Source organism: Dermacentor albipictus, unplaced genomic scaffold (assembly GCF_038994185.2).
Source record: "Dermacentor albipictus isolate Rhodes 1998 colony unplaced genomic scaffold, USDA_Dalb.pri_finalv2 scaffold_86, whole genome shotgun sequence".
NCBI classification, from domain to species: domain Eukaryota; kingdom Metazoa; phylum Arthropoda; class Arachnida; order Ixodida; family Ixodidae; genus Dermacentor; species Dermacentor albipictus.
Genome location: NW_027225640.1, coordinates 173,363 through 317,541, shown reverse-complemented (window position 1 = coordinate 317,541; position 144,179 = coordinate 173,363). Strand labels below are relative to the sequence as shown.

General features: G+C 45.8%; 4 protein-coding genes, 1 long non-coding RNA gene and 1 pseudogene across 12 annotated transcripts in view; 2 read left to right on the top strand and 4 right to left on the bottom strand.

Moving 5' to 3' along the window:
• Nucleotides 1-16,828, bottom strand: part of LOC135909902 (uncharacterized) — a 19,634-nt gene extending 2,806 nt beyond the window's left edge. The window contains exons 1-6 of one of the 7 annotated variants that reach the window (XM_070530336.1): nucleotides 16,059-16,819; nucleotides 15,751-15,995; nucleotides 11,242-11,390; nucleotides 11,002-11,147; nucleotides 4,512-4,616; nucleotides 2,057-2,291 (exon numbers count right to left, since the gene is read on the bottom strand). In XM_070530336.1, the coding sequence (XP_070386437.1) occupies nucleotides 2,057-2,291; nucleotides 4,512-4,616; nucleotides 11,002-11,147; nucleotides 11,242-11,390; nucleotides 15,751-15,995; nucleotides 16,059-16,063 (885 nt within the window). In that variant the 5' untranslated portion in view covers nucleotides 16,064-16,819. Of the gene's footprint in view, nucleotides 1-2,056; nucleotides 2,292-4,279; nucleotides 4,374-4,511; nucleotides 4,617-11,001; nucleotides 11,148-11,185; nucleotides 11,391-14,735; nucleotides 15,686-15,750 lie in introns of those variants that run through there. The other 6 variants (XM_070530338.1, XM_070530337.1, XM_070530339.1 and 3 more) reach the window with 6 other exon arrangements.
• A 7,312-nt stretch (nucleotides 16,829-24,140) lies between these two features.
• On the bottom strand, nucleotides 24,141-99,159 carry LOC135920076 (uncharacterized). Its single transcript, XM_070530342.1, has 3 exons — nucleotides 98,000-99,159; nucleotides 38,481-38,718; nucleotides 24,141-26,708 (listed from the first exon to the last, which is right to left on the bottom strand). Exons 1-3 carry the CDS (start codon nucleotides 98,392-98,394, stop codon nucleotides 26,358-26,360), a joined length of 984 nt encoding a protein of 327 aa, XP_070386443.1. The 5' UTR covers nucleotides 98,395-99,159; the 3' UTR covers nucleotides 24,141-26,357.
• Nucleotides 58,438-59,944, bottom strand: LOC139053303 (methionine aminopeptidase 2 pseudogene; annotated as a pseudogene).
• On the top strand, nucleotides 90,734-95,125 carry LOC135920077 (THAP domain-containing protein 11-like). The gene is made up of 5 exons (XM_070530335.1): nucleotides 90,734-91,106; nucleotides 91,166-91,273; nucleotides 91,359-91,433; nucleotides 92,226-92,692; nucleotides 95,111-95,125. The coding sequence occupies exons 1-5, from the start codon at nucleotides 90,803-90,805 to the stop codon at nucleotides 95,123-95,125; spliced, it is 969 nt and encodes a 322-aa protein (XP_070386436.1). The 5' UTR covers nucleotides 90,734-90,802.
• On the top strand, nucleotides 98,443-131,879 carry LOC139053305 (uncharacterized). The gene is made up of 3 exons (XR_011510401.1): nucleotides 98,443-98,570; nucleotides 99,573-99,687; nucleotides 131,760-131,879. It is a non-coding gene; the product is annotated as an uncharacterized lncRNA (long non-coding RNA).
• On the bottom strand, nucleotides 118,767-132,133 carry LOC139053304 (uncharacterized). 2 transcript variants are annotated; one of them, XM_070530343.1, is made up of 3 exons: nucleotides 131,739-132,133; nucleotides 128,735-128,972; nucleotides 118,767-119,351 (listed from the first exon to the last, which is right to left on the bottom strand). In XM_070530343.1, the coding sequence occupies exons 1-3, from the start codon at nucleotides 132,131-132,133 to the stop codon at nucleotides 119,001-119,003; spliced, it is 984 nt and encodes a 327-aa protein (XP_070386444.1). In that variant the 3' UTR covers nucleotides 118,767-119,000. The 2 variants fall into 2 exon arrangements, with proteins under 2 accessions (XP_070386444.1, XP_070386445.1); XM_070530344.1 differs by having other exon boundaries at nucleotides 131,780-132,133.
• Nucleotides 132,134-144,179: the final 12,046 nt, after the last annotated feature.

Sequence of the window (144,179 nt, the reverse complement as noted above, 5' to 3'; positions counted from 1 at the left end):
CAGGTAGCGAGTAGAAACTAATTAGAAGTAGTTTAGTGTGAGAACTAACCTAAGGAGTGACAGGTAAACTTCAGGAGCGTGCGCTTGAGGAGACCGTGAGGGACTTTGATACGGCTTTAATTCCTTCACTCATGGGTATGTTAGTGTAAAGCGCAGAAACATCTAAAGTTACTAGAATAGCACTGTCTGAGAGGATTTGGTTGGCGTTAATGCCGTCGATAATTCGAAGGAAGTGAGGCGTCTTGAACAAAAGATAAGAGGGTGGGCAGGATGTTTGACAAGTGGTGATTTAAGAATTTAGATAGTGACTCGGTGGGTGTGTTGTTATTAGACACTGTAGGCCGTACTGAGATTTCTGCTGCGAATATTTCTTCTACAAGAACCTGATGATATTTTAGGAAGAAGATAAAAGCGGCCTGCTTCTTTGTTCTTGGGCATCATAAAGCTATATTCAGACTGGGTGATCAGTTCCTGGGACAGGAGCTCTGCTATTGTACTTTGGACAAGGTTGGTGCAAACCGAAGTAGGGTTATACCCGTTACACGGGCACTTGCAACGGCCGTTAACGCAAACGGCAGTTGAACGCCGTAACGGCACTTTCCATTCTCAGTCGGTTCACTTCCGTTTCAACTATTGATCACGTGACTCTTGAACTTTTTACCTCGCCAACTCTAAAAAAATTTTGCTGCCATCTTGTCTACTGCACGACAAAACGGACCGGAGCGGCGGCGCAACGGAGACCGGCGAGCTCCGTTGATTTCAATCACTGTTGGATTTCCAACGGCGCTCGCGCTGCCATGTAACTCCGCCTAACGGTCGTTAAGGCCAACTGCCGTTTTCCTTAACGGCCATTAAAGTGCCCGTGTAACAGGGGTATTAGAGTCAAGTTTTGTGCAATGGGCATGGTTGCGCAGTTTGAAGGCCTCATTTTTGTAGTTTTCTATAGGCCAGATTACAATACTACCACCTTTGTCTGCCGGTTTTATTACAACATCCATTCTTTCGGCAAGTTCTTTCAAGAATTTGGTGTTGAGCGGGGGACAAACTTTTGCTCTAGCGGCAACGCCGCGTTGACACTAGAATTTCCTCTGATATTAGCTTTATGCACAACTCAAAGTAAGGGCACTGTTCGACTTCCGGTGTCCACGTGCTAGGTGGTCTAAGAGTCTTTATCCTGTTTTCCTACGTCTGGCCTATCGAAAAAGAATCCCTTGATGCGCATGCACCTTTAAAACTGTTACATCCTTGTGGAGTTCACATTCATTTACTGCACTGTTCGTGAGACAAAATGTCAGACCACGTTTGAGGAGATCAACTTCATCGAGATTTAAACTCTGTGATATGTCTACTACATTGCTGCAGTGCTCTGGATGCTCGCTCGTAGCACTATCGGTGGAGCTATGTGCCGCAGAAGTCATAGCAGTTTTCTTGGGTGGATCTGTGGTTCCAATACCTTTGTGTTGGTATTTATCTAGTAGGTTTTCCTCCCTAGTTTCTACGAATTGTTCAAGTCCTCTTTTTTCCAGTTCAGATAAATTTATGCTGTCAAGCTGATTAGTAATTATCATAAGTAGTTCCCGGCAGTGTTCGAGAATATAATTAAAGAGAGCTACGCATTTTCTATGACAGCGTTCCACTTCAATAATAGTCTGAAGGCAGAAAAGCTGAGGGCACATCTAACCTTAATTCTAAGGTCTTCTGGGATTTTCCTGTGTTTAATGCAGCTAGTGTAAGTTTTTAGGTGAAATCTGTAATTTGTTTGTTTCACAGCGAGTTTGCAGGAGTGGAGGAAAGGGCGAGATTTGTTATTGCAAGTGCTGTATGTTTGGAAACTACTGTAAAAAATAACTACAGGCTGCACATTGTGCTGTACATTCAAGGTACAGCCACATACAACTGTAAAAAAAAAGCAAAGATAATCTTTCACTTATGCAGCAGAAATCAAAGAATGACCATTAACCGATCACTCACTGCCAACATTACACCCCAAGAACTGACTAAACCTTGTGCACATGTGACTTGCATACAATGCATGCATGTTAACACCGGCTCTTACCTCATGTACTTGTACGAGTTGGCTGAGGTCATCTTTGAAGTAGGACACCACAAGGGGTATAAGACTGACTGATGCAGCATCCTTGTCACCCAAACTGGTCTCTGCTTGCGTTATCTTCGAACTCCACTCCAGCACTGCGTCATTCCCCGTGTTCGAGTGCAAGAATGATGTAAGCACCAGCACTACATCTCTGGGTATGATGCTCAGCCTTCCATCCATTCGCACCCCTCGAAGTCTTAAAGAAAGAGATGCAGAGAATAAAATGCGATTATGTACCCATATATTTCTTACATATGGACGAATAAAGAGCTGAGCACATTGGTACATCATAGAAATACTTGTAGAGGCATACGCCTGTTATATTTCTTAATCTTTTAGCACATTTGTGTTATCTGCATCAACACATGATTTTGCTGCATTGTGTTCAATCCATGGTTGAAAGTTTAGTTGCAAGTCAGCACATGTGCATATTTTCGTTTCCTACAAAAACCCAAACACTCCCAAACAGTCCAGTCCTGCTACCATGGACCAATTCACAAGCTAGAGGGCACGTTTGCAGACTGTGGGTATACATAACCTACGTTCTTGCATCATCCAGACCTAAGTGGCTTTCTCTATGCCCCACAGCTTCCAAACTCTATGCTTCAGCATGCTTTAACTGCGCTGCATAAACATTGATATATACGTGGTTTTGCATACACTAATGCAAAGGACAATTTTCATCCTACAACAATAACTGCCTTATTTTACATGCTTCTTTCATTTCAAGTATGCATATGTGCAAAAAATTTCTCATTGATATAAGTTACACAAAACCTGAAATTATTTAGCTTATATGTACTTCAGCCTTTCTGTCTGGATCTAGCTGATGTTAAAGAACCCCAAGTGGTCAAAATTAATCCGCAGCCCTTCACTACGGTGTGCCTCATAATCAGAAGTGGTTTTGGCACGTAAAACTCCAGAATCAATCAATCAATCTTGCTGAAGTGCACTTAAATTAACTCTATGGAATATTGTCACCATGTCCAAAGAATGAGGCAAATTCCTCTTTGCTGCTATTTTGTCCATAAAGGTACTCTGAGCTGCTTCCAGCTAAAGCTAAAAGCTCGCCCCAGCTTCAGATGCACTTGCTTCAAATGCTGTTCACAACAAGATATGGACAGTAAGAGTACTATTGTAGTCGACGTTGCTGAAGTCTACTGCAGAGCTATTTTACAGCAGTTATGGCCAGTCACTGCCCCACAAACAGCCTTGACAGAATGCCTCTGCACTACTTCAAAATACCCTGGCTTGAAACCACAAAGGTCACTGTGGGTACTGCTAGTGTGAAGCAAACACAGGAAGAGAGGATGAAAGGCAATTGCACTTCTGCTGGAACCGATGGTGAGATGTTTCTACCTACTTGGTCACTCTGCTCGTCACTTGCACTTTGCTCCTAGAACTCGCATGGAACTCGCAAGAATTGTGTATTCTCAAGCTCAGACTGGACCAATCAGAGAAGAATGGTGAAATCACTCACTGCCAACTTCCTCAATTTTTCTATTTACTTTTGTTCAACTTACGCAACCATTTCAGTTTCTCTTTTCTGCTGCTTATACTACCACAGTTACACAATGTGAATAAAAGTCCCCTAGTAGCTCAATGAAACATATACCTTTGGAAATAGTCGTGAAGATCTTCCTTCTTAAACAGTAATGGCCACATCTCCTTAATTTCATTGGCTGAGTGCACTGGCTCTGAAGAATGTATAAAGGCTTTGATCAAAGGGTAGCATTGTCCCATTGCCTTCCTCTGGAGGGGGATGTCCTCTTCACATGGTGCGTTCAGTGCTTGCCCAGCCAAGACTTTCTTTGATGATTCTAGCTCATCAGGCGTTAATGTGACAGTAGCAGGCTGCCAATCAATGCAGCCATACGAAGAATTCGAGGTTTGTTTTTTTGTCTTCGTGCTACCAGAGGGTGCCTATGCGAGACGCTTACAGCCTCTGCGGGTGTTTTCAATTCTTGTTTCAATCTTGTAGGCTAGGCCCACCGAGGAAACTGAGTTTGAGCTGGAGTTAGGGTCACCAAGTGAATGTGGGAATTTGCCGACAGCATGGTTTGCAATGTTCTCGATTTCTTTCGCAGAAGGTCGGTCCTTTACTTTTCGGCATGCAGCTGCTATCATTCTCACTACTTCCTGTTTATCTGGTGGCCGAAGATACGCACCTTTCTCTAAGGCACCCGGCACATCCTGGCTAAGGTTTTACCAAGAGAGCTCTACCTTAGAAATGAAAGTGCCAGGTCTCTGCTGCTCGATGACCTGACTTCATCGTCGCCTGAAAAGCATGAACCATAGCTTTCAACTTAGACCACAACAGCACCACAACATCACCATAACATCTAGCATACAAAGTGTGCCTGAAATCAGCATGTGCGCCCTTTCAGTAAAAGTAGTGATGTTTGAATAGACTTGCCTGAAATCCATTGCACACAGTGAACGTATGAGTGCCAATCTCAACGGATTCAGCCAAGCAGCTGAAAGCCTCTTCATCAACCTCTGTTCCATCAAGTAGATAGACCTGCAAGCAGCATAGAGTATTTATTACCTTGTACACAGAAATAAAATGCACACAATTTTCAGGCTTTGCCACAGGTGAGTTTTAGCTACATTCAGAAATCTACGAAGGGGCGAGCACATGAACCTCCTTATCCTGCACAAAAAACACCAATCGCACAGCCCTGAGAGCTCAAATGAAATCATTCACGTTTGTAGTCTGCACTTTGTATACCAAACACTAAAGTATAAATAAACGTAACAAAAACTAACACTAACACAAGGCACATTTCTTAGGAGCTTCTAAAGATGAGCAGCAGGCATGTCAGGCCATCCCAAACTTGGCATCATTTAGTACCTTCAGCTCACCCCTTCAGATTGCCACCTAGTACTATAAATTGATGCTAATCCATACCCGGCACAACTCTTCATGTAACATGGCTTCTATTAGATTACAACAAAATTACAGTGCTGCTTATCCAAGCCAGAGCATGAAGATTCAACTAATTGCACTGTGAAATTGCAGCAGCCCACTGCACAATTACCGCTGCACCGCCAAAAACACAAGTGGGCTTACTGTTAATCCACCGCTCAAGAAAAAAAATATCATGAACCACTCCGCTCTGTAAAGGTGGGTGACCAGCGAAGCTGTTTAGCGCACGACACAGAGGTGACATAATTTTTACCAAAGTACGAACATATTTATTGTCCTGATTGGTGGTCATCGTGAGGATAGGTACGCACAAACATTAGCGTATCACCTCTGTTGTTAAATCTGTTGGTCACGTAAGACAAAGAATGGCTCATATTCCCATACCCCCATAAACGCGGCCTCCCCATTACGACAACAGAAGTGAAATTCTACTCTGGAATGATGGGAGGCAACGACGCCAGCTGTGGAACAATACAATGCTTGAGCCATTGCTGATGCTGATAGCTTTTTGCACAAAGGAGCCAGCTGCGGAAGAAGACGATGACGAACGCACAAGAATTGGCACGAGTGTATTCGTGCAGTTGCGCTGAGTTGTGCCAGCTGTGGAAGAAGACAACGGCGCTCGAGCTATTGCTGATGACAGTTTCTGCGCCCATCGGACAAACAGATTTTGGTTTTGCCTAGCCATATATAGCTTCGCTGTAAAAGCTCTTCTGCTTAGTAGGCATACTACTCCAATTCCTATAGCTGCAATAAGTGTGCATTGATTTTCATTTTCTTAAATGACATCACTTGGGTGTCGAATTTGCAATCAGCCAGCTCAGCATGAAGTCAGCACAGCAGGAAGTTTCAAACTCAATTAAATTGAAATTTTGCAGTGTATGTCACTTTGGCATGGCAGCAAGCAGATGCTCTCCCTAGTGTTCCTGTTACACAATGGTTAAGTTTATAATGTCGAAAGGATTGCACACATGTAATATTGTTAGCCCCTTGTCGGTACTCTACATGAGCAATGGTGGTGCTGCGTCCTTGTTGGTTGAAAACGGGGGTTCATGCTTGTAACCAATCAGCAACATATGTATTTTATCTTCGCAATGAAAAGCTAAGCCCTAATTCAAGCTACACACTTGTTTGACAAACCAGGATGGCTTATTTCATTCTACCGATATCACTGGGAGCTTGTCTTCCCCCAAAAGATATGTCGTCAAAGGATTAGAAAATTAGAAAAGTAACAGCCCCGGAATAATTCTGCATTGCAAAGAGAAGCCTGCTTGGGCCTGCTGACTACGTGGGCTAGGTGATTTATTGATACCCTATCATATTATTGGCTAAAGCTTTATTCACTATTAGATTTGAATCAGGTTAATCGGTGCGAGTCACCCGTGCTTAATGAGTCAAGCATGTCCTCTTAAAATTATACATGTAATTCTTTATACAAGCAAGTTTAATTTCTGTGTTGAAACCACCACCTTTTCGTCACAGCAGGATTTCAAGTGCAGCTATACATATGTATTCTGCTGAAAGTGAGAAGGCAGAGAACTTGTCAGGATGTGCTTGATTTCAAACCACAGTGGTGATGATACAACACTTTGCAGGGTATTAAGCACAATCTCACTCTTTCATACATAGAGCCAGTGCCCAAACAGATGTACAGTCTCGCCCACTCTTAGGGTGTACGCGGCTCACCGTGGCCGCGCTCCGCGGGGCGCCAGTGCGTCCGGCGCGGCGGCGCATTGAAGCGAAGCGACGCAGGTGCCCACGGACCCAAGGGAGGCGCTTCGCGTCGTCTGCTACAGCGCTGTAGCGCGCCGCCTCTTGCTTTGCTGTAAACTACACTTCGCCAGACCCAGGTGACTGAGTGGCCGAAACGGGAAGGCGCACTTCACTAGCTGGAGCATTTTCCAGCTGTTTAACAGCCTGCTAAATCAATATACAGAAACAGAAACAAGCTTCTCACCACATAAATCACTTAGCATGTTTTTTATAAGTGATGAGGGTAAAAATACAGTCATTTTTCCGCGCTCTTTATTAGGCTGGGGCGTAGAGGCGATGCTTCATAGCCGTGTCAGGGACGCCACGCAGCCTCAGGCTGTTCTTAATTTCTCGAACGGTGGAGGTCGGGTTCACAGCAGCTGCCGCAACAATGGTCACTCTTTGTCGGGCTTTACGGGGAGCATCCGCAATTCTTCCATCCTTCTTGTAAGCCTCGACGATTCTATTTACGGCTTTCAGTGGCCTTTTGGTCATCTCCGATATAACGCGTTGAGAAGTTTTGTAGGCACGTATCTACATTGCGTCGTCTTTCTTTTTCCAGTACCCGTGACATGGCTAGTTTCCAAAGTGCACCGGGGAAATGAAATTATCCTGCACTGTTACAGCGTTTTTATTGAAGTGCCATGGCAACCAGCAACCGAACAAAATGCAATTCATCATGCAAGTCGACGGAAATGCATTTAACGGGAACACCCCTGGTGCCTTTCGGTTTGGCGAGTCATCCCAGAATCTTTAACTCCTGAGCGGCCGGTCACTCAGTTGAGTAGTCGTTGGCTGCACCGCATCATCATATTAGGCTAGGATGGGGTAGTATGACCTAAGCAAAAAAAAAAAACAGCAACAAAAAAACAAGGGCGGGGGGTGGGGGGAGGGCTCGGCGGTTGATCGGGCTGACGCCCATGGTCAGTTAAAAAGTAGACTGGCCCGACCCACAGCAATCTGGCTTGGGCCTGGCTTAGCTTTTACAAATGGCGAGTCCGTTTGCCGACCACCGGCACGCTTTGTGCAGACGACACCAGGCCGGCCTGATGACCGCCAGTTTAAATATCGTGGCCGCGTTCGTCCAACACACGGACGGCCACTTCCCTACAACGGCAACAGCATCGCTTGTCCGCGGCAAGGGTTCCTGTGCCGTATTTATATTTGGGTTTTACCCACTCAGCCCAGCCCACCCCCGCCTACCCCCTAAAAAAAAAAAAAAGAGAAATGAATTGCTCCTAATCTCCAAATTTATCCAGAAGTTCTGAAATGAAATAGAAGCGAATAACGACTTAATTACCCGGCAAGACGTAATTTAGGCTAGAAAGCAGACATGTAGATTATAGATTTTCCACTCCAATTACCTATTCGAAACGGACGGAAACAGCATTCGCATGCAGCATGCATTGACTCCAAGGAGAAAAAACAAACAACCAAAAAAATGTCGGCGCCACATGTTTTACTTCACCTAACCAACGTAACCAAATAATTGACTGACGATTCCTCTAAATGAGAATGCGACTTCTCGCGTCAGTGACAAGAACGAATTTAGTTTCTTAATAGGATGTAGAAAGAGGAAAAGGGGGATTAAAATTGCCGCCAAATCAGTTGCTGTGCCGGGGAGAGCACTTTCCTACATCGCGTAAAGCGCTCCATGCTCTCCTACCAGCGACATTAACGCGTCAATAAGAGAGTGCGAAGCAGCGGATATGACTTCTTAGTTGCTGTCGAAGTAATAGTATTGCCCTCCTTAATGGTAAAATCCATGGCAAACATGATGATGCGTGATTGAACAATCGCTCTCTAACTTTTTGTGAAATTTATAGCGGGTTTTGGTCGTTTTCTTAAGTCAAGCAAATTCGTCCTAGCATCAAGACATGCGCGACACGGAGCGCTAGGCTCATCACATGATGACTCCAACCAAAAAGAGCGCGTCTAATAGATTTCTCGGTATGCACTACACCAAGTGCTGTGAGAGTAAAATAAAAGGGCCCCAGCCTAATAAAGAGCGCGAAAAAATGACTGTATTTTAACCCTCATCACTTATAAAAAACATGCTAAGTGATTTATGCGGTGAGAAGCTTGTTTCTGTTTCTGTATATTGATTTAGCAGGCTGTTCACAAGCTGTAGACTGAAACAGCTGGAAAATGCTCCAGCTAGTGAAGTGCGCCTTTCCGCAATGCTGCCTCGGGCACTCAGTCACCTGGGTCTAGCGAAGTGTACTTTACAGCAAAGCAAGAGGCAGTGCGCTCCACCACTGTAGCAGATGACGCGAAGCACCTCCCCCCGGGTCCGTGTGCGCCTGCGCCGCTTCGCTTCGATGCGCCGCCACGCCGGACGCACTGGCGCCCCACGGAGCGCGGCCACGGTGAGCCGTGTTCACCCTAAGAGTGAACGAGACTGTACAATTGAGGAATTTCAACGCATTGCCAACGTTTCTGGTGCAATTCAAATGTGCTCTGGCATATGAAGCTTCTTATAGAAGGAAAATACTAGCAAAATCTGCTACTGCAACTGAACTCCTATTCTGTATTTGTGTGAAATGCATGGTGCATGTCTGTAAGAGCAAAAACAACTATCTAATGCAACGTATAAATGTGGAATAAGCTTTTTTTAGGTTTAGTGCACATCAACAAGACGGACCATTTTGTTGACTAATATCCAACATTTTTAATCAATTGATGCTCGGCCCTACTGGCTACACACGAAATGTTAACGGACTAAACATGGTCTTTATTGGCTTGAAACATCAGGCTTGGCTTGTCACTATTCTATGTAGACGGGATTGAGACGAAGACCACCTTCAAACCTTGCAGGCAAACTACATCTAGTTTACACGACATAACTGCTGTATCCAGGGTTGAAAGTTTCTCTGTAGCGAGGAAAAGGGGGCAAATGGATTTGAGGGCATTAAATGTGGGAGCCTTTAGTGGTGCTTAATTGTTCACACAAATGTCCTACAAACAGTTATATTCTTGTTAATTTCTTGTATATATCTACGGCTTAAAATATCAAGTTTGACAGATCAATCCTGTTTTCATATTATCTCTATGAATTAATTTCTTAACATACATGTGTCGAGTAAGGCCCAAAACTCTCGAGATCCCCATGACTTGGTATCACCAAGAAGCAGCATTGCATTTTCACGCCACGCTCTCAATTGCCTTCCAGCTCATAATTTGGTAGCAGAACATAATTATTGGGGAAACCTATAGAAGGGTGGAAGAGAGGTTCAACACAGGGTTTCCCTCTTGACTTTTGTGTTGCAATCATTGTGCCATTTGCCAGACTGCAACCTAGTGCAATAGTACAACATTTTTACTGTATTTTTAGTCTTCTGCAACATCACAAATGTACATACTAAAAATATTCTTACATGCAATGCCACCCATGTCCATTATGTTCACCATCTTCACCAGATGCAGATCCAAAGGAAATGTTCAAATGTCCTGCCCCCCTTTCCCCTTCCATCCAATGAACTTTCATCATCATCAGCCTGTCTGAGTTCACTGCAGGACGACAACCTATCCTATTCCACTCCCTCCTTCCCTATTCCGCACTATGTGTGGCCATTCTTACTAATTTTCTAATCACATCTTTCCACCTAATCTTCAGCCTTCGTCGACCTCGTTTCCCTTCCTTCGGAGGACACTCTCTTAATCTGATGGTCTGCCAGCTGTCTGCCATCACATTACCTTCCCAACCAAGTCCATTTCTACCGTTTCACTTCAACTAGAGTAGTGTTGACTCTACTTTGTTTCCTGATCCAGAGCATAATCTTTTCGCTTTTAAGGTTGCATCAATCCTTTTCCTTTACATTGCTTGTAGAGTGGCCTTTAGTTTACAATCATGTTTATATTTTTCATGATGTTAACGAAGGTCACCCATGATTTCTATTACCATTCCTGATTAAATTGCTTGCTCCTTAATCTGGAGCTTGCTGTTAATGTGTCTGATAAGATAATGTCTGTGTCGCACAATACCTTAATACAGTATTGCCCCAGTTGCTGCTTTCCTTATATATTTAATTATTAAATTTTAATTTGACATTTATGTTTTGCATATATAGAGACCGTGTGAAAAGTTACTTTTTGAGCGACTCAAGAAACAGCAGGTGCTATGGTTTTTGCATTCAACTGGCGATTCCTAGATCCATTTAAACAAATCTGGAGAAAAGTTTGATAAAGATTGCCACCTACGCTTTTTTACACAATTATCTCATACCTTGATAATCCTCCTACAAATGTGAGGTCTGAAGCCTGATGACAAGGCAACTCTGGAGTTTGCATGGTGCATACGTGTGAATGTCCTTCAGCTGTGTGGCAGGCAAGAGAAGTAGTTCCCCATCCATCTCTATCAACTTGTACAGCCTAAAATCTGGAAGAAAGGTAGATGCAGTTTTCCTCACAAGAAATAATGGAGCTCCTTCGAATCATGGCCACGTTCGACGACTATGTGCAGCACCTTGCCAAAGTTGAGGTTGTACTGGTCTCCACCAAGCGTGAGGTAACAGCCTGGCTTGTAAAGTGTGCCACACTTCTTGAAGGTTCTTGAAGGCCGCATTTCATGCTGCTTTGGATGGTGCTGTGCGAACTTTTGTCCCAAGTGGCAATCTGCGAGGCAGGACTTAGGTCACGGAACAGTACAGAGGGACCATACCATAAAGGCCATCCTTTAGCAAATAGGACTGGAACAGCTGGTGCTTCTGTACTAGTGATTATGTGACGTTAATGAAGTAGTCAGATGCTCTGATGCAATGCTTGAAGTAGCTGTGTTTGCTTTCAAATCGAAGGGACCACACCTACACAAGTGGTCCAAACTGCCTAGTTAGCTCAGGGTAACGAGACAAATAATGGTGCTTTGGGCGGAGTGAAACTGTAAGAAGCAACCTTCTTCAATGGTAAAGATAATCACTGATCAGAAGGCTCAAATATGACAACTGATCATCAGAAATAGCAGTGGCCGTTACAAGTGCAACAATTTCCCGGAGGGTCAAGAGGAGGCACCACACTTTATTGCCTGCATCCTGTACCATGTCGCCAACCATTATTGGAAAAAGTAACAGAAGTGTGCAATTTTGCATTGCCTGACCTCCAAGCCTTGTGCCCTTCTAATTCACTGGTGCTGGCTTGTTTTTCTGGTGACACGGATTGTACTTAAATTTTGACTCTATAGTAGTATTAAGGTGGTGGTAGGAAAACCAATTCAATGTCTTCACAAAGTGCTTGATCATTAATGCAAGGTCATAGTCAACAACGCCTTCAAAATAGGTCGTGCCCAAGACATGGTGGAAGATCGGGAAGGCAAACATGAAACTTGGAGAGCTTGTTGAATGGAGAGTCATGCTTCACACCCATAAAGTCAGCTTTATTTTCTTTTGCGTGAGTGAAGGCCTCAGTGTAGGATGAAACAGTTCTGAGCTCTGCTGGCTTGTCATCTTTGAAGTCTTGCATTGTTGTAACGCAGAACCGACAGATGTATGAGGCTCTGCTGAAGTTCTCAACAAAGCCACCAATGCAATGGCTTCCTAGGTTGTCACCGTATATAAAAGCAACAACCCTATGTAATGACGGCCATCAACCATGATGCCCTCTTCAAAGTCTTGCAAGTCCTTAATCAGTCGTTCAAAGACCTTGCTGCAACCAAAGTTCTTGAAATCTGCCACACGGTAAAGTAAGACTAACTGCTGGGAATCAACAACAGTCCTTAAGAAGCACAGTAGGCTTCCAAGCGTTAGGTAGACAGCCAGCATTTTGATCCACGAGCAGATCCAAGGGGGTTAATTTCAAGTGCATCCTGGTACGGAATAATGTGAACAACATTTTCATTTGAAGTCATACGATTCTGAAAAGCACAGCCATCTGTGAACTCACGATACACCCCGTTTTTGTTTGTCTCCACGATGAAGGATAGCCTCAACATTATGTCAGGGTGAGACAGCAAGGAACGAAGAGTCTCTTTGACTGGCACATAAGTGTAATGCCGCATGTCATTGCGAGAGTCTAACCCCAGAGGTATTTCGACTGACCTGTTGTGATAAAGCTTCTTGGTATAATACAAGTTCCTCATGTAGCTTGAGCGGAGAGCACCCTCAGAGGACAATGCTGTGGATAGGCTGCTGTTCTTGAAGGAAAGTTCTAGTGCCCTATCCACTTCTTCTGGAGAATTTGAAAGCATTAACTGAGTCTTCAATTCACACTTCAGCTGCTCTTGTGAAATGCTGTGCAGACTCTTCATGTCTTCAACTACATCCTGCACAGCTGAGCTGGGAATCAGGTACTTTGACTCAAGCTTCAGGGTAAACATTGCTAGGCTTTCAAGAAAGGAGTCACGGCTGGAAACACTGGACTCAGAATCTAAAATATCAGAAGGCAGTTCAGTCTCCAGTCTGAACTCTGCAGGAAACTTGGTCTGCCCATCAAAGTTGGTGCTACAACAAGGGGTCGTTTCACATTCCTTTTCAGGCATGTTTGCTGCGTCTGCCTCGTTGCTTTTTTCCCTGTGGTATACAGAAAGATGGTTTTTCAGTGAAGTCCATGTCCTCAGTTTGCTACAGCATCCATCAATTGGGCAACAAACAGCAGTCCTCACGCTCCCTGTCGGGTGTTCCTTAAAGGTGCCGCATTAAAGCTGTTTTACTGCCCATTTTTTTCCCCACAGCCCTCAACAGAGCATGGCTTGGTTGAAGCTTGAAAGTTGATTGGGCCACAGGGTGGCAGTCGAGAATAACACCTTGCGATATGGCTTCGCATTATGTTGTAATTTTTTAATGCAGCCGCACAGCCAGGAACACTGCATTCTACACCTCTTGATGATGCTTCATGGTACAAGGTGTGCTCAAAGAACGCTTCCAATCATTGGAAAATTTTGTTGCACCTCTTGCAGTGGTGTCTCATATATCATAGAAAGGTATTGCACATAGTAAGGTCATTACTACATTATCAATATCCTCATAACCTCACAGTTACAGGTGTTATGGAAACATTTTTTACGTCCAATAATTATTATTATTAGTCCTATCTATTTATTTGTAGTGTGAATCATCAGTTAAACCAGTAATGAAATGTTCATATTTATAAAACATGCAAAGAAAACGAAAAAAAAAAGCATTTCTATACTTTATGCTAAGACATCTTTTTCCATTGGCACGATAATTTGGGTACATGTTTCAGAGAGTTAACAGTCCTTTTTAAGTAACGACGAACAATATAAGTGACGAGTGCACGCATGCCGTTATAGTGGCTATGCATCCTATGAAACGGGGACAATGTTCAGGCATGTGCTCGCTCACCTCGACCAGGCTAACACTCATGTCTATGTACCTACTCGAGCACTATGAAAGGAAACACCCAACGTAACACTTGAAAGGCTTTATAGCACTTCAATGCACATGCTTCACACAAAATGTTCCATAAGAGTGCATATTTAAATTATTTCTCATCAAATTATTTCAAAGCACAGGGTACAGCTATACCTGCAAATTGCTGGGTGCAATGAAGGAAATTGTATGTCAGTTTTCTCAGTTTTCAGAAAATGATATTGTAGTATATATATTTCTGTGCTTTTATTAATTAAAGACAAGTTTCATGTTTCTATCATGCTCACAATGCACATTCAGCAGCGTTCACTTTTACTCAGAGAAGTACAAAATTAATTCACAGCCATATCCACTCCTACTTCCGGCTATGCAAACTTGGAAAAATGATATTGACTCGCACTTTTTCAACAAAGGATTACACTGACTCACACTCTCAGAAACAGATACTCATTCACGTACACGTCTGCAGCAACAAACCAGCACTACAAATAGTTTACTCACACTCAATTAGGATACTCAGTAACAGTCACCATCACACTGAACTAGCTCTCGGGAAGTTACACTATCGCTCACACTTGCATTCCCTCAGACACTCAATTCACATTAATCGCGATTCATATTTGAATTCACATGTACTCACGCTCACTGGCGTTCACTCAGGTCGACCCGCTAACCGGCCCTCACTTATGAGAACTCTTTCTCATCATTGCCTCTAGCGCATGCTGGCACGTAAACTCACTGCCACTGGAATTGTGACCCATTATACACAATTTCTCTGCAGGGCATCTGTAAAATATATTGTCTCACACCGTGGCTTAGGCAGCCCCTCGAGCCTCGCTAGAACGGAGAATTACAGGCCTCAGGTCAAGCGAGCGAGTGGCCAGAGATGCCATACACGTTTCCATACGCGCTGTCTACTGGAGCGCCGTAATCGAGAACATGCGTCGGGCGCGCCGCTGCTCAGGGCGTCTTCGACCAACAAGGCATCTCTGATCCGTAAGAATGGCGTCTTTGTCGATGTAGCGCAGCCTTATTAGCTAGCGCCTTGTTCGCCGCCAGCGTTGGAAAGTGTGGGTGATGCCTCACCAACATATAATCATGCTGTGACGACCGAAGCCAACTTGCGAATTTATTTCCAGCGTTATTCGAACGCGTCCTGAGCAGCGGCACTTAATCTAACGCCCGTGTGAGGCGCGGGTGGCATCTCTAGCCGCGCTGGCGCGCGTTATTAGCAGTGGCGAGATATACGCAGGAGATATGAGCACGCCGTCATTAACGACACACTACGTAAATCGCCCCCGCACAGGGCTACAGGTAGTAGTACATCAACTACATACTATCGCTCTCAGTACGAGCTACTACGCTCAAGCACGTGGCAAAGCCGTCGCGGGTTGTAGCTCGTACAGAGTAGCACTGGCCGGCGATTCGGCGACACATTTTAATTTCCAGGGCGATAGCGCAAGCTAAGCCGTTCAGTTGCATGCCCAGAAAGTATGTCAACGATTGACCGTCACAAAAGCACTCGCACGAGGCCTAGAAAACTAACCTAAAGCAAAGAAGCGTGCGATTATTGAAAGGCAGGTGCACGGGCGTCAGTGATTCGCAGGTGAACAGCTTTTCGACACAACAAAGATTTCAAGTTCATTCGAACTTACCGTGCAATCCTTTGACAGAGGAGCCGTACAGTCCACACCGCTGGTTGCACCCTACAGCAGCGAAAAACGCTGTAAATGAAAGTTGCCGCCGGGACACAACCGCTCCGGCTCGCAAATCCGAAACCACGATAGAAATCGGGCCGTCGGGCCTGTGTGCGACTGGCGGTGTTCTTCCACGCCGTGGTGTCGTCGGGCGTCGTCGCGCAAGTTCCGAGCAAGAAGTTAGTTCTATTGAAACTTTATAGCTGCATTACCGAAACGGACATAGGATGAGCTTTCTTGCAGTCCCAGACGATAACGGTACTCACCACATTAGTTGCAATACATTTAACTACTTATCATGCCCCCAAATAAGATTCCTTTGAGAAACGGGTTCGCAGCCGTTGAAGCCCGTTACAGGACGCGGCTACTACGGCGTTCGCGCGGCTACGGTCCCGTAAATGTTCCTGTAATTTTACGTTTTTTTTTAACAGTGTATGTGAGCTTTCGCGACGCGTGTACACGATTGTTAGTGCACGTGTAGATGCGCTTGCGGTGCATGCCTGGCCGCGTGTGAACGTGTACGTGTGGCAACGTGCGTGTTTCAGCATGCACGCGTGCGAACAGGTGTGCGAGTTTGTGTCTACATGTGCGTGTGTAGTATGTGTGTGTGTGCGTACGAGGGAGAAAGAGAGAAGGCGAGCGTATATCCTGTGAGGGAGAGTGCGCGATTTTGTGCGAGGGAGGCAGACAGCTTGTGAGGGCTTGCGAGAGAGCGCCCTCACAAGGGCGTGCGTGCGAGAGAGCGTCGAGTGCCTGTGTGAGGCAGAGAGAGTGGGTGTGCGCGCGAGAGAGCAAGAGAGCGTGTATGAGGGAGAGAAAGTGTGTGTGTGTGTGTTTATGTGTGCGTGCGTGCGTGCGATGGAGAGAGAAAGTGTACGCGTGCGAGTACCTGCGTGTTTGCATTTGCAGGAGCGCGAATGCCTGTTTCCATACGTGAGCATTCGCGACGTGTTTGCATGCCTGCATTTGCGCGCGCGTCCCCGTGTACGCGCCTGTTAATGCATGTGCACTTGCGTGCTTAGGGTGCATGCATGGGCGCCTGTGAATGTATACGTGCGCGAGCGTACGTCATCATGTTTCAGCATGCATGCCTGCGCACAAATGTGTGCGTTTTCGTGTGCGCATAGATATTTGTGCGTGAGTATTGTCTGTGTGTGTGCGTGTACGAGGCAGAGAGTGTGTGTGCGCGCATTCGAGGGAGAGAGAGAGTGTGTGCGCGCGTGTGTGTGTGCGAACATTTTCCTGCTTACACCTGTTCTTGGAAACAAACGGAATGTGGAGATCACTAAAACCTATATTTAAATCCACGAGACAAGAATGAATGACACTGCACTTGCAATTATCTCTTTCTGACAGCGAAACTGAGAAAAAACAGAAAGCGCCTGGGATGTCAGTATTGCCGCCCTGGATCGGCACGGCCGCGTAAGAAGCTGCTAAGCGGTTCACCTTCGTTATCTTGTTTCCGTCGGTGGCTGCGCAATGTCGTGAGGGCAATGGTGCGCCACATCTGCACCATCTTGAGAGAGAGCGTAAACTTTATTTTCAAATCGATAAGGTTTGAGTCCGGCGTCTTTCTAGTGGGTGTGGGCACCCGCCGCGGACGCGGTTTCGAGACCCTGTCTCGAAGCGGCTTCCTCGGCTCGCTGGACGGCCCAGAGTTGTGCTGTCAGGTTGGAGCTGAGCAGTGCGGTCTTCCAGCGCGGGCGGAGGCTGGCGGTGGAAGAGACGGAGTGGTCGGCACTGCCCGACTTGTTGGTTGTGCTGACATTCCCATGACATGAGATTAGGTGTGGCAACCTCGCCACACGATGTGCATCTGTTTGCAGTGCACGTGTCTGGATACATGGCGTGCATGAGTCTGGGGTTTCTGTAAGAATCTGTTTGTAATTGAATCTTCTATCGTTTCTGTGACGAAGCAAGCTTTCGGCAACACACGTTCACTGCTACATTGATATTTGTACTTTAAATGGCTTGCCTTCGGAAAAAACAATGTGAATAAAAATCAAGAGTCGTCTGGCCGAAAGGAACATGCTCACGGAGCCGAATCCACGGTTACAATATCTCAAAAGACCAGAAGCGGTCAGTTCAATGCTATCCAGGATCTTTTTCCGCGTCATTTAGGAAATCAGAGAGCGCCTAATTGCAAAATATTTGTTCTCAGCTCGTACAGGAGCACTTCTAATAAACATATATTTGCTCAGCTACATAATCTTGAAGACGGGCTCCAAACTACTAATTTACTTTAACCATCCACGATCAATTATTTAAAAACTAATTAAAGTAGCTTCATGAATTACGCACACAGCTGCTCAACGTGCCCCGTATCCGGAGGTTACTATCTGAACAATCGAAGGATAACAATAATATCACGAAGATTTACATTGGTCTATTTATTAAATTTTGGTGCCGCTAATAATACCACCTGTGTATTGATGGTGCAGTAGGCTTCTCATAAAGCAGGTGCGAGTGCTTGGATAGCTTTTCTTGATGCAATTCAAGTGGATGAACATAGAACGCATCTGCTAACCACGCACCTCTCTCTTCATAATGTACTGTCCAACATTATACATAAAACAGCTCAGCACCAAAGTGTGCACGAACTCTGTGTGTGCTCCCGATTAGATTTATGAGGGTTCGCGGCAACAGGCTTCGTTTCCTGGCGTCATTAGGATTGAAAGGAGGGCATGCCTAGTGGCCCAAGCAGGTAGACTACTTCGGCCACTCAGTCGGCGTAAGATTAGATAGATAGATAGATAGATAGATAGATAGATAGATAGATAGATAGATAGATAGATAGATAGATAGATAGATAGATAGATAGATAGATAGATAGATAGATAGATAGATAGATAGATAGACATCATACATCGTCTGTCATACATCCATCTACATACATACATACAACTGTCATACATCGTAAATTTCAAGAAAGAAACATGAAACTGCATTTCACAACACTCGCAAGGCAAACGACGATGCATGCGATTCCTTTTCTCGTGGGGACCAATGTGTTGTTTAGACGATAATACACAGTTTGACCCGCCGTGGGGGCGAAGTGTCTTCGGCGTGTCGCTCCTAAGCCCGGGGGAGCTGTATCGAATCCCGGCTACGGCGGCGGCATTTGGATGGAGGCAAAATGCAGCAACGCCCGAGTGCCTCGCATTGGGTGCCCCCGCCAAAGCATGCCTCATAATCGTATCCTGGGTTTGGCACGTAGAAGACCAGAATTTATTTCGAGTTTTTAAAGCGCAATCGATTTTTTCCCCGAACATTCGCCAGAATATTGTCCTCCGACAGTGTTACAATTGGTCACGCACATTTATTTCCCTTCATACATTTAGTCGAAACAAAGCGATGTCAAATTGTTGAATTATTTCAAAGTTAAGCTGGCTCCTGCACATGTAGAGAGAATGCCATAGGCACTTGATAATTTAATATTACCCAAATGTTCACTTCCATAAACTTCCTCGCTATAGGCATGGAGTGGAAATCTCTAATATATTGTTCGGGTTTATCTCTTTACAGCACATTTCATCCACTCCGTTTATAAGACAATGCACATTTTTCTTTATTCTAACGCGTCAGTCCAAATGTCCATAAGAAATTTATTTTCAGAGATAATCCGCAATTCGATATGTTTCAAAATCGTTCGTTAGGCTCTCGTTTCGGCAATCAAGACGAGAGGCTATTATTTGTAGACAAAATAATCGGCTAACACGCCCGACACACGGGCAAAAGTGAAGTCCTTTGCCGTAAACCCCCTTTTGTTATCCTGAAGGACCCTTTGCAGATGGGAGTTGCGGCGATGACACACGGCGCCGCACTAACTTGCTTGGGTGGGTTCTCAGGTGAACGCCGCAAGAAAAGTAGCGCTGAACACTTTTAAAAAGCGGCATATTTGGATTACATTTAGCTACTGCAGAAACCGAAAACATTTTTTTTTCATATGTTGATGGCTTACCATGCGCATATTAGTGTATTTCAATCACGTTTCTGCGCTTTTTACAAGCAATTTAAATTGATGCAGCAACTATGTACGGTTGGTGTTTTACTATGCTGCAGCGCACTAGAACAGCTGTGCATGATTTGTTGGGCTGCTGGCCACGTTTTTGTCGTCCTTCGCGTCTTTGTTGTCCCTTCCTTCGTGCGTGCAGGCGTAACGCGTTTTATTCAATGTGCGATTCGCACAATTGTGATCGCGTGAAAGAACTGCGCATTTGCGTCATGGCTCATCAAAAGGCTAGCGACGAAGCAAGACTCGAGGACGCTCTGACGCTTGTCCCTCTCGGATCTTTCGAAGATGAGATAAACGCAGCAATTGCGCAAGTGGGAAACATCAAACGTCCACTCATCACGAGCATGCTTCATGTTCACTGTTTCGGCACTGTCCCCTGGAGCCGGCCACCGCGGAAGGTGGGCCTACGTGCGCAACAAACGATGGTTTCCCGATGCTAACCCACCAAAGACGACGCAGCAAATGACACTGCCGGAATTCAACATGGCGGCACTAGCGACGTGATGCGAGCGTTTGAGAGTGTGGCTAGAGTAAATCTTCACTGTTCGACAAATCGCATTAGCGCTAAAAATTTAAACATTTTCGCAAAGTCACAAATTACTTATGGGGCAGCGTAGCTGTGTGGCAGGTTTCCTTCCATTGACGAGTTGTGCACGCTGTGTGCGAGAGTAACTCCTTTTTCCCTCGAAAACTCGATGCGTGCTCTCTTTTCCCGCAAAGGAACTTTGCCTTATCGTGTGTCGCTGCACTTGTGCGCCTTTCTAGTGGATGTCCCCTTACCTAAAAGAATTTAGAGTGCCCGCGTGTGAGTGGTACAAGGCTGACAAATGGTTATTTAATTCGCAATTGAAAGCTTTGAGTTAAACTAGGTAGTGTCTAACCAGGTAGCTTTAAAAATTCGGATATATTACACTGCGTCGGAGGTGACCCCGCCTCATTCGAGAAGTGCTTGTTACAGGTCATTTATTTATTTACACCGTCGGGGCTCGACGGAATTACAGAAGGGAGTGCCTAAAGCAGGATAAACAAATAATGCAATGAGTAAAGAGCAACTGCCTAATCATACCATTTTAGATGATGATAAATGGAAGAAAAATGTCAGAAAAATGTCAGCACACACCAGAAAGGCAGCATTGCAGTTGTGCAGTATCACTTATTATTGCAAGGAATGAAAAAGGGATGTAGTCTGTAATTACAAATGAGGTTAGACAACATACGCTAGTTAATGTCGGTCGGCCGGCCAGCCAGCCAGTCAGTCAGTCGGTCGGTCGGTCGGTCAAAGTTTATTGCAACATTCATGTTAGAGTTACATGGTAATAGTATTACAGCAGGAAGCCTCACAGTAATGAAAAAACTGGGAGAGGGACCTCCTATTAATAAATAAATTGGGTTAAAAATTATGAAGTTTTAAGTGCGAAAACCACTTTATGAATATGAGGCACACCGTAGTGGTGGACTCCGGATATTTAGACCACCTGGTGTTCTCTAACGTGCACCTAAATCTAAGTACAAGGGTGTTTTCGCATTTCGCCCCCATCGAAATACGGTCGCCGTGGCCGGGATTCGATCCCGTGATCTCTTGCTCAGCATAAATGGGGTTATTATACAAAAGTAGCTAAGAAGCACGGTCATGTTAACAATCAGAATATTAACTAGGCAAGTTGATTACAACAGGAAATTGGATACATAAGTTATTGGTAAGGCTAATTATTGAAAAAACATGAAAAATAATCGAAAGCATGTGAAGAAGCCGAATAACAACGAATATTAACAAGAATAATCAACTCTGTCTGTCTCGGTGTCTTTTGTGTCAAGTCCCTCTCTGTCCCTTCGCCCGCTACTATTCAAGATCAAATAATCAACAAGGCATGAAAAAGCAAACTGGTTTCATTATCAATGATATTATTCACTTATACAAAAACAAAAGGTATACACCAAAATGACGTACATTTTTAAAGTTAATAACGAAATTAAGATGAATTGGTTAATTCCTAACTGAAATATTTCTTTGTGTGCGCGGAAAATGTGTGAACGTTGTGTGAATATTTTATTCCGAAACGTAATGAATTCCGTGTTGCTATGCCATAGAAGAGGGCTGATAACTTGTTGTTATTCGTCCTTGCTGCAGGTAAATGAAGATTATTACGCAGGCAAAACCGGTCAATGTTGTTGTTATTAATGTGTTCAGGGCCAATACATTCAATGAAGATGTCGTGTGATGAGCCTATATGCAGTTATGGATAGTTTCTGACGTATATTTGTTGTAACGGGAGAACGGTAAGTTTAGGAAACAGTGACTTGCAGGAGAAATCAAATGCACTGAAAGTCATTAGTCTGGCAGCTTGGTTCTGAAGTCGCTGCAGACCTTCAATATGCACAGAATACGAGTTGGCCCATGACGATGCACAATAAGAAAGATGGCTATGAATATAACCAAAATACAAAGATCGTACGATGTGAGGTGGAAAATAAGTTCGTCTTGACAATAATGTGGATGCCAAATGCAATCTTTTTAACAAGTGATCGGGAGCGTCCATAAAACTTTAGTTCAGTATCTAAAATGACACCGAGGAACCGCGCTTCTTTTGAAACCTGTATGACGTAATCACCAATGCGAACAGAAGGTGGGGCGTCGATTGAATTTCGTTAGGAATGGAACACCATCAATTTGGTTTCAGCGGTATTAATGTGGGGATCATTATTTTGGTACCATAGAGTAATAATGTTTGAGTCGGTGTTAAGGTTAGACTGGAGTGTGGCTATTGATTTACTGGATGTAATGATGGTCTTGTCATCAGCGTAAAGTATGCACTTGATCTTAGCAAGAATAGCGGGTAGCTCATTAATAAACGTCAAAAATAAAAGTGGGCCTAAAATTCATTCCTCTGCGACTCTTTCGTTAATTAGCTTGGGTGATGAGAGATGGCCGCTAACCTGTAACATTACAGACCCGTTACCGAAGTAGTCTGTAATAAAGTTTAGTGGAAGCCCAGATATACCAAATGGTTCGACTTTAACAAGTATTATGCGTTGGTTTATCATGTCGAATGCCTTCGTCAGATTAATGAATGCAGAACCCACGGTAAGACCTCTGTCAAAAGCTTGCTTGATATCTTCAGTTAAATAATAAGTGCCATTTCGGTTGAATATCCTTGGTTAAATCCGAAGTGCTCTGGAGATCAAAGGTTAAATTTCTTTAAAGAGGAAGGATACAAATTGGCGTGTAATTCTCTACTATAATCTGATCACCTTTCTTGAAAACGAACTATTCTACCAGCTTCAAGACTGCTCGGATACACCCATGCAGAGAACAGTTTGTTAATGATTAGTGCGAAAATTGTCGATGTTTCATGCGAAATTAGTTTTATTTTACAAGGATCAATGCGGTATAAGCCAGCGCTTGTTGTATTGAATGATGTGATGGCCTGGTGAACTTCATCTGCAGTCATCGAATGCAGATAAAAGGAAAGACTACGACGAGGCATATCAAGTAAAAGACGCACTGGCTGCTGCGTATCCATAGATGCGTAAAAATGCTCGCTGAATGCGTTAAGTATTCTAAGAGGATCACCATACTTCTCGTCGCCTTGCTTCAATTTTATTGTGGTTTCTGAGCAATAACTTATGTTCAGAAACTCTCTAATAATGTTACAGCAGCGGGTCGTGGTGCTTGTTTCTTTTTTTAGCATAAGATGCTGGCAACAATTGCGCGCAGCACGCCTTAATAAATAATATAACGTTGTGGAATATTTCTGAAAGCGGGATTTTATTGTAAGATTAAAAGGCTGCGTCTTTAATTGCTTATGAAAGCTATTCTTTTTATTAATAGACTTTAACAGTGAGTTAGTAATACATGTATTTGTGGGCGAACGAAAGCACTTCGTCACTGTAGTGTAAGTGGTGCGGTGTCCTATGCACGTAGCTATTGTTTCCGTGAACGACACAAAAGCGCTTTTTCTGCGCAATCCTGCTTAATCACCGATGTCCTGTCTAGTACAGGAATTAACTGCACAAATTTGACGGAGCCGAATCACCGCTCTGTCACTGTAATTTTACTTCGTATATTTTTAAAGCCTGAGGTGAAAAAAAAATGGATAATTGTCTTTAATGCAATAATCTACCACTGCTGCAATGTGATCAGATGAAATGTTGGGGATAATACGATCTGTTAGTGTACTGGAGCCCAGTAAATCACTCCTATTTGGAGCTGAAATATGCGAAGAGAAGCCAAAGCTGTATGAACAGTGTGTGTACTCAAAACATGATGCACTATCAGGATTGATAATGTTAATGTTAACAAATAAATGGAAAACAAGACATCCACCCAAACGCAGCCTACTGCTACAAAGGAAACCCAAACGGGTTCCTCCACAGAAAACCTTGGTAGTTGAACAAAAATTTGTCCTAGTCCAGATATAACACCATATACCAGATATAACAATGTTTTTATTTTATATTGCCAAGTTATTAAGGATGTTGCTTAATTGACTGCAAAATTCTGGATACGAAGATGAAGGCGACCGATATATGGAAGCTACGATGTTGTTACGACTGTTAATTGGTATGGCAGTATGGTTAAACTCGAGGCAAGCAGATTCACAGGTAATATTTTCAAATCTGATATCAAGACGATGCGTGTATGTTAAGGACGAGTTTACAAGTATGGCACTTCCACCACAACGACGAAATTCGTGATTACAATATCCGGAACGATAACCTGGTAGTCCATACAAATGCCTTCATTGCCAGATAACCATGTGTCAGGCAAACATATGATAGAGAATGAATGATTGAGTAAGAAAAGGAACGCAACAAGATCATCGTTGTGTATTCTAAGACGTCGGACGTTTAGGTGTAGAAGCGATAATGCTGACGACTTTTCGTGTAACAGATGTGTCATTTGTTGGCACGTGTAGATGGCCGTGGTGATTTAGGCTTGGTATTAAAATGAAAAACGACAGCTTATCTAGCGGAAGGTACCAAAGTCTTCTGCACACGCAACTCGATATACGCGACTGTCATCGGTCATCCGGGATCTGATTGCGCAATTATCGCTCCATAGGTGGTTTCACTGGTGTGCTCTGTTAAGCGCAAGTGCCTGCGCAAAACGGCGTTTTCACTCTGGCGTGAGGTGATCGTTCGCATAGACAGGTTTGGGGCCGGTGCCCTGGACAAACCTTATCTCGGCGGTGGACAGGCGCGTCTTTCTTGCCTTTTTAGTCAATTCAGCCTTCTTGTTTCGCGAACAGAATCACCCAATAACGTGGCTTCCATTTTTCGAAGGCGCCCGCTGTGCAGTGCCGGTATCTGTACTGGCGACTGGGCAATTAATATTCTCACCAGTAGTTAGGACGACTGCCAGGCAGTCTTCGCCTTTTGACTCGTGGATGGCTTTCAGCTCAGCGTTATTGAGTCAGGAATATTGTTCGAGACCACACATGTTTGTTTACTAATTAAGTTTCTTATTTTCATCTCTCATGACCTTGTTTTCTTTGGTCAGTGCCTCATTTCCATTTTTCGCACCATTCACAGATATCATTAAACATCACTAGGCTAGTTTTCAGTTCGGCAACCTCCTCACGAAGAGCCTGAAATTTCTTTGCTACTTCAGAACAAGTCGGCATGCCCAAGTTCAGCAATGCAAAAAGTAACCACAAAATGGCGTTGTATGAAACTCACGATCATTAGTATTGCTTAGGATTTCTCCGCGAGGTCTATTCCATTGAAGGCATGTGCAAGGCAAAAAGGAGCACAGGAAACTTGGTGTGACTAGGCTTGATGCCTTCTTTATACAGCTGATCAATACGATAAGATATATGTTGCGATGGAGATATCACTTTAAGAGCTGGAAATTCAAGGTAAGTGATATTTGCGGATAGAACACCCATTCCATCATAAGTTGCTTTTAAAAAGAGTGCATGAACTTTGAGCTATAATGAGGTAATGAATTTAATGGAATTTGGTTTTAATGAGGTAATAAATTTAATAAAACTCATATGGCGGATGCCTACTCTAATTTTGCTCGTAATAGTATTTTTGATTGCAGTAACTTGAGAGATCATGGTGAATTGTAAAAGTAGCTAGAACATTACTCAATATTACTCCCCTCCAGTGCAATGTTGTTAAGCAAGTGCGTTGAAGAAGAGTCGTTTTCAATGGGAGTTGCTCGGATGATGTTGCTTTTACGTCTGGTGTGCCGCATGGCTCCGTGTTGGGGCAGCTTGCATTTCTTGCTTATTATTAATCTTTGAGATGGTATCGAAAATCAGAGATGAGTGCTTGCCGGTGATTGTGTATTGCATGCAAGGGCATATCATGAGACAGATCGTTTCTTTATTGGCGGCCGTCCTGAAGTGCTTAGAAAAGCTTTGTGTTACTAATAGAACGTACCTAAACATAAATGATTGTCTACACTTTTATTTCTACCTATTTATTCTATCTGTTTCGGTTTATCATTGCGGGAACACGCCTCCAAGAAAGAACCGCTACAATGCCTTCGACGATCAGTCGGACGAGAACAAGATGTCCAGCGACTGCTCGGACCGCTCGTTCAGTTCCTACAATAGAGATGCTTATGAGGGCCACATCCCACTACAAGACGCGCAAAGCCTCTTGAAGCATCTTCCCAGCATCCAGTGATCAGACCGCAAAGGTGGCTTGCTGGGCCTGTGTCAATGCTGCGGACGGGGCGCACCCTCTCTCTGCCTGACCTCGGCAAGGTCACCGAGATGCCGCCTGCGGAGCGTGGAACAGTCTTGCCGCAACAGCCGGGACAAGGTGCCGCCGAGTAGACGTCAGGCACACGTGAGGCGATGCCCGAGACGGTGGGCCACTCCTGTCGTCGCTGTGCACTGTTCGGCGCCGACAACGCCGTATTGCCGGCTACTCTGGGCGGGGCGAACTTGAAAGAAGAAGAGAAAAGATGCGATTGTGTGCGACTCAACCACGAGGAGAGTAAACGTCGCTGGCTGCATGCGTTAACTGTAGCACAAGCCGGGAGCTTGAAAATCGGTACAGCAGACGATCGCATTATATGGAAATCACCAACTTTTTGATGGTTTCAGCTTGTTTGAAGCTGCTAATAACGCAATCTGCACAGTTAAACGAATATGCTTCTGAATGCCTATGATGCTTTCAATACCTTTAAAACGAATGAATTAAAGATTTATGTTTTACACTTCTAGGAAAAAATGATTGTCTATAGAAAAGAGTTCTGCCATAGGAATAGTAAGGTGCTGAACCAGCTTTAGAGAACGTAATTGTACAAGAAGAGAAGGGGCTTGCTATGCCCAATTGCAGCATATGTGGACATGGATAAGTGCGTATACTCTTCCACTTACTTCCAACAAAAGCTCATCTAATCGTGCACGGTGAGATAAAAAGCTTTGTCTCATCCTTTCGGCGATCTGAATACCCATTTGTAATGTATGAACGTTAGGTCTTGCAGAGCTTTTTGGAAATGGAAACTCGGGTATGCGTAAGTAGGCAAGGTGGAGGTGTGTTATCGAAAGGAAATTGCCGTCCACCCGACTTTTGCGCAAAGCTATATAGGCAACCCTAAAGGCTTCTCAGTCAGAAAGCTTCCCTGGTCAGGGAAGATCGACCTCTGCACCAGCGGCTTTCCAGGCTGGTCTTTCCGGAATCTGAGGTGACCAGTAAGCAAGCAGATTGCAGCAAAACGGTGAATTCTTCGACAACTCGAAGCACATCGACACTGAACAGAGAAAGTCAGTCCTGCCGAAGCGCGCAAGGTGGAGGAATGCTCATAAAATGGACGCTGAAATCCACACGACTCCATGTTCATCGAGTTGCCGATTGATTCGCCATCGTCCTGCGATCTACAGCTAGACTCTCGGTTAGCTATGACAGCGGAAAGGCTTTGATCCCGGCTTCGGCCCGCGTACCAGGACAAATTTTTCGTGAAATTGCGAACATTTCTCTGAAAAATACGCATGAGATTCCTTGCCTCTTCATACGACTTTCCAGTGCATAACGACTTTCTGGTTCTTTCGAACCTTTAGGTACAGTATGAAAGTGACTCGAAACTTTCACGGCCTTACAATTTACGTAATACCGTCCGTAAACCCCATATGGTCAGGTGATTGGGCTCAAGAAGATTATAGCCTTTGGAGGCGCAAGTCGCTATGTCGACTTTGTGCTTTCGCGCTTTTTAGCGATGGAGGTTGTCGATCGAGAATGCAGGATTGCATGTATGCGCGACGCGAATGCTGTAGAATTTTGTGGAAGGCACGCGGGTCCCAGCGATTACTCTGGAACATTCGACGACTGGTGTATAAAAGCCGACGCGCTTGACCCGCTGATATCACCTTTTCAACGATCGCCGACTGTGTTCGCCGTTTTCGTTGAGCACTGAGTGTAGCCTGTATTTCTGGGCACAGGTACGCTCAATATAAGGCCAGTTTCTATAATCACAGTTTGGCTGCCTTCTTCACCGGCACTACTACGTGAGAATATTGTACATTTTTGTGAAGAAAGCTATATTCCCTCCGGAAAAAAACCCAGTGAACAGAGCACATCCTTGGGTATCGCGCGAAATAACACATTTAAAACGAAACATTAAAAGGAAGCGCAGAAAGAAACCCTAGCACACGTGACCTGCAAGATCTCGTAGGCTTGCTACAAGAAAACATCCAAACGGCCAAGGAGCGTTTTATTGCGAAAGCAATACTGCTCGCACTTTCGGCCCATCGGTGGTCGTGGCGCCTCCTTACACAGCTGCGCGTCACGTGACCGTGTGACGTCACGCCACACCGACAGACGGGGCCCCAGCTCGCGACATCGATGGTGGATGCGAAGCCTTGCGCGCCGCTGCTGCGGCGCTACCGAGAGAGGGCGCTCGCTGGTGTGACGTCACGCTAGGAGGATAAATGGGGCTACAATTCGGCTCCTCGCAGTGGTCGGAGCGCTGCCTGGCTGCTATGTCGGATGATGTATAGCCGTAAGTTTAACAAAGGGCAACCATGTCCACACCATCAGCCGAACCAAGGCGCAGCCAAGGGTATTGCTTTCGCAATCTTCCAGGCTTAACCAAGCTAAGCCTTCAGCCAATTTTTTTTTCACTGTTACTCTGCCTTCTTACATGAAGAATGAACCACAAAAATTCTGGCGCTACCTATCTAGGGTATGGCACACCGTATCGCACATTACTGTTTCAAACGACTGTTGTTCAGCCTGACGTCATAGCGACCAAATTTAATGAATTTTTTTTCAATCTGTATTTAACAGGACAACCTCTTGATGTAATGTAAATCTTGATGTAAAGAAACTCTGTGGCCCTGATCTTATATCAAACGCATTTTTCAAAAACATACAGTTTGGACGTCAAAATACTTATACGTAATTTACAGGCGATCTTTGAAAGCTTCAGTAATACCTGACGACTGGCGAATGGCCAAAGTAATACCTGTGCAGTGAGTAACTATAGACCTGTTTCATTAACGTGTGCATCCAGTAAATTGTTTGAAAATATTATTTATAAGGCCGTTAATAAATGTAAAACAATGCATGTATCAAGCCGCACTAACACTGACAATACGCGTGTTTACTTACTTCACGATACTTTTCTTGAATCCGTCAACTCGTACAAATACCTAGGTGTCCATATTTCACGTAACTTATCATGGCATACGCACATCAAACACGTCACTAATAACGCTAACCGGGTTCTTGGATACTTGCGTCGAAATTTCTCTGCTGCGCCTATGCCGTTAAAGCTTACCCTCTACAAAACATTAGTGCGACCAAAGCTAGAATATGCATCCACCGTATGGGATCCCCATCAACTCACACTGATAAACACTCTAGAATCCATCCAGAATCGCGCAGCACGTTTTATCTTATCTAACTATTCCCGTTACGCCAGCATTACTTCCATGAAAAACACACTTACATTACCGGAGCTTTCCTTGCGCCGTAAATGTTTTAGACTGTGTCTTTTCCACAGGCTGTATCACCACAACCCACTATTAAAGGATCATCTTATTACTCGCCCTTCATACATTTCATCCCGTTTCGATCACATGTTTAAAGTTGGTGTTCCATATTTTAGAACAAAGATGTGTCATGGTTCTTTTATTCCTAAAACCAGCGCCGACTGGAACGACCTTCCTCCCTCCATCGCTGCCATTTCTGACGTTGGCAACTTCAAAACTGCTGTATTTTCTGCCGTTTTGTAATACCTATTATTGTATAATGATGTACTTTTTTTGTTCACTTACCACTCCTTTCTGTAATGCCTTCGGGCCAGGAAAGTATCCGAAATAAATAAATAAATAAATAAATAGTGCACTTAGAAAATAATAACCTACTACACAGCCGGCAACATGGCTTCCGTTCAGGTCTAAGTATACTATTACTCAGTTAGCTGAGATGACGCATAATATAGCTACCGCAATAAATAACAGAAGCCAAATATATGCCATTTTCTTCGTTTCTTCTAAGGCCTTTGAAGTTTTCGTCATCTGGTACACAAGAAAAAAAAGTATCACGGATCAAGAACTATCTCGAAAAGAGAAAGCAATGCGTAGCTATGAATGATATTATGTCTGAATATATCAACATTTTTTTCTGGTGTACCACACGGATCGGTTCTTGGGCCCCCGCCCCCCTATTTCTAATCTACATCAATTATATTCGTTCATGCATTCAGTCGCCTATTCAAATGCGCCTATTCGCCGATGATTGCGTAGTGTACACAAAAGTGAATACCAGAAACGATGAGGCAAAACTAAGCGGTTCCTTAGCTGCGATACAAAATTGGTGCAACAAATGGGGGGATGAAACTGAATGCAACAAAAAACTACCAGTATCTCCTTCACACACAAGAAAAATGCGCTTCAGTTTACATACACAATAAACAACATACCACTAAGAAAATTTGATGAGGTCACATATCTCGGGGTCACCCTTACAACGAAATTAAATTGGTAAGTTTATACAAATAACATATAGGACAAGGCGCTTGGTAAACTACATTTCTTGATTAGAAAACTTAGACACACACCACTTAGTCTTAAAGTAAATGCATTCAGGACCCTCATTAGACCCGCTTAAGAGTATGCTGAAATTTTCTGGGCCCCGCACCAGAAGTATTTAACCGACAAACGAGAACGCATACAGAACTTAGCATTGACATTTATATACTCGCAATATTCGCGTCAAATGAGCATTCAACGTTCAACCACGGACTCAACGTAGAATGATTTCCAGATTAAAATTTCTATACTTGCTTTATCACGGCTGCTATCGAATACCACAACAAACATACATTCAAGCGCCATTCAGACTTTCTGTCCGAACAAATCATAATAAATCAATACAGCACCCTCCCAGCCATAATAACACTCACAAGTACTCTTTATACCCACACGCCATTTTCCATTGGAACATGCTACCCTCTGCAGCCCTAAACTGCCCATCTGCCAACGCATTTATTGACAGTATAGAGAATACGGAATTCGAATGGTGGTAAGTAACTGAAGTTACTTTCATTTCATATGCAGCCTCTTGTCGATGCATACTTATGGTAGACGTTGTTTTTCCTGCTTCACAAACCGCTCATTTAGGAAGAGTGTGTGTGTTTATTATGTTACTTTTTGTGCGTACTAATGCTCTTTGTTTTGGATACAGTAGTTTCACTTTTTTCTCTATAACTGTACTGTATTCCGCGTTCTAACCACTCCTGCATGGGCCCGACGAGGGCCTGCAGCATTGCGAAATAAATCAATAAGAAGTCTTAGTGTACGTGAGATTGTTACAGTGTTAACAAGCGTTTTGTGAAAGTCATATTAAAAAAACTGTGGTACAGTTCAGAGAGGTGCAGCATTCATCCCATTTGTCCGCTTGGGACATATCACTAGGCGTAGTCTAGAAATTTGTTTATGTAAGTTTTGATTGCTGAATTACAGAGTTATAAACATGACGCTTTTTATATATTTTGAGTTTTGCTAATATTTAAAACATTCACTGCCAGGATAAGTGACAAATGTAGTTGCTACACAACTGCTACATGTTACCTTTTTTCTTTGAAAGGCAACGAACCTAATGGAAATTGTTATGGTTTCCCAGAAAGGGCGATGAGAGCTCCCTAGCTCACGCTTAGGCATGCCGTGCATACTTTTATCCGAGGGACAGCGCGTTCAAAGTTTCGAACGCGTCAGAGCACTTAGCAATGGAGCATGTCAACATGAATGCCTGTCTATCTGGAAACTCGGCGAAGCGTCTACCAGCTACAGTTTCATGGGCGTAACTCTTCTTCCTTGTGAGTTCTATCGCTGTAACTTGTGAACGGACACTCCGCCTCCCGAAGGCAAGATGTGCACACGCGGTGTCTTCAGCTCATGTCTCGTCTATTGCGTGCCGGCACAAGCGTCATTCATTTCATTGCAAACTAAGCCTAAACACATTAACTTTACATTCAAGCAATTTATGATATGTTTTCAAAACTGTCAGATTGTTTGTAATAGAAGGTATGCAGTATATTTCCTGTTAGCAATGCTTGCACGGCACATATGCACGTGCGAAACGATAAACACGTATCCAGGTTTTCTGTACATCAGGGTTTAGTTCCCGGGAGTGCCAACACGTCGTGTAGTGACCTTAAACTTTTCAAACTTCCCGCGATGACATATAATGACGTCAACGAAACGAAAATAAAAGAATTAAAGACTATCCCTGCGCAATGAACTTCACCACAAAGGTTGTCCCGCCAGCGTTATCAGTGCCCTTGATAAAGAGTGGCCGCTTGTCGGCTGGAAATTACTTGTCCTTCTTAGAACTGTTAATCACGGCGAGGCCAACGCAGAGGTGATTGATTTCGGGTTTTTCAGAGCCTTCCCGAAAAGCAGCCACGTTATTATTATTTTTTTTTTAATGCTCCAAAGCGAACGGGCTAGGATAATCGTCGGAAGCACTTCGCGGCCGCTTTATCTCGGATCTAACTGCGATGTCGTCTCTTCAAACTTATGTAAAAGGCAGAACCACTTTTCCGAGACAACCACTGGGCCAATTTTATGAAATTTGGCGCAATTGAAAAAGAATGTTAGTTTCCAGCGAATGTGAGAAGCAGAATTTCGTATTGGTTCTGGATGTTATGAAAGGACTTTTCAAAAATTGCTAAGGTTGTAAAACGTAGAAGCACGAAGCTTACAAAGTCGCAACTCTGCACCTAGAATAGGCATCGCCGTTCCGTAAACTGTACCCATTATAGAGCATCCAAAACAGACAAATTTAATACAATTTATCTCTTATGTGAATACCTTACATCGTTTACAAGGATATCGCAATAGTTCTACTCAGAAATCAGTTTCATTCTTGAGATTCGTGCGTAAAATATAGATTTTGTCCGCTTTAGATGTACTTTTAAGCGCAACTAACAAATTTGTGGTATCATTTTTTGATTGCTCAGTTACAGATAATTTCGTTTTCTGAAAGTATGTGATCTGTACTAATGGTTTCTTTAAGAAATTTACGAAATAAATTCGCAACCAACAGTAACTGTATTTGAAGATTTTTCCTTTCAATGTATCAAACCTAAAGAAATTTCGGGCTGTGGTTGCCCAAAAAAACCGATTTGCCAGTTTTCATGTATTTCGATAGGAGGCCCGAGCTAAAGCTTTCTCGGCGTCGCGCAGCGCCTACGAGAAATGCCGTCGTGTACGGCTTTTGATTTCCACCTGTCGGTTTCCTTAGGGTGCCCCCTATTACTTTGGCAGCAGTTTTACTTTCCGTACTGATGGCTTACCGCAGCAGCTGCAAACCGGAAAAAAAGATGTGCTTAGGTATTACGATGGACGCATGCACAACGGCATTTCGCACCTCGGAGCAAGATGTATGGCGCAATAATTGTTCGAACTGTTTCTATATCGTCGTCCATGCATTTAGCATGCTCTGGCGGAAGCCGCTCACACCCTCGCATGACAATTGCTGTTCGCCGGGCCAGGTGCACCTTTGGGCATGACATGTACAGTATACTTGCATTTAGTTGTCAAAGCACTGCCATATCACGGTCACCATTGTGCAGTTATACATGCAGGATTTGTATGCTCTCCCTATTGTCTACCCTGTTGCCGTCCTGTTATTATATCACCGCAACGCAGACCAGCAGGTATCGAACTCCAAAAATGTTGCCCACGTACTCAAAATCCTCGCGCACAACTCCTCGCACTTACTTGCGTTCAAGAGTTGTGCCACTGCCGAGGACATCATTAAGAAACGTTGCCAGTTCAGGGAAGGTGACATTCTGCACATTATACAATTTGTTCGCATTTTCATTGCTCGAAAACCGGTATCAGCCATCGAATAATGACGCCGTAAAGTGCATTGTAATTAAATTGATCGACTACACGGGTGGCTGCCACGAACATTCAATAACGAAGATAAGAAGGAATTTAAAGACGCGTTCTTGTGCGGACTAGGCGTTGTCTAGGGAACATTTAAGAACGCGTTCTTAAATTCGACATTATTTTCGTTATTAACTGTTCGTGCAAGCCGCCCAGGTCTCAAGTTTCGGACCCAGCGCTCACCCTGCAAGAAATCACCCTGTAAAGCTGACGGCTAAGTATCTCGCTTATATGTGTAGCTATCCGATGGTTGCCGGGCGCTGGCGTAGGCCATAGAACCGAGTGGACCTCTCTTCAACACTTGCCGACATTGTCGCCTTAATTCGTGACATGAGGTTTCAGCAGATCTCTTTCAACAACCAATTTATTTGTCCCGAAATTTGGCCTCCCTGCCAACGTACGTTATGGTTTTTTATCCTTAAAGGGAAGCTGAAAGGTTTTCCAGAAAAAATGAGTGAACATCTGTAGATAATGGTTTTCAACCCTCCGAATTCGAATATCGTATCGAAATTGAACGAAAGAAAGCGCAAATATATTTCGACGAAAAGTGCAGCAGCGGACACGCCCAGCTCGCGCGTCTCGTTTCCGCCTGTGATTGGTCGGTGGGCCTCGTGACGGCAACTCTAGTAACCGACCGCTGCCGCTCACATGAAGCGCGGTGCCACGTAGTTTGGTGCTGTTTTTCTGAGACGGTAATGGAAAATTTAGAGAGACTGCGTTTTTCTGAGGAGTTCGGCGTTACTCCCTACTTGTACGAGCCGATTGCGAAGAGCCGGCCTCTCGAAGAAGCAAACGATGCTGGTGCGAGCAGTGCTTTCGACGCGAACGAAAGCAATGTCTTGGGATCTCCTCGTGTTGGAAATGCTCTTTGGTGAGTATGTTTTTTGCAACGCGATCTAGTGATCTCGCTGATCTTTCGCCGATCTAGTGAGCTCGTTTCCGGTCAAACAACTCTAGTGTTGTGTTCCTGCATGCCTCCTCGTGGAACGTAAGCGGGGATGCGATCATCGGCATTTGTGCGCTGTCCAAAGTTGTCGGCAATCTACAAAGAAGGTTTAAACGCGTGAAAAGCTTCCCGTTCATGCAGTACGTGTAGTGAGCTTCATCTGTTGACTACCACTCACGTTGACTACCACTCACGTTGATTACCACTCACGTTGACTACCACGCACGTTGACTACCACTCTACATACACGCACACGCACCAATAAAGGAATGCAGGGTCGATCGAAGCAGGGGCCGAATCTTATAACGGTTCGGTTGGGGAACCGTTCCTTTGGCCTCACCTGATTGGCCAAAATTTTGATTACGTCACAGGTCGTCAGAGGCAGCGGGGCGGTATCGCAATTTTCGAATACGTCACGCATCTGTCAATCATCTTCAAAGCGAACCGGTCGTTCGAACCGGCGAAGGGGCAGTCCGCTTTGGGTTCCGTTGCTGTGGCTTGGCAGTTGGCTTGCGACCCTGGCCGCGCGCGCCGGTCGCGCGTCCCCGGAGACACGCGGGCGTCGCGCGCGCGTGCGTTGGTTGCTTCGGAGGCTATTACTTGCCTTCGTCGTCTGCTTGGCGTTTCTCTTTCGGTGTCGACCACGGCTGGAAGCGTTCGAAGAAGTGACGGATAATGAGTTGCGCCGCCCTTGCTGGCTGTCTAAGTAAACCTTTTGCAGGCTACGCTATCAAATGTAGGGGACTAAGCTGCAAGCGTACGAGTGGCCATTCCACGCAGAGGAAGGAATATTGCGCGCTGCGGTTCATCGCCACTGGCCTGCAGCTCCCAGAGGTCGGTCGGACGTGAAGCATTCATCGGAATGACCTAGATCTCTGCTGCCGACACCGTCCACAAAGTTGCTCTCGCAATTACTGTGTTGGCCGGTTGAAGGGCTGGGTCAGCTTTCCCGTGACCTCAGCTTCAAAGCCAATGCCAAGGAGATATTTGCATGGTGAGATCGAATTCTCAGTGCTATCGCCAGCGTGAATAGCTTGCAGATCGCCGTTCAGCAGTCAGAAGGGTTCAACCTAGGCTGGTTCAGCACTTCCATCGTTCGGCTGATAAAACTATACAGTCAGGACGGGAAGATATTGTGGAGATCTCTTACTTGGCTGTCTTTTTTTCTCTGGTTCGGGAGTGCCGCACTTGGTTACTCAATTTTACGGCACAGCGCGCACCATCAGCACCACACTATTCGATTTGACTTCGCGCAGGCAATGCAGGGCCCGTGTATCGTAATGTTCGATTTCAAGTTCCATTGCTTTTATCACGCGACGCGCCGTGGGGCTTATCGCAGGGACAGCGGCAGCGCGGCGGCGAGCGAGTCATGTCCGAGCCGATGACGAAGGGCGAAAAAAGATGGAAACTTGATATAGTCGGCTAGTAAAGGTGTCCCTAAGAACCAGTTCACGGTTTTGTCGCGCTCCCTACTTGAGAAATGCCGGTAGTGCGTTCCTGTTGCGTGCATCCTGCGAGCTCCTGGTAGCAGACGACGTAGCGCTGCGCTCTGCCAACTCATTTACGCTTGCGATACCGCCTGTCGGCTGAGAATAAAAAAGAATGACATTAATAAATTACTTCTGCATTGCGTAAACGCCCGGCACCACACGTTTATACTTCAGAACTTGGCGTATAATATTAAATTTATATTTTACGTTTATTTAGCAAGCGGAAACATTCTGCAATTCCTCGATTAGCTCGTCATATAATGACGTACACTTCAGAGGTGGCACCCTCTCATCTATTGGTCGCGTCCTCCCCTTCTTCCACCGCCGGCTTGGGAGTGGCACATCTAGTTACGTAAGCGGCGAAGCGAACGGTTCGTATTCCGAACCGTTATAAGATTCGGCCCCAGATTACGATGGCCTGCACGCAGAAACAAGCGAGGTCAGGCACGGTCGCGGACGCTGCGAAGGAACGAAACACTAGAGTTGACGCCACAACACCGCGGTTTCCGGTCTCCGCTCCGCTCGCTCACTCAACGGGGGGCGGAGCTACAGCGCAATTTCAACCGACGATTACGTCGCTCCTAATTAGAAAAAAAACACCAAATTTTACCTACATGGTTTATAAGGTTCCCGCATCCGTACATTAGCGTCTTATTGAATTCGACAGCCTCTTCAGCTTCCCTTTAAGGTATTTTTATATTTAAATTAGTGCTCTCCCGAGATTTTTGTCGGTGTCGCCTTTCCCAAGATGCTCGCATTTTAGTCGGCCTCTGTTCATATTTTGGTGGATATTTGATGGACGGTGAAACCATAGCACGGCCTCCTGGCCACGCTTGTCAAAAAGTCAAGTTAGTTTCCCGAGGTCATCTGCAAGCTTCTGTCTTCTTGCCATTCCACAACTTCCTGAATTCACTGCCAATTGTAATCCATTATGCCGACTACATTCCAACGGAAATCGATAATCACGCAAAGGCCATTGGACTCGAGCCGATTAAATAAAATTCACCATGGATTCGACAGCCGGTGTTTCCCACTTCGAATATAACTATTCCATTAGTGAGTGCGATCGTTAAGCTTATAACGTCACAGTGTAGAAAATTATGTGGATCCCCCGCACTGCCACCTGGTTTCCCGCCGTCTGGTTCGGATCCCGGGCGCCCCGCCCAACCATAACGAGACAGCCCACGACGCTGCGCGCGCGCTTACCGACCGCACCGTCAACCCCGGGCCACCACGTCTCGACGAGTTGGAGGCGGACAGGGACGCCCCAGTAACGCACAACGAAATCACTCACCCCAAACTTAAAGTCAAAGACAGGCCGCAGGCGCTAACACTACGATCGTTACCAGCACATACCGATCCCAACCCCCGCCACGCTACTCATCGTCTACACGGACGTCTACCCCTACGATGCGTGCCCCTCGTGCGGGGTCACGGCGACACTCGCACGCGTGCTCTGGGAGTGTAGACACGCTCCGCCTGACTCTACCTCGGACAAGTGGGAGAAGGTCCTACGAAGCCCGCTACTCCAAGACCAGCAATTGGCCGTCCAGCAGCCCCGCGCAGATGTCGCCAGGTACTCCCTGTAGGTCCCTCCGTGGAATAGGCCCACAGCGCGCTGACGGGCGTCCTGCAGGACCTTTAATAAAGCTTTTCCAATGCCACGCACTGTGGGAATCGTCGTAATAGAAGCTCTCTGTGCTGTTTGCTTTGATTGGTGATATTCAGCGGTGATGGTCACTGCGAATGTTTCATTGGGGATGACGTAGCTCATGGGATTCTGCTAAACCAACCAATCAGTGCGCGCAGGCGGCGAAGGAGTGGTGACAGCATCGCCGACGCGCATCGTTCCAGAATACGGCCCCAGTTGGCCTCACCTCGTGAGTAGCCTCCGAAGGCAGCTGCTTGGCGTTGCCACCGCGTCGCTGTTGCACTCGGCCGTGCGGGAGTTCGTCGTCGTCGACCGAAGCGGCAGCATGTCGCGCAGGGTGCACGCGTGGCCGGCAGCGCAGCGCCTCGAACCTGTAGTCGGGCCACGCGACTGCGCTGCAATGCCCGTGCTGGCGATTCCCGCTCCCGGCCGCTGCCGCTGCACGTGTAGTCGGCTCCTCCGGACTGCGTTGAGATGACAGACCGTAATTGAGCAGGGCGTTTGGAACGCGCCTTGGTCGAGCAACACTTTGCCAAACAAAGGCTGCAGCCTTGTCAATGCAAACGTTTTCTTTCTTTTTTCTATTTGTGTAGTTTGTAGGCGTTTGCGGGTTAGTGCTTAGCTGCGCTGCGAATGTTTATCCAAGTCTGTCAAAGCACTTTGACACCAATGGCTACTGTTCGCCCTATTCGTAAATTACTTCTGGTGGATGTAAAAGCCGCCAGTTTACGCAGATTTCTTTCTTTCTTCGCAGCAAAGAAAAGAAAAAAAAAGGAATTGCATCTTCTGTAGCCTTTATTCCGAGATTCAGTGAAGGGGAGCAGAGCTGCTTATTTTTCGCCGCGGTGCGTTTAAAATTCATTAGGCGGCATGTGCAGGAATTATCTCTCGCATCGCAAAGTGTATACGGACGGAGTCGCCAATATCGCGCACATGCTGTTTCATTAACTTAAAATGGTGAGCACAGTTCGATTATCGAACGAGCCCGAATGCACTCTCTTTCCACCACAACAATATCCCGTCTTCGCTTCTAGAGCATTCGATCTCTTGCGACACCGCGCCGACTTCGTCTTGTACAACCCTCTTTTTGCAGTTGACGAGTGCCACTCATATTCGACCGCTGACTAAATGCCAAGTAAAGAGTGGATGGCGAAAGCACCCAGTACTCGCTGTGTTCGCTTGAACCGAGCGACGACTTCTCCCCAGGTACGCAAATCTAATTCGTGCTAATTCGTGCTCGACAGGCGCGTCATTCCGCCGACCCGTGGTCGTCCTTTCTGGGAAATCTCGCTCGCACACACGCGCAGCTGGCGTCGCTCTCGACGAGCAACGAGCGGCGCACTTTGCACTGCCGTGGTGCCTCGGCGCACAGCAGCTGGATCGCCAGGGTTGGCTGCGGCCACGTCGTCGGCGGCACGCAAGACGCCACAGGTCACCTCACCAGTGCGTCCGACGAGCGCTTCTTGAGTTGCGAGGGAGCCGCAGCACCTGTCCTTCGACGTAGACTGCTAGCAGTGCCGCAATCACTTTAAACGTTACGGCGCTGAACAGGTTCTGCTGTGTGCGTGCGTGAGTGCGTACGTGGGTCTTGAAATAGAAGTCGAAATAACTAAGTTATGCAGGAATAGCAAAAGCAGCACAGCACACAAACACACAGACACCTTGTGTTTCTACGGCTTGATCGACTGTAATAACTTAAACGCTCCGTTTATATATGCGTTCCGTAATTTGAAATTTCGTTGCGCACTATATTCTGCTGTGGTGACCGTCTATTTATGGAAACTATTACAATCAGTTATAAAGAAGTTATAATCCCACGAGGGATTGACAGCATGCGTGCATAAACGAATAAAGTAAAAGTACACCGAAGTCTTTGTCAAAGCCAGTTCGGGGAACGCATTCTAGGCCGATCACTTTCGGCGGCGGTTACAGCGGGCAGGCCAAGCGCGCGAAAGGATCCCCTGTTGGTGCTCGTGGACCGAGTCTTACGAAATCTCGCGATAGTGACGCTATCTCCGATGGTGGTCGCACGAGATTATCTCCTCAGATTATGGCTACCGAAAGGTTTGCGCCTCCATCGCCCGTCTACGTCTCTTCACGTGCAAAGCCCGACACATAGCGTTGACGTGCCGTGTACCGGTGCGGGACATTGACCGCGAAGGTGAAGAATGAAGCGAGTGGCACTGCTTGCAAGATGAAAGAAACAAAAGAAACAGGAGCGGTTACTCTCCGGCTTGGCTCAAGAATGCAGACACTTCTCGCGAACCGTATTTGCACCCGCAAAGAAAGTGACGTCAACGCCGCGAGGTACCCCAATTTGAGGTCAGCAACGAAAGAGGAGGGTTTAGCTCAGTGCCATCTGCAATTTCATTAAGGGCAGAAATGTTGCAATCAGAGAACAGAGCCCAACCGATTTGAATGAACGTGGTTTCTTTTATCGGTACCTGAATTCCGGTCGGCGCTTGCCGAATTTCGGTTTAGGGCTCTTGTGTTTCTCCTAATTCTGGCGAAATTGGTACGTAAAGAAATATATGTGTAATGAAAAAGCATAATAATTAGTAACTATTCAGGAAAAAAAAGGAAATAAAAGTAGCGTTATTCTGTAAACCTTATAGAGCACCTGTTACGGGGAAATGTGTTACGTGAGTTCGCAGGTTACATGAGAGCGGTAAAAGCAGCACCATGCGCGGATGTAGCCTACGTACGCGTATCCCTCAACGGTATAACAAGAGACGCAAAGTCTGAGACGCCTGACAGCAACACATGGATGCGCCAGCTAATCGAAATCAGCTAATCGTTACTATCATGTGCGCGACTGTTTAAAGGGGCATGTCGAGAAGGAACCTAAAAACCACGTAGGTGTCTCAAGAGCAAGCTGTGCTAAAATGTGATAGAAACTGTGCATTATGTACAGCTGGTGAAGCGGATCAAAATTTCTTTATTGTTGTTGTTTTTGAACTGATGTGACCGAATTATCATCGATCTGTGACAACAGCGTATTTATTGGAACCCGGATATATCTCTCTCAAATACATATATAATATGGGGGGGGGGTGACGAACCGCACAAGGGCGGTACAGTGAACTTTGGCTGAAAGGAGAGGATGGCGAAGAAAAAAGGCAGTGTACGGGCGACCATTTTCATGTACACGATATTCACACCAGAGAAAGATATTACTCGAAGCTCCACTCGGCAAAATTGGATTAGGGTTAAGTATACCAGTATTATTATTGTTTGAGGCCTCCACACTAGGATACAGTTTCAGAAACGTTTGTTCCGCAGTATCTGATTATTTAACTGAAACAAAACGATTCTCTGCTAATTATTATATCTTTATTCTAGATATCAAATCTGTATTCATTTCACCTAAATTGGTTTCTCTAAATTCTTTATCAACATTAATTTCTCCTTGAGTGTACTCTCGTTTAAAAGGCCTCTGAAAAGGTTCAGACAAATTTTGTAGACGCGTAGGGTACAGCTTAAGTAGAACTTTCGCACCACAATTTAAGTGAAGCGTTACGTATAAAAGGGAAGCTGAAAGGTTTTCCAGAAAAAATGAGTGAACATCTGTACATAATAGTTTTCAACCCTACGAATTCGAATATCGTATCGAAATTGAGCGAAAGAAAGCGCAAATATATTCTCTTTCGACGAGAAGTGCAGCAGCGGACACGCCCAGCTCGCGCGTCTCGTTTCCGCCTTTGATTGGTCGGTGCGCCTCGTGACGTCAACTCTAGTAACCGACCGCTGCCGCAACACATGAAGCGCCGTGCCAGGTGTTTGTTTTTTACGAACTTACAATTTAAACGTAAGAATTATACTAAACCTCTGAATTATTTATGGCTGTCTAAAAAGTTAAATCTGTCTCAGTGTGCGAATCGCAGACCCAGTGACGGTCTTATCGGAGTAACAGAAGTGAATCTTAGGATTTATTTTGTGTGTGCACTAATAGAGTCAGATGTGATATGGGTGACTTCAGAAGTATCATGGCCGCAATACGTTAAGCATTTTTTAGCAGGTGGTTTCCAAAACCTGACGTCTATCACGTGTGTCCAGCTCCAGCAATGGCTTCCACCGCATGCAACTAGCAAAGCATAAGAAGGGTGCTTTTGTTCTAGAGGGCGCCACAGCTAGGGCATTGATTTAGTAAATGTACCGACTGACCTCTCCAGAGCATAGTTCACAACTTATGCGCATCGTAACATAATATTGGCGCTGCGGTCACCAGAGTGGTTGCTGAGAGTACGCAACGAAAATCTAGGGACTCGAGAATAGAATAGTCGTAAGAAGAGACTTACTGGACGTGCAAAAAAAAAAAAAATACACAGGTAGCAGCCCCAGTATGCGAAGCGTATTAATTTACGCTTTGTGGAAACTTATGCTATGAACTCTGCCAAAACAGCCATTTTGCAATTCATTTTTTTAAAAATGAAAAGTGACCAGTTTTGGGTCAAGAAATTCCAGCACCCTCCTCGTCGCGGTAGCCCAGTGGCCCGGGTTTGATCACCGGCAGTCGCATTTCGATGCGGGCGAAATGTAAAATCATTCGTGCACTTAAGATTTAGGCGCCCAATAAAGACGCCCAGGTGGACGAAACTGGGCCGGGGATTCGACCACTCTCCACGCCAACTGGCCCAGCAAAGCATCTTGCAGGAGAAAACTATTCCTGACTTCCCAGTACAGCGTGCCTCACAATCGGATACTGTTCTGGCATGTAAAACTCCAGAATATTATTAAGTAAAAATTACGGCGCATGTTTCAAAGCGAAGCCTTCTTTGCCTACAATACCGAGTTTGACGTTGCTGCTGGCTGCGGGATTCATCTCGGTGGATATATATATATATATATATATATATATATATATATATATATATATATATATATATATATATATATACGAAGTTTATATACCCGCCGAATGCAACTGCCAACAGATGTGCTTATATAACGCTCGTATGCCGACCGACTATATCGTATTGCTGGCGAACTGTACCATAACGCAGTACAGGTACGTTTTCCTAAAGCACACTGACGTGTTAAAAAATATTGTATTATATTTAACGGATTCGTTCATTTATTTTATTTTATTAGATTTCGCCATTCGGTATGTTTCACTAGGTGTGGGCCCGTTATTGGCCGATCCTCCAGAATGTGCAACTGTCGCACAAGACGTACAGAATCTCTAAATGTCGCTTGATATTTGTCGTACTTTTCTGAGCATAGACCTGTTATCGCCATTCCTTCTTTGACAAGCATCATACACCGCCTTTGTCCTCCTCACGCCTTACACTGTGCATCCACCTGAGTGGGCCTTGCATAGCTTGTGATCGGTGTAGTGCACGAACATTAAAATTGTATCAACATAAAGTTGTGACCGTTTTGGTGGATAAACATCAACATTGCACGAGAGTACACGCTGCACAGGAGGAAAGTAAACAAAATAGTACGCATCGCTGTCTGTTGCAAAACGTGTAAATTACTGCTTCACATAGATTCGAAATGTAGGTTAGAAGTGGATTCCTCTATTAGAGTGCAACAAACATCGGGAGAATTAGTTGAGTGGTCTACGAAAGAAAGCCGTTGAACAAGGCAAGGCAGGCGGCCAGGGCGCGTGGCCTTCTGGACTGAGGAGACCATCCGCAAGAAAGGCGACCAAACAACCTCGTCTGCTCTCAGTAACGTTCAGTCATCATCCGTGCACATTTACTTAAACAGAAGCTGCCAAGTTAACGCTTGCATAAGGGTCAGATGTTTCCAAATATTTCAGTTAAGAACTGCGATTTACCACTGGCCGGCTAGCTTCGTTAATTAGCTATCCAACATTTCATCGGTTCTATCGGTAAAATATCTACGCATTTTCTTCAAAGTTGATTTATCTTGGACTGAACACATCGAATTCATCACCGGCAAAGCATTAAAAAAACTTGGTCGTCTGAAACGCCGCTTGAAACTTGCAAACGAAGATACTAAACTTCACGCGTATAGCACTGTAATCAGAGCATCCTTAGAATACGCTCCGATAGTATGGAACCCGCACACGACAAACCTTGCTGATATGCTTGAATCGGTTAAAAACAAAGCCGCACGGTTTATTTTGTCATCTTGTCCTCGTTATGAAAGTGTATCTTCCCTTAAACGAAGACTAAACCTTTCACCACTTGTCATGCGCAGAAAATTTTCCCGCCTATCATTCTTCCACAGATTATACCACAGTGATTCGCCATTCTACCGAACCTTCATTCACCCGGCTTCCTACATTTCCACACGCATCTACCATGAACATAAGATAACACCTATATTTTCTCGTACAAAAAAAAAACATCAGTATTCGCTCTTTGTTTTGTCGATCAATGAGTGGAATTCTCCGCCTGCTAGCAATGTCGCCCACACACAGCAATTAACTTTCCAATCTACTTTACATGCTTTCCTTGAAATCGATCATCAATATTATTCATGTTAACATTTGAGGCTATATAAGCAATACGCAGTGCTTTTGACATGTACGTGTTCTTTATATTTATGCTGTGGTCTTTGGTCTATTTTTTTTATTACTTACTACTTTTCCTTCATCCCAACATGTTGCGTTGTTAAGAAAGACCATTCTTGTTCATGATTACTGCATGCCATCCCCCCTTATGTAATGCCTTTTGGGCCCTTAAGGTATATAAATACATAAATAAATATATCACGGTACGTGTAAATGAGAGAGGCTAGCGAGATAGATTTTTCCGGCTCTATTGCTATCACTATTTAACAAATTTGTTGGGTCCCAAAAGTGTGTACTTTGCAATTGTATACGTTATGTTAAATAAACTTTCGAACTTTCGAACTTCCTCAGGCGATTGGTGGAGCTGCGACAATTTTTGTAATGACCAAATAAGCAGAAAAAAGAAATAATGCCTTCAAGGGCAAAGATTTCTGCGATGCTCACTATTTTCCTGTGGTGCAGTCAACACAAAGCGAGGCTCAGGAGACGAGATAGCACGTGGCTGAAAAGCGCGCACGACAATTTTGAAATATGCGCTTCATAGTATAATTAAAGAACAGGTGACACGACTTTATTTATATATTTATCTTTTATTTCACACCACCTTTGCAGAGTTCTCGGCCCCCCTCAGTTGTCGTCACTCATGGAATCATCGGGGTCGCAGGCTTGATGGTGGGGCTCCTCTTTCTGGTGTTCTTCGCCGTAGCATGGGATCGTCTTGGCGATGAAGCAGGCATTCTCTTCGTCTTTTTCTTCGCCGCCGTTATCCGGTGGAAGCACGAAGCAAGGACGTTCCTGTGGTGCGGTCTCTGCAATCCGAAGCGCGGGTGCCTTTGAGGAGCTTCCACCGTCATTCATGTCAGGGGCAGAGTGAGTTAACTTGCATGGCGCCGAACCACCACAGCTGCAACGTTTCCTGCCCCTGAAGCCGGTCGATGTGCTTTCATGATGCTGCGTTTCTCCTTCGCTGGATGCAGTGTTCGAAGTAACCTTCACTGTGCCTTCGAGAGGGGAGTCCGCCGGATTGTCGTGGTCGTCTGCTAGCTGATTGTCGTGATCTTCCGATTGGTGCAGCACCGGCCAGTCGTCGTCACTCGTCCAGGCATCGTAGCCACCATCACTCTCAGTAGCGGGGCTTGTTCGACACTCCATCGTGGGGAAATGCTCCTGCACAGTGCGTTTCCACTGGCGATTTCTTAAGAGCCGGTCTTGAAGGGTGTCCATTTGTTCCTCAAGTTCGGCTAACGCTCGCCGCAGCATGGCTGCCTCCTCCGAGTCGTCGTCTTCGGTGGAATCTCCGATTTCAGAAACCGGGCTCTGCGAAGCACTGTCCTCTGACTCACCGTTGTTTTGGCTCTGCTGTGCGTCCACCCCACGTCGTTGTTGGTTTACCACGTCCTCCTCGACGGGCGGCGTGGCGGACGCACTCGAAGCCACGACGAGCGTCGCCTGCTCATGGTGGCTGCTGCTTGCGTCAAGCTCACCTGGTTCCTCACTTGAGTCACTGCTGCCTGAAACATGAACACCAATCGGGTGGAAAGGTTGCGGCGGTGCGTCGTCCATCGATGTGAAACTGGACTCTGCTGATGAAGACTCGTGACCACTCATGTTGCTCTACCTGACGTCTCACACTCCTCTTCCTCGTCTACGAATGATCTTGCATGGAGCAGAAGGAGAAAGCAGCGCCCTCGTTTATGAAACTCTTCCACTGCTTGATCGGCGGAAAAAGACGACGCGTCAGCAGAGAACGTGGCGTTCGGCAGGACCGACTTCCTCGTTTTACAGCGAAACTGTTTATGCGGACCCTGTGCCGTCCTTGTCAGACTTAGATAAAGCTATCATCATCAGCAATAGCTCGAGCGTCGTCGTCTTCTTCCACAGCTGGCTAGTTTGCGCTCCTCGCCGCTACCGCGCAAACGAGCTCGTGCCACTGCTCCTGCGTTCGCCGTGGTCGTCCGCTTCCACAGATGGCTCCGTTGCCGCTCGTCATTCCAGCGCAGAATTTCGCTTCGTTTCAGCGCAGAATACAACATATCACATGCGATTGCCTGGAAAGACCTTGACATATTACTAGCCCATACATAACTGCAGATCCACTCACGTTATATAGGCAGTGGGAGGCATGGTTTGCGGACGAGGGAAACGAAAGCCAAGTGGCTCTCCTGGACCAAGCCCAGTGAGCCGCTCGTCCCAGTGGAGCCCTGGGCCAAGGGCCCAACCACGCTCGCCAACTTTTCTTGTTGAAAAATAAAGTTTTTTTCCTTCCTTCCTTCCCAGCGTAGAATTTCGCTTCTCGCGCGTGGCGACAGCTTCTAACTAATTTATTTCCCTGCCTCTTTTATCTTTACCTCTTCCACCCCACACAATATCCCTCATATTGTCCCTACTGTGGAGCAAAGCCCACAGCATGTCACTGTACCTGGGATTGCCCACCCCCTCCGGGCCACTCCCCTATGCCTTCACCTTCCTCCTGGGAGACTGCGCTGACCAGCTTAGACTTGCAAGAGTAGTGATGGTTGATCCGGCGCGCACGCGGAGTGGAGCAGTGGGGCCCTGAACTAAGGGCTCCACTCTACGAGGAAGTCACCTCACCTCATTAGAAATAAACTTCTATCTCTCTTTTCTGTCGTCGTAATGGGGAGGCCGCGTTTACGGGAGTATGAGCCATTACTCAAGGGGATATGAGCCATTCATTGTCTTACGTGATGGACAGATTAATTTTGAAGCAATTTAATTTTGAAGAATCGCAAGCGCCAATGCCGGGCGGATGCTGCTAACCACGCCACAGAGCGAACTCGAGACGCCGAACGCAAGCGACAAAGGCGGACTGCGGGCATAGCGTCACTGACGAGCCTCTGTCCGTCGCAGCCGAGCATGTTTAAACACAAAGACGTCAATCGTCAAACCAATCCAATCAATCGTCAAAACGATTGCAGCGCCCGCATCTCCAGTGGCGAGCCTTGCGTCCAATATACGGAGCTTTGGATTAGTGGTTCCGCACGTTCTATGCCAGCTACAACTACGAGAAGACCACGAGTAGCGTGTCGTGTACCCTTGAGGAAGAAGCTGCCTACCGCGAGAGTCAGTGAGAGATGGCTCGTGAATGGGCTCGTCGTCGTAGGGCCTGCCTCACGCACCACAAAAAAAAAGCACTTGGAGACCCGCAAGAAAAAGCACTCCTAAAGCGTGCTCGCCACGCGAAGCACGCAAAAGCAAAAATGAGTTGAAAGAATGGTGAAACAAACGATTTACAATATAGACTGCTTGCGGAGTTTGTCTTGCATGGTGTAACACTCGGGGTAACTAACACAGCTTCGCTGTTCGACCATCTTCACGAACTGCTTTTCATTCTATCCCGAACTACATCGTCGATTACGCCATTTCGTATGTTTCATATAAAGACTACGAAATATGCCACATATTTCGTAATGCTTATATGGCCTTGGGTTATTTTATCGAAATTCGGTGACCCTTCAGTAGTTGCCCATTAGATTATTATTATTATTATTATTATTATTATTATTATTATTACTACTACTACTACTACTACTACTACTACTTCAACGTAGCCTGTTTGAATAACCAGTACTCTACTAGTCGCAGCACGCTGCCGGTGGTGTCGCCTAGAACACGCACTATGGTTATATTTAGATGTAAGGGTTATGAAAAAACGTAAACAACGCTGTCAGCCTGCGCAATAATAGCTTCATTTCTTTTCTACACTGGGCTTAGCCTACACCGCCTAGACAGCAATACAAGTGGTGTTGGCTTAGAACCACGCATAGCTTCTTTCTTTACATTGTAATGCGTCAGTTGCTATGACAGCGCTTGCTGAAATCCATTTTGAACGTGGCATTGATGCAGCTTCGCAATATTTGGGAAAATATCGCCTGATATTATTTCCACAGAACCAGAATGATTGTTAGTGAGAATTATATCTCGAACTTTCGCATTCAATATACAGGGTGTCCCAACTGTTGTGCACCAAGTTTTAAAAATATGCAAATGCCACGTAGCTGGACAAAACCAAGGTAATGTTGTTCGCCGTCGCTTGGAGATAGATTATTTTTTGCATGCCGCCTAGTGACTCGCGCGGCAATTTCGCGTGTGTTCGCGGGCTTTTTTCACGCAAGGAAAAACACTGTTATGTAGCACGTATTGAGCAACGGAAAGCTGTATTAGAAATTTTTCATGTCGCTCGACAATTTTCTCATTGACGTTTTTCATCTAATTATAATATTTGAGAAGTGTATTAATTAATTAACACTAATTATGCGATTAAGCGAAATTCAAGAAAAATAACCTGAGTATCTCCATGCGACGGTAAACAACATTACCTTGGTTCTGTCCAACTATGTGGTATTTGCATATCTTTAAATCTTGGTGCATGATAGTTGGTACAACCTGTGTAGTACATCCTGTGCAGTATGATCATGTACATCCTGTAAACTTTACACAAAAACAGCGTAGCGCCCACTGACGCCGCTACGTGCGGACGCCAAAGGTCGGCAATGTAGAAAAGATGAGGAAAATAAAGTTGCGCGGCGCGTGCTCGCGTAGCAAGCACGGCATGCGCTAGTCAGTTCTGATAGTCTGCTACGAGACTGCCATGTTAATTTCATTGTTTTACTTTCCTCAATATCAACACAAAAATATTAGCTTCCAATTTTAGAATAATACAACCTGAAAATTGCTAATAACGATTATAGTATTGATTTAATATCGTTTTCAAGTTTCAAAATTATATTTAAGTATTCTTCCCCTATTACTTACTGCCACCCGATTCATGGCCCATCTCCCGTAGTGTGTTGAGCCGTATCAGTAGGCCTACACCAAGCTGGTCTTCTTGTCCTGGCGCTGCGCTGCAACCTCTCGGTTCGCGACATTTCCTGACTCGGGACTACGTGATGACTGACCCGAGGAACCTACCACCCTCAGGTAACCTTCCGCCTGACGCTGCCTCGCGCTCGGGAAGTCGCCGCTCTAAAGCTTCACCTGCCCACGTTCTGGCGCAAGGACTTACAGGTTTGGTTCACCCAGGTCGAAGCCTCCTTCGATTTACACCACAGCACCTTGGGGACTTCTCGGTGTCACCACTTACTTCCTACCTGTCTCCTGAGATTACTCACGAGGTGGCGGACACCATCGCTGCACCTTTGGGTGATTCCCCGTACCAGCAACCGAAGCAGAGTATTTTGGACCGCACCATGACACCTGAGAGCGCGCGCCTCCAGCGCTTGCTCACCTCCAAGGAACTTGTTGGTCGCCGCCCTTCCCAGCTGCTCAACAGCATGCGACGGCTTTTGGGTTCAAGCAACATCGACGCGAAGGGCGTGCTGTTGAAGTAGCTCTTCCTGCAGCAATTACGGCAGTCCATCCACATTGTCTTGACCGCTGCAGGAGACTTGACCGCCGACCGCTTCGCCAAGCTTGCTGGTCGAATCAACGACGCGACTTCTCCGCCTGTCGCCGCTCTCTCTTCAACACCAGAGTCCTCTATCGTGGCCCGCTTAGAGTCCTGGATCGATCAGCTCGCCGTCCTCATAGACACCCTTTGGACGTCATCTCATGACCAGTGAGGCTCCTCCTCACGCCTCAGCCGCCATCCCTCTTCCCCGAGCAGTCCCTACTCGCGCAGTCCTCGAAGTTTGTCTGTCTGCTTTACCATTGCACTTTCCAGCGCCGCACCTGCCAGTTCAAGTCCCCGTGCCAGTGGCCGGGAAATGTACTTCGAAATGTACCTCGCCTTGCAACCCGGCCGCCTTTTCATCGTCATGGATCGCATTTCCGGCCTACGCTTTCTTGTAGACACCAGTTCTGAGGTCAACGCACTTCCGTCCGCCAGGTGTGATAGCGTTTCTAAGTCACCTGGCCCTACGCTCCGCGCGGCGGACTCTACCTCCATCGCCACGTATGGTCTACGGTGTCTCACTCTAGACCTTGACCTGCGCGCACGTTCCGGTGGGTCTTCATCGTAGCCGACGTCAATCAGCCTATCCTCAGCTCTGACTTTCTGACCCATTTTGACCTCGACGTCAGCATGCGCCACCGTCGCCTGATTGACAGGAAGACGCGACTCTCCATCCCTGGAGTTCTTTCGGCTGTCGCTCCCACTGGCCTTCACACGCTCATTCCACTATGTCCGTACGCTCGCATCCTCGATGATTTTCCTGAGGTGACCAGGCCCTTCAATTTAAATCAGCCACCCAAGCACAGCGTAACCCACCATACGACCCAGCACAGCGCACAGCGTAGCCCACCCCATCGGGACTGGCGTCCGTGCGGGCACTACCGGGCGCTCAACGCTGACACGGTCCACGATAGCTATCCCCTCCCACACATTCAGGATTTCCCAGGCAACTTGGAATGATGCAAAATCTTTATTAAAGTGGATCTTGTCAAGGCCTATCACCAAAACGCCGTTGAGCCTGTCGATATCCCGAAGACACCCTTCGGCCTGTTTGAGTATGGGCGCAGGCCCCTTGGGCTACGCAACGCAGCTCAAGCGTTCCAAAGGTTCATTGCCGAGGTAACGCGCGCACTCCCGGCTGTATTTTCCTACATCGACGACATCCTCGTCGCGAGTCCCAATCTGCAAGACCATGAGCGTCACTTCCGGGAACTCTTTCAGCGCCTTCAATAATTTGGCCTGGTTGTCGACCCCCAGAAATGCGTCTTTGAGTGTTCCGCGCTCCAGTCCCTGGGTCACCACATCTCGGCTCTGGGAATTTGTCCGTTGCCCTCCCACGCCCAGGTCGTGCAAGACTTCCCAGCACCCAATACCCTACTCCAGCTGTGTGAGTTCCTGGGCCTAGTGAATTTCTCCCGGTGCTTTATTCCGCATTGCGCTGAGCTTCGGCATCCATTGACTGACCTTGTTCGCACGACCAAGGGCTCCTCATCCGTGATTTCCTGCTCTCCCGAAGCTCAAGCTGCTTTCAGGGCTGCTAAACACGCCGTTGCCGATTCGGTGCTTCTGATCCACCCGAGAACTAACGTGCCTACTCGCGTCATGGTGGACGCTTCCAGTGTGGCCATCGGCGCTGTTTCTCCAGCGGCAAATCTACTGCGAGTGGCGTCCACTGGGCTTCTTCTCTCGGAAGCTCCAAGCTGGTGAGACTCGCTACCCAAGACCCGCGAGCTGCTCGCTATCTACTGCCCCATCCCGCACTTCCGGCACTTCTTGGAGGGCCAGTCATTTTATGTTCTTACGGATCATGAGCCTCTGGTGTATGTCTTCCGTACAAACCCATCCAAGTACGTCGCACGTGAACTTCGTCAACTGGCCTTTATATCCGAGTTCACTATGGATACCCGGCGCAATAAAGGCACCGAAAACGAGGCAGCTGATGCGCTCTCCCGCATCACTTCCCTCGGCACTTCTACATTACCTGTGGACTGGGAACGTCTCGCTCGGGCGCAGATGGAAGACCCTGAGCTGCCAGCGCTGCGTAACCATCCCCGTTCCCGCCGCCTACAACTCGTTCCTCACCCGCTTCTTTGTGCCTGGCTCACTCTGGTGTGAAATGTCAGCGGCTGCACCTCGCCCCTTCATTCCTGCTGATTCCATCGTGCGGTGTTCCAGCCCTTTCGCGACATCTGAGATCTCAGCATCCGAGCCACGCAGTGCCTCGTTACACAGCGCTAAGTCTGGCCAAGCATTAACATCGATGTTCGCCAGTGGGCACGTTCATGCCTCGCGTGCCAGACCGCCAAAGTGACCCGCCACACGAAGACTCCAATGTAGTCTTTTTTTTTTTGCCACCTCGCTGTCGCTTTGAGCACGCCCATCTTGATTTGATTGGACCACTTCCTTGCTCTCCCGACTGCCGGTACATTCCAATGATTGACCGCTTCACGCGTTCGCCCGAAGCCGTGCCCATTCCGGACATCACTGCGGAAATGGTCGCCAAAGCCTTCGTTTCAGCATGGGCTTCCCGCTTCAGCTGCCCCAGCATCGTGACCACTGACTGCGGCCGGCAATTTAACTGTACCCTCTTCACTTCCCTCAACCGCCTACTTGGTGCTAAACACTGTCGTACCACAGCATATCGTCCTTGTGTCAATGGTATGGTTGAGCGGCTCCACTGCCAGCTCAAGGCTGCCCTCACTGCACGCCTGGATTGGGAGCACTGGGGCGACCACCTTCCTATGTAAAATGGTGCTTCTCGGCCTACGCGCTGTCCTTCGTCGCGACCTTGGCTGTTTCCCGGCCGAACTCGTCTATGAAGCACCCCTGCGACTTCCTGGAGACTTGTTCATTCCTTCGGTCTCCTCGCCCCAGCCGCTGCAGTAGCTTCAGTGACTACAAGACTGCATTCAGCAACTGCGCCCCATCCCGCGTCGATCTTCGCACTAAAGCATCTTTGTGCATCCCGACCTTGCGTCGTCGACCCACGTTTTCTCAGACGAGACGCTGTAAAGGCACCTCTTACACCCTCCTACGATGGGCCGTACCGAGTCCTCTACCAGACACTGAAGTCCGCCGCCATGCTATTAAATGGTCGCGAAGGGGTAGTCTCATTAGATCGCCTCAAACCGGCCTCTCTCGAGATCCCTCCCACGGAGCTCCCCACGGATGTCGCCGGCGTATCTGGGTATCTGCTCGTAACCCAGATAGCACCGTCTCCACTTCGCCGACGAGTACATTTCGCCGTTTCGTCTGGGCGGGGGGCCGTGTAGCGCCCACCGGCCCCGCTACGCGCGGACGCTAAAGTCGGTACTCTCGGTCGGCAATGCAAGAAGATTACGAAAATAAAGTTGGGTGGCGCGTGCTCGCGGCGCAAGCACGGCACCCGCTAATCCGTTTTAAGAGCCTGCCACGCTGGTGCTCTGGTTCTGGCGCTCCACTGCAACCTCTCGGTTTGCGACCTGGGGCGCATGTAATCGGGTCAATGAAGAGGAAGAAAATTCCGGCAGAAGCCACGTCAAGATTGCAGTCAAAGCGACTCACATTGTATCAATGTAGTGAGGCACCGTATTTCCACCACTGAGACGTGTCATGTATGAGGCGTGTACTGCAGCAGGGCTGCTCCCTCGCGCGTCCCTTTGGACATGCTACGCCATCTGGCGGCACCGCCGTGAAGTGCGCAGCGTAGGGCGTCTCTATTCATGCAAGAGTGCCTGGATGTATATGACCCGGATCAGGCACGTACCCAGGATTTTTGTTCGGGGGGGGGGAAGGGGGGCTAATTCAAGGTAACTTTTCTATGCAAATGAGTGGGGTACCTTTACTAGTGCAAATGTGAATAATGCCTACCGTTCGCCATAAAGACGCGTAAACCCGCGAAAGAGACATGAAATAAGATGTATCTCAGAGGTACCCCTGTAAGATACACGTCTTCTTTACTTGGCTAGCAAGGAACTGCATCAAACGGACTCGCACAGGAAAGAAGCGCAAGAAAAACACTGCCACGAACGAGTAAACAATCGAAAGTGTAAAATAAATATTTCTAGTAGCGCTTTGTATTAGCTCTGGAAGAATAATAAAGAAATATATATTTGCGGAACAATCACAGTTCTTTTAGATCCCTAGTTTACTGTTCTAGATAGTACCAAAACCGACTCGTATTGTTATGGGGGAGTTGCGTAACGGTGCGCGGCCACCCGTCCCATACAACCGCGTAGAGAGCAGGACGCCGCGGTTCTAGACGTACTGCGTCCACCGCTGAAGGTTAGAAAAACACCCACATTAGCACAGCAGAGAAGTGGCTACGTTAGGCTACTTGAATGATAACTGTATAAGCCTAATTCAAAACACACGCAATTATTATCCACTTGCGACAGCGTTTTCTCTACTTCCTTTTACAGCGAAGCTGTTTAGGCGGACCCTGTGCCGTCGTTGCCGGATATCGATACAACGGGGCCACGTGACCTAGCAGGTCAGAAAAAGGGACAGAAACAGGTCAGGTCAGTTCAGGACAGGACAGGACAGGTCAGAAAAAGGGACCCTTTAGCAATTTGTTGGGTCCCAAAAGTGTGTACTTTGCAATTGTATACGTTCATTATGTTAAATAAACTTTCAAACTTTCAAAACTTTCAACAGGGGAAAAAGCCTTGGAGTAACCCCTTTCCCACTGTGAGAATGCTATCTTGTACGCAAATCTTATACGATTGTCACACGGTGCATTTGCGGCGATCTAGCCAGATCGGCATCGAATTTATCGATGATTGATTCCACCCTCCCGCGAAAGAAACACATGTGCTGGCGATCTGCGGTCAACGAACAGTGCCCGGCGATTGAAACGCCATACTAGGAGCGCGTGGCTGCTGGCAGTTCTTGCGCCAGCAACAAATGCCGGTAGCCACGTCATAGACAAACCAATCTAATCGTCAAAACGATTGCAGTGCCCGCATCTCCAGTGGAGGGCCTTGCGCTCAATGTACAGAGCTTTGGATTACTGGTTACGAACATTCCATCCCAGTTATAACTAAGACCACGAGTAGCACGTACTCCTGAGGAAGAAGCTGCCTACTGCAAAAGCAAAAATGGGATGAAAGAATGGTGAAACAAAAGATTTACAATATAGACTGCTTGTGAAGTTTGACTTGCATGGTGTAACACTCAGTGTAACTAACACAGATTCGCTATTCTACCATCTTCACGGACTGGAAGGGGTGGTGATTTTTTCGAAAAAAAGATGTCCATCCATAAATATTTTCACATACAACGGTTAAATTTGTTAATTTTCGTTTTTCCTTCCTGTTTGACTGCTGCCTCGGCTCTCTCCCTAAGTAGATCATTTAATTTCTCTACTCCTTGCGACTTTTGTTTCCAGTTGCCGATTTTGCACGATAAGTTCCGTACAATTAGGGAAAAACCAGACGAGGTAACGGGTAACAGCCATATTGCTTATGGACTTAACGGTTATTGCAGGGTTTGATGATGGACGCTGTTTCGCATGATCTTATTTCCCACCTTATCTAACCCACATCATGTGTATATGGTTCCGAGGATCAGCCAGCGGCGCGGCAAGCCGTCATTCGAGGAAATAATGAAGCAAAAGGAAACGTTAAGTGCAACTGGCGTTTTTTCCGGCCGCAACTCGTTTCTCCAGCATACAGACCAGATGACTACGAACCGAATCCCTTTCCCGGTCCCTGGATCAGTCTGAACAAAGAAGGTTGAACTAACGAAGCAGCAGGGATGTGCGTGACTGCTGCGATAGATGGTGACAACTGAACGCATCTCGAGTTAATCGCGCGGGTACCTAATGGATAAGAAAGAGAGAAAAAACATTTATTTAAAATGAGGTGGGGAGACTTACTCGTATGGTGGAGCCCTTAGTCAGGGCCGCACTGCACGCCTCCGCGTGTCCGCCGGATCAGCCGTCGCTTCTGTTGCAAGTCTAAGCTGGTCAGCGCAGTCTCCCAGGAGGAAGGTGAAGATGAAGGAATGGGAGAGTAACTCGGAGTGTGTGGGCACTCCCAGGTACAATGATTTACTGAGGGCTTTGCTCCACAGTAGAGACAGTATGACAGATATTGTGTGAGGTGGAAGAGGGGAAGGTAAAGGAGACCGGGAAATTAATTAGTTGGAAGCTGTCACCACGTGACGGCATCTTATTGGTTAAGGGACTGGTGGGGGAAGTGTTTTCTGCTATCTCCACAATGTAGAGTTCGAGTGTAGTTCAATGGTTCTGTCGGTGGTTCGTCTGGGTTGGACAGCTCTTCCAGCGGCACCCGGTTAGCGAGATCTGGGGCGACCGCATTAGCGCATTTATTACCATGAAGAGAGTTCTGTCCAGGTGTTTAGACAGTACGCACCCTGTGAAACGTTGTGCGGCGTAATGATGTAAGAAGGCAGTGTGTGTAGGGTGTCACCATCCCTTGTGCCAAAATCCTACAGGCGGTCTGTGAATCAGTGACCACTGTGATGGGTCCATCCGGTGCTGGTATGGTAGAAGCATGTACGATGGTTAGGGTGATAGCAGCCTCTTCCGACGTGCCAGTGTCCACAGTGTTGAGCGTGGCCGAAGCGCTCAGAATACCTCTACTATCTAGTACGACTAGACATGGGATACGTCTCTGTAGGTACCGGGCCACGTTGGTGTATAGGACCGGTATGTCCAATGTGTCATCGCCAAAAAGTCGAGCCAGGGCTTGTTCTCTTGCCTTTCTTCGACCTTTATGACGGTCAGGGTGCATATTCAGGGGAATTGGGGCCACGTGAATTTTGCTGCGAATGCTAATCGCAAGAAGTGGGCGGTCTTCCTGTTGTGGTTTTCTTGGTGTTTGGCATCCTAGCCGGGATAGAATGAGGTACTCCTGCATTGTTAGTTGGAGACGTTTGCAATTGGCTGTTAAGATGACCTTCAACTAGTTCGTGGATGGTGTTGTGCACCCCGAGTCGTAGTATGAGCTGCGTGGACGCATGTTGGGCTAGTCCCAGTGCTGCGTTTATTGCCGTACGGAGGAGGGTGTCTAGATGAGAAGACTGGCCTTCACACCCCAGGAGATGCCGATAACTACCGCCACCCAAAAGGAGCGAAAAAGGCAGCAAAATGTTGACTGCCGAATAGCTGTGAAGTCTGAACATTGATCTGGCGGTGCTTTATGAATGTGCGTGAGGAGTGGTGGAGTTGGCGGGGGGGGGGGGGGAGGGCGTATGCCACTTAACTTCGGTGGGGGTGCGCCCCTCCTCCTGGATACGTGCCTGACCCGGATTCTATTCCGCCCAGCACTGTAGAAATGTTAAAGGTTTTTTAACATTGAAGAGCGGCGCAAGCCCAGAGCACATATCCAGTGACCCAAGTTCGCGTCAAAAGGTTCGTTATGTTCACTTAAGAGTGGCACATACCCTGCATCACATACCCAGTTGTACACACTTAATGGGACATACCAGGCAGCACATACCCAGTGGCGCAAACCTAAGTTTGCGTGAAAGGAAAACGGTTAAAGACACACACAGATAGGTACTGGAAAGTGTGTGAAGTAACCTAAGAATACTTATCACATTAAAATAAATGATGCTGCGAGAAGAAAACTATTTGCGACCTGCTCAAAGATCAGTTAAGTCTTAGAAAGCATTGTGCGGTTACAAGACAAAGCGGGCCGAAAGGGGTAGAATTCTTTGCGTCCAGGTACACCAAGGTGTTTGTTACACATTTTGGGCAGGCCCACACACGCAACGCTTCTCGCTCTAAGCGAATCAGCGGTTGAAGCTTGCAGACAGGAAACCATCAATACTCTAATCACACGTATACCTTTTGAATCAATATAATCAATGGGCTGGAGCCAGTAAATATATCCGTCATAAATTACACATGGGGTACTAAACTTATACAACTTGAGGAATAATATTAAGGTGATGTGTGACTGGGTTTTACACTGGGTTTGTCATAGAAAAAGCTAGAGCCGCACACTTTCTAATAATGAGGGTAAAATCTATATTTCCAACCACTATTGTACATAAGGCATGCCTGGAAAACCGGGAAACGAAAGTGAATATCGCCAGCCATGCCAAAAATGAAAGAAGGTAATGTCATCGCCCTAAACGTAATTACTAGCACATCGATGTCATAGTATTGTGCGAAGCAAGATGATGTTTCGAAGCGATGCCTACTACAGGGATGAACGTGGTGCTCACCAGAGGGATGAAGATTACGATTGCGTTCTAGGCCAGAATTATTTAGGATAACAACAACTACAACACCAGCAACAACCACTGCAGTGCGGTGGGATGGTAGTCCGTCCCTTAACCGATAATTTCCTCGCACGTCGGGTGCAGCAGGATGGTGTGCTTTAACTTGGCCGTGTGACACCCCTTGGTGTCGCACAAGGGCGTCTACGAGTACTGAGTGCTCTTGACGCAGCAATCCTTGAGGTTTATGAGATACTTGGTCTGGCCTAGAATGTCAAGCCAGCAGCAGCAGAAGGCCAGAGTGCGAAAGTTCTAGTTGACGACGCCCAGCAGCTGCTTGGAAGGTGGCAGCCTCAGTGGTACACACAACCAGAGTATAAATTTATGTATTGAGGCATATCCAAGTCGTTATGCACATCACCTCACCCTGGCCGCCGAAGCTACCAGTGGCGCACACTTCGCCTTCCACCATTCTCTCAGCTTCTCCACCCGTCACAATAGCCACTGTTGTCCCAGCGTGAATCCAGTACGGACCAATCAAGTGACCATTAAGTTGGCGGACGGCCTTCAACAGATATGTCTTGCCTTCAAGCTCCACTTCGTAAGATTCCATGGCTTCTTGGTTGCCCTGGCCAGCGTCCCTAAGCCTGAAATCTATCCCAGTCTTCTTTCTCTCTGTATTAGGGGCATCTCGTAACGCTTTCACCAATTTATCATAGTTGTAGTTGATGGTAAGCATGGAGGGTTCAGTCAATAATTTGGCCAGTAATGTGGGTGCCAAAGTCAATATTGCGTATTTCGTCGTAGCCCAGCACTTCGCATATTTCAGTCAAGGTCATTCCAGGCTTGATGACTTTCACCGTTTGCTGCCTTCACTGGCGATGAGCTGTCGAGCACCACGTTCATCTATGCATGCATCGCTCCGTAATATCATTAAATAATACCAGTGAGAATACAGCACCTCGATGTATAGCTCGTATTTTCTTGTACCTATCAGACGAAGAGGCGCCTTGACAACAGTAAAATTAATTTCGGCATTTCAGTGACTCAAGCTATAATGTAGCCAGGAAAGCTGTGATGTCGCAATGAGTATTAAAATTGCACGTTCAGCACTGTCGTAAACGATGAATACATACAGAGTGACCAATACCACATAAGGGGCTTATTGCGTTGTGCATCACCATCATCATCATCATCATCATCATCATCATTATTATCATGAGCCTATTTTATGTCCACTGCAGGACGAAGGCCTCTCCCTACGATCTCCCATTACCCCTGTGTTGCGCCAACCGATTCCAACTAGCACCTGCGAATTTCCTGATTTCATCGCACCACCTAGTCTTCTGCCTTCCTCTACTGCGCTTCACTTCTCTTGGTACCCATTCTGTAGTCCTAATGGTCTAACGGTTATCTAACCTGCGCGTTACGTGACCTGCCCAGCGCCATTTTTTTCTCTTGATGTCAATTAGAATTTCGTCTATACCCGTTTGCTCACTGATCGAAACCACTCTCTTTCCGTCTCTTAACGTTATGCCTAGCAATCTTCGTTCCATCGCTCTTTGCGCGGTCCTCAACTTATTCTCAAGCTTCTTTGTGAGTCTCCAAGTCTCTTACCCATATCTCAGCACTGGTAAAATGCACTGATTGTACACCTTCCTTTTCAATGATAATCGTAAACTTCATATCAGGAGCTGACAATGTCTGCCGTATGCGATACAACCCATTTTTATTCTTCTATGAATTTCCTTCTCATGATCAGGGTTGAATTTGATTAATTGACCTAGGTAAACGTACTCCTTCACAGACTCTAGAGGCTGACTGGCGATCCTGAACTCTTGTTCCTTTGCCCGGTTATTCATCATTATCTTTGTCTTCTGCATATAATATTCAACTCCACTCTTACACTCTCTCTGTCAAGTTCCGCAATCATTTGTTGTAACTGGTCTGCAGCGTTGCTGAATAGAGCAATGTCCTCGGCAGACCGAAGGTTGCTGAGCTATTCGCCGTCGAGCCTTACTCCTAATTCCCAGTTTCATAGCTTGAATATTTCTCTCAGGCACGCTCTGAATAGCATTGGAGAGATTGTGTCTCCTTGCCTGACCCCTAGGTATCGTCCTATTTTTGTTGTGGAGAATTAAGGTTACCGTGGAATCTCTTTAGATATTTTCCAGCATATTTACTTAAGCGGTCTGTACTCCTTGATTACGTAATGCCTCTATGACTGCTGAATCTGCTGAATTCTACTGAATCAAATGCCTTTCGTAATCTATGAAAGCCATATATAGAGGCTGATTGTACTCTGCGAATTTCTCGATTCCCTGATTGGTGACGTGAATGTGATCCATTGTAGAGTATCCCTTCCTGAAACCTGCCTGTACCCTTTGTTGACTAAAGTCCAGTGTTGCCCTTATTCTATTGGAGATTGTCTTGGTGACTATTTCATATAATACTGGGAGTAGGCTAATGGGCCTGTAACTTTTTTAATTCTTTATTCTCTCTAGTTCGATCAAAATTAGAATACGCACAGCCCATCTGGTGGCCGAACCAAGTATACCTTGCTAATTCACTTGAATCAGTTCAAAACAAGGCAACTAGATTCATTAATTATTCGTATTCTTTTGTTATCAGCATATCATCTCTGAAATCGCAGTCCAACCTACCTACTCTTGCACTTCGTCGCCGCATTGCTAGTTTATGCTTATTTCATAAATTCTTTTATTCCGAGCTACCATAGGAACCCTACATCTGCTCTCCCCCACCACGCGTCTCTCTTCGCACCGGACATCAGCAGCAGGTACCTCGACCACGAGCACGCAGAACAACTTTTTCTTCATCATTCTTTCCCCGGACTGCTAGTGACTCGAATGGCCTTCCCCAAGAACTTGCTGCCATCACATACCCATCTATGTTCCTAAACCAAATTACGTCTGCGCTTTCATCACGATAGTCACTTTTGCTTGTATAACTCGTTCAAATTTTTTTCTCTGTTCTCTGGTTAATCTATATGTGTCCCACCCCTTATGCAATACCCTGACACGAGGGTCTTTAAGGAAATAAAGTGAAGTGAAGTCTCACTTTTTGTGGATTAGTATAATGTTTGCATTCTTCCAGTTTTCTGGGACCCTTGCAGTCGATAGCCACTTCGTATAGAGAGTAGCCAGTTTTCTAAGCATTATGTCTCCTCCATCTTAGATTAAATTGACTGTTATTCCATCTTCTCCTGCCACTCTTCCCCGTTTCATATCTTGCAAGGACCTTCTGACCTCATCGCTAGTTATAGGAGAAGTTTCTTTTTTTGTATCCTGTTCATTACTGTTTAGAAAGGAGTTATCCTGAGTCCTCTGGGTACTGTACAGGTCAGTATAGAATTCTTCCGCTGCTTTTACTATACCTTCGATATTGCTGATGATACTACCCTGTTTATCTTTCAGTGCATACATCTTGGTTTGTCCTGTGTCAAGTTTTCTTCTCACTGATTTCAGGCTGCATTCATTTCTTACGGCTTCTTCAGTCTTTCTCAAGTTATAAATTCGGATATCACTTATTTTCGCCTTGTTGATCAGTTTTTACAGTTCCGCGTATTCTATCTTATCTCTTGAATTGGTCACTTTCATTCTTTGTCGTTTCTTTATTATGTCCTTTGTTACTTGGGAGAGCTTGCCTACTGGTTGCCTTGGTGCCTTGCCTCCCACTTCAATTGCTTCCTCGGAAGCCAGCCTAGTTACGGTTTCCTTTCATTACCTCTATTCTCATCTCCATTTCTCTGTTCTAAGGCGGCATATTTGTTTACAAGCAGCAGCCTGAATTTGTGTGCTTTTACCCTTACTGCCTCTAGGTTGACCTATTTTTCTTCACCAAGTGAGTGAGTGAGTGAGTGACGAAACTTTGTTCTGAACGCCTGCAGAATGGTTAGCCTTCCCCTGTTAGGGAGGCGTTACCGTGACGCGGCCATGACGTCTTCGCGGCGTGTGGTGCCTCTACTTCGGCCGCGGCCGCACTATTCCCTTTGGGAGACCGCGCCTGCCCCTCCTTTGGGGTGGCAGCCTCCCGCCGGTTTCGCTCGGTCGTTGCCTTTCGAGGGCCGCCGAGATCTGCTGGACGGCCTGGGTTTGAACATCTTGGTCATAGCATCTCGTTGCGGCCTCGAGCCGCGGCGGGATCGTTGTTAGTGTTGCAGCTTCATGCGGATTCTTAGCACAGTCCCAAAGGATGTGAGCTGCAGTGGCTCTTTCTTTTCGGCACACACAACACAGATCACTTTCATAAACACTTGGACACACGTGCCTCATCAGCACCGGGGTGAATAACGACCCCGTTTGAAGTTGTCGGTATAAAACCGCCTCCTTACGGGTCAAGCCGGGATGAGGTGGCGGCATAGTCCTGCGCTCTAGTCGGTACCATTTCACAATTTCATTGTACGAAGTCATTTTGTCCTTGGTTTCCCACCACCACGACGGGTCGGCTGTAGTAGCAGCGGCACGGTTGGTTAGTCCTCGCGCCGCCGCGTTCGCCGTCTCGTTGTGGTTAGCGTTGCCGCGATCCGACACATCACTGCCCATGTGGGCCGGAAACCACTTTATCACCACACACCGACTTTCAATCGTGAGATCGACCACACGCAGCACACGCGCGGCTTCACCACACACCCTTGCTCTGGCGTAATTTTTCACTGCCGTCCTAGAATCACAGAGCACAGTCGTGCACTCGGGGTCGGCGATGGCCAAAGCAATGGCCACCTCCTCGGCTTGATGCGCCCCTCGAGTCCGCACACTCGCCGCTGTTCTAGTTGCACCGGTATGTATGTTATGGCCCTGTGTTAACGAGGTGCAGTCTGTACCGCAAGCATTTCGATGTCTGCAAACAGTGCGGCAAAATAGGCCACAGAAGAGACGTTTGTCCTAACCCCCATATGAAAGTGTGCTTCGATTGTGGGGCCAATAACCCTGTCGATGGCCACGAGTGTACGCCTAAATGCAAACTATGTGGGGGACAACACCCAACGGCCGATAGAGAATGCAAGAACAAATACAAAACTCCCTACGTAGTAACGAAAAGGCAGTGGGAGCGCAAGATGGCGGAAGAGCGCGTACAGCAACAACTAGCATCCGGAGAGTTTCCACCGTTGACGACGTCAGCAGGAGTGAGCGGCACAGCTGGTCGCCACGAGTCACGCTCGCGCGGGAACAACAGCGAAAGTCAAAACCGAAGCATGAGCCGCCACCGCCGATCCCAATCCAAAGACAGAGTAGCCTGGGCAGACGTAGTAAAGTCGGGGGTAGCCAAGAAAGAGCAGCAGCAACAGCAGCAGCAGTCACCGCCATTTCGAGGTGGTGGAGGGAAATTTAAAGACGAAAGTGAGGCAATGAAGGCGCTAAGAGAAGCAAACGAGGCGTTGCGGAAGAAGAACACTGAACTAGAGGCGGCAGTCAATAAGCTCAGCAAGGAAATGGCAGAGATCAAGAGAATGATGACGGTCCAGCTACAACAGCAGCACGCACAGCCTTTATCGCCACAACCACAGCAGATGGCAATGACCGAGGATGAACCCGAAGTAGCGGTGAACCCGAGGACAGAGAACGCGGCCTCGGCGGGTCCGGCACCCAAGAGAAGAGCAATTGAAAATCTTAAAGAGCGGAGACTCAGCGATAGGGTAGACAACCTTGAAGATAGGCTCACCCACTTTGAAGAGTATATTCGCACGACATTCACCAAGACAATTACCGACCGTTTCATAGCAATTGAACAGACGTGCCAGCAATTAACGACGACAGTACAGAATTTGGCAACGCAAATGGCTAACTTTCAGCAAACATGGATAGGACATCAACCACCGCAACCACAACAGCAGTGAAAGGCCTCCTGGTCTGGCATTGGAATTGCAACGGTTTTGCTGGGAAAAAGGCTGCACTTCAGCAACACTTAGAACAAGTATCAAGAAAGCCAGATATTATCATGTTGCAAGAGACCCTCATTGAGGAAGTAAAGCTCTCAGGTTACCGGTCCCACGCCAGCCCACCAAGCTTCCGGACCGCGGCCGGCAGTAGCGGCAGGGGAGTTTGCACCTTGGTGAGGAAAGGCATCACGTACGTCGAGCACGAGTTATTGAGCAAAAGCCCAATCGAGCACACCATGGTAGAGGTGGTTACCGGGAAAAAGCAGAAGGAAAGCTCTTTTCTGGTAAACGTGTACAGTAGCCCCTCACACGGAAAGCAGAAATTCACCAAGTTTATTTTTTCTCTCTGCAAATTAGGGTGAATCCTAGCTCTCCCTTACCTATGATCACTGCACTTTACCCTACCTATCACTTTTACATCCTGCACTATTGCGCCGTGCAAGTTGCTGTAAATGTAGGTCCCTTAAAATTATTGGCGCGTACCCACTCTGGGGGACTTGGCAAGAACCAGGTCAAAGTAAAGCAAAAAAAAAAAAAATTGAAAGCACAATTTTATAATTCTGAGGGATTGGCCAAGAACCAGGTCCAAGTAAAGCAAAAAAAAAATTGAAAGCACAATTTTATAATAGGCTAATTAGAACCAAAAGCTGAATTCGCTTTACAATATAGGCTGTACACTGCAGATTGTCGTCGTCGTGCCGTCCTCTTTGTTGTCGTTGCCGTTAGTATAGCAACCAGCGCTCATGTCCTTTCGTTTAGATAGCTTTATGATTGTTCATTCAGAATAGCTGATTAGGAAAAAAACATCCCTGAACTCTACTTGGGTTTCATTTATTTGCAACTACTATTTATGTATAGCTCACCCTTGTAATGAATTTATGAAATCCATCGGACTCTTGACCAATCCCCCCCCCCCCCCCCCCCGCATGTGCATAGGTATCAGTACCTTTAAGGTTATCAATATCATATCAGCATTAGGTAGCGCGTAATATCCTTCTACACGATTATTCTTTGCTATTTTTTATTTTTTCAGTACCAATTGAAAAAGATAGCGTTGCGGGAATCAATGTTATTCAAAGCACTTTGCAGGTACCTGGATATCCAGGTACCTGCAACTTCGTGGCTTGCAGCTGTATATCCAGCCACGCTTTGGATTCCAGAAAGCACTGCCAGATGAACCGGCATGTTTGTGTAAGGCGAGCAATCATCTGCGTGACGTGAGCCTTCATGTGACGACAGCAGCTAGGTGATGACGACGAAGCCAGCTACAATAACGTGACGTTATTCTACGAGTCATAGCTTATCTAGAGCTACTACGGCGGTAGGCAGCAAATAACACCGGCAGGAGCCTTATGACCGCTTGCATGTTGTGAGGCACATGAGTGTCACAGAATCGGCTCAACGGCTGAATGTAGGGCAACATGCGACTAATATTCTAATATCATCAAGCCGGCCAGACTAGTTCTTGATGACGCAGTAAGTGCCGGCGCACACCCCGTGAACATGGCCGAGACCAGCGAAAGCGAAGCGAAGATATGCCGCGTCGAAGAAGAAAAAACATTGACCTACGAGCTAAGCGATGACGATACTGATTGTGATAATGTGCCCTCTATGATGTGCCTTTCATCTGCGTATTGTACAAGGAGAAGCGACCCTAGGAAATCGCAGTTGCTTTCCGCTTATCAGAGGAGGGCCGTAACTTTTGGAAAGTGAATCTAAATCGCGCTGCGTCAGAAATTGTTTCTGCAGCCAAGGAAAAGATAGTCATTCTGCGTTAAAGGCATGGAAGCTCCTCTGTTAACATTGCTTCTGTGTCATCTGCAAGGCACCTGCTGTCGCTGAGTGAAGTAGCTGGTTTGGAAGTCAAGCCACCCATTCCTAGGTCATATACAAGAAATGTTGACAAGATGCGCCATGTCCCAGTTCACTATACCGAAGAGCAACTGCTTGACTCTTTGAAAAATTTTGGTGTGACATCGGCGCGCCGTCAGGCACACTATATCCAACGAGAAGACGGCGTACTCGAATCACGCCCACTCAGAACCATTATTTTTTTTACTTCAGAGATGACCGACCAATACCGAAAAGGTACATTTGAGTTTCACGAGTCATCCTATGGAACAATGCCTTGGTCCAGCACTGAGATGCTACAAGTGTCAAAGATTTGGGCATTTATCTAAGAACTGATGCCGTTCACGTCGCTGCAAGATATTTTCATAGGGCCACGAAAGCACACAGTGCAAGTCTGTATGTCCCCCACAGGGTGCGATCTGCGGCGGTAACCGTACAGTTTCCTTCTCCGGGTGCCCTCAGAACAAGGCAACTTCAAAGCTGCAGCGTGGACATGAGCTAATACACGTAAGACTGCCTCCTCATGACGGGCCTTCGCCTAACCCGGATACCATTCGTCACTCGCCTTCAACTTCCAACAACGAACGAGACCAGTGATACACTTTGCCTTACTCTTCAGTAATGAAAGAAGCATGTCGGCAACTTTCTGACGAGCGATAGGATCTACCTTTATTGCTACGAACCTTACTGTGGCTTCTCATTTAGAATGGCGGACCTCCTCAACGACAACCTCTGCCGTCGTCACAGCAAGCTCATCAAACATCTCAGGGACCACAAGCAACAACGTCGACATCTCAACGACCATCTCAAGAACTTCCTCCGCGATCGGCTCCAGTAACGACAACCTCTACCTCCGCTCCGGTCACGGCTGGAGCTTCAGCGCCTACTAGTATTTAAACGTCTATCCTGTGGCACAGATTATCTTTTCCATGCTATTCGTAACTCTTCGTGCAGTCCTTACTGCCACAAGCAAACAACCTGCCAGAGGTAAAAGCATTGCTATCTCTGGAGTTACTGGTACTTCCACTACCCGGATCTGCTTCACGGCAGGCTTATCCTGAATAATCTTTACGAAAATGTCACATTTCCGTACAGTGCTAATGAATGGCCCACGAATTAAGTCAGCTGATTTTCGCAAACTACTCCCTCAACATAATTTTCTTTTTTTATGTGTACAGGATGCAAGTAAGTGAGATCACTTTCGGCTCTCTTGTTATATTTTATGTAAATCATCGCGTCTAGTTTGCAACAGCAGTGCGGTCTAACATCGCATTTAATACAGTGGAATGACTCAGACATACCGGAGTTTGTACCCTGTAAAATCTTATTTAAACAATACATATCTTACTGTGATATAAGTCTTAATTTACAAACCTCCAGTGCAATTTTTGCAGACAGCTTGGTGAAACTCTACTGGTCTGCGGGGACTTCAGTGCGCGTAACGTTATCTGGGTATCGAACACAGTGATGTTCGCGGAAATGCTGTCGAGTACGCAGCCCCGAAATTGAATATAACAGTGTTAAATAACTGCGCTTCCACATTTCTGCGTGGGTATCGCTGCGCTAGTTGTCTAGGCGTTACGCTTTGCTCGCAAGACCTCCTTGGTGGCGCAAAGTGGACAAATAAAATAGAAACACGTGGCAGTGACCCCTTCCAGATTCTGTTAAAACATCTGCTGGTGCGATGCGCAGAGTCCAGTCGCTACTGAAAATCTACGAACTGACTGAATTTTCGTCATAGCATGACTAGCAGGGTGGGCGAAAATACTGATTCTGAAAGTTTCACAGATACCTTGATTGAGTCTTTTCAGACTTCTGCTAAACAAGTCCCTGTTCCAGCTGAATACGCTGCAATCGGCGGGGAACACGAATGTCTCAGGTCCACTAGAAGGCGGACAGAACGTGCGTACCGCCGCAGCGCACGGCTAGAAGTATACAAGAGTGCACGAAAAGTTAATCCAACCTCCCGCCGGCGCCTACATAAATTAAGCAGTAGACGATGGCGTGAATATCCTGCAACATGGTCTTTAAGGCGTGCAGTTACGCAGAGTGACCCTTTCCGTTCCTTACCGTAGCTCGCAGTACATTAGGAGCAGCTGCTGGCCATTTCTGTTGGCTCACAACCCCACCAGAAGCGCCAATTCTGAACAGTTCGCAAGTTCCGTACCACTCACAGACCAGAACGTTCGAGCATGCTTTTCGTCACAGCTCCCTCAACTTGATGCTGCGTTCACTTTAGACGAGCTGAAATGTGCGCTTACATTATGGCGTGCAAAGACAGCTGCAGGCCCAGGCAACGTTATGTATATGGCGTAAAACAATTCATCGGCCCTTCCACTCTGTGAAGGAGGACGACCAGCGAAGCTGGCCGTTCTTGATGGGCACGCGGCGGGTCTTCGTCGTTCAGCGCACACAACGGGCCAGGCTCATCGACGCGACGGTGTACACGCAGGGATGCAGAACATATGCCAGGGTCGCCATATCGCTGTAGAACCTCAAACCAGCAGGTAGAATTAACCTTCTGGGGTTATTTAACGATATCTGGATAAATGAACTCTTCCGGATTCGTGGAAATTGGCTCGTGTTATTCCAATCCCTAAACCTGGAAAGTCCCCTTTAAGTTTTGACTCCTACCAACCTGTAAGCATCTGGATTGTACGTTAATGGAGAATATGGTGGACAGTCAACTGCAATGGTTGTGCGAGAACACGAGTGTTCTTTGCAACTACATGACAGGGCTTCGACAGCTGCGTTGTACTATGGATGTGGTGTTTGACATTGTTACGTGCGTCGAACGTGAACGCATGTATGGAAACATAACAATAACAGTAGTCTTTGACATTTAGAGAGCATTCGATACTTTAACTCGAATACATGTACTTGCTAGTATGTTAAAGCATGGCCTGCGTGGCACATCACTGCATGTATTTCAATCTTTCTTTTCTGAAAGGAAAATATTTATGCAAACAAACCAGGGGCAGAGCAATTACCAGAGCTTCGCACAAGACGTCACGCAGGGCTGTGTTCGTAGTCCGTTTCTTTTTAATTGTGTAATGCAGCATTACCACAACAACTACCGTATGGCTTACATTATCCACTGTGCGCAGATGACGTCTGTTTATGGTCGTCTGGACTGCGTATATGTTAGATTCGATGGAAGTCGCTAGATGATCTTGATGTTATCAATAACTTCTTGAAAGAAAGGGGCATGAGTCTTTCATACGCTAAGACAGCTGTATTGCCTTTCACTAGACGACAGCTGAAGAATTTACATCTCAATCTTCAAGGGCAAACATTGATGTCCCTGAAAGAACATAGATTTTTAGGAGTTATTCTCTACCGACAACTATTGTGGACTTCACACATCCGCGCAATAGAAATACAAGTCAAACAGTTCTAAACGTACTTCACCGACTTGCCGGCACGACATCGGAAAAGGACGGGGGAGGGGAGTGAACAGTCGCTTCACTCTGACGAGTACATAACGCACTCAAAAAGCAAAAAAAAAACATATTCCGCTCCTATTCTTTGTGGCTTGACGCAGACTTATGAGGAGTAGCTTTAAGGCAGCATTTTTTTAAGGTCCATTTGGCAACAGCACTTGCGTCTGGAGGAATGCGGGCGTAAACGAGATTCCTTACCTTTGCAGACCATCCAACGTTCACCCAACCATTCACCCAAGCGGTGTCACGTACCCGTCCTGCCTGCACCGCTGGAACGCGCATTTCTGATCTGTTCAACGAAGCTGGCCCATCCGTGGCTACTTCGCGTGCGTGGCCAACGTCACCTGCGGACCATATCACCTTGAGATAGTCTGCTGATACGGTAGGGCTTCAAAAAGTGGTGCTGGAGTCTGTCCGGTTTCATTTGGCAGCAGCACTTGCGGCTGGAGGAGTGCGGGCGTAAACGAGTTTCCTTACCTTTGCAGGTTGGTGGTGATTTTTGTTTGTTTTTGTTTTTGTTTTTTTGGCCGCAACTGCTGCTTCCAGTGTTTTGACCTGTCTCAGTGATACCTTGTATCTCTTGCGATGCCAACTGTTGCTGAACTAGGCAAAAGAATTCAGCTGCTTGAGGCCTGGTCTGAAGGCAAACTCGAAGAAGTAGTCGAAAAACTGGTTGAGAAAACGCAACAGAGGATTTCATCAACTCAGCCTGAAATTCGTGCGATGAAGGCCGAAGTAAGCAGCCTGGTCTCAAGTGGCGAAATGCTTCATTCTCTTGTCGAGAAAGTGAAGTCAGAGAATGAGCGTGTAAGAACTGTTAATGAAACTCTGCAATCACAGAATGAAACCTTAATAGCAAAAGGGTCGGAACTTGAGCAGCACTCTCGGTTAAACAACGTTGAATCGAAGAACATCACGTGAAAAGGACTGCGCGGCAATTACAAAAGCTGTAGGGGCAAAAATTGGTTGTCACATCACGGATATTGACATTGACGTCGTTCATCGAGTTCCAGGGAAGGTTGGAACAGCTGAGAAAAATGTCATTGCCCGCTTCTGCTCATGAGCTAAGAAGCAAGGTTTCGTCGCTAAGGCACGAAAGGCTGGACTGAACACTAATGACCTCGGCTTTGGTGGATCGCAAAGTCGCCCTGTTTATGTAAACGACTACCTGACGCTGGAACAAATAAAAGCTGTTCGCTAAAGCGTTGAAGTTAGAGCAATATATAACAAATATATAAAGCAAGAATACAATGTTTCGGTTCTTTTGCTGTCATGTGTAATTATTTGTAGACAAATTTAAAACTTTGCTGCATTTGCTCTAACCTAACTTGTTTTGATCTTTATAATTAGAACAGGAGGTCCCCCTACAGCCTTGAGCTTTGGCACCTCCTTCTGCATATCGTGTTACTGTGCTTTTATTTTCGTGAGTGAATAAAGAAAAATCTTCTTCTTCTTCAAGGGTTTCTATCGAGAGGACATCTCGGCGTTTCCAAGCAACCTCGAGTCATCGCTGAATCTCGTCATCCGCCCTTTCCAGTTATATGCACGGTTGAAGCTTGTCGACACGCTTACCTCACTTTAACGCAACATGAGAAGCATCCAAATAACCAGGCCTTCTGGGAAAGGGACAACAGCAAAATTCACATGTTCAGTCAGGAACATAAAGCATTGTTACCTAGCTTTGAATTATACAAAGTGGATGTTACTTGTCCTCCTTGGATGCTGACAAGACATAATTTGGACAATTGGTTGAGGGAAAAATATAGCTAAGAGAGACACGTTCATGACGGCCGCGCAAGAACTGGCACTATGCCAGATTTGCAACTTATGTCCTCAGTATATCAACGTGCATACAGACAGATATTGCCATTATAAATCCTATTCGTCGGCAGAAAGACTAAAACTTTGTCTTTCACGTAGTGAAGTCCGCTTGCTCCTGGGACAGTTATCCGGTCGTCTCAGCAAAAATACTTGATTTTGCTCAACACTCTAAGGGTTCCGAGCTATTTTTTATGCACCCACGTATAAAAATGTCAGTTCTGCCCAAACTAAGAGATAACAGAAAAAATGTGAGACATACTACTGCACTGCCTGCGACTTGGTATAACATACTCGTGGGACTTCTGGTGTGCCCAGTACGTACTGCTCTTGTGGCCGTCTAAACGAAGGCGTACACCACCTCCTTCTAGAGTGCCCAAGGCATGAAACAACGAGAAGAAAATTGAGGGCAGATTCGGTGCTGTTAGACAAACGACCATTCACCCTAAAACAAAAATACTTGGTCCATGGCAAACAGTGGAGCTTCAGAGAAAAGCTCTTGTCGTTTTAAAAGTTTCTTTAGAAAACACAAGTCTCTTGGATCTATATTAAATTTTAGTGTCCGCTGAAGTATACATTACGATATAAGCGTATGTTTGTTAATTTGTCAAAAGTTTATGTAGCACGTTATGTATGGCTGTACTTACGGTCTGTATACTTTTCTGTGACGCTGAAGTTCTTTATGTTGTCTCGGACAATAGGATGCATATGTGTTTACATATGCAACTGTATAAATGTTCACCTCCTGTGGGTCCGTGGATTCATCTACAGAACATTGTGATTTTGCTAACTGCTGTTGTGATACTTTGTGCCTCATTTTGTAACAAATTTTGTGGCAATATTTTTCTTTCCCAAGCGACGAGGAGTAGCCGGTGCCCACCTAAAGGCGCCAACCTCTTTGATTACACCATGTCAATAAAAAAACAAGAAGAAAAGAAAAACCAGTTTTCTCACAAACTGGGCCAATACCGAAGGTGGTACCATAAGGCGAAAACTACGCTCTGTCGCGTTTGTAACCAACTTGTTGCCATGCAACGCCATGCTTACGAAGGGAAGTCGTCAACTTTACATTTAATTGCGCATTTCAAAGATGCGTGTGTGGCCTTAATGAAAACTCGCACGAGCCAATTGTTTCGAAGTACTAGTTGGTGTTGCTACGAGAGAAGCGTGCAGCTTGTGGAAAAAGCACGTGATGAACCGCAGCGCCGAACCAATGGCTCCTTCAAGGTTGCATTCCACTTATGATGCACTTATGTTGAAGACTAAATTTGACCGGAGTGGTACTCAGTTCTGCTGATGTTTTTATCCATCCTTACAACCCCCCCCCCATATTACGCTTCCCCCATTTAGCACAAGATGCGTACTTTAAACAAATCACGTTGCCCCGGCACTATACAAGGTGCATTTTATGGTGTCTATCCTGTGTGTGACTATGTCAAAGTGCCCACCTTTCTAAACGTCATGAGCATGTACACGTGGGGTCGAATATACAAAGCTTTTCGTTAGTAAGTGCTCCCTGTCATTGGCTGGCTGCTTTCGCAAAAATTTTCAGCATCAGGATTAGCTGGAATTTGCTCTTACGGATAATCCTAACGTATGCGAGCCTTTTGTGAATGCGGGTCCTGTCGACTGATTTAGTGCGTCAGTATACCTGTCACTGTTGTCACTAATTATCTAATCGTTTGCTCTTATACATGCCAAGTTAGGTGCTGAAATAAATGTCCCGCAAAAATTCAGCGTCCGTGGCCTTATGGTTACAGCATCGTACTTTTCTGCCGGAGAATCCTAGTTCGATACCACCATCGACACCATAGGCGTGAGCAAGTGGGCAAAACGTCCGGCCCGGCCGCGGGAGGTGTGTGATATGATCCCCACCGCCGGACAGCCACCGGTTTATTATAAGACGGATACAAGCAAAGCATCCCCCGCGAACAAGCGTGAGGCTTTCCGAAGATGCGCTGCTCCTTGGGAGAGGTTCGTTCAGACCGCTATGCTTGCTGTCCACGATCCACAACAGAGCACCGATACTCTTAAAAAATGATCCCACGTCGCCAACTTCCCAAGAGGTGGGTGTCCTTCCGAGCGTCTGGAACTCGCCGTCTACAGTGGCCTATATTTCACCGGTAGCTATACCTGGCAGCAGCGCTCATCGGCCTATTTCACTGACACAGTGGTGGGAGAAGGGGTGCGCCCCTCGCAAATCTCTATATTAGGGCCCCTTTTCGAGATGAGAACCCACATAAAAGACCGAGCGCCAGGTCGTGGTACACCGAAAAGAGACAGGAACTTGCGTGTCTACCTACCGCAAAGCGCCTGGTATGCGGCAAAGAATGCTCTTCGCATTAAAGGTCTGAAGAACGGGGACATCATTTCACAGATGAGCGGTAACACCAGAAGAATTCAAAGTAAGAACGCCTCGCTCTATTTTTTCCGTCTTCAAGTGAACTGCGCGATACCTATTGCCGGGCTTTCATCTTTCTTCGATTCTGTGGAGCTAATGGCTTGTACGTGAAGAAAAACTAGACGCGTCGTGTGGCCAGTGCGTTCAAAAAGTCGCTAGCTTCCTCAGAACGGCTCCATTCGCCACGCCTTTTCTCGGCATATGTGACTGGTTGTCTTGGTATCCAGCTTTTCTGGACACGAGGGTTTAGTTCGCGTGAATGCCACCACGTGGCGTACTCACCTTAAACTTTTCAAACTTCCCGCAGTGACGCGTGATGACGTCAACCAAACAAAAATAAAAAAAGTAAAAGCTATCCCTGTGCATTGAACTTCGCCACAATGTTTGTCCCGCCGGCGTTATCAGTGTTCTTGATCAAGCGTATTCGCTCGTCGCCTGGAAATTGCTCGTCATCCAGCGTTTACTCGCGACGAGCAATTGTTGATTCTGGGCTTTTGATTCGGTTCTTTTTTTTCTCTTTTCCTTTTCTTTTTCTTTTTTTTTTCATTCTACGGAGTAAAGAAGCTAGCCTAACCGTCAGAAGCACTTCGGGGCAGCCTTTCTTCAATCGGCATACATTGTTAACGTCCGAACATCGCACCGCGCCTACTAGAGACGCCGTCGTGGATGGATTTTGATTTTCCCTTATCGAATTCGTTAAGGTGCACACAATTATTTCACTAGCGACTTTGCAATGCGCACTCATGGGCTATCGACGCAGTTGCAAATCTAGATGTGCTTAAGTATCAGGACATATACATGGATATGTCGGTTTTTCACCTTGACACAAAAGTCACGAAACAAGAGTTGAGCAAACTGTCCCTGTGTCGTCGCAGGGTGTGAGAGGGGGCTAGTTGGTATTCCATGCTAAAGTGACTAGCGCAAGAGTGGACACGGGACACTAAAGAGGCGACAAGGATAAGCGCAAACTGCCAACTGGGCGCTTGTCCTTGTAGCGTCTCTCTATTGTCCACTCTTGCGCTAGTCACTTCAGTCTGTGTCGTCATCCGTTAGCATGCTATGGCCGAAGCTGCTCGCAATATTACGTCACATTTACTGGCCACCAGGCCAGGTATACCCTTGGGTACGACATATACAGTACTTGCAGTTAGTTTCCAAAGTAGTCTCCTATGGCGGCTATCCACGTGTGTGAAGCAAGAACGCTATTTAAAATTATTGTGGAATAATATATGCGGGATTTGTATGTTCTCCACATTTTCTACCATGTTGCCGTTCCACCTTTATTATATAGCCGCAATGTAGACTAGCAGCTATCGAACGCCATAAAGGCTATCCACATATTCAACCCTTAATGACCATCGGTTATCTTCCCTCCTCATTACATGTCCTGCCCATGCCAATTTCTTTTTCTTGATTTCAACTAAGATGTCATTAACTCGCGTTTGTTCCCTCACCCAATCTGCTCTTTTCTTATCCCTTAACGTTACACCCATCATTCTTCTTTCAATAGCTCGTTGCCTCGTCCATAATTTAAGTAGAATCCTTTTCGTAAGCCTCCAAGTTTCTGCCCCGTAGGTGAGTACTGGTAAGACACAGCTATTATACACAGACTGGATTCCAAGGGAAGGGAAGTGTAGCAGGGGGAGGCAGAAAGTTAGGTGGGCGGATGAGATTAAGAAGTTTGCAGGGATGACATGGCCACAATTAGTAGGTGACCGGGGTTGTTGGAGAAGTATGGGAGAGGTCTTTGCCCTGCAGTGGGCGTAACCAGGCTGATGATGATGATGCTGCTGCTGCTGCTGATGATGATGACATATTCAAGGACCTCACGCGCAACTCCTGACACTTAATTGTATTCAAATTCAAGAGTTGTGCGACTGCCCAGGACATCCTCAACGAATGTTACATAACGTATTATGAGGTTTTACTTGCCAAAACCACGATTTCATTATGAGGCACGCCGTAGTGGAGGATTCGGGAATAATTTAGACCACTTGGGATTTTTAACGTGCGCCTAACCCTAAGTACGCGGGTTTTCGCATTTCACACCCATTGAAATACGGCTGCCGTGGATGGGATTCGATCCCGAGACCTCGTGATTAGCAGCCGAACCCAATAAAAGCTAAGCAACTACGGAGGGAAAGGAATGTTGGCAGTAGGAGGAAGGTGACGGCCGGCCCGTGAGACAATTTGTTCCCATCCTCATTGCTGGAGAATGGGTACCATCTGTCCAAGAATGACACCGTAGAATGCACTGTATTCAATGTGATGGAGTCCGCGTCCAATATTTCAGACCCGAATCATACTGTAATTACTGACGACCAGGCATCTCGCTAATACGTGCAGTCGTTTGACAGCTGCCGAGCGCTGGCGTCGGCCACAGGACCTACTTGACCTTTTTTTAACACTTGCCGACATTCTCGCCTTATTTCGCACTTTTGCGTTTCAGCTTAACTGCTTCAACAGCCGATTTATTTGTGCCAGAATTTGGCCACCCTGTCAACGTTATGGTTTCTTATGTTAAGTCATCTTTTATATTGACACGTATACTTATCTTTATCGGGCAACCACGTTTCGCAGCCTAAAAAACGTAATCGCACAGCGTGGGACGCGCCTGTATGTATCCGAAGTTTCTGGAACGTTATCGATGCTTCTATCCGCTGTCTGTTGTCGCCGAACGTTATGTTATCTGATTTCATCACCTGACGCGAATGGTGCAGAACTTTGTGGAAGGCACGCGGGTCCGAACGATTAGTCTGGAACATTCGATGACTGCTCTAAAGAAGCCGACGCGCGTGACCCGCTGATCATATTTTCGACGATCGCCGAGCGTGTTCGCCGCTATCGTTGTGCTATAAGTGTAGCCTGTTTTGTGGGCACAGGTTCGCCCAATAAAAGTTAGTTTTGTCGTTCGCAGTACTGCTACTGTGTTATTCAACGTCACGACCACGTGACAATATTTAGGCTAAGGCTGTCGTGAAATTTCCAGCGGTTTCACCTTTCCCAAAATGCCCGCATTTTCGTCGGCCTCTTAATATTTTGGAGGATTTTTAATAGACGTGGAAACCATTGCATGGCCCCCTGGCCAAGCTGCTCAAAAAGTCATTTTATATCCCTGAGGTCATGCGCAAGCTTCCGCCTTCGTGCCGTTCCTCAACCTCCTGATTTCCCTGTCACCTGTATTCCATTTTGACGACTCCATTCCCACGGAAGTTGGCGAAGATATGTCCATGGGATTAAAGCCATTTAAATCAATTCTACTGTGGATACGACAGCCGCTTATGCTCACTGTGGATGGAAATGTTGCGCTAATGAGCGCCATTCTGAGGAACCTAAATTGATAGTCACAAAATTATGCGGATCCCACGTATGTGCGAATCGATGTAAGCAAAGCTTTCTGTGTTTGTTGTCATTGTTAAACGTAATCTCCACAGAGTAGTCAGGCACCCTCTAATGAAATGCTGTCAATGTTTGCCTGATTACGCCCACCATTGTGATGCAAATAAACGTAACTCCAACTCATTTTCTCAGAAATAAACGCTGAATGAAACGCTGACGTCATCCTGAACAAGATCAACAAGCGCCCTAGTGCTCGATCTTATGATGCCCCTATTCGTAAGCTTATATTCGTGATTTAGTTACTTGGGGGGGGGGGGGGGGGGGGGGCGGGGAAGGGGCGAGAGCGATGTGTTCTTATACCGTAGAAACATCCCTCGGACCTCTCTGATGTGCTCGTTTTTATTCTCAAGTACCCAATGAAAACTGTAATCGCTGCAACTTCATGATGTCCTGGTGGCAGGCCACCATGGCATGTCGCGCAAGTATGACCGCGCTGATTCATTTGGGTTGGCATATACTATTTGGTGCGTCATACTTCGCCACATGCATTTTTCAAGCAGAGCTTGAAAAGGGCGGCCAACTCACTACGTCCCTTTCCTCTGTTTACTTCCGCAAAGTGTGTGTCTATCGCTGTGGTTACCAAATACGCCCAGCGGTATGCTACCACTCAAGCCTTTCTGTCGGCTGAGCAACTGAAGTCGCAGGCTTTCTTCAACACGGCGTCGACGTTCAATACGGCTATCCTCAATTACTTTTCGCGGACTTCGCTCACCGCCTTCCCTCCAGTGTCATCTCTTACACTACTCGCTCCTGCTAGACACAACACAAACACGCAACGACCTTAATGAAGTATCTATAACACGCTAGTTGACATGCTGTCGACGTATATTTCCGCTGAGCACCGGGATTGGAGCGTGGTCATGTCTATGCTGACATTATTGGTCTACAGCTTCGCTCAACAACACCGCTCGTTACTCATCACTTTTTTTTTTGCCGACAAGAGTATAGCGTATCTCCTCTGAATGTACTTCCGCTTTAAGTGGGACCTTGCACGCCCGCTTATTCTGTTGCGTTGACGGCGACCGTTGTCGTCAGGCTGCCGCCTAATTCTGAGCGTCGCTGTCACCAGAGTGCACAGAAAGCTGTCTTCCCAAACAAACCACCGGGATTCGAGCCCATCTCCCAAATGCAGCATCTTGCATTTGGGAGATGGGCACTCTAACCATTACGCTACCACCTGCCTCCACCAATTTCCGTTTATCTGCCTTCCCACTTCTCGTTTTTGCCGCAGACGCAGGAAGAACGGATGCAGAAACGAAAAAAAGAAGTAAAGATTGCTTGAGCCGCCAGTGACGCATGACTTTAACTTTGGCAGGTTACCTTCATTGGATCGCATGTAGGCTTGCGGCTTCGTGCAGATTGTGGGTCGCTTTAGCTTTAATGTAAATTTGCTTTCACCAACTCTTTTCAGCTAGAACTGAAACGCCAGACAAAAATGAGACCTATCGTTGAATATTTTTCTTGTTTTCAAGGTTTAAAGCAAAAATGCTCATTAACACAAATAGTGATTTGTTTAAGAAATGGCATAAGGATACTGTATTTCAAGGTCATGTTTTGTCAATACGGCCCGGCACCACGTATCGACGAAAGGGCATCACAGTGCCGATGCACGCGGCAGGTTACTGAATGAAGAAAACAGGAAACGACTGTTTTTCAGTTCTCGAAACACATTGTACACAGAACACAAGGCACCCACCATCATGACATTCTTTTTTTTTTTACAACAGCGACACACAATGCCGGACTGATATACTTCCTAAAAGGGTCTCATTTGATTTTTCATCGCAGAACTGCAAGCACAGTTGCGTCGCGCGTGCTTGCAGCCACGTACTGTAGCCGTGCTCCTTTTCCTCTAACAATATGGCCGCCGGCGGCTTCAAGCGCTCCCGTAGGTGGCCGATTGGACTGTCACTCGAGAAGTTTAAATACATAACCTCTTTGCATAGAAATGACGGCATGATTGTTAACATCATTGCTCTCCAGACTGATCTTGATGAGCTAACTCATTGGTGCGGTAGGGCAGATGGTAATTAACGCAGACAAAACTATACATCTCAAGTTTACTTCCGCTGCTAAGACGATTCCTAATGCCCACACAGTTAATAATACTATCATTGAAACTTCAGCGGCGGTAAAATACCTCGGTGTAAATTTTAGCTCTTATTTATCCTGGAGCACTCATATTGAACTGATTACTACCAAAGACTTAAAAAAACTTCTTAAACGCCGACTACGCCAAGCCAACCAGGATACAAAACTACACGCATACAACGCGCTAATCAAGCCTGTGATAGAATACGCACCCGTGATCTGAAACCCTCATTATATCTATCTTGTTAACATGTTGAAATCTATACAAAACAAGGCTGCTCGATTCATCCTTTTCCGTTACTCTCGGTATCAAAGTGTAACGGTACTGAAAATATCGCTCCGTCTCCCGCCTCTGGTCATGCGCAGAAAACTCAGCCGTTTATCTTTTTTCCATACTCTCTACCACAGCAACACACCATTCGCAAGTTCACATCTTCTCCCGGTTCCGCACACACCGGCTCGTCTAGATCACATGAAGAAGACTAAACCCATTTTCGCTCGGACAGAACGACACAAATACTCACCTCTGGTCCTGGCTATTGAAGAGTGGGATTCGCTTCCTTCTAGCATTGCGGCTATCGCTGGAACATCATCATTTCAAACAGCTCTTTGGTAACCCCCCCCCCCCCCCCCATACTTAGAACATTCCACTGTACAATGATGTGCGTTTTTTTTTTCGTTTTTTTTGCAGTGTGTGCGTGTGGGCCGTAACGTTCCGTGGAATGTTAGATGGCATGTTTTGTAACTTCTGAAGGTGCGATTTTTGTTTTGTTTTGTGGGATTTGCTACATGTGCATTTTTTCAGCACCTGTTCCTAGCCACTTCTTCCCCTGTCAACTTGTACCTGGCTTATTAACTTGTTTATTCCTGTCTTCAGCCATTTATATTCTGTGTTGTATATTGTTAAGTTTCTTTTATGAATCCCCCCCTACGTAACGCCCGCATTGGGCCTTTAGGGTATTGAAATCAAATAAATATTGTTGGCTTGGATATGTTTGGCACGAGGCCCAAGTCGGTACCCTGTCTTCTAACGCGTTCTTCTATTTTTGTCTCTGTCTTGAAGGGACGCGCACCGTAACATGCTGCAATGGTGATTGCGTTGCGCGTATGTAAGGTGAGAAACGCGGTTCTAAAATGTCTGTTCACTAACTTGTGTAGTAAACCCATGTTTATAGTATTCGCGCAATAGTAGGAGTCACGAGTATGGCAACCGTAACCGCAAGCGCCACGTTATAGTCGTAACTTGTCGTGACAGCGTAGTTGAAATCCACTGACCCTGCCACTAAGAAATACGTGGCGAGGTATGGCTGATGAATAATTAATTGCGAAGATTGGTTTTCAGTAAACGTTTGTTACCAAGAACGGCGGGTGCTTATACTACCGCAAATGACGGATGCTTGGCGGTGACTCCAATCATTTACTCGCGACATCACAGATCTACACTAGAATTCAACTGGTTTCACTAACTCTTGCTTATATTCTCTCGCCCCTAAACTGCGACTTCGCCTACCACCCGGCCTCCAGCTTTTCCTCTTTGTCCCCCGCTTCTTTCCCAATCTGCTGAGACGTGCTTCCACTGATGCTTGGTCTTATTTTTTCTCAATAAATGAAGGCATTCATTCATGCTTTCATCTGTTACTGCAAAAAATAGCGTGTCTTTATCTACATAACCACCCTGTCTCTCACCTGGACTCTCCAATCGCGAAACAAAGTTGCGGTGTTGCAAATGACTGGGCGTCACATATACAATTTTCTAGGAATGGCCAGTAGCACGGCGGGCAATTTTCGGTGGGTGACGAAACAGTATATAGAACACTTTCTCTGCAATATCCACACTCAGTGCTCTGCTTCGTGAGCTACTATTAGCCGCTACTACGAAGTACGAAATGAAAGAAACCTAGCTGGGCTGGTCACGGACAGCTCTTTTTGGATTCGTGATGCGTCAATATAAAATATATATATTTCGTATATAATCCTAAATGACAGCGATATAAGCGAGGTGAGTTACGCTAGCTCGTTGGTTTTGACTAACGACACTCTTCATGTAGCACTTTCGTCTTATGCGTGTTTGCGAACGGGAATGAAAGACAGGAGGGTAACACGCCTTCCTGAAATTAAACATTCGGAATAACTCTTTGTTTGACGGTTAGACATATGTTGAGGGCCCCGATACGAACCACCTGCAAGTCTGTATCAGCTTGCAAAGAGGAACTCAGATTAAACGTTGTCAAGAGGATAGGCTTTTAATTACCATAAAGATATCTTTATTGAAATTCCTTACCATGAGGTGAAAGCCGACTAATAAGCATTCATATTTTCTGCGTTATTAAAACGTCCTGTTAATAAAAGGTTGCTGTGTTCTACAGCCTCCTAAATTAGGGCATAAAAATAAATTGATGCGGGAAGTGTGTAAACGCAGACGCAAGAAAAGGCCGTGTCCGTTTCCAAGTAGTCACTCAATGAAGAAGGAGCGCCTCTATACTCTTACATTGTAGGGATGTCAAGAACAAAACACTTCCAAAGAGTGAGTCACGAATATAAGTCATTATAAGGTGAGCTTGCGCGGGAAAAGAAAACGCTCAAAGCGCAACGATGGCTGCGCGCAAAGTGCTTGCTCTGATTCCGATCTACGGATCAAGGCGTCAGTTCGTCAGACTGAAATGGTCGTACATTACAGCGCAATCTCGGGTCCTCAAATGTGACGGCGAATGTAGGCCCGTATTCGCTTCACGCGCGCAATCTGATAAGATAACGCTCTTTCGCTATTGAATCCGTGACAACATACTGGATGTTAGAAACACATGCAGGCGCATCTTGAGCTAACTGATAACTCTGGAACTGTGGTTAGACGCTAAAAAAAGCCTCCCCCTAAAAAAAGAATACAGTTGCTTTCAATATTAGCTGAAAAATAGTGCTTGTCGTTTAAAAAGGGCCTCCAACACTGCACAGCGGCACTGACATACAGGAAATTCAAGCGCGAACTATCAAACCAGCGTATCGTGGTTCAATGTATCCCAATAGTTCAGGGGCCAGTTCCACCACGGGTACTGTGTCGGAGCTCATATTTCATGTCAGCATTAATTGTCACAAAATCACAGTATTTTTTCTTTAGATCTTATCATTACACAGCTAAAATACATCCAGCGAAATCCTCATCTTAATATTTCAGTACTTTTCGTTCTAACGTACACATCCGTGCTGATTCATATGTTACAAAGTACTGAAAATGTACCCTATGCTTTCCTCCAGGCAGCAGTTTTTATTCCATATGATGCCAGGAAACCGAGCCTGATGCCACCAACACTCAGGAACCTAATCGGGAGCGCGCACAATGTTCTCGCACACCTTGTGGGATGTACCGTAACGCTGAGGTGCGTCTTGTATAATATATGAGAATCGGCTGTAAAGGCAGTCGTGCAAGGTTTGACACATGCGCTTAAGCTCATGAAGTTGATTTGTGTCAAGATAACCTGTCCAAGCTTTCACACTTACTTTATAAGAAGTCTACAACACCATCAATATGCCGGCTGCTTTTAACTGCACGAAACAAAACTATTGAAATGATACAAACAATGTTAACATCATTTTATCATTCGAGTGTTCAGATTGGTAATCTCTAGATGCGGAGTAAGTTGAGAAGTTGTTTGCGTAATTAACAAAGCTACGTTAATTAAATTTTCAGTAATGGTTCTTACGTGGCTAAAGAAAGTGAGCAGTTTGGAGCCCGTCCACGAGATTATGCAGCCAGTCGAAAAACTTTCGACTAAACATGCTTCTGTAAGAGCCATGCGAACAAAACTTTTCCAAGTAAACACTCTTGGAAGGCGTAACTGACGCAGAAAAGGAACATCTGTAAAGCGACAGAAAGAACAGCAGTTCACGACGGGACACAAAAGAGGAACCACACACAAACTGCGCTAACCTTAAGCGCTGTTCTTTATGTGATAATGAAGCAACTAGACCGTCAGTCATTCCTTCCAAACCTGTAAAGTCAACCTGACCACATCTAGCCTTTCGGGATGCTGTCATCAATAGTATTGCCCCGCGAACATATTCCCCGTGGCCTTATAGTCGCGTTCCATTTTTATTCATGCTGTTTTCTCGAAAGCAAGCAGTTTAAAGTTTTGGTGTCAATGCGGCATTGCACGTGTGCCGCAGAAAGCTTGCTTGGTCGCAGGAGTGATGCATAACGCAATGATGGTGCAGATTTAGCGCGTCGCTGGCATCAAGACAATGCGCTGCCGCCGAGGGAAGGAAGATAACGAAAGTGAACAGCTTGGTAGCTGCTCACGGAGCCGTGCCGATGGGGACGGTGCCATCATGACGAAATCTGAGCCGGCGATATTGATGGCTGCAGCGTTCTTGTTTTCTTTTATGCTTTTTTTTTACAGCGAAGTCGTTAAGAGGAAGCTTTAACACGGGCCCTACTCCGACTCGGCCTATTCAAATAGATGTAAAACGCCGAAACGCTTTTCTTAGATAACCCCTGGACCGATTTTAATGAAATTTGTTGGATTCGGGAGAGAAAAGTAAATTCTAGTGACTATTGGAAGCGGAATTTCTATTTAGGGCCTGAATTTTGGTAAAAGATATTCAACAATTCGAAAGTGCGAAAAGTACACAAGCACGAAGTTTACAAATTATTAACTCCACATCAAGAACTGATATCGCGGTTCTGTAAACAGCATCCATTAGACGATTCCAATATGCCGGTTTATATCTTACGTGAAGTCGTTACGTTGTGAACAAGGGTTGTGGAAAAGCTGTATTTCCATATTACTAAATTTCTTGAGATTCATGCGTAATATATCAATTTTGTCTGCTTTAGATGTGCTGTTAGATCCAATGTACATAATTTTGATATCAGTTTTCATTGCCGAAAGAGAGTTGTAAACTTGATGGTTTCGTTTTCTGAAAATGTGCAATTTTTGACAATTTTGAATAAACAAATGATGACCTAATTCAAGAATTCGAAACCAACAGACACTAGATTTTAAGTTTTTGTTTTAAATGCAACAAAGCTTGTCAAATTAGATGCAGTGGCTTTCGAGAAAAAAGAATTCTCCTTTTACATTTATTTAGATAGGACCACCAGAGCTAAAGCTTCCTCTTAAAGGCTACTTTCCCCACTATCGCGTCCGCGTGTAGAGCCAAATCCCGAAGATAGCGTAATACCGGCCCGACCCGCAGTGGTGGTGAAGCATGCGTTCAGCGCTCCTCATATGTGGGCTGATCCCGAATGTAACGCCATGCCGGGGAGACCCGCGGCGGAGATGAAGCAGGCGTTAAGCACTCCCCATACGTGGGCCGATCCCGAAGACAGTGCAATGCGGGGCCGACATACGGTGTAGGGGCAGTTCGCCATTAAGGGACCCACATACACAGCTTTGCAGGTCATGTTTCTCCACAGAGTGGAAGGGCACTGAGATTTTTTAGTTATCCGCGTTTATCCTGCGTGCGTCTGCGATCAAAACAAGAAGCAGGTATGCCTGGAAAATCAGAGGTGGTGGAAGCAGGTGGTAGCGGAGAAGTTAGCATACCCAGCCCCTGCACGTACTTATATCTGCATTGACATGGGTTCATGGTAGTGATAGCGACCAACGCTCTACTTTTTCTTCGTACTCTAGTCATTGTGAAAATAAGGATGTGCTTAGCATCATTACGAGTGGTGAAATGTGAGTGGCATCCTTACGAGTTACGAGTGGTGAAATCCCACTGGGGCTGATTGTGAAGAAAGCTTCCTTCCTCTGTCCACTCTCGCGATGGTGAAGCTAAATATGAGGAGGAGGCCTGACGGACACAACGTTGATCGTCACCATAACAGAATGGATGGACGACCTGCGGAAAGGACAAGGCACACCAAGTTTTTAGCACTTAATTTGTCCTACAGTAAAGCGCTACAATGGCTAGTATGCCCTCATGGGAATGGTAGACCGAACTGCTGCTCACTGCTAACACTGGACTGATACTAAGAAAATACTCCGTCCGCAGGCACCACGCTACACTGAAACTAGTAAAACAATGTCAGTTTATAAACTGATATTGCCAATTATCTGGTGTCCTTGTGTGTGTGGAGGGCATAGAGGTCCTGGCAATGAAATGGTATTATTTTCGTTTTTGCTGCAGTTGCACACAAACAAAATTCTTTGAAGTTATCCGACAGCGATCTACCGGTGGAGAAGACCAACCCACAAATTAAAAATAATTGCTGGTTTCAGATCTTCCAATTTACTTCGCGCTTAGCTACCATCTGTTATATTCTTCTTTTTGTGCTCTTATAAAGAAGAAAACTCCACATTACTACAATATCAACAACCGTACACAAAATAGACTGGCTTTGAAGCTGTGACCACGCACCGCACTTTTCTACATTTAGCACATGTAGTATTGGGGCAACACGTTTAAGCAAAATGATTAGGTTTTCGGTCAAAGCACTGTGACAGGCGGGAAAAACTCGTTGTCATGCCCGGTCGAAACAATACCATCTGAAATCTTATTTATTTATATTGATTTTTGAAAAATCACTATAACCGTTTATACATTTGCTTCGTATGAGTTATATACTAGCTTGCCTCGTCAATGTCAAAAATGTATTCTCTTTTCGGGAGACGGCCTTCGTGAAAAACGACGCAACACGACAGTAAAACATCCAGCAAGGCTCTATCCAATGATTGGCGAAATAGTGCACTGATAGCGTGTCGACTAGCGTGCAATGGAAAGTTGAATTATGATCGTTGTAGGCTTGTGTTACGTCTAGCACGCGCGAGTAGTGTTAACAATGACATTGGTGTGAAAATGGTCAGCTCTATCTGCGATTTGTTCTTGTGGATCTCCACATTGAACGTCGCAGTCGTCACGATGAGAGCACTCCTGTGACATTATTAGCTCAGTGGGCTGGGAAGGCTCGAGTGGTAGCTCACTTTGAGGGGTATTGGCTAACAATTATTAATGTACGTACTTTGCGATGATGAAAAAGATGCAGAAACACCACTGGTGTTGTCTAACTATTCGTAAACAGGCCCCCAAATTTCAATTGGCCCACCCCAAACATTAAGTAGGCTCACCCCCGAATTTCAAGTTGGCACACCCTCAAATTTAAATTGGCCCACCCCCCTCAAATTTAAATTCGGCCACGCCCGATTTTCTTTTCGCCCAGCCTTAGAGGAAGCTTTAGCTCGAGTGCTCCTATCTAAATACTTGTATAAGGAGAATTCGTTTTTTTCGGCAACCACTGCACCAAATTTGACGAGGTTTGTTGCATTTAAAAGAAAAACTTAAAATCTAGTGACTGTTGGTTTCGAATTCTTGAGTTAGGTTGTCAATTTTTCGTTAAAAATTGCTGAAAATCGAAAATTTTCAAAAAACGAAACTATGAACTTTACAACTCTGTAACTCAACCACTAAATATGATAATGCAATTCTGTGAATTGAATCTAGTAGTACATCCAAAGCGGACAAAATTGATATGTTACACATGAATATAAAAAAAATTAATCATAGGGAAATACAACTTTTGCAAAACCGTCGTAACCAACGTAACAAATTCATGTAAGATGTAAAATGACATATTGAATTTGTCCGCTTTGAATGATCTAATGGATGCCGCTTACAGAACCGCGATATGAATTCTTTATGCAGAGCTATGAATTTGTAAACTTCGTGCTTCTATTTTTTTCAAACGGTCAAATATTTGAAAATCGTTTTAAGAAAATTCAAGCCCTAAATAGAAATTCCGCTACAACAGTCACTAGAATTTAACTTTCTCTTTCAAATGCAACAAAGTTCATCAAAATCGGTCCAGGGGTTATCTCATAAAAACGTTTTTGCGTTTTACATGTATTTGAATACGCCGCGTCGGAGTTGGGCCCGAGCTAAAGCTTCCTCTTAAACTCAAATCGCAATCCCAAATTTCAATTGGGCCACCTCTAATTTTCAAGTTGGTGCATGCACGCACGAATTTCCGTAAATCGACGTCCAAATTTCGAGTCGGTGCACCCCAAAATTTAGGCTTGTCCACCCCCATATCGCCTCCAAATTCAGATTGGCCGACCTCGAGATTGCCCCCACATTTAGGTAGGACCAACCCCATATCACCCCCGAATACAAATTGTGCTGCCTCCACAACACCACCAAATTTAGGTTGGCCCACTCCAATACCACCTGCAAATCGAGGTTGGCCCACCCCCATATCCGCCCCAAACTAGCGCTGGCCCACCCCTCGATCACCTCAAATTTATGATGGCCCACTGCAAATCACACACCAATTAAGGTTAGTCCACCCATATATCACCCCCCAATTCAGCTTGGCGCCGCCGCACATCACCGCCGTGGTCAGGTTAGCCGGTCCCAATGTCACCCCAAATTTAGGTTGGCCCACCCCCATATCATCCCCGAAATGGCCCACTGATGGCCCCACGAAATGGCCCATGATGGCCCACTGCAAATCACACACCAATTAAGGTTAGTCCACCCATATATCACCCCCCAATTCAGCTTGGCGCCGCCGCACATCACCGCCGTGGTCAGGTTAGCCGGTCCCAATGTCACCCCAAATTTAGGTTGGCCCACCCCCATATCATCCCCGAAATGGCCCACTGATGGCCCCACGAAATGGCCCATGATGGCCCACTGCAAATCACACACCAATTAAGGTTAGTCCACCCATATATCACCCCCCAATTCAGCTTGGCGCCGCCGCACATCACCGCCGTGGTCAGGTTAGCCGGTCCCAATGTCACCCCAAATTTAGGTTGGCCCACCCCCATATCATCCCCGAAATGGCCCACTGATGGCCCCACGAAATGGCCCATGATGGCCCACTGCAAATCACACACCAATTAAGGTTAGTCCACCCATATATCACCCCCCAATTCAGCTTGGCGCCGCCGCACATCACCGCCGTGGTCAGGTTAGCCGGTCCCAATGTCACCCCAAATTTAGGTTGGCCCACCCCCATATCATCCCCGAAATGGCCCACTGATGGCCCCACGAAATGGCCCATGATGGCCCACTGCAAATCACACACCAATTAAGGTTAGTCCACCCATATATCACCCCCCAATTCAGCTTGGCGCCGCCGCACATCACCGCCGTGGTCAGGTTAGCCGGTCCCAATGTCACCCCAAATTTAGGTTGGCCCACCCCCATATCATCCCCGAATCCAGGTTGGCCCACCCCCATATCAGCCCCAAACTTAGCCTGGCCCACCCCTCTATCACCTCAAATTTAGGATGGCCCACCGCAAATCAATCCCACATTTAGGTTAGCCCATCCCCATTACACCCCCGATTCAGCTTCGCCCAGCCCCATGTCACCCCCATGGTTAAGGTGTCCCACTACCCATATCCCACCAAATTTAGGTTCTCCCACCCCCGTATCATCCCCAAATCCAGGCTGGCCCACCCCCCATATTCCCCCAAACTTAGGCTTACCCACCCATATATCACCTCAAATTTAGGTTGGGCCACCCCCATATCAGGCTCAAATTCAGTTTGACTCATTACCATTTCACCCCAAATTTAGGTTGGGCCACTCCCATATCGCTACCAAATTCAGCTTGGCCCATCCCTGTATCACGCCCAAATTGATGCTGATGGCACTTCCAATTTCAAGTTGGCCACCCCAACCCTTTTTATGAAGACCTATGTATTCATATGGGAAATGCGTCAAGTTTTTTGGCGTTACAGACACGATTTTGCACGATTTTGCTACCAAATTGCTGGGGTACTCGCCAACGAATGCTGCGCATTAAAAGCAACTGCACCGAACGAGCGACGCCATGTGTTGATTCTAAATACTGACGGCTAGCCAAGCTAGCTTCTCTGTAGAGCGACCGGGGCAGCCACAACACGGGACATTTATTCAAATGGATTTTTTACGGGCACACCTACACATTCATACCACTTGGCTGTAGGCAACACATTAACAGTAGCTATTAATCCACACGCTGCACGTCTTCTCCTAGTTGGCGCATTTTTTATTTGAATGAATCTTTAGAAATAGTTAACGTTCGGGCAGCGACTCAGCTTAGCAGACCCTTTGTTCCGCACGAATGTTGCATAGGAATGGCACTGGCCACCGGGTGGCATTGTGGCCCAGGTGGACCTAATTCGCTCGGAGTATGTGCCATTAAGGACAGGCGAAAGTCGTGAAAACGGACCTTCCAGAAGAACGCAATAAGAATAGCCATTTTGTTCTCCCAGGTTCCACGCTACAAAGCACTAAAGTGTTTTTTTTTTTGCATAACACAAAGCTATGCGCAAGCTTCTAGTTATGATGTCCAATGAATAAAATATTCATAAATGCGGTGACCTAACTAATGAACACAACACTGCTATGTTTTAGGAAGGAAAATAGAAAACATAATATTTCAAGAGAACCACTGGAAAACTAGAACCGAAAGCACACCATGAGCTTTGTGTTTCTGCCATCTGTTGGGAGACTGTAAAACTAAGTCCTATGCGGCTTCTAAAAAAAAAAAAAGAAACTGCAACGCTGCAAAACCAGAACCGAAAGCAAATATTAGATTTTGTGTTTCTGCCATCTAGTGACAGACTATAAAACTAGGCCCTATGCGGCTTAAAAAAAAGTGCGAAGCGGGAATCGAACCGCGGCCACCGCGAAGGGAGACGAAAGGTGCGCGCGATTCTACCGCTCGGCCACGGCTTCCGAGGCTTCGCCCAGTGTTACGCTCATGTTTTTATAGATACCACGTGAATTTTCACGACAGTGTTTCAAAAAACGCTTTTGGGAACAATGTTGCGCCATGTGTGGAGAGTCGAGATAGGCATCAATCGAAAGCTGAGTCTCCGGACTACATACGCTGCACTGCGTATTACGATAGACGTCGTAGGTTAATTACTGGCACCGTTCGTGCCTCGAAAATCGAGTACAAATTTTCGTCGTTTCCATAGGCTCCCATTGCTAAACCTTTAACCGCTGTGGGAACAAAATTCTTACGTGCCATAGCGTGATCACTGCATTTGGCTCGTGTGGATTGTCTTCCAGAACACGTCTGTCGCCTGCGTTTTTCAATAATCGACCTGCAGCTTTTGTTATTCGCGAAAAACCCGCTCGTTCCATTGAAAACGCGCTAGCTTCGTGCCGGGGCCGCTTGGGGCGCTAGTTGGTACGTGTCCAGAAAAGCTGGATATCACGCGAAATACTGTTACTAGCATACAGCATTGCGAGGCGTGTATAAGCACAGCAACCAATCGCGTTACTATGCGCGAACCAATATGTTTTATGCACTGCATGTACCCTAGCTGATATACTTTACTAGATTTATAGTTTCTTTATAGAGCACAGTAGGAAATAACCTCAATGGACCATTTCGGAAATCGCAGCGCCGCGAGAAAACCTAGCGGGCGCGCGACGCATTATGGGAAAAGTGAGCGCGCGCCGACCAACCGCCCGCCCGTCTTGGCTGCCTCCTGCGTTCGCTGCTGCGGTGTGTGTGTGCGCGCGTGCTTTGTTTGGTTAGAGATTGTGTACTTTTTGGTGGTGGGCGCTTGCAGGTGCGTTATATTAACTGTTACGTGCCTGTGGGTTACTTAGTGACCTCAGCCACTACTGCGCGTGATGTCGTCGAAGTGCCGAGGCGGCGGTCAGACTTGTTGTGTGCCTGGTTGCGACAACAACACGCTGAAAGACAAGAACGTTTCATTTCACGCGTTCCCTGCAAATGAAAAAGAAAAAAAGGAGTGGGTGAGAAGAATCAACCGCCAAGGAAGTGCTGGTCGCTTCTCTTTGTGGCAACCTTCTAAGCACCACCGGATATGCGGAGCTCACTTCAACGCAAGTGGACGCCGTGGTTATATGGACCGGCTGCCAACAATTTTCCCCCACAAGGTCATCAATCAACTATCTCCTTCCTTTAATACCAGTAAGTATATATGTTCAGACGGTTATTGCATGTAATCATAACTTCCAAATCTTTTCCAGTCGCGAAACGCAAGAAGACGAGCTCCCAAACTGCCTCTGCCAGCCCGGCGCTCCTTCTGAACGAGTTGGATATCGGCTGCGTAGTTGACGTGCCCCAATGCGATCAACGTAAGAGACGCTTTAACTGTGCCATCTTTTTTCTGAGGCTTCGGCTTTGTGTGTACGCATTTTCACGAAAGTGTATTATACGCAGAAAGCGACGTTGTTTCCCAGGAGCCCACCCAGCTGACATTCGGTGCACCGGCTTCGCCTCGCACGGAAACGGAAGGTTGGTGAGAATTCAAAATTCTCGCTTTGTGCATTCCACTATGAAAACTTATTTTTCGCATTTAACGGACCCCTATCGCGCCCAGGATGCCGGGGTCCACGGGTGCTGTGGCGACCGGTATATTAATAGCGAGCGACTTCCTTATCTAGTGAAAACTGACGAAATTTCTTCCCGCGAAGCCAGTTTTCCGCAAGCTTTTGCAACTAGCCATGGGAAGTCTGCATGTTAGGAGTGGCAGAACCGCATGTGTTCTGTGACGTAAATGTCATCAGTGATTTTACCGTCCATGTGTTAGTACTTCAGCGAGTTTTCTGATAAACGTGGTACCTCTCCCACCAGTGCACGCATTGTGAAACTTACCCATTTCATTTCTTTCACCTCGATATTATTCCCTTTACCCCAGCTTGGAAAAATGACTCAAAAGTCAGGCTATCCAAATGTAGTGCAAATATGGCGGAACAATGCACTGGTAGCACAAGCTGCAATGTCGTCGAACTGCATGCTCAGGAGGGGCACAGACAGCTCATGAGGTTTACGAGTATAAATGGATAGCATTAATCTGGGCTTGCTGGTTGGTAAGCTGCTTGCGCAGGTGGACCAGTGGAGTGAAAGAGCGCTGGGCTCTATGGCTTTGGCATCCTGGTTCTTTGTTGTCTGTATATCAATGTAAGCCGAGAGCAAAGGTTCAGAACACACATTGTGGGCTGAAGTGACTATTTAAAACCCTGAAATCTGCATTAAAGTAGGGCCTAACCGTTCGCAAATCAATAAGTAGTTCATTTTTTTTTTTAGGTGCCGACCACTCGTACTCCATGGGGCCTCCAGACGCAGCATCTGCTGCCACACTAAGAAAAGTCAACCACCTTCTCGAAGTCTGTGGAAAACTCGAGCATGAAAACAGCTTGCTCCGCAAAGACAAATCTGTGCTCCAGAAAGAGGTTGAGGATCTGAAGGCTCAGTTGCACGATATGAAAGTTCAGGCGCTCAAAGAGAAGCTGAAGCTAAAAAATCCTGTCTCTAAAGTTCACGATTTTGTTTCAGATGAGAAACGACTCGTGTTTTATACGGGGTTTAACTCCTTCAAAAAATTTGATGCGTTTGTGGAACATGTTGAAGGCATGTACGAGGCACTGAAAACGGGTGCTGGCAGGCCACCAGCACTGACAATGAAAGAACAGCTCATTGCAGCGCTTTGCAGGCTCAGGGTTGGGTTACTCGAACAGGATTTGGCATATCGCCTGAAAGTGTCTGTGTCGACCGTGAGTGCCATGTATACATTTTGGGTTAATTTTTTGTTTGAAATGCTAATCCAGATACCAATGTGGCCATCCCGTAACACAGTGGACCTGTTCATGCCAGACAATTTTAAAGAATTGTACCCATCTACACGCATTGTACTAGACTGCACAGAAATTTTTATCGAGAACCCGTCTGACTACAATACACAAAGCGACACTTTCAGCTCGTATAAAGGACACAACACCGCAAAAGGGCTCATTGGCATCACTCCGAACGGCTTCGTTTCTTTCGTGTCTAATCTTGCTCCTGGAAGACTTTCTGATCGAGAACTCACAAGACACAGTGGCCTGTACGAGTTGCTCGAGAAAGGGGACAGTGTAATGGCGGATAGAGGATTCCTCATTGAAGATGACCTCCGTCAGCTTGGAGTCGAATTAAACATGCCACCTATGTTGAATGGCCGCTCGCAGTTGTCACTGGCAGAGGAGTTAGCAACACGGCAGATAGCCAGTTTGCGAATTCATGTTGAGCGTGTCATCAGGGAAGTTAAAAACTTCAGAATACTCCGTGCTGTTTTTCCGAATGTTATGGCAGAGAAGCTGAACAAGATATGGAAAATTTGTTGTTATCTCAATAATTTCATGCGTGAGCCCATTCTAAACAGATGAGCGATGGTGGTGTTTTTAATGTTTTGTACGTTGTGCATGATCTACTGTAAAGCAGGGGTGCTCAAACTTTTTAGCCTTTTCAGTTGAAGAAAGACTAACCTCATTTGGCTAAAATGGAGTTAGCTCCTACCATATTTCATTTCTATTTTGGCCAGCTTCGGTCACGGAGCCTGTATTGAAAATATTTGCTTTATGGGGGTTTAACGTCCCAAAGTGACTTACACTATGAGGGACGCCGTAGTGAAGGGCCCCGGAGATTTCGACCACCTGGATTTCTTTAACGGGCAGTGACATCGCACAGTACACGGGCCTCTAGAATTTTGCCTCCATCGAAATTCGACCGCTGCGACCGAGACTTGAAAAGGTGTTGGCCGGATAATGTAAAAGGGGTACGCAAGCTGCACAGCACCTGAACAAATACTTAAATTCAGTTATGACTGGCTGTATAGTGAGATAGCAGTAAGCGGCTAGAGCATTAGTCCCAAAATAACTGGCTAAGGCCGATGAAGACATGCATGAACATAGGTGCTTGGCGATTCTAGGAAGTGTTCCAAGAAACCCAAAAGTTCCACAAAACGCAGTTTGAGAATCCCTGCTGCAGTGCAAGGCATTGAACTTGCGTTAAAGTACACTACTTCATGTACAGCGGACTAGAGCAGCATTTCTTGCTCTGCTGAAGTAAGCCTGAAGTCACTGTACAGGCTATATAGCGCTGCAATGCCTTATTTCTGTGTCGGTGTTGTGCAAATGATTCGAGCATAGAATGTGGCAGTACTATATGTGAGTCATGACTAAAAACCAAATCACGAGTCTCATTGCTGAGCTACACAGACAAGTTGGAAAGTTGGTGTTTGCAGCCATTGTCTTTTCTACCACAGATTTTCTTTCCTAACTTTTTGGAGTGAAATCTGTAAAGTGAATTTCACTTTGTCATTTTTACATGTGTTAGTGACGCGTTCATGTTTAAAAAAATTGTGATATGTATATGGATTGTATATTTGTGTACTGTATATGTAAAAAAATTTGTATATGTATGCGAGTATTTCATGGCAATGAAATTTGAGACCTTTGTTACAAACTCTCATGTAATGTCCTGCATGGAATTCTTGAGGAAGAAGTTATGAAATAACTGCTATCGCACTCAGTATCAGTATGCAATACTCGAGATGCGGTAGGTTCGAGCTTGGTCGTCAAAGCAGTGCGAGCCCAGTGCAGCTCGAAACTTGGGCATTAGCCCCTCAGAGCAGAGATGAAGTATGCTCAGTGTGCACCTTGGGCACTCTCTATGACGGCACATTGATTACTGTAAAGCATAAACCTTTGTTGGTTCACTCCACGTATGTTACAAGTCGTACCGAGTGCAAGAGTACCTACACTAAGGAGAACACACTTTTCACTTCGCAAAGATTTTGCTTGCAACTTTCAATGCGGTTTCCTTACAGAGACCAATGTGAAGTCACTATCACCATCAAGTATAGGAAATGTTGAAGTGTGTAGCTGCCCAGATTCCTGTGTCCAAGAGTGCGTTATGTATGTGTTCAATGACAAGGCAGCAAGACGTGTGGTGCTTGATTTACTTTTTACACACCGATTAGTTGCACACACATTTAAATAGGTGGTGGCAGCACATACGCGTGACCATAACGATATTACACAGAAAAACACTTTCTTCATGGAGACTAATGCAATACAACATATTTAAACACCAAATATATGTAAGATGAACACATGCCAAAGCATGTTATGAGTCCGAGAATCTTTGTCCTGCAGACCAATGTGACTTAACTAAGTCGTTGATATTCACACACAAGCACAGTGCTCTTGGTAGTTCTTGAAACATTCCAGAAGCCGTGGCAGCATTTGTGAAATCCAAAGCGAGCTGTCAAAAGTGATCCTCTGAAGAGTGCAGTTTGTGCCATTATCAACCACAAAGTCACACCAGGAGAGTCCAGTCAAAGCCATTTGCCCCTGGACCTGGTAAAAGTACTTGTGGGTCGGTTTAAGAACTCCATTCTTCAGGTAGGATGCCGTATTCACAGCATTTTCTAATTCATCACCCCGTTCCTTGGCAGCTGAGAGGGTCTTAACTTCAAGGAGACCAAAATCTCCTCCCTCCTGTACAACACGGTCTGGCGTTGCACCAAGAACAGGGACACCAGGGTTGACGCACAACCCACAACAGTAAATCCTAACTGGGACCTCTCTCTTCTCTATGTAACGCTGCACGGCTGCAGCTTCATTCCTTAAACCATCAGCCATGTATTTGGTCTGCATCTGGCTAGACCCAAACAGCCTCTTGAAAAACTTCTCGTCAGCTGGCTTCTTCCGTGACACCACATCTCCGAAGTGTGAAGCAGTCAGGCGCTTGGATCTCTCGAAGCTCCATGTTGTAGAGCCGCTCTGCATCCTAGTCGCTTGCTCAAGGGCCCATGAGTCTTCTAAAGTAAGCTCACAGGAGCCGAACTTGTATCCAGCTGGCACATGCTCAACCCACAGGGCTTGCACCGGTAACCTGATTGGCATCTGGCTAAGAGCATCCTCGTGATGTGCTCTTTTCACTGCTACGGGCAGAAAGTGGTTGTCCTCCAGCGTCTTGCATAGCATGGCGTTTGGAATATTTTTCTGTGTCTGATACATTCTCTTAATATGGTCTTCTGTCACTGTCAGAGAAACTGTGGTTTCTCGAGTCAGATGCCTGCCAGCTTTCATTGGCATATGTTTCACAAAACGTAGTTGTGAGAACTCGCGTGAGTGCATGTTGGCCTTCTTAGCGCCAGTACCCCATGCTCTGGGTTTGTCTGTACACGACTGTGTGTCTCGCACGTAGGCTGCCCCAGAGCGCTTCAAGTCTAGTACAAACCATAGTAAGGCAGCTACATGTTTACAAACACCTGCAGCTCCAGCCCGGCAGTTGCAGGTTCCTTCAACCACAGTTCCATTTGACGAGAGCACAGCAGCAGTGTTATATAATTTTGCCAAAGAGAACGATGCCTCCACGGTTGCTTTAAGAAAAGTGGAACTGTCAGCCTTGCAAATAAGAACATTGTGAACCTTATCTGCTTTAAACATCCTGTATCCGCTTATAGTATGCTTCTGAGCACTATGTGCATTCTGATGTGCCAAGATTTCTTGCTCTGAGAAACCATCCGGCACGTCTTTTAACTGCTTTGTCCATGGTCCCTTCGGTAACCTTGCTTGAAGAGGATGAGTATTTTCAATGGCTCGTAGTGGTTCCTGCAACATGGGTATAAGCAAGCGTCAAAATGTTTTCTTCGGCACTCCACATATGAACAGAGCATGGAAGCATACACAGCTGATCATGGGATCATCAATGCGATCTTGAAATAAAAGAGTATTCATTCATTGTGTCTTGGTCACTTGTGGCAAGCATGCTTGAAAAGCAACGCTGAACCCGTTTCGTTCACTATGCGCGGTCGTGAAGAATGTTGCACAAGGACGGGCTCCGTAAGCCACTAGCTAACCTAAAACTCTGAGGCCGCCCTAGTACAAGGTACTGGCGCGTTCAATACTTTTCAGGCTAGCCAAAACATCCGCCGCAGTTTTTTTAGACCGCGTTCGCGTTACTTGTAGCCACCGAGGCACGTTCATATTTTGGGTGCGTCTATCTGCACTCCACGGTAGTAAGTAATGTACACCGCGACCGAGGTAGTACGAGCTGTCAAACAAACAGCAACTGCTATCTATACCGCAATGCTATGCTCAGATATATACACTGAATGTAACAGTACTAATAGAAGAGCTTGTTGGTTCTACTTCGTACTTGCTGCGTGCTATTCAAACAACACTATAGGCAAGAAAATTCGCTGGCACAAGCTAAGCGCCAACTCAGCTACTTATTTCTTGCAAGATGTACATTACTGAACGTATGCGCTGTCCGTTCCTTTCGACGATATGCTTGTTTCAGACTCGTCCGTAGATTAAATAGCCCGATGTAACCAAAAGACTGAATGGGCAGTGCTCGATAACGAGGTATTTTGCTGAAATGCAGCACATAAATTCTCACAAGAGGGTGTCGCACTGTTGCAACAAACATGAATGTACTGTACGCTACGTACTACGCCTGCCGCCGGAACAGCCGCACAAACTTCGAAGGTTTGCGACGGGCGACTAGTAAATAAATGCACTGTTCGCGCGTGCTCACCAACAAAACACGCCTGCTAGCCGTAGGATCGCGCTCGTGCCTTCAGTAGCATAGCTATAAAACGCTGACAAAGGTGTTGCTATGCAACGCAAGCTCCGAGCGCGAGACACTGGCACATGTGCGCGCTTCACGTGCGAAAATACTCGCTTCGCGCTCGTAGCGTCGGCTGCATAACCACAAGAAAGTTGTACGGCAATGTAAAGATCACTTGCGCGGCGAAAACATGCAACAAAACTATTACTAGCACTCCAAAAAACGTTTTTTTTACCTGCGGTTGCGCAACGTCCATGTCGTACCGCTTCTGCGCCGGATCCTGCCCGCCAAGATCGCTCACAATTCCCAGCCTGCTTTGCGGCGGTCGCGTAGGGGGCGCGCGCAACTTTCCGAAATGGTCCATTGCGTTTTGTTGGCAGGAGATAGCAAACAGTTAATGTCATTTCCGAACCTGGGGATATTCGCAACGGCCCTTCGATACGACACACAAGAGACTGAATTACCTTTTCCTGTATATCACCCAGTGCCTGGTGTCCCTGGATACCTCTTCCACCAGGTGCCGATGTCCTTGAACGGTGCGCGGTGCTTGCAGGGAGTTGTACTCAGCCAGGTTGTCCTTGGCGTCCTTCTCAACGATCCTGTCGCACTCGGCCCCCGGGACAAGCCTCCTCCGATGTGGTGCGCAGCTGCTACGAGCCTCTTCCTCAGCCGCGTCCAGAGTCTTGACCACAAGGTCGCCGTTCCTCGGGAGGACGTCGTCCACGGCTTCGTCTGGAAGCAGGACGTGCATTGTGAACGAAGGCAACTTCTGGGGTGACGATGCTTCTGAGAAGGCTGATGCGCCGCCGTGGAGGAGACTGGGTACATCGAGTACGCCGCTGGATACAGCGATGCCCATGGCGGGTACTAAGCCGGGTCCGTCCTTCTGAGAGATGCTTGGATATGCGCGTGCCACGGTCAGCTGCGTGTTCGAAAGTGCGAGCAAGATTTTCCTGTGCCACGTGAACCTCTAGCGCCAGCGCACGAGTGCGCGGCCTCGGTGTCGTTCTTCTTCTTCCTTTACTCCATTTGAAGGTTCGTGTTTCGACTGGTCTCCAATATCTGTTCGATCGTTGCTTTAGAGCACTTTGACAACGGCAATGTGACTCTGAGATACGAGAGATAGCGATAGTAAACACTTTTACTTAGCGCGTGATCCGTCGTGTTATTGCGCCTATGTCGACCAGATGTGGGATAATGGAATTCTATAGCAAGATCAAATAGTCTGCTCGAATTTGTTGAGGGCTGTACCAAGGAGAGCCTGGAGTGGGGGATGATCTTATTTTGCTAAATTTTGTTTTCTTAGTATCTCGTAATAATTTTTGTATAGGTTTGCCCAATTTCATTTTTGACAGCATGACGTTTTGCAGTAGCATGTGTACTTCCAAATCGCCTTTTTTTTTCTTTACCCTTCACTTTTCTTTATTCATTTCATGTAAGCTCTCAATTAGCGGACAATTGCTCACTACGCGAATGCGTGATTTACGGATGTTAAAACAAAGAAGAAAAGAACCGGGCGTGAATCCGCCTTTGTCACCGCGCGACGGCGCATGCGCCCTGCGCTAGCAGATTAGTCGCGAAACGTTTTGGAAGGGTGAAACAGCGCCAAATCGCTGAGTTAGCGTTCCCAACGCAAAACACAAACGTAGTTTGCGTCTTGCGCATGCGCAATGGCTTCGCCGCAATTTTTTTTTTTTGGGGGGGGGGGCTATTATAAAACTCTCTACTATCTATCTGGATCACAGTTGCTGTCGTGTATGTGACACGGCCGCTCATATTGACTCGCCTTAGTTTGGAACAACTCGGCTCATATGCGCAGATATTTATGTTTTGCTGCGTTTCACCATTATTTCATATCAGTGATGCACCTTTCCCCAATATTTGACGCTAACAACGATCGCCGTCTGTAGATGTCCTTGTAAAGAAGTGCGCCGCTCCGGTAAATCCGACGCGGAAGCCTGCGCTTCAAGTCTTATTGTAATGCGAAATGTCAAATGAACGTGTAAAAAGACTACAAAAAGCGATGTGCAAGTGCAGAAATCAGCGACAAGACATTCCAAGGCAGCCACGTCGCCAGGCGGAACTCGGCGTGGCTTTATCGGCTGCATTGTTGGCGCAACAGCGCACTCAGGCATGCTCACCCCAGTAGTCGGTGAGTGCTACACGGCTTCCAGGGAACGACATGCTGCCCCGGATGAGCCATTATTAATTATTCCCGATCCACGAAGCGAACAACCGACGTGCACTCAACGTGGGCGCAGGTACACGAATAAACCGGCAAAAGCCCCGGGACCATTCCAAAACGTATCCAGCTGCGTGCAGCAGAGGGCAGCACAGGAAAATGAAAAGGGCCGATTGCCAACAAATTGCTAACATCGATGTGATTACAGTAATTGTGACATCAGAATGATTGTTACCTTTGGACATGCTGTGAAAAGTTAGTCTATCGCCATCTACTCGTCGCCGTTGCACTGATATATGGGAGGTCCTGGGTTACGTTAGCCACGTTCTAAGAAAAATGTCTGTCCGTCCGTCCGTCGGTCCGCTGGGGGAACCAAAAAAAAGCTACCAAGTTGACCGAATACCCCAAAAAGCAAAATGCAGTATTTGAAGTAAAAATACACTAATTATGACGAAAAATTACCTCCCACATTAGAGTAAATTAACGTGTAATATATACACAGCTAGGCACATATTGTAAACACATCTTATTATAAAACTATGACATTCACTTTATGCAACATATCAATGAGGAAAAAAAATCAATGTGCCGCAGAAGTAGTGTAAATTTGGGACATATGAGGAATACAAATTACTAGGAACAGAAGCGTTGATAAAGCTTGTACATATTTACTTGACATATTTATTTATTAGCAGGGCTTCAGGAAAGTATATTGTAAATTTATGTCACTAGTATAACAAGACTGGAAGTCTACACGTTTAGATCGTTTTAACGTAAACAGTACGACATTTGTTGACTTTCTATTGTTCTAGATTACGTGTGCTAGCCAAGTGGAATTGATCTTTAAATAAATTTTGCACAATTACTTGACCTTAAAATGTCCTATCAAAGGTCCTCTACCTAGCTGCAATTGATGTGCGCTAAATATTGGACCAAAGAAAGAAACTTATTTCAACAAGTTTTCACCTTTTGAATTCTGCGCGTGACTTCTGACGGGAAAGCTAAAACAACACATTCGGTCGCATTCGTAGAGCTATGTCCCGCGTCAATAATTGCTTTGCTTTTTACACGAAAGTGTTTTATGCCGGGGTACACCATCAACTTCCTCCAAGGGATGTGACGTTGTCGCGAACGCGTAAAGTGTGCTCTCTCGGATGGATGGATGGATGTTATGAGCGTCCCCTTGGAACGGGGCGGTGGGTTGCGCCACCAAGCTCTTGCTACTATACTGCCTAATATTCTACCTAGGTTGAACAACGAAAAAAGACAAAAAAAAAACACTATGAACTACCACGGCCAAATTTTGACAGGGATGGCGCCGCCATCTAGGAGCGGTGGAGCGAAGTATACGGCATCGTGACACCAACGGTGCGTCACGTAACCGGCACGGCAACTCACCGCACGCCGTTTGCGGGATGTGTGTAGGAGATGGGAGGTGGCGGGTTCAAACACCTTGTAGTGTATATTGTGAACCGGTGATTACGTGCAGGTGATTACGTGAAACGGTGATTACGTGCAGCTTTACTTGGCGTCTCATCGTGGAGAACACAATCAGCCGCATAGCGAACTAGCCATGGACGCGGTTGATGATTGTGGAGGCTGTTCGACGCGGTGTTCGACGCGGCGTCACTTTCATTCCGGCTGCAGAGTTCTACTGTAGTCTTTAGATTTGTCCTGTTGCAGTGTTCTACTTTGGTCTTTAGATTTGTCCTGTTGCTCTCCTTTCCTTTTTCCTTTTTCCTCCCCTCCTTCCTATCTTCCATTTCTGTTTTGCTGTCGCCTCCCTTCAGAAGAGTTGGCAGGCGTTGTGCCCCTTCCGGTGGCAGTTGCCAGCCTGCTCCTCGCTTACCCTTTCCTGTTACCTATGTATATGTGTATATGTGTTCGCGGGCAGCCGTTCGTAGATGGTGCTTCTCTAATTCTGGACGTTCTGTTCTTATCTAATTATTCTTAATATACGCGTTTAAGCGGCCCGTTGCTTTGTTATAAAATGCACTTTCTTTGAGCTGTTACATGTCCTCGCGGGTGAAGTCGAGCAGAATCCCGGTCCAATGTCCAAGGTTGAGGCCAACGCTTTCGCTGCTGCACTGGAACGAATAAATAAGCTTCAAGAGGCCGTGGCTGCTATGCAAGCTGAATGTAAAAATTTCTTAAAGGAGCAGGCAGCTGCATTGGAAAATATGCGCAAACATGCAGAAAATGAGAAGGCTTTGCGCACTGACTTGAAACGCGCGAACAAAACGCGCTGCCTCTGTAAAAGAAATTAATGCAAAGCTAGTAGCGTTGGAAGCATCTATGCCATCTCAACCAGCTGGGGATTCTGGAACGTGTTTGAAACAGTGCGTGACGTGTCCAATCAGCTGTGTAAAATATCCGCTAGATGTGAAAATGCCGTAAACCGTATGCGGCAATCCAACCTCCTCTTCTTTGGAATGGAAGATGAGGCTAAAGAAAACTTGGCTGCTTCAGAAAAAAAAAAGTGCTGCAATTTTTCTCCTAATTATTGGGCGCGGAATTCACGACTGCGCACCTTGAAAAGTTACACCGATTAGGGAAGTTTACGGAAGGCAGGGTGACGCCCATTATTGTGAAAATGACATTTTTCAAGACAAGGGCTTGTCTTCTGCACGTAAACAAAAGGGGTTTGGTTTTTCAATTCGCGAAGATATTTCGCTAGCAACCTGGCAGGCAAGAAAGCAGCTAATTACTTTCGCGAAAACAGAAGCTAAGTCTTTTACGTTAACAACCGGTCGAGTACGCGTTGGAGACACCATTTATATTTCTGATATATCACTTGCAAAACTGCTGTCACTTGTGAGAAATAGCAGCAAACCACATTGCATGATGTGAACCGTAGAAAGTCAAAGCCACGCGCAATCGCACCATCATTACTGTTATCTTTCCAAAATATCCGAAGTCTGTTGCCTAAACGCGACGCTATTGCCCCATTTCTTGATGACTGCAGTTCGGATATTCTTGTTCTTACTGAAACGTGGCTACACCCTGAAACAACAGATAAATATTTCCACTTATAGCAGATTTAACGTGTTAAAGTGTGATCGCACTGAAATGTGAGGTGGTGGCGTCCTCCTTGGTATGAAATGACCAGTTATCTCACAAGTTAATAATGTAGATTCCAGTATTGAGATAGTAGGGGCTGAATGTCAAACTTGGATGTTGTTATCGTCCTCCCGATACAAGCCGGTACTTTCTTGTCGAACTGCGCAGTATTATTTCTAATGCTCTTGAGCTCTGTCGAGCTGATATTGTCTATCTCTTTGGTGACCTTAATTTTCGTTTGGTCGACTGGGATAACCGATCATCCTGTTGTCGTACATCAATGGAATTCATTTCTTTAATGTTGGACTTCAGTTTATTCAACATGATTACCCAGCCCGCCCGTGGAAGTAACGCTTTAGATTTGATTTCATCTAAAGCCACTAAAACAGTTGGTGAAGTTGTTTGCTTAGACGGTTTCAGCGATAACAAGCTGCTACAACTTACTCTTAAGATCCCCTTGCAATGTACAGGCGTCTCAAGCACAGCCATCTGTGATCATATAGCGGAGACTATGACAAAATGCACAAAGAACTTGAGACATTTCTTTCTGCCACCTTTCTAGCTTCTTTTTCTGCTCGGTCAGTCAATGAAAGCTGGCTTCTGTTTAACGAAAACCTGTGCCCATCACTGGAAGCGTACATCCCTCTTATGAGAGTAACAGGGGATAGACAGAACCCTTGATTCACCAAGTAGCTTCGAGGAATAAGAAACAAGAAGAAAAGGCTATACGCTACTGCAAGGCGTACAAACTCCCTCGCGGTATGGGATAAATATAGCTCATTTTTGAAAGATTACTGGTCGTCTCTAAGAGACGCTAAAGAAAAATACTACTCTCAAGATCTATTTTCATTACTCTAAAACAACCCCCCAAAATTCTGGCAAGCAATTTCACTTAATAGTTGCTTGAATCACCTTTCACTAACTGATGTCAATCTTGCTACAATCACTGGCAAGGAATACCCAGTTGTCTTTAATGCATTTTTTTTCATCCATAGCCACGATCGAAGACCATCCAAATTTGGTGCAAGTCAGTGATATAGTCTACCAGTACATGCAATCCATCGATGTAAGAGAGGATGGTATCACAGGTCTCATAAATATGCTTAAGTTGACAAGTTCTTCGGGTGTCGCTAAGATTAACTCAAAAACTTTAAATACAGTCACACTATATAGGAAATTTAGGTGTTATTTTCCGCCAGTTGTTATCATCTCGTCAGTTTACATTAGATTGGAAAATTGCAACAGTGATACTCGTACACAAAAGTGGCAGCAAGAGTTCCCCAAAAAGCTATCGTCCAATATCATTGACAAGAATTTGCTGCAAAATGCTCGACCATACCATTGCATCTCACATATATCATAATCTGGAATCAAATAATTTTTTTTCTTTATTAACCAAAATGGATTTAGCAAAGGCTTGTCATGTGAGGCGTAGTTACTAGAATTCACCACAGAATTCCATTTTAACATGAACCGTAGTCTTCAAACAGATGGAATATTTCTCGACTCCTCCAAAGCATTCGACCGTGTAGCGCACTGCCGTTTAATTTCGAAATTATTCGCTCTCAAATTAGACTACTTAACGCTCTCCTGGATTCGTAACTATATAACGAATCGTCACTAATTTGCAGTCGGTAATAATTTTACGTCACCCCTTCCATATGTCAGTTCCGTTGTACCGCAGGGCAGCATACTAGGACCCTTGCTTTTTCTTATCTACATCAATGATCTGCATAATAACATCTCATCATGCATGCGTGTTTTGGCCGATGATTGCATATTATATCGGCCAATTCGCAGCCTTGATGATCATCGCATTCTTCAAGAGGACCTTTATCTCGTTACCAAATGGTGTGAAGACTGGCAAATGAAACTTTACTCATTTAAATACAAAATAATGTCATTCACGCCATAAACATCAAATCATAGCTTTTCCTATAATACATATACAAGTCTAGTATCTCAGGCATCAGTATATAAATATCTAGGCGTTAATCTTGCACCGAGCCTTTCCTGGGCCTTTCACGTCACAACCATATGTGCAAACGCTTCCAAATATCTTGTGTATATTCGTCGCAACTTGCGTAACGGCCCGTCTAACATCCGTAAATTAACATTCCTGTCATTTGTACGCCCCCAGCTTGAGTTCGCGTCCCCTATATGGTCTCCCTACCACGAATTCTTAATCCGCGTGTTAGAAGCCATGCAAAACCTAGCTGGTCGATTCATTTCCCGCAATTGCAACCACCGGTCAAGCATTACTCAAATAAAACTCGACTTTTCCCTTCAATAACTAAGTAGCCGACGTGACATCGCACTCCTGTCCTTGCTCTATAAATATGCTCACCAAATGAAGCCATCCAACTTGCTACTGGAACGCGCGTCTTGCACATCACGACGATTTTATAATGATTTGAGCCTAACTCGCATTCATGGGAACGCTAACGCATTTACCTTCTCCGCTCTACCACGAGCAATTCGGTTACGGAATTCACTTCCTAACAGCACTGTCGCGAAAATGAGCAATGAAAAATTCAGACTACTACTGAACCCGCAGTTTTCATGATAACAAATACATTCATCTGTACGTATTTCATGTCATATAATACGTGTCATATATGTGCCACGTCTCCCTATCTTATTCTTTTCAGTTTGTTGTTTCAATTTTGTTTGTTTTATTAGCTCGTGCTATCGGCGTTATTTTGCACGAGTGAACTGTACTTTTCATTCCTTTGCTGAGAACTCTTTGTTTTGCTTTAGCGTTTTCATTTGTAACACTGTTTCGCAAGCATGTTACCATTGTAAAAATATTAACTCTCATGTATCGGTTTTCTGTTGTCATTTGTTCAACGATGGCCCCCCTTGCCCAATGCTGCCCTTGGGGGCTGTAAGGTACTTTGAAATGAATAAATGAATAAATAAATAAATAAATAAATGCTATCAAGGTATACCTTGACAATGTAAGGAACGCACAGCCTATGCGCGGCCTTACAAATTCCAGACAAATTTCCAGTGAAGCTGTTGCCGTCAAGCAGCTGCAGTAAGAATTTTATTTGCCAGTATATTCAAAGTATCCAACAACACATTCTATCTACTACTACAGTAAAAAGTACAGCGTCGAATTACACACACAAGGTAACTTCGGCTTTCACCTGCACATCAAGCAACGTAGTCTACTGTCTAGAATGCGCCGCTTGTAGCAAACAATACATAGGTGAGACTGGACAACAAATTAATACAAGACTCAATGGTCACCGCGCGGACACAAAACACAATTTACCCAAAGCAGTAGCCAGCCACTTTAATGAACATGGACATATGTTTGACAAAGCAAGGCTCTATATACTACAAACAAATTTCCGTTCCCCTCGCGAAAGGAAGTATACGGAATCATACCTCATACACAAGTTTAATTGCCTACACCCGACAGGAATTAATTTGGCACGCGGCAACTTAGAATCATTAAAAGCTGTAACTTAATTCTGAAACTCTCATATCATCAACCAATACACAAAACACATTAGGCCACCAGCCAACTTTAATTCTTAACCTCACCTACTCTTCCATTTCGAAAAAATTTTTTCCTGCCTACTACTCAATTTAATGTACTCTTTCAGGTTTTTACGTCTATACCAACTGTGCGATCCCCTTCTTCCGTGTACACTTGCCCCCTTCTGCGCGCGTCACCCTCCTGTTTGTTATACCGGTTTCGGCCCCCCTCCCCCTCTCCCTTCCCTCCCCCCCTTTTTTCAATCCTTTTTTTTGTCTTGAAATCCCCTCGACAACACATTCCGAAGTCAATATGTCTTTTTCGGCGCCTCAACCCAGAGTATCGCCATCCCTGGATGCCGCCGTAACGACACCTACGTTAAGCGCGTGGGGCAGTGCCCCTTGAAAGACCATGCCGCTGCCTTTCAGTCACCCCATACATTGCACCGCAGACTCCTCGTCGCCACCTTAACTATTTCAAAATTACTCGACATATTACTACTATGCTACTCAAGTCACTTTCAACTCTTGTTTTTTTGTGTGTGTGTGTGTCTGGGTTTTCTCGTTTCTCTTTTTTTTTGTCTTTTGTGTTACTCGCGCGCTGACCGCTTGACCGGCCGTTTTAATGCCTCAAGAACATGCCGCCAACGACTCCCCCTCAATACCTCCTAACCTTTCGCATCCCCAACACGCTCCCAAGCCCCCGTATTTCTTAAAGATTTCACTTTTCTCTTTCTTTTTCTTTCACTCCCCCTTTTTTGTCTGTCTTGGTGCCACCCTGGCTTCCCCCCCCACCCTTTTCCCTTTTTTCCCTTTTTTTCTGCTTCTATGTCTTTTCGTTTCTCCCCGCGTGCCCACTCTCACGCTCTTGTACCCTCGTCTTGAGAATGAAGCTCACAGACGTCGGACGACAGCGCTTCTTTCCTCTTGTAATCTCTCTCTTTAAAACCAGTCGCCAGCGACAACACCCGCACGTGACGTCACTGCACTAACCCTATAAAACTAACACGCCGAGGATGACGAGGCCGCCTTGGACGAAGATAGGTCCTCCTATCGAAACGTTGGCCAGCCTGTCTGAGGCACTTCATCCCTGTTTACAAACTTTATACCACAGTGTGCTAATCCATCTGTCAGCCCCTTTCTTGTTTTTGTGTTTCCATACGTGAGCATTCGCGACGTGTTTGCATGCCTGCATTTGCGCGCGCGTCCCCGTGTACGCGCCTGTTAATGCATGTGCGCTTGCGTGCTTAGGGTGCATGCATGGGCGCCTGTGAATGTATACGTGCGCGAGCGTACGTCATCGTGTTTCAGCATGCATGCCTGCGCACAAATGTGTGCGTTTTCGTGTGCGCATAGATATTTGTGCGTGAGTATTGTCTGTGTGTGTGCGTGTACGAGGCAGAGGGTGTGTGTGCGCGCATTCGAGGGAGAGAGAGAGAGTGTGCGCGCGTGTGTGTGTGCGAACATTTTCCTGCTTACACCTGTTCTTGGAAACAAACGGAATGTGGAGATCACCAAAACCTATATTTAAATCCACGAGACAAGAATGAATGACACTGCACTTGCAATTATCTCTTTCTGACAGCGAAACTGAGAAAAAACAGAAAGCGCCTGGGATGTCAGTATTGCCGCCCTGGATCGGCACGGCCGCGTAAGAAGCTGCTAAGCGGTTCACCTTCGTTATCTTGTTTCCGTCGGTGGCTGCGCAATGTCGTGAGGGCAATGGTGCGCCACATCTGCACCATCTTGAGAGAGAGCGTAAACTTTATTTTCAAATCGATAAGGTTTGAGTCCGGCGTCTTTCTAGTGGGTGTGGGCACCCGCCGCGGACGCGGTTTCGAGACCCTGTCTCGAAGCGGCTTCCTCGGCTCGCTGGACGGCCCAGAGTTGTGCTGTCAGGTTCGAGCTGAGCAGTGCGGTCTTCCAGCGCGGGCGGAGGCTGGCGGTGGAAGAGACGGAGTGGTCGGCACTGCCCGACTTGTTGGTTGTGCTGACATTCCCATGACATGTGATTAGGTGTGGCAACCTCGCCACACGATGTGCATCTGTTTGCAGTGTACGTGTCTGGATACATGGCGTGCATGGGTCTGGGGTTTCTGTAAGAATCTGTTTGTAATTGAATCTTCTATCGTTTCTGTGACGAAGCAAGCTTTCGGCAACACACGTTCACTGCTACATTGATATTTGTACTTTAAATGGCTTGCCTTCGGAAAAACAATCTGAATAAAAATCAAGAGTCGTCTGGCCGAAAGGAACATGCTCACGGAGCCGAATCCACGGTTACAATATCTCAAAAGACCGGAAGCGGTCAGTTCAGTGCTATCCACGATCTTTTTCCGCGTCATTTAGGAAATCAGAGAGCGCCTAATTGCAAAATATTTGTTCTCAGCTCGTACAGGAGCACGTCTAATAAACATATGTTTGCTCAGCTACATAATCTCGAAGACGGGCTCCAAACTACTAATTTACTTTAACCATCCACGATCAATTATTTAAAAACTAATTAACGTAGCTTCATGAATTACGCACACAGCTGCTCAACGTGCTCCGTATCCGGAGGTGACTATCTGAAAAATCGAAGGATAACAATAATATCACGAAGATTTACATTGGTCTATTTATTAAATTTTGGTGCCGCTAATAATACCACCTGTGTATTGATGGTGCAGTAGGCTTCTCATAAAGCAGGTGCGAGTGCTTGGATAGCTTTTCTTGATGCAATTCAAGTGGATGAACATAGAACGCATCTGCTAACAACGCACCTCTGTCTTTATAATGTACTGTCCAACATTATACATAAAACAGCTCAGCGCCAAAGTGTGCACGAACTCTGTGTGTGCTCCCGATTAGATTTATGAGCGTTCGCGGCAACAGGCTTCGTTTCCTGGCGTCATTAGGAATGAAAGGAGGGCATGCCTAGTGGCCCAAGCAGGTAGACGACTTCGGCCACTCAGTCGGCGTAAGATAGATAGATAGATAGATAGATAGATAGATAGATAGATAGATAGATAGATAGATAGATAGATAGATAGATAGATAGATAGATAGATAATAGATAGATAGACAGCCAGACAGACAGACAGACAGACAGACAGACAGACAGACAGACGGACGGACGGACGGACGGACGGACGGATGGACAGACAGACAGACAGACAGATTTATAGATAGATAGATAGATAGATAGATAGATAGATAGATAGATAGATAGATAGATAGATAGATAGATAGATAGATAGATAGATAGATAGATTAACGTGCATCAACTGTCATACATCGTAAATTTCAAGAAAGAAACATGAAACTGCATTTCACAACACTCGCAAGGCAAACTTCGATGCATGCGATTCCCTTTCTCGTGGGGACCAATGTGTTGTTTAGACGATAATACACAGTTTGACCCGCCGTGAAGTCTCTTCGGCGTGTCGCTCCTAAGCCCGGGGGAGCCGTATCGAATCCCGGCTACGGCGGTGGCATTTGGATGGAGGCAAAATGCAGCAACGCCCGAGTGCCTCGCATTGGGTGCCCCCGCCAAAGCATGCCTCATAATCTTATCCTGGGTTTGGCACGTAGAAGACCAGAATTTATTTCGAGTTTTTAAAGAATATTGTCCTCCGACAGTGTTACAATTGGACACGCACATTTATTTCCCTTCATACATTTAGTCGAAACAAAGCGATGTCAAATTGTTGCATTATTTCAAAGTTAAGCTGGCTCCTGCACATGTAGAGAGAATGCCATAGGCACTTGATAATTTAATATTACCCAAATGTTTACTTCCATAAACTTCCTCGCTATAGGCATGGAGTGGAAATCTCTAATATATTGTTCGGGTTTATCTCTTTACAGCACATTTCATCCACTCCATTTATAAGACAATGCACGTTTTTCTTTATTCTAACGCGTCAGTCCAAATGTACATAAGAAATTTATTTTCAGAGATAATCCGCAATTCGATATGTTTCAAAATCGTTCATTATCTATAGGCTCTCGTTTCGGCAATCAAGACGAGAGGCTATTATTTGTAGACAAAATAATCGGCTAACACGCCCGACACACGGGCAAAAGTGAAGTCCTTTGCCGTAAACCCCCTTTTGTTATCCTGAAGGACCCTTTGCAGATGGGAGTTGCGCCGATGACACACGGCGCCGCACTAACTTGCTTGGGTGGGTTCTCAGGTGAGCGCCGCAAGAAAAGTAGCGCTAAACACTTTTAAAAAGCGGCATATTTGGATTACATTTAGCTACTGCAAAAACCGAAAACATTTTTTTTATCATATGTTGATGGCTTACCATGCGCATATTAGTGTATTTCAATCACGTTTCTGCGCTTTTTACAAGCAATTTAAATTGATGCAGCAACTATGTACGGTTGGTGTTTTACTATGCTGCAGCGCACTAAAACAGCTGTGCATGATTTGTTGTGCTGCTGGCCACGTTTTTGTCGTCCTTCTTCGCGTCTTTGTTGTCCCTTCCTTCGTGCGTGCAGGCGTAACGCGTTTTATTCAATGTGCGATTCGCACAATTGTGATCGCGTGAAAGAACTGCGCATTTGCGTCATGGCTCATCAAAAGGCTAGCGACGAAGCAAGACTCGAGGACGCTCTGACGCTTGTCCCTCTCGGATCTTTCGAAGATGAGATAAACGCAGCAATTCCGCAAGTGGGAAACATCAAACGTCCACTCATCACGAGCATGCTTCATGTTCACTGTTTCGGCACTGTCCCCTGGAGCCGGCAACCGCGGAATGTGGGCCTACGTGCGCAACAAACGATGGTTTCCCGATGCTAACCCACCAAAGACGACGCAGCAAATGACACTGCCGGAATTCAACATGGCGGCACTAGCGACGTGATGCGAGCGTTTGAGAGTGTGGCTAGAGTAAATCTTCACTGTTCGACAAATCGCATTAGCGCTAAAAATTTAAACATTTTCGCAAAGTCACAAATTACTTATGGGGCACCGTAGCTGTGTGGCAGGTTTCCTTCCATTGACGAGTTGTGCACGCTGTGTGCGAGAGTAACTCCTTTTTCCCTCGAAAACTCGATGCGTGCTCTCTTTTCCCGCAAAGGAACTTTGCCTTATCGTGTGTCACTGCACTTGAACGCCTTTCTAGTGGATGTCCCCTTACCTAAAAGAATTTAGAGTGCCCGCGTGTGAGTGGTATAAGGCTGACAAATGGTTATTAAATTCGCAATTGAAAGCTTTGAGTTAAACCAGGTATTGTCTAACCAAGTAGCTTTAAAAATTCGGATATATTACACTGCGTCGGAGGTGACCCCGCCTCATTCGAGAAGTGCTTGTTACAGTTCATTTATTTATTTACACCGTCGGGGCTCGACGGAATTACAGAAGGGAGTGGCTAAAGCAGGATAAACAAATAATGCAATGAGTAAAGAGCAACTGTCTAATCATACCATTTTAGATGATGATAAATGGAAGAAAAATGTCAGAAAAATGTCAGCACACACCAGAAAGGCAGCGTTGCAGTTGTTCAGTATCACTTATTATTGCAAGGAATGAAAAAGGGATGTAGTCTGTAATTATAAATGAGGTTAGACAACATACGCTAGTTAATGTCGGTCGGCCGGCCAGCCAGCCAGTCAGTCAGTCAGTCGGTCGGTCGGTCGGTCGGTCGGTCGGTCGGTCGGTCGGTCGGTCGGTGGGTCGGTCGGTCGGTCAAAGTTTATTGCAACATTCATGTTAGAGTTACATGGTAATAGTATTACAGCAGGAAGCCTCACAGTAATGAAAAAACTGGGAGAGGGACCTCCTATTAATAAATAAATTGGGTTAAAATTATGAAGTTTTAAGTGCGAAAACCACTTTATGATTATGAGGCACACCGTAGTGGAGGACTCCGGATATTTAGACCACCTGGGGTTCACTAAGGTGCACCTAAATCTAAGTACAAGGGTGTTTTCGCATTTCGCCCCCATCGAAATACGGTCGCCGTGGCCGGGATTCGATGCCGTGATCTCTTCCTCAGCATAAATGGGGTTATTATACAAAAGTAGCTAAGAAGTACGGTCATGTTAACAATCAGAATATTAACTAGGCAAGTTGATTATAACAGGAAATTGGATACATAAGTTATTGGTAAGGCTAATTATTGAAAAAACATGAAAAATAATCGAAAGCATGTGAAGAAGCCGAATAACAATGAATATTAACAAGAATAATCAACTCTGTCTGTCTCGGTGTCTTTTGTGTCAAGTCCCTCTCTGTCCCTTCGCCCGCTACTATTCAAGATCAAATAATCAACCCGGCATGAAAAAGCAAACTGGTTTCATTATCAATGATATTAATCACTTATACAAAAACAAGAGGTATACACCAAAATGACGTACATTTTTAAAGTTAATAACGAAATTAAGATGAATTGGTTAATTCCTGACTGAAATATTTCTTTGTGTGCGCGGAAAATGTATGAACGTTGTGTGAATATTTTATTCCGAAACGTAATGAATTCCGTGTTGCTATGCCATAGAAGAGGGCTGTGAACATGTTGTAATTCGTCCTTGCGGCAGGTAAATGAAGATTATTACGCAGGCAAGACCGGTCAATGTTGTTGTTAATAATGTGTTCAGGGCCAATACATTCAATGATGACGTCGTGTGATGAGCCTATATGCAGTTATGGATAGTTTCTGACATATATTTGTTGTAACGGGAGAACGGTAAGTTTAGGAAACAGTGACTTGCAGGAGAAATCAAATGCACTGAAAGTCATTAGTCTGGCACCTTGGTTCTGAAGTCGCTGCAGACCTTCAATATGCATAGAATACGAGTTGGACCATGACGATGCACAATAAGAAAGATGGCTATGAATATAACCAAAATACAAAGATCGTACGATGTGAGGTGGAAAATAAGTTCGTCTTGACAATAATGTGGATGCCAAACGCAATCTTTTTCACAAGTGATCGGGAGCGTCCATAAAACTTTAGTTCAGTATCTAAAATGACACCGAGGAACCGCGCTTCTTTTGAAACCTGTATGACGTAATCACCAATGCGAACAGAAGGTGGGGCGTCGATTGAATTCCGTTAGGAATGGAACACCATCAATTTGGTTTCAGCGGTATTAATGTGGGGATCATTATTTTGGTACCATAGAGTAATAATGTTTAAGTCGGTGTTAAGGTTAGACTGGAGTGTGGCTATTGATTTACTGGATGTAATGATGGTCCTGTCATCAGCGTAAAGTATGCACTTGATCTTAGCAAGAATAGCGGGTAGCTCATTAATAAACGTCAAAAATAAAAGTGGGCCTAAAATTCATTCCTTTGCGACTATTTCGTTAATTAGCTTGGGTGATGAGAGATGGCCGTTAACCTGTAACATTATAGACCCATTACCGAAGTAGTCTGTAATAAAGTTTAGTGGAAGCCCAGATATACCAAATGGTTCGACTTTAACAAGTAATATGCGTTCGTTTATCATGTCGCAGGCACGTACTCAGGATTTTTTTTCGGGGGGGAGGGGGGCACCACCTCCATCATCATCATCATCCCCACCACCACCATCATCATCATCATCATCATCAGCCTGTTTTATGCCCACTGCAGGGAGGTATGCAGGGATGTGATCCATTGTAAGGTATCTCTTCCTGAAGCCAGCCTGTTTCCTTGGTTGACAAAATCCAGTGTTAACCTTATTCTATTGGAGATTATTTTGGTAAATATTTTATATAATACTGGGAGCAAGCTAATGGTCCCATAATTGTTCAATTCTTTAACGTCTCCTTTTTTTGTGGATTAGTATAATGTCTGCATTCTTCCAGTTTTCTGGGACCCTTGCAGTCGATAGACACTTCGTATAAAGAGCCGCCAGTTTTCCAAGCATTGTGTCTCCTCCATCTTTGATTAAATCGACTGTTATTCCACCTTATCCTCCCACTCTTCATCGTTTCATGTCTTGCAGGGCCCTGCTGGCCTCATCGCTAGTTATAGGAGAGTTTCTGTATCCTGTTCATTACTGTTTCTAAGTGAACTATCGTGACTCCTCTGGGTACTGTATACAGGTCAGCTTAGAATTTTTCCGCTGCTTTTACTATATCTTCGAGATTGCTGATGATATTATCCTTCTTACCTTTTAGTGCATACATCATGGTTTGTCCTATGCCAGGTTTCTTTTTTACTGATTTCAGGCTGCGCTCATTTTTTGCGGCTTCTTCAGTCTTTCTCACGTTATAGTATTGAAGATCAGTTATTTTCGCCTTGTTGATCAGTTTTGACAGTTCCGTGAATTGCGTAACGCTGTGCAGCCGCCAGTCCCATACAACCGCGTAGAGCGCAGGACTCTGCGATTCTAGACGTACTGCGCTCACCACGAAAGGTTAGAAAAACACCCACATAAGCACAGCAGAGAAGTGGCTACGTGAGGTGGTTCGACCGATAACTGTAGAAGCGTCATTCAAAACAAGTAATTGTTCTCCACTTCTGGCGGCGTTTTCTCTACTTCCTCTTTAAATAAAGAGATGTTGATCCATAAATATTCTCATAAACAACGGTTAACTTTTTTATTATTCGCTTTTGCTTGCAGTTTGGTTGTTGGCTTGGCTCTCTTTTTTTTTTACGGGTAACTGGCGACAGTCATCTTGCTTATGGGTTTAAGGGTTATTGCAGGGTTTCATGATGGACGCTCTTTCACATTATTTTATTTCCCACCTTAGCTAACCCATATCACGTGTATATGGTTCCGGGCATCTGCCAGCATCGCGGCGACCCGTAACTCAAGGAAACAAAGAAGCAAAGGGATAAGTTAAACGCAATTGGCGTTTTCTCCGGCCGCAACTCGTTCCATGAGAGTACAGACCAGCTGAGTAACAGCCGCATCCCTCTCCTGGTCCCAGGATCAGCCTAAACAAAGAAGGTTGAACTAACAAAAGCAACAGCTATGCGCGTGACAGTTGAATAGATGGTGTCAACTGAACGCATCTCGAGTTAATCGCGCGGGTGCGGAATCTACGAGAAAACTGTCCTTCACATTACAAGAGATGGCTATAACTACCGCCATGTAAAAGGAGTGAAAAAGGCAGCATAATGCTGACCGATGAACAGCTGCGAAGTCTCAACATTGATCTGGCGGCGCTTTAGGAATGTGTGAGGAGTGGTGGATTGGGTGAAGAGGGGGGGGGGGAGGGGGTATGCCACTTGATTTCGGGGGGGGGGCCCGGGCCCCCCCGGGCCCCCCCTGGCTACGTGCCTGTCATGTCGAATGCCTTCGTCAGATTAATGAATGCAGAAACCACGGTAAGACCTCGGTCGAAAGCTTGCTTGATATCTTCAGTTAAATAGTAAGTGCCATTTCGGTTGAATATCCTTGGTTAAATCCGAAGCGCTCTGGAGATGAAAGGTTAAATTTCTTTAAAGAGGAAGGATACAAATTGGCGTGTAATTCTCTACTATAATCTGATCACCTTTCTTGAAAACGAACTATTCTACCAGCTTCAAGACTGCTCGGATACACCTATGCAGAGAACAGTTTGTTAATGATTAGTGCGAAAATTGTCGATGTTTCATGCGAAATTAGTTTTATTTTACAAGGATCAATGCGGTCTAAGCCAGCGCTTGTTGTATTGAATGATGTGATGACCTGGTGAACTTCATCTGCAGTCATCGAATGCAGATAAAAGGAAAGACTACGACGAGGAATATCAAGTAAAAGACGCACTGGCTGCTGCGTATCCATAGATGCGTAAAAATGCTCGCTGAATGCGTTAAGTATTCTAAGAGGATCACCATACTTCTCGTCGCCTTGCTTCAATTTTATTGTGGTTTCTGAGCAATAACTTAGGCTCAGAAACTCTCTAATAATGTTACAGCAGCGGGTCGTGGTGCTTCTTTCTTTTTTTACCATAAGATGCTGGCAACAATTGCGCGCAGCACGCCTTAATAAATAATATAACGTTGTGGAATATTTCTGAAAGTGGGATTTTATTGTAAGACTAAAAGGCTGCGTCTTTAATTGGTTATGAAAGCTACTCTTTTTATTAATCGACTTTAACCGTGAGTTAGTAATACATGTATTTGTGGGAGAACGAAAGCACTTCGTCACTGTAGTGTAAGTGGTGCGGTGTCCTATGCATGTAGCTATTGTTTCCGTGAACGACACAAAAGCGCTTTTTCTGCGCAATCCTCCTCAATCACCGATGTCCTGTCTAGTACAGGAATTAACTGCACAAATTTGACGGAGCCGAATCGCCCCTCTGTCACTGTAATTTTACTTCGTATATTTTTAAAGCCTGAGGTGAAAAAAAAAATGGATGATTGTCTTTAATGCAATAATCTACCACTGCTGCAATGTGATCAGATGAAATGTTGGGGATAATACGATCTGTTAGTGTACTGGAGCCCAGTAAATCACTCCTATTTGGAGCTGAAATATGCGAAGAGAAGCCAAAGCTGTATGAACAGTGCGTGTACTCTAAACATGATGCACTATCAGGATTCATGATGTTAATGTTAACAAATAAATTGAAAACAAGACATCCACCCAAACGCAGCCTACTGCTACAAAGGAAACCCAAACGGGTTCCTCCACAGAAAACCTTGGTAGTTCAACAAAAATTTGTCCTAGTCCAGATATAACACCATATACCAGATATAACACCAGATATAACAATGTTCTTATTTTATATTACCAAGTTATTAAGGATGTTGCTTAATTGACTGCAAAATTCTGGATACGAAGATGAAGGCGACCGATATATGGAAGCTACGATGTTGTTACGACTGTTAATTGGTATGGCAGTATGGTTAAACTCGAGGCAAGCAGATTCACAGGGAATATTTTCAAATCTGATATCAAGACGATGCGTGTATGTTAAGGACGAGTTTACAAGTATGGCACTTCCACCACAACGACGAAATTCGTGATTACAATATCCGGAACGATAACCTGGTAGTCCATACAAATGCCTTCATTGCCAGATAACCATGTGTCAGGCAAACATATGATAGAGAATGAATGATTGAGTAAGAAAAGGAACGCAACAAGATCATCGTGGTGTTTTCTAAGACGTCGGACGTTTAGGTGTAGAAGCGATAATGCTGACGACTTTTCGTGTAACAGATCTGTCATTTGTTGGCACGTGTAGATGGCCGTGGTGATTTAAGCTTGGCATTAAAATGAGAAACGACAGCTTATCTAGCGGAAGGTACCAAAGTCTTCTGCACACGCAACTCGATATACGCGGCTGTCATCGGTCATCCGGGATCTGATTGCGCAATTATCGCTCCATAGGTGGTTTCACTGGTGTGCTCTGTTAAGCGCAAGTGCCTGCGCAAAACGGCGTTTTCACTCTGGCGTGAGGTGATCGTTCGCATAGACAGGTTTGGGGCCGGTGCCCTGGACAAACCTTATCTCGGCGGTGGACAGGCGCGTCTTTCTTGCCTTTTTAGTGAATTCAGCCTTCTTGTTTCGCGAACAGAATCACCCAATAACGTGGCTTCCATTTTTCGAAGGCACCCGCTGTGCAGTGCCCGTATCTGTACTGGCGACTGGGCAACTAATATTCTCACCAGTAGTTAGGACGACTGCCAGGCAGTCTTCGCCTTTTGACTCGTGGATGGCTTTCAGCTCAGCGTTATTGAGTCAGGAATATTGTTCGAGACCACACATGTTTGTTTACTAATTAAGTTTCTTATTTTCATCTCTCATGACCTTGTTTTCTTTGGTCAGTGCCTCATTTCCATTTTTCGAACCATTCACAGACATCATTAAACATCACTAGGCTAGTTTTCAGTTTGGCAACCTCCTCACGAAGAGCCTGAAATTTCTTTGCTACTTCAGCACAAGTCGGCATGCCCAAGCTCAGCAATGCAAAAAGTAACCACAAAATGGCGTTGTATGAAACTCACGATCATTAGTATTGCTTAGGATTTCTCCGCGAAGGCTATTCCATTGAAGGCATGTGCAAGGCAAAAAGGAGCACAAGAAACTTGGTGTGGCTAGGCTTGATGCCTTCTTTATACAGCTGATCAATACGATAAGATATATGTTGCGATGGAGATATCACTTTAAGAGCTGGAAATTCAAGGTAAGTGATATTTGCGGATAGAACACCCGTTCCATCATAAGTTGCTTTTAAAAAGAGTGCATGAACTTTGAGCTATAATGAGGTAATGAATTTAATGGAATTTGGTTTTAATGAGGTAAGAAATTTAATAAAACTCATACGGCGGATGCCTACTCTAATTTTGCTCGTAATAGTATTTTTGATAGCAGTAACTTGAGAGATCATGGTGAATTGTAAAAGTAGCTAGAACATTACTCAATATTACTCCCCTCCAGCGCAATGTTGTTAAGCAAGTGCGTTGAAGAAGAGCCGTTTTCAATGGGAGTTGCTCGGATGATGTTGCTTTTACGTCTGGTGTGCCGCATGGCTCCGTGTTGGGGCAGTTTGCATTTCTTGCTTATTATTAATCTTTGATATGGTATCGAAAATCAGAGATGAATGCTTGCCGGTGATTGTGTATTGCATGCAAGGGCATATCATGAGACAGATCGTTTCTTTATTGGCGGTGGTCCAGAAGTGCTTAGAAAAGCTTTGTGTTACTAATAGAACGTACCTAAACATAAATGATTGTCTACACTTTTATTTCTACCTATTTATTCTATTTGTTTCTGTTAATCATTGCGGGAACACGCCTCCAAGAAAGAACCGCTACAATGCCTTCGACGATCAGTCGGACGAGAACAAGATGTCCAGCGACTGCTCGGACCGCTCGTTCAGTTCCTACAATAGAGATGCTTATGAGGGCCACATCCCACTACAAGACGCGCAAAGCCTCTTGAAGCATCTTCCCAGCATCCAGTGATCAGACCGCAAAGGTGGCTTGCTGGGCCTGTGTCAATGCTGCGGACGGGGCGCACCCTCTCTCTGCCTGACCTCGGCAAGGTCACCGAGATGCCGCCTGCGGAGCGTGGAACAATCTTGCCACAACAGCCGGGACAAGCTGCCGCCGAGTAGACGTCAGGCACACGTGAGGCGATGCCCGAGACGGTGGGCCACTCCTGTGGTCGCTGTGCACCGTTCGGCGCCGACAACGCCGTATTGCCGGCTACTCTGGGCGGGGCGAACTTGAAAGAAGAAGAGAAAAGATGCGATTGTGTGCGACTCAACCACGAGGAGAGTAAACGTCGCTGGCTGCATGCGTTAACTGTAGCACAAGCCGGGAGCTTGAAAATCGGTACAGCAGACGGTCGCACTATATAGTCAACAACTTTTTGATGGTTTCAGCTTGTTTGAAGCTGCTAATAATGCAATCTGCACAGTTAAACGAATATGCTTCTGAATGCCTATGATGCTTTCAATACCTTTAAAACGAATGAATTAAAGATGTATGTTTTACACTTCTAGGAAAAAAGGATTGTCTATAGAAAAGAGATCTGCCATAGGAATAGTAAGTTGCTGAACCAGCTTTAGAGAACGTAATTGTACAAGAAGAGAAGGGGCTGCTATGCCCAATTGCAGCATATGTGGACATGGATAAGTGCGTATACTCTTCCACTTACTTCGAACAAAAGCTCATCTAATCGTGCACGGTGAGATAAAAAGCTTTGTCTCATCCTTTCGGCGATCTGAATACCCATTTGTAATGTATGAACATTAGGTCTTGCAGAGCTTTTCGGAAACGGAAACTCGGTTATGCGTAAGTAGGCAAGGTGGAGGAATGTTTTCGAAAGGAAATTGCCGTCCACCCGACTTTTGCGCAAAGCTATATAGGCAACCCTAAAGGCTTCTCAGTAAGAAAGCTTCCCTGGTCAGGGAAGATCGACCTCTGCACCAGCGGCTTTCCAGGCTGGTCTTTCCGGAATCTGAGGTGACCAGTAAGCAAGCAGATTGCAGCAAAACGGTGAATTCTTCGACAACTCGAAGCACGTCGACACTGAACAGAGAAAGTCAGTCCTGCCGAAGCGCGCAAGGTGGAGGAATGCTTATAAAATGGACGCTGAAATCCACACGACTCCATGTTCTTCGAGTTGCCGATTGATTCGCCATCGTCCTGCGACTACAGCTAGACTCTCGGTTAGCTATGACAGCGGAAAGACTTTGATCCCGGCTTCGGCCCGCGTACCAGGACAAATTTTTCGTGAAATTGCGAACATTTCTATGAAAAATACGCATGAGATTCCTTGCCGCTTGATACGACTTTCCAGTGCATAACGACTTTCTGGTTCTTTCGAACCTTTAGGTACAGTATGAAAGTGACTCGAAACTTTCACGGCCTTACAATTTACGTAATACCGTCCGTAAACCCCATATGGTCAGGTGACTGGGCTCAAGAAGATTATAGCCTTTGGAGGCGCAAGTCGCTATGTCGACTTTGTGCTTTCGCGCTTTTTAGCGATGGAGGTTGTCGATCGAGAATGGAGGATTGCATGTATGCGCGACGCGAATGCTGTAGAATTTTGTGGAAGGCACGCGGGTCCCAGCGATTACTCTGGAACATTCGACGACTGGTGTATAAAAGCCGACGCGCTTGACCCGCTGATCACATTTTCAACGATCGCCGACTGTGTTCGCCGTTTTCGTTGAGCACTGAGTGTAGCCTGTATTTCTGGGCACAGGTTCGCTCAATATAAGGCCAGTTTCTATAATCGCAGTTTGGCTGCCTTCTTCACCGACACTACTACGAGAGAATATTGTACATTTTTGTGAAGAAAGCTATATTCCCTCCAGAAAAAAAACCAGTGAACAGAGCACATCCTTGGGTATCGCGCGAAATAACACATTTAAAACGAAGCATTAAAAGGAAGCGCAGAAAGAAACCCTAGCACACGTGACCTGCAAGATCTCGTAGGCTTGCTACAAGAAAACATCCAAACGGCCAAGGAGCGTTTTATTGCGAAAGCAATACTGCTCGCACTTTCGCCCCATCGATGGTCGTGGCGCCTGTCTTACACAGCTGCGCGTCACGTGACCGTGTGACGTCACGCCAGACCGAGAGACGGGGCCCCAGCTCGCGACATCGATGGTGGATGCGAAGCCTTGCGCGCCGCTGCTGCGGCGCTACCGAGAGAGGGCGCTCGCTGGTGTGACGTCACGCTAGGAGGATAAATGGGGCTACAACTCGGCTCCTCGCAGTGGTCGGCGCGCTGCCTTGCTGCTATGTCGGATGATGTATAGCCGTAAGTTTAACAAAGGGCAACCATGTCCACACCATAAGCCGAACCAAGGCGCAGCCAAGGGTATTGCTTTCGCAATCTTCCAGGCTTAACCAAGCTAAGCCTTCAGCCAATTTTTTTTCACTGTTACTCTGCCTTCTTACATGACGAATAAACCACAAAAATTCTGGCGCTACCTATCTAGGGTATGGCACACCGTATCGCAGATTACTGTTTCAAACGACTGTTGTTCAGCCTGACGTCATAGCGACCAAATTTAATGAATTTTTTTTTCAATCTGTATTTAACAGGACAACCTTTCTTGATGTAATGTCAATCTTGATGTAAAGAAACTCTGTGGCCCTGATCTTATATCAAACGCATTTTTCAAAAACATACAGTTTGGACGTCAAAATACTTATACGTAATTTACAGGCGATCTTTGAAAGCTTCAGTAATACCTGACGACTGGCGAATGGCCAAAGTAATACCTGTGCAGTGAGTAACTATAGACCTGTTTCATTAACGTGTGCATCCAGTAAATTGTTTGAAGATATTATTTATAAGGCCATAATAGTGCACTTAAAGAATAATAACCTACTACACAGCCGGACACACGGCTTCCGTTCAGGTCTAAGTATACTATTACTCAATTAGCTGAGATGACGCATAATATAGCTACCGCAATAAATAACAGAAACCAAATAGATGCCAATTTTTTCGTTTTTTCAAAGGCCTTTGAACTTTTCGTCATCTGGTACCCACGAAAAAGAAGTATCACGGATCAAGAACTATCTCGAAAAGAGAAAGCAATGCGTAGCTATGAATGATATTATGTCTGAATATATCAACATTTTTTTCTGGTGTACCACACGGATCTCTTCTTGCGCACGCCCCCCCCCCCCCTATTTCTCATCTACATCAATTATATTCGTTCATACGTTCAGTCGCCTATTCAAATGCGCCTATTCGCCGATGATTGCGTAGTGTACACAAAAGTGAATACCAGAAACGATGAGGCAAAACTAAGCGGTTCCTTAACTGCGATACAAAATTGGTGCAACAAATGGGGGGATGAAACTGAATGCAACAAAAAACTACCAGTATCTCCTTCACACACAAGAAAAGTGCGCTTCAGTTTACATACACAATAAACAACATACCACTAAGAAAATTTGATGAGGTCACATATCTCGGGGTCACCCTTACAACGAAATTAATTTGGTAAGTTCATACAAATAACATATACGACAAGGCGCTTGGTAAACTACATTTCTTGATTAGAAAACTTAGACACACACCACTTAGTCTTAAAGTAAATGCATTCAGGACCCTCATTAGACCCGCTTAAGAGTATGCTGAAATTTTCTGGGCCCCGCACCAGAAGTATTTAACCAACAAACGAGAACGCATACAGAACTTAGCATTGACATTTATATACTCGCAATATTCGCGTCAAATGAGCATTCAACGTTCAACCACGGACTCAACGTAGAATGATTTCCAGATTAAAATTTCTATACTTGCTTTATCACGGCTGCTATCGAATACCACAACAAACATACATTCAAGCGCCATTCAGACTTTCTGTCCGAACAAATCATAATAAATCAATACAGCACCCTCCCAGCCATAATAACACTCACAAGTACTCTTTATACCCACACGCCATTTTCCATTGGAACATGCTACCTTCTGCAGCCGTAAACTGCCCATCTGCCAACGCATTTATTGACAGTATAGAGAATACGGAATTCGAATGGTGGTAAGTAACTGAAGTTACTTTCATTTCATATGCAGCCTCTTGTCGATGCATACTTATGGCGGACGTTGTTTTTCCTGCTTCACAAACCGCTCATTTAGGCAGAGTGTGTGTGTTTATTATGTTACTTTTTGTGTGTACTAATGCTCTTTGTTTTCGATATAGCAGTTTCACTTTTTTCTCTCTAACTGTACTGTATTCCGCGTTCTAACCACTCCTGCATGGGCCCGACGAGGGCCTGCAGCATTGCGAAATAAATCAATAAGAAGTCTTAGTGTACGTGAGATTGTTACAGTGTTAACAAGCGTTTTGTGAAAGTCATATTAAAAAAACTCTGGTACAGTTCACAGAGGTGCAGCATTCATCCCATTTGTCCGCTTGGGACATATCACTAGGTGTAGTCTAGAAATTTGTTTATGTAAGTTTTGATTGCTGAATTACAGAGTTATAAACATGACGCTTTTTATATATTTTGAGTTTTGCTAATATTTAAAACATTCACTGCCAGGATAAGTGACAAATGTAGTTGCTACACAACTGCTACATGTTACCTTTTTTCTTTGAAAGGCAACGAACCTAATGGAAATTGTTATGGTTTCCCAGAAAGGGCGATGAGAGCTCCCTAGCTCACGCTTAGGCATGCCGTGCATACTTTTATCCGAGGGACAGCGCGTTCAAAGTTTCGAACGCGTCAGAGCACTTAGCAATGGAGCATGTCAACATGAATGCCTGTCTATCTGGAAACTCGGCGAAGCGTCTACCACCTACAGTTTCATGGGCGTAACTCTTCTTCCTTGTGAGTTCTATCGCTGTAACTTGTGAACGGACACTCCGCCTCCCGAAGGCAAGATGTGCACACGCGGTGTCTTCAGCTCATGTCTCGTCTATTGCGTGCCCTAATGGCACAAGCGTTATTAATTTCATTGCAAACTAAGCCTAAACACATTAACTTTACATTCAAGCAATTTATGATATGCTTTCAAAACTGTCAGATTGTTTGTAATAGAAGGTATGCAGTATATTTCCTGTTAGCAATGCTTGCCCGGCACATATGCACGTGCGAAACGATAAACACGTATCCAGGTTTTCTGTACATCAGGGTTTAGTTCCCGGGAGTGCCAACACGTCGCGTAGTGACCTTAAACTTTTCAAACTTCCCGCGATGACATATAATGACGTCAACGAAACGAAAATAAAAGAATTAAAAACTATCCCTGAGCAATGAACTTCACTACAAAGGTTGACCCGCCAGCGTTATCAGTGCCCTTGATAAAGAGTGGCCGCTTGTCGGCTGGAAATTACTTGTCCTTCTTAGAACTGTTAATCACGGCGAGGCCAACGCAGAGGTGATTGATTTCGGGTTTTTCAGAGCCTTCCCGAAAAGCAGCCACGTTATTTTTTCTTTTTTTTTTAATGCTCCAAAGTGAACGGGCTAGGGTAATCGTCGGAAGCACTTCGCGGCCGCTTTATCTCGGATCTAACTGCGATGTCGTCTCTTCACACGCATGTAAAAGGCAGAACCACTTTTCCGAGACAACCACTGGGCCAATTTTATGAAATTTGGCGCAATTGAAAAAGAATGTTAGTTTCCAGCGAATGTGAGAAGCAGAATTTCGAATTGGTTCTGGATGTTATGAAAGGACTTTTCAAAAATTGCTAAGGTTGTAAAATGTAGAAGCACGAAGCTTACAAAGTCGCAACTCTGCACCTAGAATAGGCATCGCCGTTCCATAAACTGTATCCATTATAGAGCATCCAAAACAGACAAATTTAATACGATTTATCTCTTATATGAATACGTTACATCGTTTACAAGGATATCGCAATAGTTCTTATCAGAAATCAGTTTCATTCTTGAGATTCGTGCGTAAAATATAGATTTTGTCCGCTTTAGATGTACTTTTAAGTGCAACTAACAAATTTGTGGTATCATTTTTTGATTGCTCAGTTACAGATAATTTCGTTTTCTGAAAGTATGTGATCTGTACTAATGGTTTCTTTAAAAAATTTACGAAATAAATTCGCAACCAACAGTAACTGTATTTGAAGATTTTTCCTTTCAATGTAACAAACCTAAAGAAATTTCGGGCTGTGGTTGCCCAAAAAAACCGATTTGCCAGTTTTCATGTATTTAGATAGGAGGCCCGAGCTAAAGCTTTCTCGGCGTCGCGCAGCGCCTACGAGAAATGCCGTCGTGTACGGCTTTTGATTTCCACCTGTCGGTTTCCTTAGGGTGCCCCCTATTACTTTGGCAGCAATTTTACTTTCCGTACTGATGGCTTACCGCAGCAGCTGCAAACCGGAAAAAAAGATGTGCTTAGGTATTACGATGGACGCATGCACAACGGCATTTCGCACCTCGGAGCAAGATGTATGGCGCAATAATTGTTCGAACTGTTTCTATATCGTCGTCCATTAGCATGCTCTGGCGGAAGCCGCCCACACCCTCGCATGACAATTGCTGGTCGCCGGGCCAGGTGCACCTTAGGGCATGACATGTACAGTATACTTGCATTTAGTTGTCAAAGCACTGCCATATCACGGTCACCATTGTGCAGTTATACATGCAGGATTTGTATGCTCTCCCTGTTGTCTACCCTGTTGCCGTCCTGTTATTATATCACCGCAACGCAGACCAGCAGGTATCGAACTCCAAAAATGTTGCCCACGTACTCAAAATCCTCGCGCACAACTCCTCGCACTTACTTGCGTTCAAGAGTTGTGCCACTGCCGAGGACATCATTAAGAAACGTTGCCAGTTCAGGGAAGGTGACATTCTGCACATTATATATACAATTTGTTCGCATTTTCATTGCTCGAAAACCGGTATCAGCCATCGAATAATGACGCCGTAAAGTGCATTGTAATTAAATTGATCGACTCCACGGGTGGCTGCCACGAACATTCAATAACGAAGATAAGAAGGAATTTAAAGACGCGTTCTTGTGCGGACTAGGCGTTGTCTAGGGAACATTTAAGAACGCGTTCTTAAATTCGACATTATTATCGTTATTAACTGTTCGTGCAAGCCACCCGGGTCTCAAGTTTCGGACCCAACGCTCACCCTGCAAGAAATCAGCCTGTAAAGCTGACGGCTAAGTATCTCGCTTATATGTGTAGCTATCCGATGGTTGCCGGGCGCTGGCGTAGGCCATAGAACCGAGTTGACCTCTCTTCAACACTTGCCGACATTGTCGCCTTAATTCGTGACATGAGGTTTCAGCAGATCTCTTTCAACAACCAATTTATTTGTCCCGAAATTTGGCCTCCCTGCCAACGTATGTTATGGTTTTTTATCCTTAAAGGGAAGCTGAAAGGTTTTCCAGAAAAAATGAGTGAACATCTGTAGATAATGGTTTTCAACCCTCCGAATTCGAATATCGTATCGAAATTGAACGAAAGAAAGCGCAAATATATTATATTTCGACGAAAAGTGCAGCAGCGGACACGCCCAGCTCGCGCGTCTCGTTTCCGCCTGTGATTGGTCGGTGCGCCTCGTGACGTCAACTCTAGTAACCGACCGCTGCCGCTCACATGAAGCGCGGTGCCACGTAGTTTAGTGCTGTTTTTCTGAGACGGTAATGGAAAATTTAGAGAGACTGCGTTTTTCTGAGGAGTTAGGCATTACTCCCTACATGTACGAGCCGATTGCGAAGAGCCGGCCTCTCGAAGAAGCAAACGATGCTGGTGCGAGCACTGCTTTCGACGCGAACGAAAGCAAAGTCTTGCGATCTCCTCGTGTTGGAAATGCTCTTTGGTGAGTATGTTTTTTGCAAAGCGATCTAGTGATCTCGCTGATCTTTCGCCGATCTAGTGAGCTCGTTTCCGGTCAAACAACTCTAGTGTTGTGTTCCTGCATGCCTCCTCGTGGAACGTAAGCGGGGAAGCGATCATCGGCTTTGTGCGCTGTCCAAAACTGTCGGCAATCTACAAAGAAGGTTTATAAACGCGTGAAAAGCTTCCCGTTCATGCAGTACGTGTAGTGACCATCTGTTGACTACCACTCACGTTGATTACCACTCACGTTGACTACCATGCACGCACGTTGACTACCACGCATGTTGACTGCCACTCTACATACACGCACACGCACCAATAAAGGAATGCAGGGTCGATCGAAGCAGATTACGATGGCACGCACGCAGAAACAAGCGCCGTCAGGCACGGTCGCGGACGCTGCGAAGGAACGAAGCACTAGAGTTGACGTCATAACACCGCGGTTTCCGGTCTCCGCTCCGCTCGCTCACTCAACGGGGCCGGAGCTACAGCGCAATTTCAACCGACGATTACGTCGCTCCTAATTGGAAAAAAAAAAACCAAATTTTACCTGCATGGTTTATAAGGTTCCCGCATCCGTACATTAGGGTCTTGTTGAATTCGACAGCCTCTTCAGCTTCCCTTTAAGGTATTTTTATATTTAAATTAGTGCTCTCCCGAGATATTTGTCGGTTTCGCCTTTCCCAAGATGCTCGCATTTTAGTCGGCCTCTGTTCATATTTTGGTGGATATTTGATGGACGGTGAAACCATAGCACGGCCTCCTGGCCACGCTTCTCATAAAGTCAAGTTAGTTTCCCGAGGTCATCTGCAAGCTTCTGTGTTCTTGCCATTCCACAACTTCCTGAATTCACTGCCAATTGTAATCCATTAAGCCGACTACATTCCAACGGAAATCGATAATCACGCAAAGGCCATTGGACTCGAGCCTATAAATGAAATTCACCGTGGACCCGACAGCTGGTGTTTCCCACTTCTAATATAACTATTCCATTAGTGAGTGCGATCGTTAAGCTTATAACGTCACAGTGTAGAAAATTATGTGGATCCCCCGCACTGCCACATGGTTTCCCGCCGTCTGGTTCGGATCCCGGGCGCCCCGCCCAACCATAACGAGACAGCCCACGACGCTGCGCGCGCGCTTACCGACCGCACCGTCAACCCCGGGCCACCACGTCTCGACGAGTTGGAGGCGGACAGGGACGCCCCAGTAACGCACAACGAAATCACTCACCCCAAACTTAAAGTCAAAGACAGGCCGCAGGCGCTAACAGTACGATCGTTACCAGCACATACCTATCCCAACCCCCGCCACGCTACTCATCGTCTACACGGACGTCTACCCCTACGCTGCGTGCCCCTCGTGCGGGGTCACGGCGACACTCGCACGCGTGCTCTGGGAGTGTAGACACGCTCCACCTGACTCTACCTCGGACAAGTGGGAGAAGGTCCTACGAAGCCCGCTACTCCAAGACCAGCAATTGGCCGTCCAGCAGCCCCGCGCAGCGGTCGCCAGGTACTCCCTGTAGGTCCCTCCGTGGAATACGCCCACTGTGCGCTGACGGGCGTCCTGCAGGACCTTTAATAAAGCTTCTCCAATGCCACGCACTGTGGGAATCGTCGTAATAGAAGCACTCTGTGCTGTTTGCTTTGATTGGTGATATTCAGTGGTGATGGTCACTGCGAATGTTTCACTGGGGATGACGTAGCTCATGGGATTCTGCTAAACCAACCAATCAGTGCGCGCAGACGGCGAAGGCGTGGTGACAGCATCGCCGACGCGCATCGTTTCAGAATACGGGTCCAGTTGGCCTCACCTCGTGAGTAGCCTCCGAAGGCAGCTGCTTGGCGTTGCCACCGCGTCGCTGTTGCACTCGGCCGTGCGGGAGTTCGTCGTCGTCGACCGAAGCGGCAGCATGTCGCGCAGGGTGCACGCGTGGCCGGCAGCGCAGCGCCTCGAACCTGTAGTCGGGCCACGCGACTGCGCTGCAATGCCTGTGCTGGCGATTCCCGCTCCCGGCCGCTGCCGCTGCACGTGTAGTCGGCTCCTCCGGACTGCGTTGAGATGACAGACCGTAATTGAGCAGGGCGTTTGGAACGCGCCTTGGTCGAGGAACACTTTGCCAAACAAAGGCTGCAGCCTTGTCAATGCAAACGTTTTCTTTCTTTTTTCTATTTGTGTAGTTTGTAGGCGTTTGCGGGTTAGTGCTTAGCTGCGCTGCGAATGTTTATCCAAGTCTGTCAAAGCACTTTGACACCAATGGCTACTGTTCGCCCTATTCGTAAATTACTTCTGGTGGATGTAAAAGCCGCCAGTTTACGCAGATTTCTTTCTTTCTTCGCAGCAAAGAAAAGAAAAAAAAGGAATTGCATCTTCTGTAGCCTTTATTCCGAGATTCAGTGAAGGGGAGCAGAGCTGCTTATTTTTCGCCGCGGTGCGTTTAAAATTCATTAGGCGGCATGTGCAGGAATTATCTCTCGCATCGCAAAGTGTATACGGACGGAGTCGTCAATATCGCGCACATGCTGTTTCATTAACTTAAAATGGTGAGCACAGTTCGATTATCGATCTAGCCCGAATGCACTCTCTTTCCACCACAACAATATCCCACAACCCTCTTTTTGCAGTTGACGAGTGCCACTCATATTCGACCGCTGACTAAATGCCAAGTAAAGAGTGGATGGCGAAAGCACCCAGTACTCGCTGTGTTCGCTTGAACCGAGCGACGACTTCTCCCCAGGTACGCAACTCGGGGGCGGCTAATTCGTGCTCGACAGGCGCGTCATTCCGCCGACCCGTGGTCGTCCTTTCTGGGGAATCTCGCTCGCACACGCAGCGCAGCTGGCGTCGCTCTCGACGAGCAACGAGCGGCGCACTTTGCACTGCCGTGGTGCCTCGGCGCACAGCCGCTGGATCGCCAGGGTTGGCTGCGGCCACGTCGTCGGCGGCACGCAAGACGCCACAGGTCACCTCACCAGTGCGTCCGACGAGCGCTTCTTGAGTTGCGAGGGAGCCGCAGCACCTGTCCTTCGACGTAGACTGCTAGCAGTGCCGCAATCACTTTAAACGTTAGGGCGCTGAACAGGTTCTGCCGTGTGCGTGCGTGAGTGCGTACGTGGGTTTTGAAATAGAAGTCCAAATAACTGAGTTATGCAGGGATAACCAAAGCAGCACAGCGCACAAACACACAGACACCTTGTGTTTCTACGGCTTGATCGACTGTAATAACTTAAACGCTCCGTTTATATATGCGTTCCGTAATTTGAAATTTCGTTGCGCACTATATTCTGCTGTGGTAACCGTCTCTTTATGGAAACTATTACAATCAGTTATAAAGATGTTATAATCCCACGGGGGATTGACAGCATGCGTGCATAAACGAATAAAGTAAATGTACACCGAAGCCTTTGTCAAAGCCAGTTCGGGGAACGCATTCCAGGGCGATCACTTTCGGCGGCGGTTACAGCGGGCAGGCCAAGCCCGCGAAAGGATCCCCTGTTGGTGCTCGTGGACCGAGTCTTACGAAATCTCGCGATAGTGACGCTATCTCCGATGGTGGTCGCACGAGATTATCTCCTCAGATTATCGCTACCGAAAGGTTCGCGCCTCCATCGCCCGTCTACGTCTCTTCACGTGCAAAGCCCGACACATAGCGTTGACGTGCCGTGTACCGGTGCGGGACATTGACCGCGAAGGTGAAGAATGAAGCGAGTGGCACTGCTTGCAAGATGAAAGAAACAAAAGAAACAGGAGCGGTTACTCTCCGGCTTGGCTCAAGAATGCAGACACTTCTCGCGAACCGTATTTGCAACGGCAAAGAAAGTGACGTCAACGCCGCGAGGTACCCCAATTTGAGGTCAGCAACGAAAGAGGAGGGTTTAGCTCAGTGCCATCTGCAATTTCATTAAGGGCAGAAATGTTGCAATCAGAGAACAGAGCCCAACCGATTTGAATGAACGTGGTTTCTTTTATCGGTACCTGAATTCCGGTCGGCGCTTGCCGAATTTCGGTTTAGGGCTCTTGTGTTTCTCCTAATTCTGGCGAAATTGGTACGTAAAGAAATATATGTATAATGAAAAAGCATAATAATTCGTAACTATTCAGGAAAAAAAAAGGAAATAAAAGTAGCGTTATTCTGTAAACCTTATAGAGCACCTGTTACGGGGAAATGTGTTACGTGAGTTCGCAGGTTACATGAGAGCGGTAAAAGCAGCACCATGCGCGGATGTAGCCTACGTACGCGTATCCCTCAACGGTATAACAAGAGACGCAAAGTCTGAGACGCCTGACAGCAACACATGGATGCGCCAGCTAATCGAAATCAGCTAATCGTTACTATCATGTGCGCGACTGTTTAAAGGGGCATGTCGAGAAGGAACCTAAAAACCACGTAGGTGTCTCAAGAGCAAGCTGTGCTAAAATGTGATAGAAACTGTGCATTATGTACAGCTGGTGAAGCGGATCAAATTTTATTTATTGTTGTTGTTTTTGAACTGATGTGACCGAATTATCATCGATCTGTGACAACAGCGTATTTATTGGAACCACGCGAAATACTGTTACTTGCATACAGCATTGCGAGGTGTGTACAAGCACAGCAACCAATCGCGTTACTATGCGCGAACCAATATGTTTTATGCACTCCATGTATACCCTATAGCTGATATACTTTACTAGATTTATAGTTTCTTTATAGAGCACAGTAGGAAATAACCTCAATTACGTTTTGTTGGCAGGAGACAGCAAACAGTTAATGTCATTTCCCAACCTGAGGATATTCGCAACGGCCTTTCGATACGACACACAAGAGACTGAATTACCTCTTCCTGTATATCACCCAGTGCCCGGTGTCCCTGGATACCTCTTCCACCAGGTGCCGATGTCCTTGAACGGTGCGCGGTGCTTGCAGGGAGTTGTACTCAGCCAGGTTGTCCTTGGCGTCCTTCTCAACGATCCTGTCGCACTCGGCCCCCGGGACAAGCCTCCTCCGATGTGGTGCGCAGCTGCTACGAGCCTCTTCCTCAGCCGCGTCCAGAGTCTTGACCACAAGGTCGCCGTTCCTCGGGAGGACGTCGTCCGCGGCTTCGTCTGGAAGCAGGACGTGCATTGTGAACGAAGGCAACTTCTGGGGTGACGATGCTTCTGAGAAGGCTGATGCGCCGCCGTGGAGGAGACTGGGTACATCGAGTACGCCGCTGGATACAGCGATGCCCATGGCGGGTACTAAGCCGGGTCCGTCCTTCTGAGAGATGCTTGGATATGCGCGTGCCACGGTCAGCTGCGTGTTCGAAAGTGCGAGCAAGATTTTCCGGTGCCACGTGAACCTCTAGCGCCAGCGCACGAGTGCGCGGCCTCGGTGTCGTTCTTCTTCTTCCTTTACTCCATTTGAAGGTTCGTGTTTCGACTGGTCTCCAATATCTGTTCGATCGTTGCTTTAGTGCACTTTGACAACGGCAATGTGACTCTGAGATACGAGAGATAGCGATAGCAAACACTTTTACTTAGCGCGTGATCCGTCGTGTTTTTGCTCCTATGTCGACCAAATGTGGGATAATGGAATTCTATAGGAAGATCAAATAGTCTGCTCGAGTTTGTTGAGGGCTGCACCAAGGAGCGCCTGGAGTGAGGGATGATCTTATTTTGCTAAATTTTGTTTTCTTAGTTATCTCGTAATAATTTTTGTATAGGTTTGCCCAATTTCATTTTTGACAGCATGACGTTTTGCAGTAGCATGTGTACTTCCAAATCGCCTTTTTTTTCTTTACCCTTCACTTTTCTTTATTCATTTCATGTAAGCTCTCGATTAGCGGACAATTGCTCACTACGCGAATGCGTGATTTACGGATGTTAAAACAAGAAAGAAAACAAGAACCGGGCGTGAATCCGCCTTTGTCACCGCGCGACGGCGCATGCGCCCTGCGCTAGCAGATTAGTCGCGAAACGTTTTGGAAGGGTGAAACAGCGCCAAATCGCTGAGTTAGCGTTCCCAACGCAGAACACAAACGTAGTTTGCGTCTCGCGCATGCGCAATGGCTTCGGCGCAATTTTTGGGGGGGGGGGGGCCCTATTATAAGACTTCAATAAAACTTGGTGCTGGGCTAGTTGGTGATGCATTCTTTAAAACTGATGGTAGCGCTAAAATGGAACGGACACACGATGAAAAGACGACACGACGACGAAGAAACGCTACTGACAACTGGTTTATTTTTCGCAAAAATTCTATATTTAAAAGAATCACAACACATGCGCACAACCGAACTACACCAGCCTTCTTTATCGCCATATCCTGTAAAGTCGTTCGAGCCCTGCGGAGCAGTTTTTTCAATCGAGATCTTTCTTCGTCAGTCGGTAACTGGCCTTTAGAATTTCGTGTTGGAATTGCGGAAGAAATAGAAAAAAAAGGACCATTATTCAAGGCGTATTTAAGGCGTAAAGCGCGCGACGTTGAGAGTTCGTGTTGCTGAAACACGACTCAAGCATGCGGTGTACTCAAACACGCGCGTAATTACTAAACTTTCAGGTGTTGACAGCGTGAAATTAAGTGTACGTGGTTTCGTAGGCTCATTTACGTACCTGCAGGATACTTTTGTTCGGCCGGCGCGTGAGAGATTGCTGACAGCTCACAGCCGGAATGGCTGTGTGCGGTCAGCAATGCCTGGCAACAGGGTCGGTTTTTTTTCATTGTGGGGTGCTTTGGTAATCGTGACGATATATTGTTTTTTTTATACAAGTACTGCTCCAGGAGGGCACATGTAATGGCTAACGGAGGCCTGTGAAGAGCACGTGACATTACAATAATGCAGGCGTCGCAGGGAGTGTTCGCATACAAAATTGGCTGTCCGCGATCTTATACCCCCTTGGCATGCACAGGCTTCGGCGAGCCCCATCCAGCCCTGGTTCTAGCTTTGGTGTTCCCGTTGCCGCTTTGGTGTCCTGGAGGCGCCGTCAATAATACGAAATAATGACAAATGTTTTAAAGGAATGACAAACTAGTAAATAAAATTTATTGAAGAAATACAATCTCGCCGAGGCGCCAGCTTCTAAAGCAGCGCTAGCGCGCCCGCGCGAGTATTATGAAACGCCAACGAGGAATTTACCGGCCCACGTACGACTCTACGATTAACGTGCACGTTAAACATCCCCAGGCGAGCTAGATAATGTTATCCGGAGCCATCCACTATGACCTGCATCCTAGCTTTAATCGCTTCGGAACGTTAAAAACGTTAATCACCACAAACCAAATCAATACATGCGGGTGTACATTCGAAGCGAAAGGGCTGCATCGTAAGTGATATTGAGCCTTGCAAAAGCGTCGAGAATGTGCCAACTTCTGGCGGAGCTCAAAACACACCCTGAATAAAGTCGCTTTTATGTCACAGGCCAGCTGCAGATGCGTGCATTTCACCGCAAGACGAAACTGCATGAAACAAAGAGAGCACATTCGAAAAAGAAAGTCAAACAACGCGCTGAAAACCACGCAGAGCATGAACACACACTTTTTCGAAGCGGAAGGCGTGAACTAGGCTCGAAATAAGAGGTTGTGAGTAGCCGTGGCCCTTACTTCACTGAGCCGTGCGTTCTTTGCCACTTCCTCGAAGTCAGCCCGCCCGATGCTGCGATCCACGCTTCTTCTTGCGTTGCGCCCGCCGGACGGCAAAGCAAAAAGCTTTTTGCTCTCGCTGTGTCTGTTGCGGCAACCGAAGGCGTAGCAGCATGGCATCGCAATTAAGTTCTCGGCCCTACACATTCTATTAAACTAAACCACTCCGTCAGTCCGCCTGCCGTACTTTCGTCGCGCAGGCCCCACAATGGAGGTCGGCGCGCGCTGGAAAGAAAAAAATATACAAAAACGCGGCGTCTGCTCCACGCTGGAAGGAAAAAATATACAAAAGCGCGGCGCCTGCTTCCACGTGACACAGATTGACCAAAGGGGGAGCGGAGGAGGCTGGGGCGACAAGAAGCGTGGAGGAGGAGGCGCCAGGGTGAGCGGGGTGTCGGAAAGATCTAAGAATTGCGCTACTTTTGAAAAATTGAGGGGCTTTATCTTGACATAGTGTTCCTGTATATGCTCCCGCAGGGTGCGGGAGCATATACAGGAACACTATCTTGACAGGGATGGCGTCGCCATCTAGGAGCGGTGGAGCGAAGTATACGGCATCGTGACACCAAAGGCCCGTCACGTAACCGGCACGGCAACTCACCGCACGCCATTTGCGGGATGTGTGTAGGAGATGGGAGGTGGCGGGTTCAAACACCTTGTAGTGTATATTGTGCACCGGTGATTACGTGCAGGTGATTACGTGAAACGGTGATTACGTGCAGCTTTACTTGGCGTCTCATCGTGGAGAACACAATCAGCCGCATAGCGAACTAGCCATGGACGTGGTTGATAATTGTGGAGGCTGTTCGACGCGGCGTCACTTTAATTCCGGCTGCAGAGTTCTACTTTAGTCTTTAGATTTGTCCTGTTGCAGTGTTCTACTTTGGTCTTTAGATTTGTCCTGTTGCTCTCCTTTCCTTTTTCCTTTTTCCTCCCCTGCTTCCTATCTTCCATTTCTGTTTTGCTGTCGCCTCCCTTCAGAAGAGTAGGCAGGCGTTGTGCCCCTTCCGGTGGCAGTTGCCAGCCTGCTCCTCGCTGGCAGGCAAGAAAGCAGCTAATTACTTTCGCGAAAACAGAAGCGAAGTCTTTTACGTTAACAACCGGTCGAGTATGCGTTGGAGACACCATTTATATTTCTGATATATCACTTGCAAAACTGCTGTTACTTGTGAGAAATAGCAGCAAACCACACTGCATGATGTGAACCGTAGAAAGTCAAAGCCTCGCGCAATCGCAACATCATTACTGTTATCTTTCCAAAATATCCGAAGTCTGTTGCCTAAACGCGACGCCATTGCCCCATTTCTTGATGACTGCAGTTCGGTTATGCTTGTTCTTACTGAAACGTGGCTACACCCTGAAACAACAGATAAATATTTCCACTTATAGCAGATTTAACGTGTTAAAGTGTGATCACACTGAAATGTGAGGTGGTGGCGTCCTCCTTGGTATGAAACGACCAGTTATCTCACAAGTTAATAATGTAGATTCCAGTATTGAGATAGTAGGGGATGAATGTCAAACTTGGATGTTGTTATCGTCCTCCCGATACAAGCCGGTACTTTCTTGTCGAACTGCGCAGTATTATTTTTAATGCTCTTGAGCTCTGTGGAGCTGATATTGTCTATCTCTTTGGTGAACTCAATTTTCGTTTGGTCGACTGGAATAACCGATCATCCTGTTGTCATACATCAATGGAATTCATTTCTTTAATGTTGGACTTCAATTTATTCAAAATGATTACCGAGCCCGCCCGTGGAACTAACGCTTTAGATTTGATTTCATCTAAAGCCACTAAAACAGTTGGTGAAGTTGTTTGCTTAGACGGTTTCAGCGATAACAAGCTGCTACAACTTACTCTTAAGATCCCCTTGCAATCTACAGGCGTCTCAAGCAAAGCCATCTGTGATCATATAGCGGAGACTATGACAAAATGCACAAAGAACTTGAGACATTTCTTTCTGCCACCTTTCTAGCTTCTTTTTCTGCTCGGTCAGTCAATGAAAGCTGGCTTCTGTTTAACGAAAAGCTGTGCCCTTCACTGGAAACGTATATCCCTCTTATGAGAGTAACAGGGGATAGACAGAACCCTTGATTCACCAAGTAGCTTCGAAGAATAAGAAACAAGAAGAAAACGCTATACGCTACTGCAAGGCGTACAATCTCCCTCGCGGTATGGGATAAATATAGCTCATTTTTGAAAGATTACTGGTCGTCTCTAAGAGACGCTAAAGAAAAATACTACTCTCAAGATCTATTTTCATTACTCTAAAACAACCCCCCAAAATTCTGGCAAGCAATTTCACTTAATAGTTGCTTGAATCACCTTTCACTAACTGATGTCAATCTTGCTACAATCAGTGGCAAGGAATACCCAGTTGTCTTTATTGCATTTTTTTTCATCCATAGCCACGATCGAAGACCATTCAAATTTGGTGCAAGTCAGTGATATAGTCTACCAGTACATGCAATCCATCGATGTAAGAGAGGATGGTATCACAGGTCTCATAAATATGCTTAAGTTGACAAGTTCTTCGGGTGTCGATAAGATTAACTCAAAAACTTTAAATACAGTCACACTATATAGGAAATTTAGGTGTTATGTTCCGCCAGTTGTTATCATCTCGTTAGTTTACATTAGATTGGAAAATTGCAACAGTGATACTCGTACACAAAAGTGGCAGCAAGAGTTCCCCAAAAAGCTATCGTCCAATATCATTGACAAGAATTTGCTGCAAAATGCTCGACCATATCATTGCATCTCACATATATCATAATCTGGAATCAAATAATTTTTTTTTCTTTATTAACCAAAATGGATTTAGGAAAGGCTTGTCATGTGAGGCGTATTTACTAGAATTCACCACAGAATCCCATTTTAACATGAACCGTAATCTTCAAACAGATGGAATATTTATCGACTCCTCCAAAGCATTCGACCGTGTAGCGCACTGCCGTTTAATTTCGAAATTATTCGCTCTCAAATTAGACTACTTAACGCTCTCCTGTATTCGTAACTTTATAACGAATCGTCACCAATTTGCAGTCGGTAATAATTTTACGTCACCCCTTCCATATGTCAGTTCCGTTGTACCGCAGGGCAGCATACTAGGACCCTTGCTTTTTCTTACCTACATCAATGATCTGCATAATAACATTTCATCATGCATGCGTGTTTTGGCCGATGATTGCATATTATATCGGCCAATTCGCAGTTTTGATGATCATCGCATTCTTGAAGAGGACCTTCATCTCGTTACCAAATGGTGTGAAGATTGGCAAATGAAACTTTACTCATTTAAATACAAAATAATGTCATTCACGCCATAAACATCAAATCATAGCTTTTCCTATAATACATATACAAGTCTAGTATCTCAGGCATCAGTATATAAATATCTAGGCGTTAATCTTGCACCGAGCCTTTCCTGGGCCTTTCACGTCACAACCATATGTGCGAACGCTTCCAAATATCTTGTGTATATTCGTCGCAACTTGCGTAACGGCCCGTCTAACATCCGTAAATTAACATTCCTGTCATTTGTACGCCCCCAGCTTGAGTTCGCGTCCCCTATATGGTCTCCCTACCACGAATTCTTAATCCGCGGGTTAGAAGCCATCCAAAACCTAGCTGGTCGATTCATTTCCCGCAATTGCAACCACCGGTCAAGCATTACTCATAAAACTCGACCTTTCCCTTCAATAACTAAGTAGCCGACGTGACATCGCACTCCTGTCCTTGCTCTATAAATATGCTCACCAAATGAAGCCATCCAACTTGCTACTGGAACGCGCGTCTTGCACATCACGACGATTTTATAATGATTTGAGCCTAACTCGCATTCATGGGAATGCTAACGCATTGAACTTATCCGCTCTACCACGAGCAATTCGGTTACGGAATTCACTTCCTAACAGCACTGTCGCGAAAATGAGCAATGAAAAATTCAGACTACTACTGAACCCGCAGTTTTCATGATAACAAATACATTCATCTGTACGTCATCATCATCATCAGCCTGGTTACGCCCACTGCAGGGCAAAGGCCTCTCCCATTTTTCTCCAACCCCGGTCATGTACTAATTGTGGCCATGCCGTCCCTGCAAACTTCTTAATCTCATCCGCCCACCTAACTTTCTGCCATCCCCTGCTACGCTTCCCTTCCCTTGGAATCCAGTCCGTAACCCTTAATGACCATCGGTTATCTTCCCTCCTCATTACATGTCCTGCCCATGCCCATTTCTTTTTCTTGATTTCAACTAAGATGTCATTAACTCGCGTTTGTTCCCTCACCCAATCTGCTCTTTTCTTATCCCTTAACGTTACACCTATCATTCTTCTTTCCATAGCTTGTTGCGTCGTCCTCAATTTGAGTAGAACCCTTTTCGTAAGCCTCCAGGTTTCTGCCCCGTAGGTGAGTACCGGTAAGACACAGCTATTATACACTTTTCTCTTGAGGGATAATGGCAACCTGCTGTTCATGATCTGAGAATGCCTGCCAAACGCACCCCAGCCCATTCGTATTCTTCTGATTATTTCTGTCTCATGATCCGGATCCGCAGTCACTACCTGCCCTAAGTAGATGTATTCCCTTACGACTTCCAGTTCCTCGCTGCCTATTGTAAACTGCTGTTCTCTTCCGAGACTGTTAAACATTACTTTAGTTTTCTGCAGATTAATTTTTAGACCCACTCTTCTACTTTGCCTCTCCAGGTCAGTGAGCATGCATTGCAGTTGGTCCCCTGAGTTACTAAGCAAGGCAATGTCATCAGCGAATCGCATGTTACTAAGGTATTCTCCATTAACTTTTATCCCCATTTCTTCCCAATCCAGGTCTCTGAATACCTCCTGTAAACACGCTGTGAATAGCATTGGAGAGATAGTATGTTCCTTCCTGAATGCTTTTTTTATTGGGATTTTGTTGCTTTCTTTATAAAGGACTACGGTGCCTGTGGAGCCGTTGTAGGTATCTTTCAGTACTTTTACATACGGCTCGTATACACCCCGATTCTGTAATGCCTCCATGATTGCTGAGGTTTCGACTGAATCAAACGCTTTGTCGTAATCAATGAAAGCTATATATAAGGGTTGGTTATATTCCGCACATTTCTCTATCACCTGATTGATAGTGTGAATATGATCTATTGTTGAGTAGCCTTTACGGAATCCTGGCTGGTCCTCTGCTTGACAGAAGTCTAAGGTGTTCCTGATTCTATTTCGATTACCTTAGTAAATAGTTTGTAGGCAACGGACAGTAAGCTGATTGGTCTATAATTTTTCAAGTCTTTGGCGTCCCCTTTCTTATGGATTAGGATTATGTTAGCGTTTTTCCAAGATTCCGGTACGCTCGACGTTATGAGGCATTGCGTATACAGGGTGGCCAGTTTCTCTAGAACAATCTGCCCACCATCCTTCAACAAATCTGCTGTTACCTGATCCTCCCCAGCTGCCTTTCCCCTTTGCATATCTCCCAAGGCTTTCTTTACTTCTTCCGGCGTTACCTGTGGGATTTCGAATTCCTCTAGACTACTTTCTCTTCCATTATTGTCGTGGGTGGCACTGGTACTGTACAAATCTCTATAGAACTCCTCAGCCACTTGTACTATCTCATCCATATTAGTAATGATATTGCCGGCTTTGTCTCTTAACGCATACATCTGATTCTTGCCAATTCCTAGTTTCTTCTTCACTGTTTTTAGGCTTCCTCCGTTCCTGAGAGCCTGTTCAATTCTATCCATATTATACTTCCTTATGTCAGCTGTCTTACGCTTGTTGATTAACTTCGAAAGTTCTGCCAGTTCTATTCTAGCTGTAGGGTTAGAGGCTTTCATACATTGGCGTTTCTTGATCAGATCTTTCGTCTCCTGCGATAGTTTACTGGTATCCTGCCTAACGGAGTTACCACCGACTTCCATTGCACACTCCTTAATGATGTCCACAAGATTGTCGTTCATTGCTTCAACACTAAGGTCCTCTTCCTGAGTTAAATCCGAATACCTGTTCTGTAGCTTGATCTGGAATTGCTCTATTTTCCCTCTTACCGCTAACTCATTGATAGGCTTCTTATGTGCCAGTTTCTTCCGTTCCCTTCTCAGGTCTAGGCTAATTCGAGTTCTTACCATCCTGTGGTCACTGCAGCGCACCTTGCCGAGCACGTCCACATCTTTTAGGATGCCAGGGTTAGCGCAGAGTATGAAGTCTATTTCATTTCTAGTCTCACCTTTCGGGCCCCTCCACGTCCGCTTTCGGCTATCCCGTTTGCGGAAGAAGGTATTCATTATCCTCATATTATTCTGTTCCGCAAACTCTACCAATAACTCCCCCCTGATATTCCTAGTGCCTATGCCATATTCCCCCACTGCCTTGTCTCCAGCCTGCTTTTTGCCTACCTTGGCATTAAAGTCACCCATTAGTATAGTGTATTTAGTTTTCACTCTACCCATCGCCGATTCGACGTCTTCATAGAAGCTTTCAACTTCCTGGTCATCATGACTGGATGTAGGGGCGTAGACCTGTAGAATCTTCATTTTGTACCTCTTATTAAGTTTCACAACAAGACCTGCCACCCTCTCGTTAATGCTATAGAATTCCTGTATGTTACCAGCTATATTCTTATTAATCAGGAATCCGACGCCTAGTTCCCTTCTCTCTGCTAAGCCCCGGTAGCACAGGACGTGCCCGCTTTTTAGCACTGTATGTGCTTCTTTTGGCCTCCTAACTTCGCTGAGCCCTATTATATCCCATTTACTGCCCTCTAATTCCTCCAATAGCACTGCTAGACTCGCCTCACTAGATAACGTTCTAGCGTTAAACGTTGCCAGGTTCATATTCCAATGGCGGCCTGTCCGGAGCCAGTGATTCTTAGCACCCTCTGCAGCGTCGCAGGTCTGACCGCCGCCGTGGTCAGTTGCTTCGCAGCTGCTGGGGACTGAGGGCCGGGGTTTGATTGTGTTGTTCATATAGGAGGTTGTGGCCAAGTACTGCACCAGGGTGGCCAATCCTGCTCTGGTGAGGGAGTGCGTTACCGGTTCTGGTCACCGGGATCAGGCCACACTCCAGGCCTGTTTATGCAATTTTATCAACACGCGGATTTTTTTTTTAATCCGGTGGAAAATTGCCGGCACCGGGATTCGAACCACGGACCTCTTGCACGCGAGGCGGGTGTTCTACCTCTACGCCACCGCTGCTTCCGTACGTACGCTTCTGTACGTATTTCATGTCATATAATACGTGTCATATATGTGCCACGTCTCCCTATCTTATTCTTTTCAGTTTGTTGTTTCAATCCTGTTTGTTTTATTAGCTCGTGCTATCGGCGTTATTTTGCACGAGTGAACTGTACTTTTCATTCCTTTGCTGAGAACTCTTTGTTTTGCTTTAGCGTTTTCATTTGTGACACTGTTTCGCAAGCATGTTACTATTGTAAAGATATTAACTCTCATGTATCGGTTTTCTGTTGTCATTTGTTCAACGATGCCGCCCTTGCTCAATGCTGCCCTTGGGGGCTGTAAGGTACTTTGAAATGAATAAATGAATAAATAAATAAATAAATAAATAAATAAATAAATAAATAAATGCTATCAAGGTATACCTTGACAATGTAAGGAACGCACAGCCTATGCGCGGCCTTACAAATTCCAGACAAATTTCCAGCGAAGCTGTTGCCGTCAAGCAGCTGCAGTAGGAATTTTATTTGCCAGTATATTCAAAGTATCCAACAACAATTTCTTACTTGAGAAACAGAGGAACACTTCTAAAAGACGAGAAAGTGAAACGCGATAAGTGCTCGCCGCAAGTTTAAAAACCGAAGTCTTTTGAAATATTACGAACCCGTCTATTCTGATTCCTTCATCCGCGACTCAAGCAAGTTGGGATTGACATTAAAAGCCCGATACCACAGTGCGATTGAAATTCCTCAGCATTCATCTGTTCACTGACCATTCATTTATATAGTCAGAATTTTTTAAAAAAATGTTGCAGATATAAATAGAGTCCCCTGCGGCCTTGACGTCGGAAATAATTGGTGTACGCAATGGATCACGCAAATAAACGCCAGCCAATGTAAATGTATATGGGTGTAACGGATTACTGTAACTTTATTCTTATTTCATAGATGACCTGCAGCGCCATTAAGGCATTATTGCGGGTTCGGAGGGGGGGGGGGTAAAGACATCAAGACAATGGTTCTTGAAAAAATAAGGATATCTAAAGGTTACGGCAGACAACTCATGACGGTGGTGGATGGTAATGCGATTGGCATTCGAGTGTTTAGCAACCCACCGTATTTCTGAATTCGATTTTATGTAACATATGTACGTGTCTTTCGAGAGTTCCGTTGGTTTCCCTACATGGGGCCAAAGCCGGTATCCTCCCATGTCGGCGTGGCCTTCACTTGCCACAGTAACGCTTCAGCATGGAGGCGTGACGACGACTGTATGACGCCGACGCGCAAACGACTATGGAATGAGAGAAGGAATTTATTTATTTATTTATTATACAGTCCCACAGGCACGTACCCAGGATTTTTTTTCGGGGGGGGGGGCATCACCTCCATAATCATGATCATCATCATAATCATCATCATCATCATCATCATCATCATGTTTTATGTCCACTGCAGGACGAAGGCATCTCCCTGCGATCTCCATTTACCCCTGTCCTGCGCCAACCGATTCCAACTAGCGCCCGCGAATTTCCTCACTCCACTTAGTGTTTTGTCGTCCTCGATTGCGTTTTCCTTCTCTTGGTACCCATTCTGTAACCCTATGGTCCAACGGTTATCTAACCGGCGCATTACATGACCTGCCCAGCTACATTTTTTCCCCTTGATGTCAATTGGAATATTGTCTATACCCGTTCGCTCTCTGTTCCAAACCACTCTCTTTCTCTCTCTTAATGTTTTGTCTAGCAATCTTCGTTCGATCGCTCTTTGCGTGGTCCTTAACTTATTCTCAAGTCTCTGCCCCATATGTCAGCACTGGCAAAATGCACTGATTGCACACCTTACTCTTCAATAACAATGGTAAGCTTCCAGTCAGGAGCTGGCAATGTCTGCCGTATGGGATCCAACCTATTTTTATTCTTCTGTGAATTTCCTTCTCATGATCAGGGTTCCCTGTGATTAATTAACCTAGGTAAACGTACTCCTTCACAGTCTCTAGTGGCCGACTGGCGATCCTGATCTCTTGTTTCTTTGCCCGGCTAATTATCATTATCTTCATCTTCTGCATAATAATATTCAACCCCACTCTTACACTCTCTCTGTTAAGGTCACGAATCATTTGTTGTAACTCGTCTGCATCGTTGTTGAATAGAACAATGTCATCCGCAAACCGAAGGTTGCTGAGATAATTGCCGTCGATCTTTACTCCCAAGCCTTCCCAGTTTAATAGCTTGAATTCTTCTAAGCACGCAGTGACTAGCTTTGGAGAAATTGTGTCTCCCTGTCTGACCCCTTTCCCTATAGGTATCTCCCTGCTTTTCTTGTGTAGAATTAAGGTAGCTGTAGAACCTCTGTAGATATTCTTACGCGAAGGACGAGTCAGTAAGACGAGAAACTATTTACAGATTATATTTACAACAACGGTTGCAGCGCTGACCGGTTAGATTCACAGCGCGAGCCCAGTTCGTTCTTCCTCCTCTTTTCTCGAGTGATGGCACC

Bases quoted from the DNA above. Each gene is read 5' to 3' on its own strand.
- LOC135920077 (XM_070530335.1), top strand. From the start codon at position 90,803: ATGTCGTCGAAGTGCCGAGGCGGCGGTCAGACTTGTTGTGTGCCTGGT. The intron at 91,107-91,165 runs GTAAGTATATAT...AATCTTTTCCAG, and splicing joins ATCTCCTTCCTTTAATACCA to TCGCGAAACGCAAGAAGACG. The intron at 91,274-91,358 runs GTAAGAGACGCT...TATTATACGCAG, and splicing joins CGTGCCCCAATGCGATCAAC to AAAGCGACGTTGTTTCCCAG.
- LOC135920076 (XM_070530342.1), bottom strand. From the start codon at position 98,394: ATGGGCATCGCTGTATCCAGCGGCGTACTCGATGTACCCAGTCTCCTC. The intron at 38,719-97,999 runs GTAATTCAGTCT...ATCTCAACGCAG, and splicing joins TGGGTGATATACAGGAAAAG to TCCGGAGGAGCCGACTACAC. The intron at 26,709-38,480 runs GTGAGGCCAACT...TCTTCTTTCAAG, and splicing joins CTTCGGAGGCTACTCACGAG to TTCGCCCCGCCCAGAGTAGC.
- LOC139053304 (XM_070530343.1), bottom strand. From the start codon at position 132,133: ATGGGCATCGCTGTATCCAGCGGCGTACTCGATGTACCCAGTCTCCTC. The intron at 128,973-131,738 runs GTAATTCAGTCT...ATCTCAACGCAG, and splicing joins TGGGTGATATACAGGAAGAG to TCCGGAGGAGCCGACTACAC. The intron at 119,352-128,734 runs GTGAGGCCAACT...TCTTCTTTCAAG, and splicing joins CTTCGGAGGCTACTCACGAG to TTCGCCCCGCCCAGAGTAGC.